We start from the raw sequence: 144,179 nt of genomic DNA, 5'->3' as shown, positions 1-144,179 counted from the left end.
TCCCATATGCAAGGAAACTACAATTAAAAGTTTAGGTATGGACATCAGGCATTTGACACTGTTTCTTGATTGAATAAAACACAGTGTTACTTTTCTCTCATTCTCTAATGCAATGATGCCCTGGAATACTAACAGCTATGCAAATGATGACATTAACAGGAAGATACTATTTTTCTGGCTGCTTATGACTAGCATCAGGTGAAAAAATTGTGGGAGATTGAATTGCTTTTGTTTAGAGGTGCAAAGACAGGCAACTGGTACTATCCCAGGAAGCAAAGGAAAATGAAATCGCTTGTACAAAGGGATGAACAGATGCAGATTAGTATTCAAATATTTATGTCACCATTAAATGGATGCAGTGAGGATGCAAAATATGGAATACCCATAAAGTACATATTCAAATAAGAGAACTGGTGTTATCATGAATATTCTTCTATATTCAGCTTTAGTTTTGAACTGGATATTTACAAAGAAACTACAGCATTGCCCAAGCTGTATTAAATTTGTGTATTAAATTAATTCAAGTGTTTTTTTTATTTCACATAACTGATGATATTAGAAGTATAAATGATCATATATATTACATATATAACCATAAATGCATTTGATTATTGTATTCCCACAGTGTGCTAACTGCCACTGTACAATTAGACAAAGAGCTCTGACTTTAGAAATTTACAGTTTGATAAAACAAAGAAAATAAATTCAGGCTTTCACAAAATTATCAATTGTTTTCATTAGAAATGGAATAACTTATGTGTGATTTCCTGCATACAAGAATGTGCATTAAAGACAATTTTGAAGGAAGAGGGTGTCTACAGAGAGGAAGCAAACAAATTTCCAGGTGTACAGAAACCACCAAAGGTGAAACCCAGAAACAAATTGCATGAGTAATTGGGGAGGAGTGATGACAGTAGGAGGAAGTATAGTAAAGTTGGTCCATTGTGACCATATGCTGCAAGGGGCTTTGTGGAGGGTTTGTAGATCTGATTTTTCCTGTACTTCTGATTACTCTGGGCTCTCTCCATTGCTTAGGAACAGGCATTAAAGCAGACCCTCAAGTGATTATGTTTGGACTTTAGACTTAAAAAAATGACATTTTAGGTGTAGGAAAAGACATAGGTTTCAGAAGTGGCATTCCAGGTGTAGGGAAAGGCTAGAAAATAGGCAGAACAAATATTTGCTACCAATCTCCTTTTCTCTACTCCCCTCCGCCATACACACACACACAAGACACTCCAGGCCCTGTGAAAATCATATCAAATAGAATGAGAATTAAAGAGAAAAGTAAAACAATGTAGGTAGGTGCTGGGGAGTGTCCTGGAGAAGAGATCACATGTCCACCCACCATGGAGAAGGGTCAACCATGGCACAGAGGGTAGAGTATAAGACAAGGCATGTATAGGGCAGCCTCATGGACTCTCGCTGCTCCTTGATGGGGAATAAGAAGAGCCCACTCTTTCTTATGCCTGAATGTGGCCTGAACTAGCAAACTATATTATTTTAGCTGAGAGGAGGAAATCATGAGTTGATCAGACATCTGTACCTACCCTGCCCCTCCCCCCCAGGTCACATAAATATTCCAGAAGCTAGACGGCTTACTAGGGAGAAGTTTGGAAGGTATAAGAGCTGCCATTGATCAAATTTATCCTGAAACAAGTGGGGAAACTCTCAAGCAATTGAATTTATCCTGAATTGATGACATTAAGTTTTCCATTACCAGATAAAATGACTCACTATAAAAATTTACTTCAGTTAGATTTTTAAAATGCTAGACTTTTGCACATCTAAGAGCATGAATGGAGAATTCATACTTGTTATGTAAATTAATCAATAAATAAGGATTTTGGAAAATAGCTGTGATTTCTAATCAAGATTTTTTGTGGAGATAACACTCGTGTACCTAAAGCAATTAGTGAACAATCCATGATTGTAAGTAAGTACTAAAATATATGACACAGACTACTAGTTGTGCGGGCATTTTGAAAAGAGAAGATAAGTAAAGACTGGAGAGGTCACAAATGGCTTCCCAGAAGTTCTGAAAAGGTGACTATGACCTGAGAGAAAGAACATTTGATGATAGGAGAGGGACAGGAAAAGGACAGCATACAAAGTACACTTTAATCACCATGAAGAAAAGGGCCTTGCCTTCTAAACACTCTATTAATAATACTTAGTCTGACATATGGTGGGCACTCAATAAATATTGAATTGTTGATTCAATATGATCAATATAAATTCCAAATACTATGAGTTTAGTCCAGGGTCTCCCAATGTCTGCAGTATTGACATTCTGGAGCAGATGATTACTTGCTGGGTGAAGCTGTCCTATGCATTGTAGCATATTTAGCATCATCTCTGGCCTCTACCTACTGGATGAAAGCAGCAACCACTCATTTTTGCAAAATGACATTGCCAAAAGTCATTTAGGAGGCAAAATCATCCCCTATTAAGAACAACTAGATTGGCCTGATTACATCCTGGCAAGGGAGTGAAGAAAGGATCTGTGACAGGTAGAGTAACTGAATATATTTTTATACATTTACATGTTTTATTGGACTGAGTCACTGCTCTGTTTTCTTAATGTGGCACCATTTGTTGAGTTCATATTCTGTCCTGGCATTGTATTAGAAGCTTTAGTAAATATTTAAACTCTAAAATAGGTATTACTATCTTTGTTTTGCATGTAATGAATTGCCAAAAGTCAGTTTGTACCCAAATCTGTCTGACTCATATTTAACATTAGGCTATACTATTTCTTTATTTTTTCCTTTTTTTCTCTTTTTTTTAATTTTTTTTTTTTTTTTTGCAGTACGTGGAGATCTCACTGTTGTGGCCTCTACCATTGCAGAGCACAGGCTCCGGAAACACAGGCTCAGTGGACATGGCTCACGGACCCAGCCGCTCTGCGGCATGTGGGATGTTCCTGGACCGGGGCACAAACCCGTGTCCCCTGCATTGGCAGGCAGACTCTCAACCACTGTGCCACCAGGGAAGCCCTATACTATTTCTTTATAATGCTGTAAGCTTATGGTGCAGTCATATTCTTAGATAATATGTTTACACACATATGTAGGCATATCTATAGAGAGGTGGATAGATACATATACTCATAAAGATACTTGCTCATTCTTATGACTTAAAACACATTGATTACTTTGAAAATGAGATTATCTGGAATGAGATGTGTATTTCAATTATTACCTAAGTCATATTAATCTTGCTTTATTCAATTTGAGTACACTGTTGACTAACACTTCAATTAGTTCCAGTTTGCTTGATTTCACACCCCATAAAATTAATGCTGACTGTGTCTACATAGGCAAAGTGGAGGTGCAGTAATTATTGCAAAATCACAAGTAGCAAACACATTCTGTTATTGAAGAAAGGTAGCCCGATAATTCTGAACTATTCAGATTGGCTTTCAATATTCAGGACATAATATTAAAAGACAGTAAAATGTTAATTGACCCTTAGTGAACCCTTGTGTGTGATATTCATCTCAGTGAAAGATAGAGAATTTCCCATCCTACTTTACAACTAATCTTAAAGTAACACAACTCTCAATCAAACTTTCAAATGCAAAATAAGGATGTTGTGAGATGTAAAGAAATTTGAAAGGCTCCCCTTAACTGTGTAGTCCTGTTTCCTCCTGCTGCCGCATGAAGCAAGATGGCTGCTGTCTCCTCCAGTTATCTAGAGGCTGCCTTCAAGATCCTCATGCCTCCGAGGTCAGACAAGTTTAGTCTTTTGATGTGGAATGACCACAGAAGACATTTTTGTGTACATGACACAATGGTCATTCACATTACAAGTTTAAAAGGTGGTACGGGCATTGCAGCTCTCCACCTTGAGTTCAGAGGGTTCAGTTATGCCATCCTTGAGTTCCTTTACTTAATTCTCAAGCTTTGTGCCTCTTCTCCAGTTTTGTCTCTTCAAGCAAAGAATCTAATCAGAATCTGTTCCAAATGCCAAAAAAAGTCATGTTATTTATTATTTCTCCTTTCATTTACCTATTAGTCTAAATTGGTTATCATGAAGCCAAATTTATATCACCTCTCTTTTCATAGAGGTAGTGATATACAGCAATTAAGAGGATAACTGCCACACTTTCACTGGGTAGATGTTAATTGTGTTTTCATCCTTACTTTTTTTTTTCTTCTTTTTTTATTTTTTGTTTTTGTTAAGAGTTACAGAAGTGTTAGCTGTTATTTTTTTTTAATTGAGGTATACTTGCTTTACAATGTTGTGTTAGTTTCTGCTTTACGATGTTGTGTCAGCTACATGTATACATATATTCTCTCTTTTCTGTGTATCCTGTTGCAAGTTTTGAAAGCTCTGAACTTCAGTTTTACTCATTGATACAATTAAAGTAATAATAACACATAACTACACAGGAATATTGTAAGGAATAAATAACTGAAAACAAAAAAGCACTTATAACTGTACCTAATAATACATAGTAAACCTTTACTCAGCAATTGCTACTTTATGTTATATCATACTATTAGAGAAATAGAAGTTCCAGGGAAGAGATACATATATAGCTGAAGGGTTATAAGAGCAAACATTTCATATTATAAGATTACTAAGCTCTAAGCACATACAGCATCATGTCTATTCTTTTATTCCAACAAATATATGTGTGCAAAATCATTTTATAAACTTCAAATGCTATGAAGGCTGATACAAAAATACTAATTATTTTCAATACCGTGGAAAGCTTTAACACCTAATATTTATTTTTAAATCACCACTTTAGTGGCATTAATATACTTCTTTCATATTCTTCCAAATTCCTTCAAAATATTTATTCTTTAGGGAAAGTGAATAATATAGGTATTTTATTAAATGATAAACTGTTTTTATTTACAAGGTTGTTTTCTTACTCAACTCACTGTTTCTTGACAATACATTTATGAAGCAGAAATTACAGTCCTTTTGTCTTTGTATGAAAGTTCCCAAGGTTATTGGTTTCTGTAAAGAAAAATTAGAAAAATTTTTTATTCATAAAATAAACACAAGAGGTGCTTTCACAGTGCATGGGAATTTTGGTGCCTAGTTAGTAACTCCACGTCGTGACTTGCTTAACATTGTTTGGCCCCCTTATTTCTCATATCCAGCTTTCTTACTGTCTATTCTTTTTGCCCATTTCAAATTTAAAAAAATTTTGAAAAACAAATATGTAAGCCAAGACTAAACCAAGACTTTAAATAAGTGAAGGTTTTAACCAAATTGATGTCCAGAAGAAAGAGTTCAATGTACCTGAAAACAGGGGAAGAGGAAAGTACAGTAGTGTGTAAAAGAAAGGCAGTAAAGAGCACACTCACCTTGTAAGCCCTTATAAGGTCTTTTTTTTTTTCTCTAAGTGACATGGAGAATTGCTTGCAGATTATGATTTCAAAGGATCACTCTGCATTTAGGTTGAGAACAATCACTTAAAAGGACAAAGCTAGAAGCAGAAAGACATGTGAGGAGATTATAAAGTAATTTGAGCTAGAACCAATGGTGTCTTGGACTGGGGTAGTTTAGTGGAAGCCACGGAGAGTGGAAGGTTTATGCCTACTTTGTAAAAAAGTACCAACAGGTTACCTGACAATTTAAATGGATTTGAAAGAAAAAATAAATACATTAAAGGAGGCCTCTGTAGTTAGGTCCTGAGCAACTGAAAGGATAGAGTTGGCATCAACTGAGATGTAGAAGGTTACAAATGGTTTCTTTTGTTTTGTTTGTTTCATTTTATTTTAATTGTGAAGATCAGAGTTCAATTTTTGGAGATGTTGATTTAGACATAGCAAGAGGATTTCTCAAGGAAGGAATTGGACATATGGAATTGGAAATTAGAAAAAGAGGTCTAGACTAGAAATATAAATTTAGGAATAATTTGCACGTTGATTAAAGCCATGAGACCAGCAGAGACTACAAAAGGAATGTATATAGGTAGAGAATATAAGTGATGGAAAGACTGAATTCTTGGTTGCTCCAAAATTAAGAGGTTATGAAGAAAAGGGAGATTCAGGATACTGAAGAATCGATCCATGTCAGAAAGAAAACCAAGGGAGTCTTGGAATCCAAGTAAAGAAATATATTAATGAGAAAGGAGTGATCAACTCCTTGTAAAGTTGCTCATGCAATTGACTATTGCATTCAGCAACCTGGAAGTCAGCCTTGGTTTCAGCAACCTTGATAAGAGCAATGTCTCAAGAATGAGAAGGGAGCAAAAGCCTAATTGGATTGGACTTTGGAGAGAACAGGGGGAGAAGATTTGAAGATAAGAGTACAGAAAATTTGTTCAAGGACTTCCATTGTAAATGGGAAAACACCACCGCCAAAATATGCAGTAGCAGGTGGGGCAAGTGGGTCAAGAGAAATGTGTGTGTGTGTGTGTGTGTGTGTGTGTGTGTGTGTGTGTGTGTTTATAAATAACAACACATTTGTTTGCTAATTGCAATGCTCAACAGAGAGCCAAGCTATTGAGAATTCAGAAGAAGTGACAAGAATTGCCTAGAGTGCAGAACCTGAAAGGATGGGAGTTGGTGCAGAAAGGGAGAAACTGATTTGCTTGGGAGAACAGAGGTCTCATCCACGGTGACATTGGAGGAGGCAGAGGATGTGGGTGCATATGTTATTTTCTCTTTTGATTGCTTCAATTTTCTCATGAAGTTGGAAGCAACATTATGAGATTTGAGAATGTATGTTGATATCTGTAAAGAACTGTTCAGGTTATTATAATTTCCTATCAGGACAATTTGCTCATCAATTCATTCTATTTTTTACTCTATTATACATTATGTTTCTGATTGGCAGTTTCAGAAATCTCTCATTATCATCTTTGGTAAGAAGTACAAACTCAAAGCATTCAAGGTACTCCAAATCTAGTACGTTTTGAATATCACATTCTAGTTCATTCTTCCCCATTCCATATTCCAACCATATGTATGTACCTCCCAATACCCAAATGATGTATGAAATATTAGCCATATGTGCCTTTGCTCTTGATGTTCCCTTATCCTTAAATTCTCTTCCATCTTCCTACTCATTTAATTTCATGATGGTCTAGTTTGAATGATACAGGCATGCCTTGGATATATTGCGGTTCAGTTCCAGAACACCTCAATAAAGTGAATATCACAATAAGCAAGCCACACAAACTTTTTAGTCTCCCAGTGCATGAAAACGTTATATTTACACTGTGTTGTATTCTATATACATTGAGTGCAATAGCATTATATCTAAAAAAAAAATTCAGACCTTAATTAAAAAATACTTTATTGTTAAAATACTACTAATCATCATCTGAGCCTTTAACGAGTCAATGTTTTTGCTGGTGGAGGGTTTGACATATTGTGAGAATTACCAAGTGTGACACTGATGCACATGAAGTGAGTAAGTGCTGTTGGAAAAATGGCACCAATAGACTTGCTTGATGAAGGGTTAAAACAAATATTTCATTTGTAAAAAAAACAAAAAAACTAAAACAAAGCAAAACAAAACAAAACAACAACAACAAAAATCCCGCAATAGTCACAAAGTGCAATGAAGCAAAACACAATAAAATGAGGTATGCCTGTATATCCTTCAAAACATGAAGGCATTCCCCAGCCCCTTGAGTGGAATTCACTCAGATGAAACAACTTATTGGTGAGAAGGCATGTATTTCAAAACTAGATCTTGGTTAAAATCCTGCACGGAATGTGTCCAGGCTTCAGTTTTCTAATGCATTAAAAAGGAGATAGTGATAATAATATATAACAAAGTATTTTTAATTAAATAGATAAAATATATTAAATTAATTGTAAAAAAGTATGTGTCTGTTTTCACCTTCCTTAGAACTTCCATATTCACTCATGTATCTAAGACCCTCTTGTATTAGTTATCTTTTTACTTACACAGGAACTAGCATTTTTATTTCAAAGCCAAATAATTGTCTTACATTTTGAAGTAATGAATAATAAAAGTATTTCTTAAAACTCAGCACTAACATTTAAAGACAAATTAATATGAGCCAGACATTGTTGTATATACATATCATAAACGTAATCACTTTTATCTTCGCAGTAACCTAATGAATTAGGCATAATTGTACAAATGAGTAAATGTAACTCAGATAATTTATAATTTCCCAAGTTCACCCAGATTACAAGAGTTTGAAGTTGATTTGAACATATATATTTCTGACTTCAAAGCCTGTGCTCTTAATAAGTGATATCTAATTAAGTATATCTCAAATTTGAAGTAGAGAAATTTTGGATGAGAATAAAGGAAAAGAAGTGAGGATTTTAGGACTAATCACATAATGAATTGCAAATATATTCGTTCTCCTTATTTGCTTCTAGCCCCATGTTGGGATTGACGAAATAAATGTATATAAATATGCATGCTGTGCAACATACATAAATAATGCAACCCAATCTTTTAAAACTAATTCTATACAAGAAAACAAAATTTAAAATGTGTAGGGCAAAGAGAGAACAAGGCACCATCCAAAATTCTATCTCACAAATGAAATCCAAGGGCACAAGCCAACAATGGCAAAGGTTATAATTTTGATAACATACAAATATTTGGTAGAAACCCTCACTAAATGTAACACAATGAACTAGTTTGGTATAAATATATATATTTTTTTCCTGAAATGTTCCCTTAGGGACGGTCAGATCTGTTGTTCAAACACTGCCACCCATATCCATATGTATTGTCTTCCCTGCCAATGTTTTTTTAGTTTTTGCTTTGTTGTGTTTTGCTTTTAGCCACCGTGTAGACCTTAAACAGCCATATATATATACACACACATGTACCATGAGACATATGTGGCACATATGATATAACTTGAGGAAAAGTGCTTTCAATTAAAGTGTAATTGGGCAATGCTTGCCATACTGAGGACACTTGAATTCATTGCTAGTTACCAAGTTTCTTGGTAACATGAAGACCTTCTAGAATCTAGATAATTAATACAAATAACACATTGGGAAAACAAACCAAATTATCACTTCTTTTTGAAGGAAATCACTTATTCCCTTGGAAAAATATCTGTCTTCATGGAATAACTCTTTCATTCTAGTTTTAGCATATTGTTTTGGCAGTTTATTAAAACTTCAAGTGGGAGTCATTCAGTCTAATTATAAGTCTATATAATATATATAAGTCTAAATATCTTGTTTTAACACTAGATTTCTGTTAGAACACTTCATTATGTTTATTCATCATCATTTGACTGTGAGGCTGCTGTAAGTCAAAAATAGTAAACACTTGTGGAATGTATAGTAATTGAGAGCAACAGTAAATTACATTTTAAGGGCTCATCAAGGTGAGAATGAGACACTTCAATGCCACTTCTTGCTTCCTTGTTGGGAACTTTGCCAAAATGGAGAAATTTAAAGACTTGTTAAGCAGTGCCTTATCTCATTGACCTTTCTTCATTTGGAAGATTATCACTCCACCTAACCATGATCTCATGTTGTGGAGGTTCCCTGGATGGCACTGATTTGCTTTTTCTCAAATCATCTGTGGATAAGGGCAGACACTTATTTAGAATCATAAAATCAAATACATTTCTGAACCTGGATCATATGTCTCATGATATTTCTATGGTGCATTCTGGTGCATCTCACAATTTAATGCTTACATTCTGGAGAAAAAATATGGGGAATGGGATAAGGAAAAAAAATATTTTGGACAAAAAAAATCCCAGGATAATAAATGACCACAATAAAATATTCTTCTATAATAGTTTCAAATGGAGCCCATATGTTCTCTGAAATATTCAAACATATCCTTGAGTACCACAACATTTTCTACCAGAGCTTTCAAAGTATAAGCTTTCATTTTTAAAATCAGAAAATTTTAGTTATTAAACTAAGACCTAATTTATTGCAGTAGGCTAAAGAGAAAAGAATAGAGACAGAAGTAATATGTAAATGAAGCATTCATTCAAAAGGTATCAGGGTATGTGTACTAATGAATGTTTTATAAAAGGTCAAAAAGAGATAACTGGTAGGAGATTTGTGTCATTATAAGATGCACAGGAATTTAACGATGCCAAACTTGCAACCACCTGCAGTCAGTCCCATACTCATGTTTCTAGCAGCAATTTAGTTTCAGCAAAACACAATCATTTACCATCTTAACTGTGGTTAATTTGAATTATAGAGGATTTGTATTCCTGTTTGTATGTTATTTATTTATTTTTTCCAGTTAAAAATGATCAATGTACGGAATTCATATTTAGTTTATATTTAATTTTGTACACAGTTAACTAACATAATAATAAAAACAATTTGTTAATAACTGAGGACATTTGGAAATGTTTTCCTTTAAGGAAGTAGAGGTGCTCCAAGGAGATATTGAGAAATCTTTCTCTATACCATACTTGCCAAGAAATCATTCTATGGGCTGATGATAATTTTGACAGTAATCAGTCATTCTAGTATAAAATTTCCTATCAGTATATTTTTCTAAACCAGTCACAATTTTGGGGGCATTTGCTAGAACTCCATTCTTCCCACCAATTTCTCTATCCCTTTGTTCACTGTACAGACTTCTACTTAACCTCGAGAATAGCGAGGTAGTTATTATTTTCTGTGGCAAGCCTTTTGATGAAGACATTTGGGAGAATCAACTTATACATGCCTTGGGCATGAAATTAATTCAGGCTACATTTCTCAACACGGTCCTTGACTGTCTTAAACCAAACCTACCATTAAGCAAATTGGCTCCAAGCACTGACAATATTATGGTACACCACTTGCATTGGTTAGGGTTCTCTAGAGAAGGAGAACCAATAGGATATAGATAGATAGATGATAGATAGAAAGATAGATAGAAATAGATATTGTATGGAATTGTCATATAAAATTAAATCTTTCACTCCATATACATTTCAAAATAAACATATTATGGAAACAGAACATATTTGTGAGATCCAGTACTTATTTTATTATCCCCATAATCAATTTGATTCTTTAAAAATATCAAATATGACAATCACTTTAAAGCTTATTTTTAATTTTATACCACTGCTTTTCTGATGTTCTGAACATGAACATAGACTATTCACTGGGAGATCCAGGTACCATCTATACCCCCAACTGATCTTCCACATGTAGGTACATTAAGTTCTCAAGTACTTAATATTAAGTTATGAACTGCATGTCAAATTTAGCTATTATTTATTGAGATCTCTGAAATGAAACAGTAATGAGAATTGAACCGGCATAGTTTCCTGAGAAACACCTAAGCCACCACACTGAAATGAAGTAAAGGAAAAGAGCAAAAGAATGTAATGTTTAATAAGAGATAGTATATGGTTTTGAGATAGTATAAGAGATAGTATATGGCTCTTACATTGTCAAAGTATTCAGTTGAGTTTATTGTGGATATTTAAAAGTGCAATAACATTCAGGTTCTGTTTTTGTCCTGTAAGGTGTGGAGTTCTGATTTTATTTTGACACCCCCTCTACTCCCCTCCCCCAGTGTTCAATAATGCCTAAATGTTTTCTGGTTGGTGGATATGAGAGCACTGTAAGAATTAAAGAGGAATATTTCTGAGACCGTTTGTTTTCTTAGGTGGTCATTTTTTTTTAAATCTTGGGGCTTGCCTTGTAGGCACGTGTGCATTGAGACTTTTTTTTTTAGGACAATTTGGTGTTAAATGAAACTAAAAGGACTACTTTTATTGAATAAAAGTATTACTAAAATATGTGTATCTCTTAAACATAAATTATATTTTAAATTTTCAGGTTTTTTTTATACTTGATATACGTTTGTAAAATGCTTTTGAAATTGTATGGTTATATTACATTTTATATTTGGGTTAAAAAATCTTTCATTTAACATTTCATTTTTATTTAAAATAAGTCACATATAAATTGCTCCAGTGTGGGCTATTACCAAGATTTCTTCCTGTGGAATCCTGATGGTTCAGATATGCTAAAAATACAAGAAATTTCTCATGAGAATTTTGTTCTTTCTGGATAAGATGTAAAAATATTTTACTTTCTTATGAAAAACACAATGGAACAGGTTTTAGGTTTCAGGATTTGGGGGGAATTAGAAATTAAGTTGCTTTATCCAGATTAGATACTGATTTTTAAAAAAATAATGCTGACTTTTCCTGTGGAAATTTAACTTAATCCTATGCCATTATTTTAGATAGGCATTAAAAGCTGTTTTAATGAGATTTGAAAGAAAGCTAAACACTTACATTTTTTTCCTTGAATTTTCTCTCCTTTAGCATATTTTCTACTTATTTAAAAATAATTTTATTGATCTCCAAGAAAAATTTTTGAGCTTTCTTTGGAGCTATTTTTTTAAGAATTCAAAATATAGACTGATTTCTTTTTCTTCTAATAAATTGTTCTTCTCCAATTGTTTTTACCCTCTCACCCTTTTCACTTCTAAGCATGTCTTTTCAAGTTCTTCTCACAGTTGCCACTTCAGACATTTGTGATTCCCGTTGTAATTTCCAGGTGCTTGGTTTCATGGATTACATATGCTGCACAAAGCTAAAATCACTATAATCAAATGTTTAACACAGTGCTTTCAGTGGAACACAATAACAGATGATTCTGAGCATAATCTGAGGAAAGGTCAATTCACTATTTTAAACTGGAAATACTTGCAATAATGATACATATTTTTCTAAAATTCCATTACAGCAATAGTCTTTTCTGCATGTTGACTTGACTTTGATAAAAGATCCATAGTTTTAACAACTATCTGAGTTACATAACAAGACTCAATTACACCAGCTGGTATTGACTAATGTATTTAATAATGTAATAAAGATGTCAACCATGACAGAATTGGTTAGTTTGGTTTTAGGGCAAAGTGCCATTTCTTTCACAAAGTTGGCTAATAAAAATACGGCCTACTATATGATGAGACCTGTCAAGTAAATTTATGATATGCCAAATTCATAATCTTTCAAGAATTTCTTTGGAGTTTGGCAGAAGGGGCAGTCTATAGTGTGCTCTCTGTTTGTGTAAGAAACAAATACATTGAATGGAGGGTGAGCTGGCTAGTAAGTGGTCCACATTACAAGTGATTAATTGGAAATATTTCATGTTCTATATCCATCTTTTATCAAGAATATTTTTCTTTGGAGAGTTCTATATTTCACATTTAATTTTTATGTTCACTTGCAAGTTCCTCTGGTCCCACAATTCAAAGAGAGTCTGTTGAAGGGAAAATTAGAGGCTGTGATTCAGAATTCAGTGAGTCTAGTCCCTGCAGAAACTTGGCAGAGGATAGAATCAGTTCTTAGTATGCCAAATTGAGTGGCCCTGGGCCAGATGCTAATTTTGAATGCACGGCACACATCACTTTGTGTCTCGATTAAGCCATGTCTGTGAATCACATGCAAGCCCAGCAACACATTTTGTGTAACATATATATTAGCGTTCAGCACATCATAGATTTAATTCTGGCTTTAAACATGTAAGAAAAATCATTTCTTTTAGGCTAATAAATTCTACCTCTTTGAAAGAAAATGAATAAGGAATTTTAATTGACTTTTTGTCCATGCTTCCTTATTTAAAATTTAATAATCTCAATTTTGGTCATTTCTTAAGAAAGCACATTCAAGAAGAGAGATTTAATCTTACACAAATGTAAAAATGTGAGAAGAATAGCATAAGATTATTTTCCACTTACTTTCTTCTTTAGTATATATTAGACAGAAATGTATTCATGAATGTGGATTTGTTCATTAAGCTAGTTCAATCATTTTAGAGAAGACTAATAAAAACTGTGGAGCACAAAAAATTAAATGTCAGTGTGTAAAACTGGATTAAAAAGTTTTATTTGATTATCAGTATTTTCACCTTATTTGAATCATACTGCTGTTTTATCATCTGGCGACCTCACCAGAATGTTCCTGTCTGTTTTTTACATTGGAAAAATAAAGCCGTCAGTGTATATAGCCTTCAGAAACATGACCCTTTCCATGGAAGTAGTTTTAGCATTGTTCTTGTTTGAAGTCATTTGTAAAGAAAGAAATAAATAATTTTTAAATGTAAAAAATATAAAGTTACTGATGTAGGTTTCTTGTTTTTTTTTCTTTTTTTAAATGGGAGTTGGAGCTACTGAGTGATAGACAGGATTAATGTACTGACCTTGATCTTGAACTGTGCTAACTTGCGCTGTTTTCAGTCAGATTAAAAAGACCATGGTGAATCAGATACAACTGGCTCTGTGAGTTACAATAAAACATAATATTCTTGTAAATCTATTGTCTGAGAAGTATACACAGAAGTCTTCTATCTATACTAATAAGTTTAAAAATAAAACCAATATATGAGAAGCGTTGACCTTTTGTTCAGAGAAAAAAGTCCATTAGTTAAATTATTGATTTTGTGCTTATTTTTTTTCTCTGCAGCATTTTATTTCCTTTCTGTATTCCTTTTTAGTTTGTTTTATGCCACTCTGAGTATTTAGTCACCATTGGATACTTAACAGAGAAAGGAGAGGAAAAGGCAAGGACCAAATTAGAAACTCTTTTTGAATCGCTGGCAATTATTCCAGCCAGTCTTCTTCTGGAGTTGGAAATAATGTTGTTTTCTTTTTTTTCTTTTTTTTTTTTTGAATTAAAGAGGAAAAAAAAGAGTTTAGTGTAAATTGTATTGTTATTTTACAGCATGCTTGCTTCAGCCTAAGGGAAACACAAATTGAAATAAAAGAAACTTTTGAAGCACAGTACGAAAAAATCTTGTTTTTTTTCAACACTGGTTGACTTTGAATGGATCTAGTCTAAATTATGGGTACCGTGGTCATATATAATGGAGATGAGATTGAGGAGGTCTGACATCTCTTAATTTATTTATTCTACCAGTGTAATGCTAGCCACCCCCTGTTTTTATTATACCAATTTAATGCCAGCCATTTCCTGTTTTCATTAGACCATTGTAATGCTAGACTCCTACTGTTCTCATTAGTGCAGGACTGTGTAATGGCAGCCACCTCATGTTTTCATTATAACAGAGCTGTATGGTGCCAGCTGCCACTTGTTTAACTTTACTGAGAAGCATTTGACCATGGATTACATATTTCTACAAGCTAGCGGCAAACAAGGTAAAGGCATCCCAGTTTCTGGTAAAATAGTTGTAAGTGCTTAAATGACTTATTAGCTATTAATGTGCAAGGACCAGTTGTTGCTGATGACTGGGAAACTACAATAAACTGAGTAAACCTTTGAACTGTGTTGTTATCATTGTTTTGTTGTGCTTTGTTGTGCTTAGAATTTTCTGTCTGACAATGACCTTCAACAAGATTTTGAAATGATGTATTGTGATTACGTGTAGATAGATTTGTATTGCTCAGATGAGTCCATTTTCAATAATGGATAGCATTCATTGAGAGTTTTCTATGTGTCCAAAATGCTTCTAGGCTTTTTATGTCTTATCTCATTTATTCCTTACAATTACTTTAGAAGTTACTCTTGCACACATTTTACAGATGGAAAAACTGAAGTATATAGTAGTTATACAATGCAAATTTCCTCTGTAAAGAGCCAGATAGTAAATATTTTGTTTTACTTTGTGTACAAAACATACAGTTTTGTCCCAACTACTCAACTCTACTGTTGTTCTAGAAAACAGCCATAGATGGTCTTCCCTGGTGGTGCAGTGGTTGAGAGTCCACCTGCCGATGCAGGGAACACGGGTTCGTGCCCTGGTCTGGGAAGATCCCACATGCTGTGGAGTGGCTGGGCCCGTGAGCCATGGCCGTTGAGCCTGTGTGTCCGGAGCCTGTGCTCCGCAACGGGAGAGGCCAAAACAGTGAGAGGCCTGCGTACAGCAAAAAAAAAAAAAAAGAAAAAAGAAAAAAGAAAACAGCCATAGACATATAAATTATAGTGTGGCTGGCTTCCAATAAATATTTATTTACCAAAATAAGCTGGGAATTGGATTTGATCCAAAGGCCATAGTTTGCCCACTCATGACATAAGGCCACATTGCTAGAGGGTGGTAGGTGAGAGTTATGGCTCTGAGGTAAGAGTCTATGACTTTTAACCACTATACTTCCTCTCTGTAACTTTGTAAGTGGAAATACTTCCAATTTAATTTATTTGGGAAACTTTATTATGTAATTATAAAAGTTTTCAAAGAGAAAAATGACTGCTTAACTGTGCTTAAAATTTTTTTCTTTATATTTTCATAGTTTTCTCCCTAATGCTTTTTATATGAAGCATCTATGAATTCTTCTGAATAATAACCTAAATATAAAATTTATTATTGAAAATAAAAGGAGTTTTTTCCTATGGGTAAAAAATAAACTTTCAAATTTATCTGACCTATATTTTCTTTTCTTTATGTAAAATTGTTATGGAATAAATTGTTTTTACGGCTTCCCTGTTGGTGCAGTGGTTGAGAGTCCACCTGCCGATGCAGGGGACACGGGTTCGTGCCCTGGTCGGGGAGGATCCCACATGCCATGGAGTGGCTAGGCCCGTGAGCCATGGCCGCTGAGCCTGCACGTCCGGAGCCTGTGCTCCACAATGGGAGAGGCCACAACAGTGAGAAGCCCGTGTAGAGCAAAAAAAAAAAAAAAAAAAAAAAAAAAATTGTTTTTAAAAATCCATCACTTTGTCACCCTCAGATTGCTGCATTATTAACTTTACCAAATAGGGTGATTGACGGATGTGTATAAGTTGGTTGAAATGATTAAAAACTCTTGCGACTTGTAACCTGTCAGTGTTTCCTGGGAAACAAAGTCCTATCCACCTGTTAGGAGACTCTCTAAATGACTGTAATGAGTCACCTTTAAAATGGCAGCTGTCACCCTAGGATTTGAACCTTGAAGCCCCCAAAGAAAATGCATGTGTATAATGATTCATGTGCTTCAATGAAAAAGGAAAGTATATTGCCAAGTTTCATGTTCTTGATCACAGAAGGAGGTCAGAAAGCAGTGCTTAGTTACATTACGTTGTGATCTACACTTAGCACCCCCATCTGTCTGAAGCCAATAACAGTCAGATAAGCAGGAGTGACGTTGAAGGTTGATAAGTCATTCTATGTCTCACTTGTCTTTTACATTTCCCAAAATGAATATACCCTCACGATGAACTTTGTAGGGCTCAATATCACCTGTGGAAATTACCTTTATTGAACTGCAAGCACTGTAAAGACAAAGGAAGAGAGAAGATTGAAACAGAAAGTCAGTGCGCTAGTCACGAGGGTCGAAAGCGCCGGGGTCTTTCATGCTCTCCAGACTGCTGCGTTCGGTATTGCTAAGTGAGGATGGGTGGGTGAGAAGTTTCTTATATTCATTCTTTTCTTTAACTGTTTCTATTTCTCTCTTGTTTTGGTGTTTCATCTAAAATAGGGCAGGTGGAGTCATAACATTTGCTGTGAAATAAAATGCAAATTCCACTATGCAAATAAACCATTAGAAAGTAAACTAACTTGAACGGTAGTAGTATTTCAGTGATTATATTGTTTTTTTTTTTTTTAATATAGAAAGATCCCAGCATAAATAAAACCCAGCAAGTTTCTGTATGTGCTGGGGTGAGGGTGACTGAATCTCACTGGAAATAACACCTCAGAGGCTGAGGTTATGGTTTTCTCTCACCCCTCGAGTGCTTTTCAACATGTTCCTGGCCTGTTAGTAACACCAGCATTCACTACAGTGTATACTAACTTTCGTTTTAACACACTTAGTGCATATTTAGCCAAGTTGTACCAAATAAAATCTCATGTATGGATTGGCTATGGTAAGTACTGTTTATATTAATTATCCTGTCAATGTGCAGACTTTCAACTTTGCCACTGGAGTTCCTGTCACCCTTTTAACACATTACCATTATTATTTTTAAACCAGAGTCATTTCAAGTTCAAATTCATAAAATGTGCATTGGAACCGCCCACCCTGCCTTACAGATGGTAAAACAGAATATGTGTCAAGAGAAATAAAACTTTTAAGAAACCATTTGCACTCACCTTCCCCTCACCTCATTTCAAAAGTCAATCTGAAATTTTTGGCATTCCACATATTACTCTGAAAGATTCAGGTAGGAAGATGCCTAAGAAATCAATAGAGGCATTCATTCTACAGCATCCAGACATATTTATGGTCACTTAGCTTCTGTTTAAACATTGCCATTCCTTGATCTGACACCTTCTACCACCATCACATTTTTTAATACCTCGCCCCACAAAGTCCCAATGTCACGGGAGAGACAGATTTCACACACACGTTAAGGACAGGTGACTTGAGGTTGAAAGATAAATTGATCACATCATTTGATCTCTAAGGCAACAGTAGACCAGACCTTTGAGATAGTCCCAGAGACAGACTCTTCCCTCCCTTTACAGCTGAGGAATTTTGTTTTACCTTTCCTGCTTAGGAAATCAGCTTTCAACTGCTTCAGGAGGAGTAAACAGCCATCCCAAGCAACACCTTTCCATTCCATGGAGATTCTTCCAATATATGTGTTACTGGTACTGATTACAGTATGAGATAATACTCCCAGCTGCAAGAGATACTAGTCTGCCAATCTCCAGAGCAGAATATATGCACAAGAAATTGGAAATAAGTCCTTATGCTAAGTAAGTTAGGAGAATTTCCAGAACTTTTCTCAAAACTCAGGAAGAAAACATGTCAATCCATTTAATAGTCAATGTCCATTACCCAAAACCTAAGGTTGTTCACTGTTCTTTTCCTAAACACCTCCTTTCTAAGGCAGAATTTCTCAACCTGGACATTAGTGATATTTTTGACAGAATAAATCTTTGTTAGTTGAGGGAAGCACTGTATTGTGTACTGCAGGGTGTTTAGTTGCTACAGATGCCAGTAGCAACCCAACTCCCCCACCTCTTAACAAGCCAAATTGCCTCTATATACTGCCAAATATCCCTGCGGGGCACAACAGCCCCCAGTTGGGAACCACTAATCTAAGGCCATTACTCCTTATTTCAGTGCCTAAATAATCAATAATTTAGAGCTCCTCTCTGATAGGAATGGAACATTATAGAAGCATTAAGATAGTACACCTATATTAGCCTGGAGGGCCCTGGATGAGTGGACTCAGACAAAAATATTTAGAAATAGAATTATTCTGCCTAACAGAATTCACACAGATACCAGACTGGAAAATCTGGGAATGTTAAAAAGCCACTCTTCCATGGGATGAAAATCACCCATGCACTTGGTCTTCCCCTTTCTTTTTTGTCTCTCTTTGCTTCCGAAAGCTTCAAACATGATTACAGATTTCAAAGGAAGAATTATTTCTGGGAAGTTGGAGACATACACATAAATACTCTGCTGAGGGCCTGAAGCTGAGAATTGCAATATTCAGCAAAGTTGGCATTGCCCCTAGATGGTTGGACCCGACCCAAGAACAAGGTGCTATTAGGCAGCATCTTATAAAGAATGGATCACCAGGCAGCAGCAAGCTGTCCTAGTGTTATTTTCCTGAATTCACATTCAGCTTGGCAAGTCTTTCACAGAGCTCTCCCAGCTGGTGAGCCTAATTCAGGTATCCTCAAGTTTCTTTTTCCTTGGAATAGAAATTCACATGACACGTCATAAACTCAGCATTCAGGGCAATCCCCATCTTGACCTAACCCACCTTCCCAATCCTTTCTAGCTTTCTGATCAGAAAATACTTTGACTTTATTTAAATGTTTTTGCACACACTTCCTCTCTCTCCTTCCAGAATGCATTTCCTGTACATCTCCACTGCCAAAATCCTGTCCCACCTTAAATGCTCAATTCAAATGCTGCCTTCCCCAAGAAGCTGTTACTGATTCCCTCCCCACCTCTCATTTCCTCTGCTGAGAGTACTTGCTCTCTCTCTCTGTCACTCTCAGTTTTTACCCACTGCAACTTGTACTTCTTTCACAGTACCAACTACAAACTGTGTTTGTGTAAATAACTTCATTTCCCAGTATACTTTAAATTCTATAGAGACAGAGACTGCATTTTGTGAATATCTGTATGCTCCATTGTATTCAAAAACACTATACATGCTCCATAAATTAATGTTGAATTGAATTGAAATGTCACATTCTCAGGAAGGAAAATCACCAGAGAGGTCACTTTTGACCCATTCATTTATTTCCTTTTCTCCTTAGCATTATGAACACAGATTAAATTTTAGTAGTTATCCAAAATGAAAGAAATGATGAAATACATACAATATTTGAATTTTTGAGGTGTTTGGGGAAAAAAGGCAGATTGAGAAACCATAAGCACATCTCAGAAGTAAGGGTCTTTTCTTATCTTCAGTCAAAGCCAAACATTTCACATGATGAGCTTTTAAAATGAGAATTTCTTAACATATAGGAATTACTAATAATAGAGTAAGATAATTCACTTTCTCTCACTTTTTCAACTTTTCAATGAAGTAGCTAGGCACTCTTGCATAAAGATTTTAACTAAGACCCTGCATCCTAACTTATTTACCATTGTTTATACTGTTATATTCTATTATGCATTTTGTCAATTTTAACACTCCATGTAGGTTACATCTAAAAAATAGCTAATTTTTCTATAGGTTAATAAAAGCAGTTTGAACATTTTGATGAGACCATTGGGTGAAACATCACTACCTCCATAATTGATCCATAAATATGAAGACATATGGAAAATACTTATATCTATATGAACATATCTAATGGAAAAACAAATAGATGAGAAAGACTATATAATAGTTGATGTTGAGATAAAATTATGAAATTAAGATGAGAATAAGAGACTAGTCACATGCAAGTCAGTAGATAATATTATAAAAATCAATGCTATAAAGATATATATATATATATCTGATTTATAATGGAAATAATAAAATAAAAATTCAAAAATCTTACATCAAAGCAAATTATTATATTGAAGACATTGTCTTTCAACTGCAAAAGTAAGGAGGGATAATATCAAAATATGATTTAATATTGCTAAAGAGATAGTGTTGAGATATTCAGCCGATCAATAAAATGAATGAATGAATATCTCATATCATCTATTTGAATTAAAATTTTCAAAACATAAAATAGTGCTAAAGGTACATTAAAATTTATTTCTGGACCTCTTGAAAGTCAAGTCAGTTTTCTGTATATTGGAAAGAGAGATATTTAAAAATGTATGAGTAAGCAAAATTCAGGAAGAATCAGAACATTTCACTTTTGATTAACCAGCCTGAAAATGATAGCAATTGCTATCTCTCTTTTTCATCAGATCATTGAAGATGGCAGTGGTATAATATTTCATCAAATGAGGATGAGGTAAGTCATAAATAAAACAACATGTTTTTTATCCCTTAGCCACATTTTTTTTTTTTTTTTTGCGGTACGCGGACCTCTCACTGTTGTGGCCTCTCCCTTTGCGGAGCACAGGCTCCAGACGCACAGGCCCAGCGGCCATGGCTCATGGGCCTAGCCGCTCCACGGCATGTGGGATCTTCCCGGACCAGGGCACGAACCCGTGGTCCCTGCATCAGCAGGCAGACTCTCAACCACTGCGCCACCAGGGAAGCTCAGCCACAATGTTACTACTCAAATTCTGTCTTTTATTTTGTGATACTGGCTTTTGAAATGATTTGACTCTCACATCTCTATATGTGCATATGAATCCATATATATATGAATGTAATATTTAAATGTCCTTTCAATATTATTAGAGTTTATGTAAAGAAGCCAATGAATAATCTTATTAATTTAATATATGCAAAATTTCATAATATAAAGGAATTAAATAAAGTCTATGGATTTCTTCCAGGTGAGAATGTACCAAGTTCATGGAAAAACAAATCTTCCATAATATCGTTTCAGAATATTTTGGAGATCATACCATCAATGCTGTGAAACATTTTTATAAATGACAGTAAAAAATTGAGGACGATCTTAGAGGCTCAATTCTTGTGATGTCTTTTCCTTTTCTTGGAGACTACAATCCCTATTCTCTATTTTCAAATTATTTAATGTTGTTATGAACTATTAACATAGAGGGGATCTAAATTATACAATGTGAGAGTCAGTTTTTAAACTTCCCCTTTAGGGGAAGGCACATTACTGGCATAATTTAATGTTTTAGGGATGAAAAATTTAAGATATTAGAAAGATAAGATATTAGATAGGGCAAGATTGCAGAATTCATAAAATCTGGAACAAATAGAAGAACTGGTCATTAAGTTCAAGTGTGGGCTTAAGGCTTCCAAGCTCATTGCCCTTGGATAAAAGTCCATTGACCTCCTTGAGCTTCAGAATCCTTAATTCTGTAATGCCTTGTAAATTTGTGAAAGTTCTCTGGGAATTGGAAAATTCTCTATAAACAGAATTTATCAGTATTAATTTAGGCTTGTGTAATTATTCTTGTATTTGGCCTGCCTGATGCTATAAACCCTTAGGGAAATAAGAACAATTTTTATATAAGCAGTGTTGAACACCAATATTTTATACAAAATATCATGATAATCTGGGTAACTTGAACAAAAAGAGGGTTCCAAACTTGATTCTGTTTCTTCACAATTGACAATCTTTGAAAAGTATTATGAAGCAACTTGACTGAGTATTGTAACTTCAGGAAACTAGATTTTGAAATATATATCACAATCAAAATATAGTTCATTAGAATGTTATAGATCACTTATAAGTTGTTCCTCTCAAAGTGAAATGTTTCATTTGTAAGATCAAAAATAGAACACTTATTCCATCTAATGGGGGAGGTCAGCCTGCGTGATACAGAATTTGTAAAATCTCACTAAAATTTTCCCTCCTTTAATCAACCTTTGTACATAAGATACTCATTAACATCTAAAATAGTTTGAAAAAAACTGTTACTTTTTGATAACTTTCTGAAATATTAAAAAGGGGGAACAATGAAAGAAGTTGCACCCTCTTTTATAAATATTGAGAATTTAATCCCTAGTGTATAGTGGATTATCCAGCATTATTAATGTCTAACATGAACAGAAAATGATATATTTCCTTGGTGAACCATGTGCAACCATCTCCAAAAGGATCGAATAAAGAGTTTGAAGATGGCCTATCAACTTAATGATCTATTTCTCTGTGCTGTATTGATGCTATAGTGATGTTCAAGAATTTGTTCTCTTCATATCCTACAAATGATTGTTCTCTGTGATTGTCAAATAATTGTATTTTTGAGCATATCTATTTTAAAAAATACCATAATTTGAGGGGATTTAATAGTTCACTGACATGGAGTAAGCCTGTGATACATGTTCCACTCATGACTTCGTCCTCATCGCAGCCTGGCCATGTAGGGTTGTTCATTTGCATGACTCCCTATTCTCTCAGCCCTGGTCAGATGGTTCAGGTGAGTCAATTAACAGCTTGTTTGACTCTTACACTTGAAAGCAATGAATGTCATGGTAGCATATGGTTTTTCTCTTCTTAAAAGTTAAATTATTTTTTTCATAAAAAGATAACAGTATCCAGGCAATATAAAGTCAATTTCTATGTTAGCATATATCACCTAGGCACAAGCTATAAATTCTCTGAGGATAAAATGTAATTGGCTTAGTTCCTTTTCCCTGGAGATCCTAGAACACAACCTGATTCCTCAGTGGTGCTCAATGAAAAAGAAAGACATGGTAACAAATAAATGAGCAAAATAAAGAATAGATAAGCCATTTAGTATATCCCAATAAGTGTAAACCATAAAGATCTTCTTAAATATGGAAAAACAATGTGCTCTTCTTGATTTAATTTATATTGTCAGAAGAAAAGTAAAATTAAAAGAAAAATGATCAGATTGACAGGGGCAGAATATTATGTTGGTTTGTAATTTAGGAGGTGCCGCTCACTGAGTGTGAGATGGCAGACATATGGGGTGTGTGGAGTAGCTGAAGGAAAATGCAAACAAGCAAGAGTAATGTGTATTAGAACTTACCTCTTTGTTTCTCCCTCCAGACTGTGACCCAGGCACTATTCCTTGTTTACTGTTTACTCCTGAGCGTAATAGCCCAGGGAAAATAAACAGAAGGAATTCAATAAACGTTTGTTGAATGGGGAGAAAGAGAGGCTTATTATTTTAAGATGCCACAATAAACACGTACTTACTTTAAAATGCCATTTATAAATATGCCGTTTCATTAGTCATGTAAGCTTATGAGAGGTAAAAATTATTTTTCTGAAATCCTTTAGGGCCTTGTACAAAATTATCTTCAAACCAATCATAAATATAAAAAGCCACTACTATCATTAGGCTATGACTCCATGGTAATTATCTGACTAACCAACTTATCTAAGCTATCTGAAAGCCAGGTAACCCATTCCCACTGAGGACCTAGTGACAGTATTGTTAAATAAATTTTTCCAAAAGTTTATTTTACTGGCAAATAAAGAACTAGAGCACAAACAGTTGTGATGCCACAGTTGCTTTCCAAAATAATTATGATCAGGGTCCCTGAAGTATGCAGTGTATTAATGAATTCAAGGGAAGGCAACACCACTATTAGTAATAGCTTTTTATTCAGAGTCCTCATTTTCCAGATAGGTCACATTAAACACAGCCATTAAACAATAGCACTGAGATAAATCCATACAATGTATGCTGCTTTGTTGTTGTTATTCTTGTTCACCAATCACTTGGTGCAGCTAAGAACCTTATGGAGTGATGGGACTGATAAATGAGAATAGCCAACCTGCAAAACACTGGGGCCAGGAAAGTCAGACTTTATTCAGGTCTCATTCAATTATGTTTCGAATCAACACATCTTGATAGCCAAAACTCTCATTTGAATTAGTGCTCCGATAAATGCTGCGTGTTGTCAAAAGAATATAATTAGGCAGTAATGAGTGGGCATATATTATGCCAAACCTCAGTCTACTTGTTGACCTCAGCAACTTCTAGTCCATTAGGCAACAAACAGCTTTTAACCTGGTGGTAATAAAGCATACTGCTCTATTACTACATGACTTTTTTTATGGTGTCATTTTTTAAATTGAGCAATACCTAGATCCGTTAAAGCGAAGTCACGTTTTACAAGATCTCAACTAATTTAGAAAAACAAAACAAGTCAATTTTCCAAACCGGAATTCAATTAATTTACAGAGTAGTGAGCCAATATTTGCATATTGCCTGCAGTAAGGATAAGTATGTCAGGTTAAGAAATAATATGAAAGCATTCTTTGAAATTGCATGATATGTTTCTTTAATGTTTATTTTCCTATAGGTATAACTAACTGATTCTCACTACTTTTAATTTTGATGAAAAGATCTTTCATCATTAACATTTAATGAAAAAACTGTTGTTACTGATATATTTTTTAGTTCATCAGTAAACAATTTTTAGAACTTTAACTTTCTTATGAAAATTTCTATAAATTCTTTTTCTGTGCTTGACTTCAGTTATTTAGGGACCTAAAAGACAAAGCATTCAATATTATTATTCAATTTGAATGTGTGGGATTTTTTTGAGGGGTTAGTAATTGGAGGATGTGAATTAAGATAATTTTTTCACATTCTGAATTGTGATAAAAACACCTTGAAATATCACTGTTTGATCATGCATCACCCCTTAGAGAAAGTTGCTCCCCAAAGGGGTAATTTTGGTATCTCGTAGACTTCCATGGAAGCTGAGCACCAGAGGTCTGTGGTAAAGGCAGTTGACAGCCAAATTAATAAAAGCAAGATTCCCTCAACTCAACTATAAAACTTAGAGTCCTGACTGCTGAATTACCACCAACTTGTAAATAAATAATCACTACTAAATACAGATAATGAGTTAAACAGCTAACACTAGTAAATCACTGGTGACAGAGAGCCTAAAGGTAATCCCTCACACATTGGCACAAACAATTCTTAAAATCTGAGAGTGTTTTAATGTCTTCAGACACATATAATAAATTGAACAACTGGTTACTCAGCATTAAGAATGTTTTAAAAATAAATCCTACTCTCTTTGTTGATTTCATTTACATACTGCCTTAGATTTTACTACTTGGCTATCTGTCTAGTAAGAGAGAGGCAACACTTGGTAAGACTAAATGGAAATCAATTTTCCATCAAATTTCAGCTATCAAGCTAAATCAACCTGTAGTCTCCTGGCAAAAAAAATAACATCATATAATAGAGACAACACATTTAATATACATAAATTGTCCAAAATATAGAGAGTCAATTAGGTTTCACATGTACAAGATCCCTTCTTTTCTGACTTAAACATTTACAAATAATAAAAACCAAGAGTAGAGCTTTGGAAAGGCTGTTACTGGGAACCAAATACAGTTCTCAAGAGAATAAGGCTGATGGGAGTTGTCCATTCTTCCCTTTCAAAGCAGTTTTGCAAACGAGGTGCAGTCTAAAATCTTGACAACATTTGATGGAAATATTTTCAGTTGGATTTTTTGAGGTTTAAAATTACAAACTGAACTCACTTCAGTGTTTGCTTTTGCTTTTGTTTTTATTTTTAATATAAGGATTTTATGACATTTATGTTGTTTCTACACTGGCTTGGTGGCCAGGAAAGAAGGCACAGAATTCTCCACCAGTTTGCAAATAATGCATTTTTCTGCTCCCGTGCACAAACAGCCTTTATTTAACTCAGCACCACATTTTCTAAGGTATGGGCTGGAAACTGTTTGTCATGAAGCTGTAAAATGCAAAAAAATTTAAACGCTGAAGGAAAATGTCAATCAAGGCATTTTCCCATCTACTGCTACTTCTGCAAGTGCTAATTTTATTTTTCCCAATTCCTGAAATTCGAGGTTTCCTAGCCTCATATGGAAGTAAGTTTGAAACATGTTAAATGTCACAAGGAAAGGTGCAACAAAATGAAGGAATAGACGGTGTACTGTTCTCAAGGGACACCAATAAAAAGAGACAGAAGAGCATGGGAAAAAAAGGCAAACTTTTTGTTAAGACCCAGACCTCTTGTAAAACACTATACAATGCAAGTAACCAGTGGTGGTACCACACATTCATTAAAGCATTTTGCATGGTTTTGAAATATAATGGGAACACACATCTTGAACCATTTAAGATACTTTTGAGAACTAATCAACAATATGATATCTACATAGGCAGCAGCTCTATGCTATTGAAAAAACATGAAGAAGTTTCAGGTATTGGTACAAATGTAATTCTTGTAATTTAGCATGACTTTAATAAACGCTCCCATGAAGGACTTGCACATAGCCATGACTGACAGATGTATTTTTTGACCTTTCAGTTATCTCCATCAGCTCACTCAAACACATTTTGAACAGATTATGTACTGTAGTACTTGGTAGACTCTACATTAAACAAGAGACTTTGCTCTGAGGCACTGCTTCCAACACTCCATGGGGAAATGGAAGCAGGAAAAAACAAAACTCATAGAGTTCGACAGCTACCAAGGCAACACTTGCCATTTACAATATAAGCCCAAATATTTTTGCAACACAACTATATATTAATTTAATAAAATACACAATATAGCTCTTATACACTCAACAATTTGGCTCATATGCACTGAATCTGTAATAAATCAATAAAAATATGTCATTTGATGTAAACACATTGAATCTTCTTACATTTGCACATTTAAATGGTCATGTGATTTGTGTATGTCTAAGACGTTTTTGCTTTCCTGAGCTATTTTAGTGTCCACAAATGAATAAAACATATCATTCATGTTAATTGTCTCTGAATATCATTACTCAATGGTAACTATTTTTCAGAATTTTTATAGGTCAAATTTAAAACATATCCATCATTATTTATACGTTTGTTGGACACTAAAATGCTAAAGAGGCATTTTAAACCTTTAAATTTTCTTCTCCTTTCATGAAATGAATTAGTCTACATGTGTGCAGGACAAAATGGACTATACCTTTTTACATTGAACTTTTATACGATATGAGTTGTTTTACAAATGAGTCAGTTTTTAATTTTTTTTTTTTGACTAATGATATGGAATGTTTTCCGTGTTTCTATGTGTGGCAGGTAACTTTATACAGAAATGTTTACCACAAATATGTGTTAATGTTTGGTGTAGCTTGGACTACTGCAAGGTCTTTTCAGGACTTTCAGTAGAAGCCTGTGGTGACTGCTAGAAATTCTACCACAGATCACAAATTATGACCCTGCTTTGTATGGGGTTTATAGGTAAAGAGTTACGTCAGAATAAATCACGGAGGACAGTCTTAGGGCAATGAGAAAACAACTTCCATTCTCACACTGCATACCTTCCTAACAGATTGTCACAAGGTAACTCGCCTCCTCATACTCCTTTTTCTTCTCTCCTTTTTCTTCTCTGTTTTTCTTTTCTCTTTGAACATCGTTAATTCTGTCCTAATATAAGTTTGGTCAAAACAAAGCCATTGTTATTTCTGAAAAAGGAACAGCACTGAAAAGAACATACTTGTGGGCACTTCAGATGTTCACTAAAAGCCTTAAAGCAGCATCGGTCTTTCTTTATCCCTGTAAAATGGGGTTTTCACCAGGAGGGGTCATTTTTAAATCAACAGAAGAGACAAGAAAATGCCAATGCTTTTTTTTTTTTTTTTTCACTTTCTCACAGCCACAGAGTCATTTCCCCGGCAGTCCTGCAGAAGCTTGTCGATTTCTCTCACGACTTCCTCTGCATCCACCGGCTCTCTGGCCAGATCCCTGTTGGAGTGGTCAAGCTGCTCCAGGACAGCACCCATCTCACTGGAATCCCGGCTGGCTCTTGAATGCACATCGGCGAAGACCCTTGCCATCTGGTCAGAAGCCAGGAAGGGAGGGTCTCTCGGTTGCTTGCTAGGGGACAGATACTGACTGTTAGTGGGCAAGTACTGGCTGCTCGCCTCGGCCAGAGCTCCTGGCTTTGCTTCACAACCATCCAGGGAGCCTTTCGTTGAGGTGCAAGGCTCGATGCATGCCTTGGTTGGGCTGCTTGATGCTGAGGGGACCTCTTGGAGGAGAGGGCTCAGGGCACGTTTGGCTTTTAAATAAGGTTTCACATTGGCAATGAGAATCGTGTGCTCTCGCTTGTCTTTTCCAAATGTACAAAAAGTCTTTTTCCCAGTGGGATTCACAGTTTCGTAAGTCTCAGTCTCAACATTAGCTTCAACTGTGGGTACAAAGAGATTTGTGCGGTAATCTGCGTTTTCAGCCTGATTGGTTGCAGGGAACTGTGGCATCCAACACCTGTCAGAATGACCAAGCACTCGGCATTCATCTGTGCAATTAACACACTCTTCTGGTTCTGCAAAACAAAAGAGAGGACAGCAAATCCAATCATTAGGGTTTCCTTTACAGTTCTACAAAGGCTGCGATCAGCTCTCCCTGGGTTTGCTTGACCGCTGGTCTCTAAATTAAAAAGGAAAAGAAAACAATAATTAAAACATTTCAGGATGGTTGCATAAACCTGCTGGTTGAGACAACGGTTTTATTTAAGTCTATTCTCTAGGTATTAACGAATTCCCATAACCTGGGAAGAAGTAAAAAGTGGCCACTGGAGAATCATTCTAAGTAGAGTAGAATATCACTGTGAACTAATCTGGGGATATCAGTTAGTCTTTGTTCTGTATAACCCATCCTGGAAACAGGGAACTTCAAAAAGGATTACCAGGTTTAATTTTTGAAATCAAATAACAGTGCAAAAACTGAATCACAAACTTCCATAACTAGTCCTAAGCTGCTATTTTTTAAAAATGTTTTATCCCTATTTTGCTTGTAATTGTTATTTTGGTGACAGTCATGAAATAAAGTTTTCCTTTAAAAGCCTGCTTTTCCTACTGAAGAGTAGCAAATGGAATTTTCTATCTGAACGTGTTATGAATAAGCTTGTCAAAAAGTGCACATTGTTATTGTAGTAGATTTGCTTGTGGATCATGTAATCAGTTTTCTTCACTTCAGCTTTTTGTTTTTGGTGTAAGTAGGTGAAAATGTATTTTTTCAACAGATATAGTTCAGAATGAATGGCAAATCATGATTTCAATTCTAAATGATAATGATTTCTGTGAGAATGTTTGCTTCTCTCTTTTGTGATAAGCATGTAGATAATCTAAATAAAGTACTGTTTAACGATCACTATTTCAAAGATGCTGAACAAGAAAATATGAAAGAAAATTCCTTCATTATGACAAAACTGCATATGTCCATGAACTCAGTATTTTAAAAGATAACTTTGAACTACATCTTCCTAGTTGACCCTTTCATCTACAAATCGTTGTCTTCCTTATATTTAATGATCCTTTTTAAATCAGGGACATTTTTTTCAGGAGAGGATATTTACAGTTTAACTCTATGTGATAGGAATAGAATTCCCTACTCATTTGGGAACCCTTGGGATTGGCATTTAATTGGTGCGAGAGGATCTCCATAATGTATAATGTCCTGTGTGCAAGGGAAAAAGCAGCAAATTTAATAGTGCTGATAAATTTATACAGTTACTTTTCAAGGTCATGTACAAAATCTGATTTTGTACTTGAAGCACACAAAAAATTCCTTATCCAAAAAGAAAAAAAAAAAATAAACCACACCTTAATTATCTCAAAAGGTTTTAGGATAAAATAATTTCCTATGAAACTAAACTCTTTTAGAAAAGAATCAAAATGGTGTTTTGACAGAACAAAAATTCTGTGGTATTTCATAGCATGTATCATTATTCACACTTGAAATGTTAAAAAGAAGTATCTAGGTGGCTTGTCTCTATTTTAATTTTGTCTTGCTTTTAAACATATATTTACCTAGGAGTGAATAAAATATGTTAAGTTTATTATGTAATGCAGGCAAGAATGCTGAAATGTAGTCTCAAACTGAACTATCTACTCAGACTCAAATACTGTCTATGATTTGAAAGGTTGTCAGACAGATGGAAACAAACAGAAGCAGAAGAATCTAGGCATGTAAAATTTTCTTGAAGCCTCCCTGTGCAGATTTAAAGTAGAGCAGAATTTAAACAACAGGATATCAGGAAAGTTTAATATCAGGTATCTGTTTTCATTACCTATTCTGAAAGTGAATCTTCAATATTATGCCTGTGTCAGTAAGTGTGAGAAAAAAATAATACATATCATTTCATTCAACTAATCTTATCCTTCAAAAATACAGTAGAAAACTTTACTATCCATTTCACTTGGTAATATTTTTGTATCTTTTAGATTTGTGATTTTTAAAAACTTCATTTACAACTCATACACTCTCTTTGAAAGACACTAACATAATTTTATTTTTCAATATTGACTGGCTTCAATTTCAGCAATTTCGAAAGCCCAGCTTTGAATGAATTCAATATGAATTTAAGAATAGAGTGAACAGGACAGAATAATGCAGATTTATGAAAGTGTAAATTGACCTTGAATTTGAAACCATCAACATAAAATTATTGTTTGCACTTCACTACTGAAACTCTGCAGCTTTTTTTACTTGACTTCATGTCACATCCTAGGGAGCAAATTTTGAGTATTGATTATGACACAGTATATGCTGTTCACCTTGTGATTAGACTGTAATTTTGACAGCAGCAGTTCACAGACAGTGAAGAAAATCAAATGGACCCTTCAGTACAAGCTGCAGAAACTAAGAACATAAAATGAACTATAACTGCCAAGGGTCAAATAAGAATTTTTGAGAGAGTAGAATTATTTCTGAAGTGACATAAATAAATAGATGAGTAGGTAGACACATAAAAGAGACATAGGTAGTACATAATGAATTACTAGCTAGACTAAAAACGTAGACAAAATTGAAAAAATGAAAGAAAAAGAGAGGGAAGAAGAAAAGCAAAGTGAGGGGAGAGAGGGAAGGAGGGAAGGAGGAGGGGCTTAAAGCAAGGGGAGTCATATTGGGAGGATTTCTGCTATGTGCACCTTCTATTATATTTTTAATAATCCACTCCATAAACTAAGTGTGTATAATAAAGGATAATAGTGTGGAGGATTTTCTCAATCCCTAGGTAAATCCCTAGGTAAATACTAGCTTCTTTCTGTACCTTAGGGAAAACGAATCCCGGAACAGATATGTTGAATTATGAACTATAAAAATGAAAAAGAAGAAAATTACACAGACAGCCACTATTTGCATAGATTAGATATTTGTATCTAAAAACAAATTTAGGGATCCTGGACAGAAAACAAATTTAGAGACGCTTGACACAAGATTCATTTTTTCTTCTGGACCAATCTGGGATTACAAAGAAATTATTTACCTTATTTTTGTCCTTTCCTTAGTATAACATGGTAACCTTTTCACAGACTGCACCCCTTGCCAAGAAAGATGGGATAATCCAAATGGTATATAGATGAGAGAAACTGAGAGATAAGCATATTTATATTGCAAAGTGAAAACAACTCTGAAGTCTGACAGCTAGAAATCTGAGCAGTTCTGTCTATAGAGAAAGTTTACAGTGTCTAATATTTTAAGTGTAAAATTCCCTGAAGGATCATGTGACAATCAGAAATTTAAATACTTGTTTAACATTAAGAATCATTTTCTATACTACTATAGTCACATCTGACTATTATAAAAGCTCCCAAGGGGAGGGATCTAAACACAGTCATCTTAATTAGTTCAATTTTACTTCTTAATTTATATGATATTTTTCAAAAGATATAGCCACTCAAATTACTGTAAGTACTTGCAGTTCAGCTGCCACCATAACTTATACATGCACGCACACACACACACACACACACACACACACACACACACATAGATCTTTATTTGCATGTGTGTAATAAAATTGAGCTTTCTCCAGGAAATAGTCCAAACAAAATTTAAAAACTCAAATGCATGTCCAATGCATTCTTGAAAATTAAAAATCAGTAACTACCATAAGAGAAATATAGATGAATGAATAAAACACACAGGAAAGTTATATATTTGTAATATAAAGGATAGCAGATATATATAAAACATATATATAAATATATTTATGAATATAAAACCTTGTATATAATTTACATGTATGTATAAATCTTTTTATTTAAGATCACCAATAAACAACATTTTAATATTTCCCTATGCCCTTCAACTATGAGTGTGAAACCTCTGACTGGATAAACAACTTGACTACTGATTTTAGAATTTTATATAATTCAAGTTGATTTAGGCATAAAGATGTATGAAATCTGCAAATTCATATTAGCCAAGAAATCTGAAAGCTCTCTCTCTTTTTTGTAACCTAGATTATACTGTTTAATAACTTAAAGATATTAAGCAAGCAAACATTTTTTGCCAAAATATACCTTCAAAGGAACAGGCATTGTGAAAGTTACATATATATGAGGAAAAACAATATTTAGGTAAAACATCAAATTATCTGTTCCCAAATTATTGGATTTTAGTGATCTTCCACAAAGGTTACCAGAACTTAATGTCCACAATGTGATTTTAACCTTGTAATGTCACTACATCACGAAGAGTACACAGTCTTTTCAAGATGGGTAAGAGGTGCCAATAATTACAATGTAAAAGATTAAAATTTGAAGTCAAAACACTATTTAAACCATCAAAACACTATTTAAACCATCAAACCACTATTTAAACCCTTAACAAAGATTAAGGGGCCTCTATTGAACATAGCTATTTTGGGAAAAGTCAGGGGAAAACCCTTGCGTGTTGTGACTCGGAACTGTTCACTGCAGAGGAAACACAGTTCGAGGAGCCAGGTCATGAAATTTCTTTAGAGTAAATCTATGTCTTTACTACAGTCTGTCTCACTCTCAGGAAGGAATTTATCACAAATCAAAAGATAAGCTTATTTTCCCTGTCTTCAAAGCACTATACCACATAACCCAAAGAGAGATACTTAGCAACTAATTTGTTAACACTTAGGGAAATATTAGAAAACATAAAAGGATTTCCTCCCCTTAGTTTCATTGCCTGTTTCCTCCAGAGCCCACATATCTGTAAATCTGAAAACATGCATATTATTTCTAGAATAAGAGTTTCAAATATGCATCTGATTTAATTTTTATAATGAAGAAATAGATATCTGTGTCGTAGAAATCTGAAAACAAAACTCCATTAATCAGAACATCAGTGAGGAAGTTCTAAATTGCTGTGGCTGAGGGGAAGGCTATTTGAGAGAGTTTTCTGTGCTTTACGACTGTCAACAAAATGGTTTTATTTCAGCTCTGTAAATAGCTTTAAATAGGAATAGTGCTCTTCTGTTAGTGTCGTGGTTGCTCCTGTTTCTAACAGCACCTTAAAATTGGAGTTGTTTCCAAGTAGACAGCTCTATAAATGAAGTTCATTTTTTATTTGTTCTCACTTTTCTTTCGTATTTCTACTTTACCTTCTTTCACCAATGTAAGCTTTCATAACACCTAATTAACTGTCTGGGAAAGCAGAGAGCTGGCACCCATCTATATTTATGGCTGGCCCATATGTTTTGGAGATTAACTCTACAGAACTTGAAGTTGACGCCCATCACAGATTATCTACCAGTAAACAATGACAAGCCAGGACCTTAGACTGACAGTTCGTGTATGCCAGTTTTCTACTGAAAGGTTTTAATGATGTAACCACAGCTTGCTTCACTGCCTTTTTCTTTCTTCAGTGCACACACAAACACACACACAATTTTACACATGTACACAAACTTCTCTATGAGCACAGCAAATTACAATTAATCCAAATATATTCTAACATATCAGAGAAAAAAACAATACTAAAATAGAAATCTCATCAGAATACAGTCCAACAAACCTCTAATAAAATGTTTCTTCAGTAAATTGACATAATTCATAACATCCTGCAAACTGACAGTTTTCTACCACATACAGTTCTCTCCTTTTTTGGCAATGTTGATGATTATTCACTTACTTCCCTTTACCATCCTATAAACCCCTTACACTTGTTATGATGATAGGGTGAGTCATTCCATATAAATGACAATCTATACTCATTCAAATTATTTCCATTTTTTATTTCTATGTCTCATTTACTAGCATATTAGTTAAAAATAAACCTTCTGATTTCACTCTGACTATGAGGGGGTAAAAATTTCACTTTCAATATTACTTCTAGAGACAGTGTTGGAAAGTTGTCTCAAATGTCTTTCTCTGTGTCGGGGAAAAAAAAGAAACAAGTATTCTAATGTTATAATTTTATCACATGCTTTTTCTTCTGCTAGTATTCACATGACCGCCAGGCTTAATTTTAGCACAATTTTTAATAACTTTGGTGTATCCCTTATTCAGGAAAGAAAAGAGAAGGGTAAGGGAAAATGTGGCATCAGAGTACAATCACTTTATTTAGCCAAGTGATCTTTCATCTATTGCCTTGTATTTCCCATGTTTCTCACTTGTGCACAGTGATCTAGGCTGTTCTACTAATCAAATAACTGATATAGAAATACACAGATGTGGGATATGTTTTTGCTTCTTTTATTTTTTAATGTAAGATCACATATCTTGTTACAATATGCTCATTTCATGAGTATGCTTGTTCACGTGTTGGCAGTGATATAATGATAAAACACTTGGTACTGGACTCCAGGAACTTAAAATATTTCCTAATAATTGGTCATAAGAAATCATAATTTAGAAACATAGTTCATGGAATAAAAATACTATGAGAGAAATGTATATATTTTTAGGTGTATGTACTGCTGATCTGGCTTCCAGAATTTACCTCAGTTGTGAAATGCCATTCTACCTGCTTTTGATAGGCAGAGAGCACATTTTGAAGAGGAGGTTATTATAATGCTATCAAATAGTCAAATCGTGGAAGCTTTGAAGTACCAATCCTCTGGCGTGAAATTACATCACACAACGCTTCTGAATGTATCGCCACAACTTCATTCAGACACCAGAAACAACTGGCCTATATCACATTCGACTGAATCTAATTGAACTGGGTATTTGGAATGCTGGGGGCATTTACACTTACTATTCAATGCACCTGCACACCTTCGGGGATGGTTTCAAGTGTTTGTGACCCTTTGGACATAATAATAGGTCTACCAGAATGAATTTTATGGCATAAATACTGAGAACCACAGATAATGCTCTGAGATGAAGAAAAATGAAATTAAATGGAAACATATATTAAGGAATGAAAGCAAAAGGATATAAGGAAATCTGATATGGAAGCACCAGGAAAAAAATAAAAAATGAGAATCTAAACCATGCATTGAGAAACTATGGCACAAATATAATTGTGTCCTGTGGTACAATTTTCTGAAATTAACATTCAAAATTTAGCTGTCACCCTTCTCCAATCCCATACTGTAGGTGCAGCCATCACCTGGGGCAGTAGCAGATGCTTAGAAATGAAGGCACAGATAAATAGGGCCATCTCTTTCTTAACAGATACCCTCAGAAGAACTGGTTCTGCAACTCAATTCTATACTAAATGGAACAAGTTTTTTTTGTTTTGTTTTGTTTTTTTGAGAAAAGGACTCTGACATAACCTCTCATGGGAAAACAATATAACTCGAATGCCCCACCAGAGTAAAGACAGTTCAAATTCATTGGGAGTAGTAAATGTGTGTAATTCAGCAGTTAAAGGAATAATACTCAATCATTCATAAGGTAAGAATGAACTAAACATCAACTTTATGAATTGGAAGTTTTCAAGCAAAGGCATCTTTGAAAGAATGCGTCAAGTAAATGTTTGTGGTAAATGAACCCACGTTTAACCAGCTCTAAAATTCTCCAGTCTGGAAGGCTGTATCTCTTTACCAAGGAGTTTACAGTTTCATTAGAAACTAGAAACTTGATTTGAAACCACCATAAGAGAAATAATTCATGATTAGTTACATTTTGATCTATGTTATATGAATGTCAAACAACAGAAATACAGAGAAAAGTGTAGATTGTAATATTGTGAAAGGCTTTTTAGAAGAAGTGGTGCTCGATTTGCAATTCAAGAGATGATCAGGGTTTCAACAGACAGTGGATAGCAGGGGTAGGGTGATCTAGGTAAATAGATTAGAAAGTGAAATGATTACCACAGAGAAATGTGTGTTTCACAGGGTGATAAGATAGCAGATTTGTAGGTCAAAGACGTATATTGCAATGCCTAAAAATAAAGTAACATGGGAAAAACTGGCTAAAATGGAAAAGCTCTGAATAAAAGACTGAATTTAATTTAATGGGTAATGGAACACTAATATAGGTATTTGATCAATGTATTGTACATCTCAGAAGATTCTTGAAATACTTAGGAGCTTGACTGAGCGGTACTGAACAACATTTATGAGCTTAAAAAAATGCTTGGCCACAGAGCAAATAGTATTCAAATCAACATTACTTCTGGTACAGGTATCTAGCATTTTGGCTCCAACCGGGATTATCTCCAACAGAGCACAAAGGACCTGTCATACCTCTGGCACCATTGTTCCAACTCCAGTCCTACCCTATTCTGCTTGTGTCTCACCCCACTTCTCCTAAACTAAAGAAAGACTTAATGTATGTTGATTCAACTAATATTGTATATTAACAATATAAATCCTGAATTTTATAGTTCTGCATTACAGAACTATTTTTTTCTTCCTACATCTACTTTATCTCCCATCCTGCTTTCTCAAATTTGCTATTATTATTAACCAACCATAATATTGCATATGATCACGTATCAGAAATATTAAAGGATTCTAGAAGGCCAGAAGAGGGAAGGTCTGGAAGAAAGAAGATCATTATATGTATCTAGAAGAGAAGTAATAAGCACTCCTACAGGCAAGGAACATGGCCACAAATAAGATAGGTAGATGTTGGATCTCAGAAACCTTTCAAAATTTATTCTGGATCTCAAGAAGAATAAATAATTAATGAAAATATTCTCCAAAATACTCATTTCTATTTTGGACAAAGATTATGCCACAATTTTCCAATTGCATTATATACTCTAGCGTTGTTCCCTGACTCTTATTTTTTTAATCTGTTTGCCTCATCAATCTCCTTATGCCCCTGGAGGATCAAGACTTTGAGGTCCTGGTATATTCTTACATGCTCTATTCCTTGAGAATACACTAAATAGTCACACTTATGAATTTGAACAGAATGCTACCATTGATATAAAGGAAGATGAAATTTAAAAGGTATCAAATACTATTGGTAAGCTATAATAAGAATGACCACCCCTACAAATTACTCAATTCATTTATGAGAGTGTAGCATAAGTTTTCAGAATGATCCCACGACCTAAACAAATTTATACATAATAGCTCTCTTTTGCTATGAGATACACAGTATTTAAAGTAACATCAGATCTGTCTGTTAAATACCATATTTATATAAAATTCTGAAGTTCTCTATTTATTATTGATGGTACCATTTTCAATAAAATAAATAAATCCTACTTGACATATATCCACAGAAACATGGAGGTCAGAATATTTTCTGCTTAAGGGAAATTTTTAAACAAGGGGCAGTGTTACTGAAATTAAAATCTATGTTTAAATAATCATCTCTTTATAATTTTAAATTATGAAAACAGTGAGTATTCTAAAAAACCTACACCTCAGCATCTATTAAATTTCTTTCATCTCTCCTAGGTTTCTCCTTTTGGCATTTTTTTTTTTTTTTGATTCTACTGCATTGTTGGGTCAAATGTGCCAGTTTCTCTCTTTTGTTTTAAGGTACTTGCCTCTGTATTTTATGCTTTATCTGACAACTACCATCAACATAGGAATTAATTAATAAGTCCTTGTAATTTTAGATTCTTGAAAGGGTTAATGCAGCTTCCAAAAAAGCCTGATTTATATGCAGTGAGAAACCTATGCTCTGGCATGCAGTAAGTAAAAACGGTTTGGTTTACAAGGACAAATTTAAAATTCTAGCAATTTAAATAATTCTGTGAGTTTCAGACCCAAAACTATTTAAATATACTACTATGGAGGAGATGTTTTCCTTATGTTTTTATCGCCAATGTAAGATAACCCCATCTCTGATAATGACACCAGTTTTGATGACATGGATGAATACATCTAAAATTCAAGTCATTCTCCTAGCAAAGTGGTAATTATTAAGGAAGGTCAATGAAAATATGCCTATTAAGCTGAACTATTTGTAAGAAGGAAGGAAGATCGTCTTATTAATTTTCTCTCCTGCCAGCTATCTGATTTCTGTCAGATTGTATTTCTATTTACTAGTTTAAATCTTACTGTTCACCTTGTTTCTAGCACTTGTTTGTTTTCAATTGCTAGAGACAAGTAAACGGAATCAGTATCATTTTTAGCATTCTCAGAAAACAGAGTTAATTCAGATGCAACTAATCTTCTCTTACTTATTATTTAGTAATCAATGTTTACCAATAGGATTTGGGAGTCCCAGAAGATGGATTTTTTTAAAAAAGATTTTAATATTATAATATTTTAATGATATTCTGGTCTCCAAAGTCTATTCATTAAATTCATAGAACTCTACTCTAGAGATAGATCTAAAGTTTCAATTAAGTTACCTTAAATTAGATGGACATGGCTCCAAAAGAACAGATGGGTGCCTTGCTCAGATGAGTATTTTTAAAAATGTAATTTTTTTAAAGAAATAAGTAAAACAAAAGGTGCTTTCTTCAAGATTTAAAGCTGTGGGGAAAATATATGAAACTATACTTTTCCATAAATAATTCTAACAAAAATTACTTATATTACAATAATTTAAAAATAAACTGAGGAGAGACCTTCAAGATGGTGGAGGAGTAAGACATGGGGATCAACTTCCTCCCCACAAATACATCAGAAATACATCTACATGTGCAACAACTCCTGGAGAATATACCATTATGAGAGAAAAAAATAAGATACTTTTATTTAGAACAAAAATAGGCAAATTACCACCTATTTTATTAAATGAAATTTTATTAGAATACGGGGCCACAGTCAGTCATTTTTTTACATATTGTCTATGTCTATGTTTATGATACAAGGGCAGAAGTGAATAGCTGTAAAAGAGATTGTATGGCCTACAAAGCCTAAAATGTTTACCATCTGGACCTTTAAGAAAAAGTTTGTAGACCTCTGACTTGGAATAGATATTTTGAGTCTCAAGCTGGATCTTAATACTTTTATATTCCCTCTTTTAGCAAGATAATATCTGTGAAAGCCAGGTGTTGAGGATTTTTTAAGAATTATCTTTAAGAATTTCCTTAAACTTCATATACAAACCAAGATCTAAATCTGCTGGTCTATTATATAGTAGAGTTTGTTCTAATTAGAGCTAAACTATGAACCTTCTTGATCTATGGTAGTAGGATGGTGTGATTTTCTAAACCATGATAGAGACTCATCAATAGATCTTGAAATCAATTTTCTGGTTGTAACTAAAATTTTTTAAGTGAAATAGACAAAGACAGAAAAAGAGAGAGTAAAGGCAAGATCGCTTATAAAAGCTTTGTTTCAATTTGATAACACACACGCACACACACACACACGTTCTGGTTTACCAAATATCGACATCAATTAGAAAATGTTTGAAAGTCATTGCTTAATGAAATATGAAGCTTGTAGCCCAAGTGTTGTGGAGCATTAAGGGTTATGGAGTTAAGTGTGACTATACTGTTCCCATCTCATCCTTAGGGACCAAAGATTGGGAGAAGGAGAAGAGTAGAGGATATTTAATGGAGGACTTTGACACCCCTTCTGATCTAGTATTCTAGAAGGAGATCTCTTTGAAGACTTCTCTGGGCAAAAAAAACAAGGGCATGCCAAGGAGAGTTAGAAAGGCTGTGGGTATATTCTGCAATTATTCACTTCTAAAATGACCTGGATTATTGTACTAGAGTATAGATGAGTTTGGGAGCTGAGTCTGAAGCAGTATTCTTGTTTCCCCAAGGTCTGCTTTGTGTTTTACAAATTTATCCACATGATTCATGGAGGGGAGGTAGAAGTATAGAGGGGCCAATATACTGTTAAGCAAATAGTCCACCATGTTCAGTTACTTTGAGACTGAAAATAAATGGTAGATATATAGTTCTGACACTCCCTTTCCCCTCTCCCAAAGCCAGATGACAATAGTGATCCCCAAAATGACCAGTGTAGGGGGGAGATCTTCAAGATGGTGGAGGAGTAAGACGTGGAGATCACCTTCCTCCCCACAAATACATCAGAAATACATCTACATGTGGAACAACTCCTATAGAACAACTACTGAATGCTGACAGAAGACCTAAGACTTCCCAAAAGGCACCTCCCCACGTACCTGGGTAGGGTAAAAGAAAAAAGGAAAAACAGAGACAAAACAATAGGGGTGGGACCTGCACCTTTGGGAGGGAGCTGTGAAGGAGGAAATGTTTCCACACACTAGGAAGCCCCTTCACGGGCGGAGACTGTGGGTGGCAGAGGGGAAGCTTCAGAGCCATGGAGGAGAGCACAGCAACCGGGGTGCAAAGGGCAAAGTGGAGAGACTCCTGCACAGAGGATCAGTGCCGACCAGCACTCACCAGCCTGAGAGTCTTGTCTACCCACCCTCCATGCCGGGTGGGGGCTGGGAGCTGAGGCTCAGGCTTCAGAGGTCAGATCCCAATTAGAGGACTGGGGTTGGTTGCATGAACACAGCCTGAAGCGGGCTAGCACACCACAGCTAGCCGGAGGGAGTCCGAGAAAAAGTCTGGAGCTGCCTAAGAGGCAAGAGACCATTGTTTCGGGGTGTCCAAGTAGAGGGGATTCAGAGCACCACCCAAATGAGCTCCAGAGACTGTCACAAGCTGCGACTATCAGCGTGGACACCAGAGATGGGCATGAAATGCTAAGGCTACTACTTCAGCCACCAGGAAGCTTGTGTGCAAGCATAGGACACTATCCACAACTCCCCTCCGGGGAGCATGTGCATCCCACCACTGCCAGGGTACCGTAATACAGGGACAACTTCCCCAGGAGAACACACGGAGCGCCTCAGGCGGTTGCAACATCATGCCAGCCTCTGCTTCGCAGGCTCCACCTGCATTACATACCCATCCCTCCCTCCAGCCTCAGTGAGCCAGAGCCCCTTAATCAGCTGATCCTTTAACCCCATTGGGTCTGAGCGAAGAACAGATGCTCTCAAGTGACATGCCTGCAGGGGAGGGACTAAATACAAAGCTGAACACCAGGAGCTGTGTGACCAAAGAAAAGAAAGGGAAATTTCTCCTAGCAGCCTCAGGAGCAGTGGATTAAATCTGCACAATCAATTTGATGTACCCATCATCTCTGGAATACCTGAATAGACAACAAATCATTCCAAAATTGAGGCTGTGGACTGTGGGAGCAACTGTAGGCTTGGGGTTTGCTTTCTATATCTAATTTGTTTCTGGTCTTATGTTTATCTTAGTTTAGTATTTAGAGTTTATTATGATTGGTAGATTTGTTTATTGATTTGGTTGCTCTCTTCCTTTTTTAATGTGTATATATATATATATATATATATATATATATATATATATATATATATATATCCTTTTTCTCTTTTTCTGAGTGTGCATGTGTTTGCTTCTTTGTGTGATTTTGTCTTTATAGCTTTGCTTTCACCATTTGTCTTAGGGTTCTGTCTGTCCGTTTTATTTTATTTTATTTTTCTTACTATAGTTTTTAGTGGATGTTATCATTGGTGGACTTGTTTGTTTGTTTTTTTTTTTGGTTTGGCCGCTCACTTCTTTCTTTTTTCCTTTATTAATTTTTAATATTTTTAAATTTAATATATTTTAATTCTTATTTTAAAAAATTTATTTTATATTATATTATGATTTCTTTCTTTAGTTTTTCCTCCACTCTCTTCAGAGCTGTGTGACTGACAGGGTCTTGGTGTCAGGTCTGTGCCTCTGATGGGAGAGAGCTGAGTTCAGGATGTTGATTCACCAGAGACATCCTGGCTCCAGGTAATATCAAATGATGAAAGCGCTCTCAGAGATCTCAATCTAAATGCTAAGACCCAGCTCCACTGAATGATCAGAAAGCTACAGTGCTGGACACCCTATGGGAAACAACTAGCAAGACAGGAGCACAACCCCATCCATTAGCAGAGAGGCCACCTGATATCATAATAAGGTCACAGATGCCCCAAAACACACCACCAGTTACAGTCCTGGCCACCAGAAAGACAAGATCCAGCCTCATCCACAAGAGCACAAGCACAGTCCTCTCCACAAGGAAGCCTACACAAGCCACTGAACCAACCTCAGCCACTGGGTGCAGACACCAAAAACAACGGGAAATATGAACCTGCAGTCTGTTGAAAGGAGACCTCAAACACAGTAAGTTAAGCAAAATGAGAAGACAGAAAAACACAAAACAGACGAGGGAGAAAGGGAAAAACCCACCAGACCACACAAATGAAGAGGAAATAGGCAGTTTACCTGAAAAAGAATTCAAAGTAATGATAGTAAAGATGATTCAAACCATGGAACTAGAATGCAGAAAATACAGGAAACATTTCACAAGGACCTAGAAGAACTAAAGAACAAACAATGATGCACAACACAATAAATGAAATTAAAAATTCTCTAGAAGGAATCAAGAGCAGAATAACTGAGGCAGAAGAATGGAGGAGTTCCTGGAAGCTAAAATAGATGAAATAACTACCACAGATAAGAATAAAGAAAAAAGAATGAAAAGAACTGAGGACAGCCTTAGAGACCTCTGGGAAATATTAAACACACCAACAGATGATAAACCATTAGCCAGACTCATCAAGAAAAAAAGGCAGAATACGCAAATCAATAGAATTAGAAATTAAAAAGAAGTAACAACTGACACTGCAGAAATAAAAAGGATTGTGAAAGACTACTACAAGCAACTATATGTCAAGAAAATGGACAACCTGGAAGAAATGGACAAATTCTTAGAAAAGCACAAGTGTCAGACTCAACCAGGAAGAAACAGAAAATATAAGCAGACCAATTACCATCACTTTAATTAAGATTGTGATAAAAATCTTCCAACGAATAAAAGGCACAGGACCAGATGGCTTCACAGGCAAATTCTATCAAGATTTAGAGAAAAGCTAACACCTATACTTCTCAAACTCTACCAAAATATAGCAGAGAGAGGAACACTCCCAAACTCATTCTACGAGGGCAACACTGCCCTGATACGAAAACCAGACAAAGATGTTAAAAAAGAAAGAAAACTACAGGCCAATATCACTGATGAACATAGATGCAAAAATCCTCAACAAAATACTAGCAAACAGAATCTAACAGTATTTTAAAAGGATCATACACCATGATCAAGTGGGGTTTATCCCAGGAATGCAAAAATTCTTCAATATATGCAAATCAAACAATGTGATAAACCATACTAACAATTGAAGGAGAAAAACCATATGATCATCTCAATAGATGAAGAAAAAGGTTTCAACAAAGTTCAACACCAATTTATGATAGAAAACCTCCAGAAAGAAGGCATAGAGGGAACTTACCTCAACATAATAAAGGCCATATATGATAAACCCACAGCCAACATCATCCTCAATGGTGAAAAACTGAAACCATTTCTCTAAGATCAGGTACAAGACAAGGTTGTCCACTCTCACCACTATTTTTCAAGCTAGTTTTGGAAGTTTTTGTCACAGCAATCAGAAAAGAACAAGAAATAAAAGGAATCCAAATTGGAAAAGAAGAAGTATAACTGTCACTCTTTGTAGATGACATGATATTATACATAGAGAATCCTAAAGATGCTACCAGAAAACTACTAGAGCTAATAAATGAGCTAATCAATGAATTTGGTAAAGTAGCAGAATACAAAATTAATGCACATAAACCTCTTGCATTCCTACACACTAATGATGAAAAATCTGAAAGAGAAATTAAAGAAACACTCCTATTTACCATTGTATTAAAAAGAATAAAATACCTAGGAATAAACCTACCTAAGGAGACAAAAGACCTGTATGCAGAAAGCTATAAGACACTGATAAAATTAAAGATGATACAAACAGATGGAAAGATATACCATGTTCTTAGATTGGAAGAATAAACTTTGTGAAAATGACAATACTACCCAAAGCAATCTACAGATTCAATGCAATCCCTATCAAACTACTAATGGCATTTTTCAAAAAATTAAAATAAAAAAATTTCACAATTTGTATGGAAACACAAAAGACCCCCAAAAGACAAAGCAATCTTGAGAAAGAATAACGGAACTGGAGAAATCGGGCTCCTGGATTTCAGATTATACTACAAAGCTACAGTAATCAAGACAGTATGGTACTGGCCCAAAAACAGAAATATAGGTCACTGGAACAGGATGGAAAAACCCATGCACATATGGTCAACTTATCTTTGATAAAGGAAGCAAGAATATACAATGGTGAAAAGACAGCCTCTTCAATAAGTGGTTCTGGGAAAACTGGACAACTACAGGTAGAATGAAATTAGAACACTCCCTAACACCATACACAAAACTAAACTCAAAATGGATTAAAGATCTAAATTTAAGGCCAGACAGTACAAAACTCTTAGAGGAAAACATAGGCAAAACACTCTATGACATACATCACAGCAAGATCCTTTTTGACCCACCTCCTAGAGGAATGGGAAGAGAAACAAAAATAAACAAATGAGACCTGATAAAACTTAAAATCTTTTTCACAACAAAGGAAAACCTAAACAAGAGGAAAAGGCAACCCTCAGAATGGGAGAAAATATTTGCAAATGAAGCAACTGACAAAGGATTAAACTCCAAAGTTTACAAGCAGCTCAATATTAAAAAAAATCAAACAACCCAATCCAAAAATGGGCAGAAGACTTTAACAGACATTTCTCTGAAGAAGGTATACAGATTTTCAGTAGTAAACACGTGAAAGAATGCTCAACATCACTAATCATTAGGGAAATGCAAATTGAAACTACAATGAGGTATCATCTCACACCATTCAGAATGGCCATCATCAAAAAATCTACAAACAATAAGTGCTGGAGAGGGTGTGGAGAAAATGGAACCCTCTTGCACTGTTGGTGGGAGTGTAAATTGATACAGCCACTATGGAGAAGAGTATGGAGGTTCCTTAAAAAACTAAAAATAGAACTACCATATGACCCAACAATCCTACTACTGGTCATATTCCCTGAGAAAACCATAATTCAAAAAAAGTCATGTACCACAATGTTTATTTCATCTCTATTTACAATAACCAGGACATGGAAGCAACCTTAGTGTCCATCAACAGATAAATGGTTAAAGAAGATGTGGCACATGTATTCAATGGAATATTACTCAGCCATAAAAGGAAATGAAATTGAGTTATTTGTAGTGAGGTGGATGGACATAGAGCCTGCCATACGGAGTGAAGTAAGTCAGAAAGAGAAAAACAAATACCATATGCTAACACATATATATGGAATCTAAAAAATTGGTTCTGAAGAACCTAGCAGAAAGACAGGAATAAAGACTCAGATGTAGAGAATGGACTTGAGGACACGGGGAGGGGGAAGGGTAAGCTAGGGCAAAGTGAAAGAGTGGCAAGAGAGTTTACATTTGGTATACCAAATATAAAACAGACAGGTAGTGGGAAGCAGCTACATAGCACAGGGACATCAGCTTGGTGCTTTGTGACCACCTAGAGGGATGGGAGAGGGAGGGTGGGAGAGAGATGCAAGGAGGGAGGAGATATGGGGATATATGTATATGTATAGCTGATTCACTTTGCTATAAAGCAGAAACTAACACACCATTGTAAAGCAATTATACTCCAATAAAGATGTTAAAAATTTTAAAAAAATAAACTGAATCTAAATATCCTCAGTGTGCATCTACGCACATACACAAATGATAATAAATATGTATTTTCACCAATAATGCCTCCTGTGAAATGAAACCTTTCTGAGAGAATTATTAAAATTGATAGTGTCCCAAAGTTTACTTTAGAAATAAAATATAGGCTGTTTGAAAACAAACAATTTGGTCTTCATCTTACTAAAACAAACCCTACCATAGCATATTGTTGCTACTATTATTACAGTTCAAAAATATATAAATAGTAGGAAACGAGAGAGTGACATTTTAATTGACATTTTAAATAAACTTGTTTTCAAAATTACTTCTCAAAAACTCTTCAGTCCTTATTACTTTTACTGTGTTGTAAGTTTATCGGAAGCTGGTGTTTTTTCACCCTGTAAGAGTGGGTCATCTCAAGAATGATAATTTAAGCAAAATCAATATACTCAATATCCATGTTCTAGAGTAAATACACAGAAATGTAAGTTGTAATGTGTTTTACTGGCAATTACAAGCCATTTTTCTACTAACGGCTTTAACATTTTGTAATCATTAAAACACACTGAAGTATAGAAGAAATTGGGGAAAAAAGGCCATGAAACTCATATATAGGAGAGGATGTGAGGCCTTCTGGATCACCCTGCTATATAATGTAACTGTGGGTCAAAACACTATTGGAGAAGGCTATCCTTGAATCAGAGCAAAGATAAAAAGGTGTTTTAAAAAAATATGAAGTTGGGCTTCCCTGGTGGCGCAGTGGTTGAGAGTCCGCCTGATGATGCAGGGGACACGGGTTCGTGCCACAGTCCGGGAGAATCCCACATGCTGCGGAGCGGCTAGGCCTGTGAGCCTGCGCGTCCAGAGCCTGTGCTCCACAATGGGAGAGGCCACAACAGTGAGAGGCTCGCGTACTGCAAAAAAAAAAAAAAAAAAAAAAAAGAATGTGAAGTCTATCCATACATAATGCAGTATAAACATAAAAAAGTGTCTATAATGGTGTTTTAAATACTTTCTTATCTTGGAGAGCACTTTCTGAGCTCTGATAACCATACCCAAAGCAAAGAACAGATGATAAAAGTAAAGTGCATCTCCCTTGAGTAATAACAACAGGGAAATAAACATAAGTGTATGAGAATTTATTTTATTTTCAGACTTGTAATCTAAACTAATCTAAAAGAAAATCCATATTGATATCACAGGGAGAATTCATTGAGATGGTCTTTTCTAATTCAGGCATGTTCTTGTTTGAGTTTTTCCCTTTAAAAATATGTATGCTCAGTCTCAGAAAGAAGTGATCCTTTGTGCTGTGAAAGTCATTTTTGAGTAGCTGCTTAACATTTCCATGATCATAATGAAATTAGTCATAATCTGGACTATTTGGGGCCTTTTTAATCTGGCCCAAAGATATTTGCTAGACAATACTATCATTAAAAATAATAATAACAAGTCAAATTTGTATACATTTTTTCACAGCAAATTTCTTTGTAATCTTTAGGAAAATGGCAGCAATCTTGTAATTGAAGTCTAAAATTTGTTTAGAGCACTGTAGGATTTAAGTTAGTTGGAGAATGCAGAACCTGTTACTGGACACATAGTTGGGATTATAACTTGTCTGCCTGAAGGACAAAAAACTTGAATTAGAGAAAGTATAACTCTAACCTTAAATTTTTAGGTGACTTTTTTTTGCCGTACACGGGCCTCTCATTGCTGTGGCCTCTTCTGTTGCGGAGCACAGGCTCCGGACACGCAGGCTCAGCGGCCATGGCTCAAGGGCCCAGCCTCTCCACTGCATGTGGGATCTTCCTGGACCGGGGCACAAACCCCTGTCCCCTGCATCAGCAGGCGGACTCTCAACCACTGCGCCACCAGGGAAGCCCAACGTGACTTAATTTTTGAGGTTCAGATGAGTGTGTTCCTGGATCTAAGACTATCTAGTATTAAAATCCAAGTTCCATGCTAAATTAAAATTAAATTTAACTACTTGATTGGGCAGATTTCTAATAAAATATTTATTTTAATGTTTATTCATTGAATTGGTAAAAGTATACATGATCACAAAAGAAAATTACCTAGCTAATTATTGTAAATATGGTCACTGTGGTAAGTACTACTGCATACTGGAAAAACTACTAAGTTAGAAGTACTTGGAAAATAGAACCTTCCTATCTGTTGGGTGGTTCTTTTATTATTAAAAACATATATGTATGTACATAATTATACATAAAATTCCAAATATAAATGATGTGTTGTGAGATTAAGCACTTATTTTAAAAGTACACAGTCTAACATTAACTCACTGAACCATAAACGTAAGAACTGTAGCTATAGAAACCACATATTTTGGACATAGTGATTTAAACAGAAAGATATAGTTATTCTGATTATTTTATAACATACATATACAATGATTATATTATATATAATAATTCTATTATAATAATAATCAAAGATATATATATGTATATAAATAGAAAAATATTGCATTCAGTAAGGTCCAATAACTGAGTTCTAAATTGAAGAATTCTATGACAACATATATGTTAATGGAAAATATTCACTAGGTTCACTAGCTTGATACTTTAAAAAAGTATACGAGTTTGAAATAGTAAGGCGACTCCGATATGCCAGATAACTATCAACAAAGAAATACAGCTAAAAAGCAAGCATGCATACACTTAAGCATGCACCCTTTGTACACATGATGAAAAAACACATCATTCTTTTCTTTCTTTTCTTTTCTTTTTTTTTTTTTTCGGTATGTGGCCTCTCACTGTTGTGGCCTCTCCCGTTGCGGAGCACAGGCTCCGGACACGCAGGCTCAACGGCCATGGCTCACGGGTCCAGCCTCTCCGCGGCATGTGGGATCTTCCCTGACCGGGGCACGAACCCGTGTCTCCTGCATTGGCAGGCGGACTCTCAACCACTGCGCCACCAGCGAAGCCCAAAAAACACATAATTCTTGTACCAGACAGAAATGAATAGAAGGAGCCTAGCCTAAGGGCAAAAATCTTAAGGAACTATTTAGTGGATATTAAGCAAAAAAGGCTTAATCCACCTCACAGTACCTACCGGTTTTCCTGGTGCTCAGTCACAGCACCCAGATGACTTTGTGTTTCAAGTTGCAAGCTGGCCATAATAAAGCACACGTTTGTACATATATACACACACACACAGGGAACACACACGTGCACATGAACAGAAAATGGATCTCAGATTGAGAGAAAGTTTTAAGACTACACAAAATAATGGATAGAAATTTACATTATAAAAGCTAAAATGCTCTATGGGGATAAATGTTGATTTGATTTTTATAGAATTGAAAAATAAAACTTTTCCCCAACTGATTATAATTTAATGAACGTGAAATCACAACTATTTAAGGGTAATAAGAAAGATTGTATACAGGTGTGTGTGTGTGTATGTATATGTGTGTGTGTATATGTGTGTGTGTATGCCTACATTGTCAAACTTCCCAGCTTAGCCTCCAAAATCAGGAACAAATAAAACATTTTTGATTCTATGTATCTAAGGTCTTTGCTTTTATTTTCTCTCCAATCTCCATTCATTTCCATACAAAAATAATGCTACCTCTTCTTTTTCTGGCATGAGTAAAGCTACATAAATAAATATAACAGTGATTGATAGATTGCTATAACATACCTGTATATTTTTCAAGCACAGAAATATATATGTGTATATATATATATATATATATATATGTGTGTGTGTGTGTGTGTGTGTGTGTGAATCTATATTAGGGTGATGTGCAAAGATTTTACAAAGTAATGTGTAAAGCAGCCTTTAAAATATTTCTGCAAAATAACACTTATCTACTACAAAGTATAATTGCCTGTCCAAAAGGAAAAAATAATTTGGGGACCCAGTTTCTCAGGTGAAACACAGTTCTTTAGGCTATTGAACCGTGAAGCAGTTTGCTCTATACCCACAACATCCAAGAAAAAAAATCAATTCTGCTTTCCTGTCCCAGCCCACTTTTCATTCCATCTATTTATTCCTTAGCATTTCCTACACAATCTCCTAAGTGAAATTAATACAAGTGGTAGATATTTTATATTAAATCATTAAGAATTAAGCCACTTACACTCAATAATAAATATGAAAAAAAACAATCTAAATAAATATTTAGATTCTCTTTTGAACCCTTAATATTTCACAGCTTTTTCTGATATACTAACAGTACCAAAGCAGATATAATAGAATGAATTATCAATACTTATTTACTATGCTACTTTCTTTTAAAAATAAAATTTACAAGTTCTACATGGATATATATGTGCACATATATATGTTTATATATGTATATGTATATACATATATATATATATATAATGTATGTGTGTATAGTCCTCTGAGTGCCATCATCTAACAAGTAAGCTACAGATCAAAGAGAAGAAAGCTAGCAGTTGAATAAATTGCTCACCTGGAGGAAGCAGATCAGCAGACTGAAGTCTACTTGTGATGGTGTGTAGGGTGAGGATAGCAAAGGAAAGCAAAGTCAGGAATGCTTGAAAAATAAAATATTTTTAGTTAACAAATAGAAAAACCAAGTGAATGATGAATCCTTCTCTATTGATTTCAAATTTTATATTAAAATTCTTTAGATTGATCAATCCCTAAACATATGGTTTTTGGCATTTCTCCAGATAAAAAGACTTAGTCTTAGTCTTCTTAGAAGAAGATTACTTGTTTAGAGTATTCCAGTTTGGATGAGATAGAAACAATGCAAATTAACTATATGAATGCCTAGGTCAATGAGGAAAATAATCTCATGATGATGATGGATTCATTTTTCCTAAATAAAGTACTTTTCTTCAATAGTGAGTAGACGATGTAAACAAGCAGGACCAAAATTAAACTTGCATGAGAGCAAGGCTTTAATAATTTTTTTACTGCATTTTTTTCTCCATGTTAGTTACACAATGTATATTGTCTGAAAACAACATACTATTTGTAATTTATTTAACGCTTTACTCAGTTGCCTATAATCATTCAATTTTTAAAACTGCACTGACAGTATTAATGATAATTATATATATTTCTGTAACAATTTCTGCTCCTTTTCCACACAGCATAAAAGAAGTTATTTAATATGACATTAAGGACATGCAACATTTTTTTGGTTTGGTTTTGTTTTCTCTGAAACTTTAACTAACTTAGGTATATTATGGAAGTGTATAGTTGATCAATTTCTTACACTAAAAAAAGAACATTTTGCTGGCATTAATGTTATTGAAATATGCAGTGAATATTTGAAACCAATTGCTTTCTAAAAGTTCTGCCAAAAAAAAGTCTGTTGGTGAGCAAACGTTGCTTTACTTTCAAAGTAGTCTCACTTTCTTAGTTTTAGCCTTTATTCAACCTCTGTCATTTGCCCCTCCCTGGAATGTAATTATGCAGAATTCCAATGTAAAACAGGTTGAGTTGTTAATAACAGGCAGCTCAAACATTTTTGTCACACTGTTGCCCTGCCGATGTTTCTTTTTTTTTTTTTTTTTAATTTTTTTCCCCCTGGCTTCGTGTTTAATTTGTGTATGTTTCTCTCCTTTTTTTTTTTTTTTTTTTTAAGTACACGGGCCTCTCACTCTTGTGGCCTCTCCAGTTGCAGAGCACAGGCTCCGGACGCGCAGGCTCAGCGGCCATGGCTCAGAGACGTGGGATCTTCCTGGACCAGGGCACGAACCCGTGTCCTCTACATCTGCAGGCAGACTCTCAACCACTGCGTCACCAGGGAAGCCCTCTCTCCTATTTATAAAGTATATTCCCACAACAGATGGAAACACCTGAAAATAAGTCTGCCTCTTGCATATGTTTAAATAATGCCTATTGTGACATTTAACACAGTAAAGAGAACACAGAACGCACAGAATATTTGTTTAGGGGAAAGAAAATAATTAATCTGTAAGTCATCTTGTTACTATATTCAATTTAAAATTCTGAAGAGACAATCTGGTTCTTGCCGAAGACATATGAGAAAAAGTTAGTCTACAGCCTTCATTTATTCTTATTTTGTTACCAGATTCATTTGTCTTTTATGCGTTTGACATGATTCTCTTAAATTTTCAGTCCTACAAGAAACTGAACTTTTTTCTATCCACTGACCAATTTACTATGTAAAAGGCACTTTACATTCACTTGATAATAATCTAAACTCAGAAATCAATATCTAACATTTTTGTGGTATATTCAAAATATATCTTATATTATTGAAATAGTATAACCAAAGTCATATAACCTACATATAAGGTGTAGGATTTTTTTATTCATAAAAATACATTTCATCCAAACTGGAGAAAAAAAAAAACAGCTATAGGTTGTGCACTAGGTTGGAAATTGTCCCTCAAATATTCATGTTTACCCAGAACATATGACCTTGGGAAAATTGGTCCTTGCAGATGTAATTACGTAAGATGAGGCCATACTGGATTAGAGTGGGCCCTACTCCAAAATCTGGTGTCCATGTAAGAGAAAAAAGAGATACAGAGACAGTCACACAAGGGGAACAGCATGGGAAAGTGGAAATTAAGGTTAAAGTACTGTGTCTAAGATAGTTGGCGACCACAAAAACTAGTTAAAGACAAGGAAAAGTCCTCCCCTAGAACCGTCAGAGGGCATGGCCCTGCTGACACCTTGATTTTAGAATTCTGGCCTCCAGAAATGGGAGATAATACATTTCTATTATTTTAAGCCACTTTGTTTATTAGTTTTGTTATGGCAGCTTTAGGAAGCCACTTCTGATTCTGGTACCAGAAGTAAGGTGTTACTGTAACAAATACCTAAAAATGTAAAAGTGACTTTGAAATTGGGTGATGGATAGAAGATGGAAGAGTTTTGAGATGTGTGTATTTTAAAAAGCCTAGATTACCTTAAGGAAACTATTGGAAGAAATATGGACATTAAAGGTGATTTTGCTGAGAGCTCAGAAAGAAGCCAGGAGATCTCTAGAGAAAGTATCTATCATCTTCGAGGATACCTATATGGTTAACATGAACAGAATGTAGATAGGAATATAAACAGTACAGTTGCTTCTTGTGAGAGCTCAGACGGAAATGTTATTGGACTCTGAAAGGCAATCCTTGTTATAAGTGGCAGAAAACCTGGCCAAATTATTGTGTGCAAAGTAGAATCAATGAACTTGTATATTTAGCTGAAGAGATTTCCAAGCAAAGTATAGCAGGTGTGGCCTGGTTTCTCCTTGCTGGTTATAGTAACATGTGAAACGAAAAAAGATTAACTGAGGAATGAAATTTTAAGCAAAAAGGAATTACCACATGATTTAGAAAATTCTCTGCCTATCCAATAGCATGCTCTGGAAATAAGGACAAATGTGGACAGTCATTTGCTACAGATTTTGTATATGGTTTATGGATCCAATCAACCATCTCAAGAGAAGTCAGGATTAGAGATGGGATGGGATTATCAAGGAAGAATCTGTAGATGCTTATCAAATGACATGGATCTCCTCAACATCCACAGGAGATGAACAAAATTTTTTAGAATTTCATTCTAATAGAAACATTGCCAAATTGAACTTAAAGGGACAGATATGGGATGAAATGAAAGGGCAATGACTCCAAGAACACAGTCACAGATGCAGGGACCAGGAAGGGTGAGCTACTGTGAGGAGGGTCAGAAAGGCTTAAAGAACAGAGCATTGAGACACAATTCAGGCCTTGAAACCTAATGGAAATTGCTCTGCTGTGCCACCAACTTCCTTTAGACAAGTAACTCCTTATACCTTCTATTTTCTCCTTCAGAAGGAGAATGTCTAGGTTGCGCCTCTTCCACCACTGTATTTTAGAAGCAGATAACTTGTTTTCTAGTTTGATAGGTCTGTGGAAAGAGAGGAATACTGCTCCAGGATGGACCATGCCATGCCTGATTTAGATGCTGAGATTTGGGACTACTTGAGTTGATATCTATAAGAGATTTGGGAATTAGAGTTCATGCTGGAAAGGGTTAAGACATTGGGATGATGTTGAAAGGGGTTGAATGGATTTTGTAAATGTGATGGACATGAACTGGGAGTCAGAGGGTAGACTGGGTTAAATTATCATCCCCTCAAAATTCATGTCCACCTAGAAACTCAGAATGTAATTTTATTTAAAAATAGAATCTTTGTAGATATAATTACTCAAGATGACCCTGATCCAGTGATAGTGTCCTTATAGGAAGAAAAAAAAGAGACACAGAGACAGGCATACAAGGAGAACACCATATCACCATGGAGGCAGACATGGGAGTGATGTGTCTTGGATTGCCAGCAACCACAAGAAGCTAGGAAGAGTCAAGAAAGGTCCCTGCTCTAGAGCTGTAAGAGTGCACGGCCCTGCTGACAGCTTGATTTTGGACTCTGCTCTCCAGAACTGTAAAAGATTTAATTTCTTCTGTTGTAAGTCACCCAGTTAGTATATTTTGTTACAAGAACCCTAGGGAACTAATACATACCATCAAAAAAATAAACAAAAATATAAAGCACCCAGACAGCTGTCGAGAATGACAATGGGGCAAATTAAAATGTCGATTCCAGAAAAGTAAAGCAAGATTGATATTAATAAATTAAAATGTCTTCAATATTATGGCTCATAAATAAACTAAATTTAGCATAAGAGATAAGTACATAAGTCAATAAAATTGATGCCAGGAGTAAAAGACTAAATTGAAATCACCCAGGAAAAATGTGTGCGTGTGTGTGTGTGTGTGTGTAAGATTGTTCCAAATCTTACCAAAACTTTGAAACAGAATATTTTTTTAAATGCTTGCAAAATAGTAGCTTTTTGTGCTTATTTCCTAAGATTGCTAAAATTTCTCATCTCAATTTGCATTACTTTTAATTTGTATGTATAATAATCACATTTTAATACCATCTGCATGGCAACTTTGCTTAAAGTTTCTATGTATACTAGAGGACTATTAAACAAAATGTATGACTGTATGTAGGTGCACATATGTGCATGAGTATTTAGATTAACAATGAAAAAAGAAATAGTCTCTTACAAGAAAATATATCTCCATATTTGTAAATGTAGCTTCAAAACCATGCATATTTTTAGTGAGAAACTTACTATGGATAGCATGAATAGGTGATTCAAATCCACAGATACTCAGCATTCTCTCAAGTCATATATTAATATATTTTTCTACTTCTTTGGGAAATGAATATGTAAACATTAAAATATTCAATTTTTATACATTTGTCAAAAGGCATTTGACTGCACTTTTCATCTAGATAGAAAAAAGAAGGAAGAAATATATTTCCTTTAAGAAATATGATACTGAATTTCACTAAACTATACTGTACATTAGCAATAGGCATATGCATTATTAGCAAAGGCATTTCTTTTTAATTCAGTACACACATGCATAGTGTGTTTCTTTAGGGCTTTATGTTCCAATATATTAATATTAAATCATTTTTTAGGGAATTCCCAGGTGGTCCAGTGGTTAGGACTTGGCGCTTTCACTGTCATGGGCCCAGGTTCCATCCCTGGTCAGGAAATTAAGGTCCCACAACCTGCATGGAGCAGCCAAAAAAAAATTTTTTTTAAAGAAGGAGAATTTTAAAATTTAAATAAATAAATCATTTTTATAAGGCGTTTGTCTTAGGCTGTTTGGGCTGCTACAACAAACTGCTATAAACTGGGAGCCTATATAAAACATAAATTTATTTATCACAGTTCTGGAAGCTTAGAAAATGTCCAAGATTAAGGTACCTGCAGATTCAGAGTCTGGAGATGACCCACATTCTGGTTCATGGAAGGCTGTTTTCCCCTGTGTCTTCACATGGAGGAAGGGGGCCTCCATTATAAGAGCACTAATCCCATTCACGAGGGCTCTATTCTCAAGACTTAACACCTCCTAAATGTCCCACCTCCAAATACCATCACATTGGGGATTTCAACACAGGAAGTTTTTTGGGGGGATACAAACATTCAGTCCATAGCAGCATTCTACTTCATGAAATAAAATAAATGTTTTGGAAGGGGTGAAGTCTAAAAGACATACCTCTAAAAAGAAACTGAGTAAATTTTTCAACTGGTCTGTTGTGGAACTAACAAAGAATTTAAAAAAAAATGACACATTGTATATATATAATATATATATATATATATTATATATACACATATAAATATGTATATACATATACACAAGCATGTATATGTTAGTTATTGGGTATTTATCTGCCCTTTGCAAGTGCAAAGACTAAGTATCAATCCATCCAAGTTATGTAATATCTCTCAAAGTGACTGAATCTAAGGATGTGTAAAAAGTGACATCAGTATCCTACACACAATGCAAGAAAATATCTCATCAGTTTGTGATATTTTTCACAGCAGAATCTTTCTGCCATGTTATTTCAGTTCCTTTCAATGAAAAATCAATGCTGGCTTTTTTGTAGCATAGCAAATTACCCACTGTCACTTTGTTTCAAATAATGTCTTCCAAATACCATGACTACATCTTAGGTTTCAGTGGGCTGTTAGTAGGAATTTGAGTCACCGAACCAGGCTTTACAATAGGAAACAGCTATTAAATTATTTTTTCCTGATATTTGGCTCCCAATCTTTATACTGACATGGAAATATAATACAAAATTAGTTTTTAAAAACAGACTTATATTATCAGAACTATAATGAAAGGGGAAAAATGCTCAGTATACTTTGGGTTTCCTACAAAATTTCTGCTGACTACTGGACTGCTTTAGTGAGTAGATTTTGTAATCTGTAATGCCTACCAAAAAGTCAGGAAGGCATAATGGCCAGATAACCATCATTATCCTTGACGATGGCTAAAGGGAAAAGGAAAATCATTTAATTCATATAACTTTGATGATAAAACAAAATGGCACACTGACAAGTACAGGTTGGGTTGTGATTAAATCTCAGAGACCACAAACTTATATGGTTGAATTCTCATTCATTTAGCCTTGAAATCAGAGGACAGGTATCTAAGAGTATTAAAATATCTAAATAAAACAGAATAAATCTTATCTGAAAATTTCTCTGTGAATTTCCCTAACTCAAAAACAATAACAATGACATTAAAAAGAAAAAGATAAGTCAGCATTCTTATGACAGAAAGCAAACATCACTACTGAATATCCATGTAATAGAAAATACTGAGCTTATATATATATTCCACGATTGCAAATGAGATATGTTCTGAAAGCTTATTCATTATTCTCACTTTGGGAATTCAAAATGTATTTTACTATGTTAAAAAGTCATAATAAAATAGATTTTAGTTTAGTTTACAAAACCTACTAAAGTCACAGGGTGGCTGAACTATAGTACTATGAATGCTAACTCTGGCTTTAATTTGAAGTTCTAGCAATAGGGAACAATAAAATATAATAGGAAGTGGAGGAAGAACAGCTATTTCCCTCCTTCCTATACACAGAAGTGATTCCATGAAGATGTATGAAACGAGATGGTTTTATTCCAATCTCCTTTACTCTCCCTGTTTATCTTTCCTCCACTGAACACTCTTTCTCTCATCCCTAAATTTATTAAACTTCCTTTATTTCCCCAATTGGGAAATATCACCTTGGCCAATTTACTCTCCCCATAAGTTCACTATGCCCGCAAATTACCTATAGATTTTTCTTTCCTCAAGAGAATTCCTTTCATGTCAAGCAGTTTATACCTCATGTATGTTATACCTAAAAGCAATACAATTAAATTATATCCAAATTCATGTGACTTAATAAACTTCTAATTCTCTCAAAATTTAGGAAAAAATAAGACACTTTTATTTAACTGTTTAACAGCTTCCTGGCCAAAGAGATTACATCTTTACAAAAATGAGAACACTTATAAAACTAGTTTAAATGTCTCAATTGTGAAATTTTAATAAAAGTAAACTGGTGATATAAAAACAAAATCAATACAGAACACACAAATACATATGTGCACCTGCACACACATGCATACATAGTTCTGCAGAGACACAGAAAAGCAATGTCACATGAGAGTCGGCCAGCAGCCCTAGTTGTGTCTGTTTCCTTTCCCCACTTTCTGAATGCAGTCAGCAGCAGGGGTTCAGAGTGTGGCAGAGACAGTGAGGAAGAGAGAGTGTTCTTACGTGTGTTTGGGTCATTTTTTTTAAACATCTTTATTGGAGTATAATTGCTTTACAATAGTGTGTTAGTTTCTGCTTTATAACAAAGTGAATCAGATATATCTATACATATGTCCCCATATCTCTTCCCTCCTGCATCTCCCTCCCTCCCACCCTCCATACCCCACTCCTTTAGGTGGTAATAAAGCACCAAGCTGATCTCCTTGTACTATGCGGCTGCTTCCCACTAGCCATCTATTTTACGTTTTGTAGTGTATACATGCCCATGCCAATCTCTCACTTTGTCCCAGGTCATTTATAAGTCAGAGACAGCCTGTCTTGCTACACGCAGCTGCATATATACCGCTGAGCACGTTCAGTACTCAGAGAGCATAACGGAGGCTAAGAGAGAACAGTCATACAATCCCTAGGGGACTTGAAGATTTCAATCTCTAGAGCTGGATTCTTACAAGTATAAATCGTGTTTGGCAGCTGTACCATTAAGGAAGGGCAGAACTTGAATTTGGCAAAGACTATAGCTGGATCTGAGGACTTACTACATGTGTTCCAGGTCAGATCTCTTAACTTCTATATTCTTTCACTCCCTCATCTGTAAAATGGAAATATCTTCATAGGGTTATTGTGGGGATTAAATGAGCAGATGCATGCAAAGCACTTAGTTCATGAAAACCACTCAATGAATGCTACGAGTAGGTTATAACGCTACGGCAGGATTGGCAAGTCAAAGAAAGTACAATACAATTTGTACACCCCAGTTTGAATGCAGAACCTCTTTCAAGTAAAAGCTACTCATTTTGGGACTCTGTTTTAGCATCACAAAGCAAAACATATAGTTGTTGTTGCTTTTGTCTTTAATATGCTCAATATAACCCTTACCCCAAATTTAAGCATACAATAAGTAAAACACATAATTTTGTGAGGGTGATATTAATTTACAATTGAGGTGAAAAGGTCATAAAGGCACACTATGCTTTCCTTCTAGATGATTTTTGTAATGATGGAATCAGAATTCCAGAGCTGTTGATCACCTATCTCTATGCTTCTCTATCAGAAAAATGTGTTCAAGATAGGGAAAACAAAAATAGGCAAGATACATGTTCCTGAAGATAAATATTAATAGATGCAAAATAATTTAAATCATTACTTCTCTGTAAAGCAATTATTATCATAAAACAGAGGGTAAAATTACAGGTATTTTAAAATTAGAACATGAGAATTAAACACCCCTAGCAGTCATTCGATGACTCATAATTATACATTTACTGTCCTCTGCCTTTACTGTCCTCTGCCTTTAGAGATCCTTTAATGGAAACATCTGAAAAATACCAGAAAGGTGAAGGATTTGACATGAGCCACAAGCAAATTAGAAGCAGACCTTCTGGAAGTTAGAATGAATGTCCCATGTCTACAATACAGGGTATTTTTCCCCCACCCTCCACTTTTACAATTTACATCAAAAAAATCAGGGAGTCAAAATAGATAAAGCAATCCTGTGGCAAGGTAATTTAATAAACTAAAGAAAAAGTGATGCTAGCTTTTACGTTCTTTGATTTTTTTTAGTAAACTGAATTCCATTTTAACAATTCTTTTCCACTAGATCTTTAGTACTGGAATTAAATAATGAGGGAGGTTTATTTTTAGTTTGGCCTCTATTCATTGTTTACTTACGGTTTATTGACATTCAAAGAAATGGTGACACAAGAAAATTACATCTCATTAACTCTTTTTTTTTTTTTTTTTTTTTTTTGCTTGGCCTCAACTTTTCCTTGGATCTAGTTCAGGTTTCCATGTGTATGACTGACGGCTCACATACAGAATGATAGTTACATTAATAAATTTATTTTATATTATCCAAAGGTACTTGGACAATATCAACATAACTCTAAGCAAAAGAAAGCAAATATTCACTCCTACAATTAGGCCATCTCTTAAATCAAATATATTCATCTTAGCTTCTTTCATTGCAACTATTTTTTATATGTATACACAATCTTTGCACAGTTTAAATCTCAAAGGGGATGTAATTATGTGTGGTAATTTATATTTTAGGAATGAGATGAATTCTAGAGATCATTCAAAAAAATGTCTTCATTTTCCAGGCAAGAAAACTGAGGTCCAGAATAGGTAGTGGCAAAACAAAAATTATTCTCCTGATCCCAAGTACAGTTCTTTTCCCACATTAGGGTATCTCTGAAAGTGACAGAGTCCACTATTAATAATTATGCCTGAACAACAAGTATAGACAGAGATTTTTTTGAGTAAACCATGACATATGATAACCTACCCAGAAAGTAAAGAAAGGACAAGTTTAGAATCCTTTGATTTGTTCCAAGAAGGTTATTTAAAAATATGACAAAAATGTTATTTGAGATCTGTAATCAACATTTCATCTAGATAATTATATGAATCTTTATCCTTTAAAATTGGAAGATATTTGTACATTTCTGACTGCATTAAAATATGTTTCATCCATGTACACAGAAAAACGCAGTAGAAAAATCTTTATTGCTTTTGTGAGGAACAATAGGCACCACCATGAACAAAAACAGGGGAATGTTTGAAAAAATCTGTATAAAATATTAAACTAATCATAAATCTTTAAATCAAATTAAAAGTTATAAAAAGTAGTAATAAAAACATGTCTTGTAAAAAATCTAATAGAGAAGGCAGCTAGTAAAGAACAACATATAAAAATAAAAGAAGGATATAAAGGCATCAGATCCAGAATAAAAATGCAAGTATGCAAAGAGACGGTGTCAATTAATCATACAAAACAAAGGGAGAAATATAATGTGCAAATTTGATGAAGGAATTCTGATGGTGCTCACTTGAATAATCAAAGAATAACAGATCAATAATTAAAATTAGAAAGATAGCTAAGAGAATAGTTTCTTAAAAATTTAGAAAATTAATAGGAAGAAACTTTCACCATTTTTTATTAATTTGAGGAAGAAACAAACCAGAGATATGAATTATTACACACACACACACACACACACACACACACATACACGCATGCAGACACAAACCTTAAAAATACAAATCAATGAAACATAACTAAATATAGACCACTAATATCTCTTTTGACATAGCATCAATGCCTGCAAGGGAATGCACACATTACAATTATACAAGCTGAAACCATTCAGCTGTACCACGGTCAGTAATCATCTAGGACACTAAAAGATTTGGCAAAAGTTAAACTAATAAATCTGCCATTATGTCTAATACTTCAAATCTGTGCCTTGAGCTAAACAATTGTCAAAATGGAACTCTGTTTACATAGAAATGAATCAGAATGGGAGAAAAAAGATGTCAAGGCTTTTCTAATTATTCTTTTTGCCTTTCGATTGTTGGCATAAAATGGTTAGCTGACATATTTCATTCTGATTTTCTACAAGGTGCCAAAGATCACTGTTTTTCCTCAGAAATATATGCTCTACAACAAGAAGGTGACCACTCATTTGAGTTCTTTAGATCTGAAAGCCGCTTTGGCAGTATTCAAGGCATTTCTGCAAGGCAACAACTCTGATAATTTTATCTCTATGACCTAAAAGAATCAGCTTCAGAATGAAAGAGAATATGTAGTATTTTTCAAGAGGGTCACGTTATTCAATGATTTCTGTAAAGCAGATAAATTCAATTCACTACATAGTGATCAAAATTACTAATTGAAATTGTGGAGAACATAATATGCTGTTGGTATTTTCAATAACATGGGCAGGAATAATTACCAGAACCCTGTAATCAGCATCAATTTATCAGGAAGATTAAAGCAGTATGATATTTATAATCCACTAAAGACCAATATTTGAACCTTGATTTTACTTCAAAAATATGACTCTATACACCTATATGCTCTGTAGCCTCAATTTGTCTAACAGGTCAATAAGAAAAGTTTGTTCCCACAAGTACCTATCTCCCAGTAATGGTACTGAAAATAAGCATATGAACAAAGGATCTTCTGTTATTTAAAAATAAATAAAATAACAAAAATCCCTCTCCTCTTTTTATATGTATCCCTCTATATAGTCTCTCCAAATTTTATATAAGAAATGCAATAACTCAATCAAGTCAGAACATTTTATTGGTCTAAGATGTCACAAAATACATCAGGTCAAGGTAAAAATCCACTTGATGAAACCTTTGTGTACACTGTTACCCCAAAATATACATTTTACTGCTTTACCAAGATTACGTGTGTTCAGTGTCATTGAATTTAGATTCTCCATTGCTATGACTCATTTATCCATGGAAGAAACTGAAGAATATATGGAATACTAAACTATATTTTAATATATTTAAAAGAATGATGAAAATCCAAAGTAGAATTATTATCTATTTGATTTCATATAACAAAAGATATTTTAAATTCATTTAATCTGAAGTACCCCAGACAACTCTCCTTGTAGACTTAAAAAAAAATCACTTTTGTTTTGAGCTATAGGATGAGGATGCTAAACATATAGACTCTGTGTTTCATTTCATTATTAGTATTATATGACTTTAAAAAAAACATTCTAGAGTATTTGACTTTTGATACTATGTAAGAGAATATAAAGGCAATCATTCTTATCACCTTGTAATTTGGTAACAACTTTTTCATAGTTCACTTTTGGTAGAAACATGTTATAATAAACCTAAATATATAGCATAGAAGATAACAGAGCTATTCATGTTAGATATATGAGACAACTAGCTTTTTAACATGATTTTCCCTATTTTGCTTGTTTGGCAAGATCTTTGCATTTTTTTCTAAATAAGTTGTATATATTAGATGTTAAACATGTTAACTAACATAAATCTAAAAATATAGGTTAAAAAACTAGCACCTCTTCAGGAATAAAAAAGGTATCTTTGATTTCTAGCACAAAACACTCATGCAAAATTTTGCTAAATTGCAGTTTTGCAATATGGCTAATATGCATAAAAACCATTTCATTTCATGAATAAATAAGAACTACTCTGTATAGCCATTACATTCTAGAAAGAGTGGAAAACCAGCCTGTATTCATGGGGTTTTCACTTAATAAAAATAAGTACATACAACTCAATGGGGAGAGAACCATCTGAAAATGTAAGCAGGTGCCTAAAAAAATGGAAGACTGTCTCCTTAAGACATGTATTCTCCCACCCTAAAAAAAAAAAAAAGTCAAATTATTGCTCTAAAAAAGTAGAATTTTAATAATAAATAGATAAATAAATAAATGATAAAATATCACACACAAATGATTACACTTGATGCAAGTATTTCCTAATGATTTCTTCAAGTCTACTTTAAAATCCAAAAAAATTAAGAATTATTTAAACAAATAAAGTGGGCAATTATCAGTTTGTTGAGAGTGTCAATCAACTGTGAATGTGGGAGGAATTTAAGTAAGTAAAAGCACTGCCAACCTTAATATCTGATTCCTCTCTCATACTAACAACATAGAAAAACCTTAGCAGTTTTACTGCCGTTTAGAAGGAAATATTTTTTTCCTCATGAATTTCAATTTATAATTCCTATCTAATCTTCATTGTTAATACACAAAATGTGTAGCACCTTATACTTTGCTTGGAATAGAGAACTGCTAGCTTCCATTACCCAGTATAAATGAGAAAAATAAATTTAAATGTCACTATTAATGTTTTGAAATATGTAGTGTATTTTGGTGGATACAGTTTAAGATAGAGTGCAAATAATTCTAAGGCAATTAAAAGCAGTCCAATTATTTTCGTGTTTTTGTTTACAAAAATTATATATGTGTATTTTCCTTTGTTAAAATAATCTATTTATAGTAACATTGACATTTTCTATTGATATTCTATTTTCATATGTTTCTCTATTCAGTTTTTATGATTTATTTATTAAAATTTTAGGACTAAATACAATTAGTTTATATAAAATTGCAAACTTACTGTTTTGAAGATGTATAAAGTAAGGAGAATCTGGCCCTCTAAAACTGAAGATTTAAATAATTTTATACAATCTGTGGTCTTCTTTTTGTATTCTAGAATCAAGATAGTATTTTCATAAAATGCTAACAGGTCTGGAAAACCAAAATAATAATTAAAAATAAAATATAAAGATCAACCATCTATTCCTATTTCTTGCTAAGAACAGTTGTTATAATAACATCATATATGGATAGAGTTTAAACTGTGTTTACATACATCAATACATTAAACTTCATCTTTAAAGAAGTTGGGGAATTTGTTATTAGTTCTAAATTTCAAAAGACAGTCCTGAAATCTAGAGTTAAAGGGACAAGTGGCAAAAATAAGCCAGAACCCAGGTTTTCTGCTTCATGTCTATTTCTTCATGAAACAAAACAGCTATCTTGAGCAGACTTAAGTACAAGAATAATTGCTGAGCCATAATCTCTTCTTTGGTAACCTGAGATTTACATTTAAATTACAGAGTTTTTTTTTTTTTTTTTAACTGTGAGGACAGTGTTGATATATGTAAAGGGTTGGATACAAAGTAGAGAAGGTGGTAATTGGCAGATATGTATTCCAATGCACTGAGGTTGAATTTAACCTCATTTTTCTATCCAAAATTAACCATAATGCAGAGAAGATTACTTTGATGGGCAAAATAATAATCAGCAGACTATAACTTAAAAATGGGTTATTTTCCTCAAAATAATTGTAGTAAATACAATTTTTCCTGAAAACATAATTTACTTTTAGAAACCAATATTTCCCCTTCCTTTCCCTCCCTCCCTCCTTTCTTTCTTTCTTTCTTCCTTCCTTCCTTTCTTTCTTTCTTTCTTTGTTACTTTTCTTCTATTTGTAATCTCAACCTTATCTTGTATGTTTTTACATAAAAGCCCTGTTTCTGGCAGCGTGTCAGATTCTAGGAATTAGGCTAGAATTGCTAAATAAGAGGCAATGATTTACAAACAAACTAAACCCCATCGTGTCCCTCTTTGTTATGAGTTAGTTAATTTTTTAAGATGTAAATTATCAACATTCTTGGAGCCATTGTTTTATACTAGATATTCTATAGTAGATAAAAGGGAACTCAACTTTCCCTTCCTTTCCATACACTTGATTTTAATGTATTTGGAAAGGAAAAACATAGTTTATTTCACTTTTTTGCAGCCAGTGGGAAACTTTTCTAAAAATTATATTCAACTGTACAATAAGACTTTCACTTACTGGAAAAAAAAAAGTGTGTCCTACTTAGCAGGTACACTTAGCAGTAATCAAGCAGTTAATAAAATAGAAAACACTAAAATCTATATAGCACAAAAGGCCAATATCTTTCTATTCCACATCAGGGAATTACAGAAACATGCTGACCCAGCTCTTTCAACACACAGGAGTTGCCATCCTGATTCAGATCCTTGATTAATATACTTTAGAATGATACATCTGGCAATGGCCTACATAGGAGCTCTCTGAGGACTGGGGAAAAAAATAGACTCTTAAAATGGAGCAATTATACTACTATATATTGTTACTGTTTTTCAGTTTGACGCAATTTTTTTTTTAAAAAAGGTTAAAAATTTTTAAATAATCAAATGCTGATCTCAAGAGGAGAGATTTCATTTCAGGACATGTAAAAATATAAATTTACCATTTTAGATTTTATTTTAGGGACAGAAATTAGTATTGTGTGTTTATTCAACAATAAATGAATTTGCACAGATTTCATTTTGGAAGGTTAAAAATTTGCTTCTAAATTCTGAGTTAGCTAATGCTTCATAACACTTTTTCTAATACTGGACATACACTTTTCATAGGATAAATCCTGGCATGTAAGAGCAAGATTGAACAGGAAGAAAGTTCTTCATTCTCACTGAAACATTTTCATATTCATTATTTATTGGATTCTAACAATTGCTCTCTATGGTAAGGATGCAAGGTATTGCTGACATAATTCTACAGATAAGAAGGTAGCTATTATAATGTAGCAATTAGATTGTGCCCTAAAATCTATTGCAGAGATAAACGTTCTCCCTCAGGCATTTTTAACAAGAAACATCTTTTGCTGAGAAAACCTAGCATATGACTTATATACTTGAACTTGTTTACCTATTTCTAGCATTCTCAATTATTCTTAATAATTGAGTCAACTTTTGCCACATCAAGGTAGGATTGATTTCATTTTGCATCTACCTTGATCTGGAAAAAAAACCCTTAAAACTTGGCTATGAAATATCCAGGGCTTCCCTGGTGGCGTAGTGGTTGAGAATCTGCCGCCTAATGCAGGGGACACGGGTTCGATCCCTGGTCTGGGAGGATCCCACATGCCGCGGAGCAACTAGGCCTGTGAGCCACAACTACTGAGCCTGCACCTCTGGAGCCTGTGCTCCGCAACAAGAGAGGCCGCGATAGTGAGAGGCTCGCGCACCGTGGTGAAGAGTGGCCCCCACTTGCCGCAACTAGAAAAAGCCCTCGCACAGAAACGAAGACCCAACACAGCAAAAATAAATAAATTAATTAATAAACTCCTAAAAAAAGAAAAAAAAAGAAAAAAGAAATATCCAAGACCTGTTGCCATCAATTATCTGGACCTCCCTGATATGCCATTCTTTATGTAGATTGCCTAAAAAAAAAAAAAAAAAAAAAATCACTGAATGTTGCAATATGATCTCTAAAATTTATGTATCTACAGTTTATAAATTGGAAGTATTCTTACAGACTATTTTGGCTTTAATTGGTCTCTGAAGACATGGCTTGAATTGTTATAAAAGAATATTGGATATAAAACTGCAAAAACAATAGTTTTTTTAGGTTTTCTTCTTAAATCAGGGATATATAAAACTGCGTTAGTTTTTCTCTGACATGTACACTTTCCAAAGACAATAAGAGATCACAAAATGTGAGAAAAGCAGCATAAAATACCTTATATAATTAAGAAAAGTACTAGTTGACTGGAATAAAGTGCCGTATAATAGTTTAACTCTTCTTAAAATATTTTTCTGTGTAGCTGCAAATTTTAAAATAAAGCAATTACCAATGTTGAATTATTGTGTTCCTCACTGTAATATTTAAAGTAATAAATCCAAGTGCTTTTGAGCAATTTGATTTCATTCACTATTGCTGAATATAATACACAGAATCCACTCTGATCTATCTGCAATTCCTCTAGTAATATGCTGAAACTTTAGAAAATAAAATATGAAAAAGCAATGCAAAATTTTTAGTAGGTCTGAATCTTGAAATTTGAATATTATTTGAGAAAATATGAAAGTGAATGTATGTTTCCTTTTTAAAAAAATACTTTAAATATTATTTCAGTTAGCAACGAGTTATATTGAAATAGAAAAAAATGTCAATCTGTATTCCAGTGTTCACCTTTACTACTTTAAGAGCACTAGCTTTCTTGGTACCTGAAAATTGTGGAAATATCTTAAAGTGGAAGTGCTGACAACAGGCACATCCCTTGAGATGAAGAGTCAGGAACTGTAACCTCAATCCAAGCTGCATCATGGATTTCTTTTTGGCTATGGGAAAGCTAATAAATTTGAATGACATCATTATTTCTTCAACTGAAGAAATCCTTAAAGTTCTTAAAAGTATATCTGTTTATTTATGAGAGAAATGAACATAAAATAATTTGACTGTAAAATAAGTTCATATAAATTCAGACTGCATCATATAGATCACCTTACTGCCAAATATATGTTTATATATATACATATATATGTATATATATATTTTAATTTGAAACAGTCATTTTGAAAGTGAGATTTAATTTTATAATCTGAGTTGGAAAAATTAAAGGTTATTTTTTTCTCCTCTTTAAAAAGGGGTCTAAAAAGAAAACAAAATAGAAAAGTAATAATCTAGAATAAGTGAATGTTAAAATAAAATTTAACCTGTGTTCTTCCCCTCCATTCTAGATTATTTCATCTAATACTGCTATTTTTAGAGATGTTCCAAACAGATATGAAATACATACATCATTTTAGAATTCCCAGTAATTCTTTTATATTACATAAAATATTATATTTAAGTTACTCTAGAAGTAGCTGAACAAGTTCATGGTTTATTTTAACTCATTTTAATAAAAGGCTTTGAACATCTTCTTTCAATGTAAATAAGATTACCAAATATCAATCTAGTTAACCTCAAATGATATTACAATATTAAAATAGTAAAAAGTAAAAGTAAACTAATACAAATAAATTTAATTGCTGATAAACCAAGAGAGCAGCTAGTTAAAGAAACATTCAATTGATGTATGGAAATGAAAACTGCCAGCATTCTTCCTGGGCATGGCAGAGAAAGGGAGGATCTATCATTTATTTATCCATAAAATTGCAGACAATTTAGCAGTAAGCATAAAACTGTTACTCAAAACATAAAAATGCTAAATATCAATGTCTGGATACAATAAAATAGAGGATGAAGCAAGATGATAAGATAAAATTTTATCAGTCTTCATCATGAAATATTATCAAGTTGAAATTATCTTCCTGAATTTTATAAGCCTTTTAACTTCCTGTTCTCACTGGCATTTATTAAACCATAAGTCACCTTAAATTGATTTATTTGTATTAAAATTTAATAAGCTCTAGTATATATTCAAAGAAAGTCTCATGCATTCAAATAAAGGTTTGCCTTTAATTCAAAAATAAATTACCCTTATTAGTTGGCATAATATTAATATGTGCATTGATTTAGGCAAAGGCAAAATATGTAAGGACAATATACTTTCACTTTGATAGCAGCTAAAATTATTCTAGACACGCCATTTTATCTATGAATTAAATTCTAAATATTTTTTTCTCACAGATTCCCTTTTAAACCACCCATTTTCTCTTCTAAATACATAGGGAATGTGTAAAGCTTTTTGTAAAGCTATTAAACTTTTAATTGATGTGTACACATTCTACATCTATGAGTAACGAAAAAGCTAGTATTCTTATTAAAAATTAAAATGCAAATGTTGAAAACATCAACATTTGAAAAATAATCATAGAGGAGCCAAATACAACAATTTTTACTTCTCAATTTTTTATCTATCTATTCTACTTATATTTTGATTTTCCTACACAATCACTTTTTATCCCATTATTTTAAAAAATCCCTGTATATTAGGCTGACCATAAATTCGTATTTCTCCTGAAAAATCTTGTCAGTAAAGTAATAAAAGTGTCCCTTTCATCCTAAAAATTATGAGCCATATTGGATAGTAAATAATATGGTCATGCCATTAAATTCTGTCACTATGCTCTATTAAAATGGTTATGAATCAATGAGTGAATGGAGTTCATTTCAAAAGAAGAAAATATTTTTTTTCATTTTCTATTTTATTCATTTAACAGAATTTTGCTGTAACATTTAAATATTTGCCCATAATTTCTCAGTATTCAATTTGAGAAACATTTTTGATTAATGATTTGGTAAATGTCACCAAAGAATAATTAATTTATTATAACTCCAATAAGAAAGAGAAGATGAAAATTAAAAGTGTATTGAAGACATTTTTTCAGAAGATGTAATTTTTAACTCAAATGCATTGAAGTTAGCTGACTACAAAATGATTCTCCCAAAATACTGATACTGAATTTAAAAATCACAAGGAACACCATTTTCAAAGATTATATAGTTATACTATACGTGTAATGAAGGACATACAATATAGCTAGTTAGAGTAATGAAATTAGTGAACATGCTCTGGTTAAATTATTTTGAAGACTGTATCTGGTAAGAGGTAAAGACTTCACAATTTACACATCACACATCATCACGCATAAATCATGCTATTTAGATATGTATTATAAGGATTTGTATTATGGCTCATGCATTGAATCACTTTTTAGTCTACTAATGAGTATTTTCAGTTTTACTCGGAAGTCAAATTCTCTGATCGTAGATACTTCATACTAAATATATTTCTCACCTACTAAAAATTAATGATTTTAGTCATCTTCACTTTTTTCATTCAGTTTCAGTTGCATAATTTGATAAAACAAGGTATATTCCTTCATGAACATTACAGTAACAATTTTACGTTTCCTAAACTGCCGTATCTAAAAACTAAAGTCTCTTTTTTCATTCAATGATCTCTTTACATTCTATTTGGATAAAGAACCTTTGAACACAATCCCCTAAACTCTATTACACTAAGCTGATATTATAATAATTCTTAAAACTAATTTGTGAAAACATTTTTGCCCCAATAATACAAACAATATAATAAAAACCCAGCAGAAATATGGTTAAGATGCTGGTCTAAAAATTAAAATAATTATTTTTTCATACATGATTCCTAAAACCTAGTTAAACATGAAATATGAAAAATTAGTTATATTTCCTTCAGAATATTTCCTTCATGAATATCATGGAAAATGGGCAGGTTTTGCACATGAAAAATTTGAGAAATCTATAGCTTATTAATTTTATTTTAAATCCTATAAAGTTTTATTTTTTATCAAGAACTTTAAGAAACATTTATATTCTCTGAAACAATAATTTGCTCCTAGGATCACTTCTTAGGAAAATAATAAATGATATTATTGTAAAAGATATCTCCAACAGTATGTTGCCCGTGAGATCACTGGAATAGCCCATTATTTATCAAAATATTTATAAAATATGTGTATATGTGTATTACATACAATTTTCCCAAAATAGAATTATGCTCCAATAAAGAATTGTTCAACCAGAGTTTTGAATTTTGAGTTTAAATGCTGAGATGAATCAGACTACTTCTTTTGAAGACATTAAGTGATCAGGGATTGGTTCAATATATATTGCTAGGTGTTAAGGGATATAGGTATAGATACAGATATAGACAGAAATAGAGATAGACAGATACATTCAAAGACACCTAATGAGAAACTATGCAAATATGTTTACAAAGTTTATCTCCAAGCAAGTTTGATTATAATCTATAATTCCCACAAAAGTTTTGTATTTTACTATAAGAGAACTCTATTTCGATGATTCTTTTAATAAACAGATCATAAGCATCATCAATAAGGTAAATAAGAAGGAATTGTGTCCTCTCCATTATGGTCCTAATATTGCCCATCTACCACATTCTTTCCTCCTTATCCGACACCTCCTTTGCCTCAAACTCACCTCCTCTGCCCCAGCTGTGTTGGAATTTGTGCTTTTTTTTTTTCTTTCTTTCTTTTTTTCTTTTTGTGGTACGCGGGCCTCTCACTGTTGTGGCCTCTCCCGTTGCGGAGCACAGGCTCCGGACGCGCAGGCTCAGCGGCCATGGCTCACGGACCCAGCCGCTCCGCGGCATGTGGGATCCTCCCGGACCGGGGCACGAACCCGTGTCCCCTGCATCAGCAGGCGGACTCTCAACCACTGCGCCACCAGGGAAGCCCGGAATTTGTGCTTTTTATTCAATATGCCAGACTAGCAGGAACTGCACTGGTCATTCTCTCTGCTTGGAACTCTTCTCCAGAGAGCTACCTGGCTGTACATCCTCATTTCCTTCATGGCTATACTGCCCCATTTTTTTTGTATGGTGGCTAGAAAGCCATATTCTCCATGAGGACTCCTGTCTACTCTTTCTACAACGTATCTGGCTTATTATAGATACTCAGTAAAAACGTGTTACGTAGGTGAACCTTATTGCTCAGAAATATTTATTAATATGTCATCATCCTTATCATTTAGCAACAACAGGGTTGCTGAGAATTTGGGATGGTACAAATAAATTATCTCTCTAATGAATCCTTATTGCTATTACCTATGTAAAATTAATCATATTTCTATACTGAGAAAATAATCATCAGAATTCAAGTAGAGGCTGCAAAATCAGTCTTACAGTGGCAAAACTTTTCAGTTTCCTTATGTCTGTGTATAATAGAATATTATAGGGTGGTAAGGTATATTAGAGATAATCTGGTTTGGTCCTTCCATTTATAGATAAGGCATTTTAGAACCAGCAAGATAAGGTCAGAGTCAAAGACACAGATATGCAACTAGTATTACTACTGAACCAAGACTAGAAGTGAGTATACTGATTCCTGACCTAACATCCATTATGAAGTTGTAGAAAGTTTCAAGTCTTCTGTGTGTTTGATGATATATTAAGGCAACTTTATATAATATACAGCATTTCTACAAATATTTAAGCAACTGTACCTGATAATTAAATGTCAGTAGTAGTTGCAAAAAACAAAAACAAATTTTGAATTAAAGAGAAAGATCAGCCTCAGATATAATAGTCACTAACCTTGCTTTTTCCCTGACCAAAAAAATAGATTGGTTGTGTTATTATGTGTTGATTAGTACAGAAATGGAAAACTTTATTATACTTGCTGTATAAAAACACTTTTCCCAAAGAACTTTTAAATGCATTAATTACTTAATATATATAAAATAGATAACTAATAAGAACCTGCTGTATAAAAAATAAAATTAAATTAAAAAAAGAATAGTTAACTAATATAAAATTCTGAACTGGGTAAGTGAAAAAGCAGTATCAGCCATATTCAATATGAACCATATTGAAGCCTGACGCAAAAGGAAAGGAAAACTTGTGCACCCCAATATACACGATTTTATGTATTTTTAAATGGTGAATTTTCCCGGAACATTTAAAGTAGTTGAAAAAATAATGAAAAATTGAAAAGTTGGTATGTTAAAATTCACAGTATTATTTTTAATTTAAATGTTTTATTTAAACCCAAACCTAATTTATTATAATTTTACATCAGCTTAAGCTAATTCAAAATTATTCAAAATTAACCCTTGGACAGGAGAAATGGTCAAATATGGTAATTCTCTCAATAAAAATTGAAATAGCAAAAAGGTATATTTTGAATATACTACTGATGAGTTTGTGTCTATTAAAAGGAGCACATGTTTTTCCTTTAGCCTCAGGCTCTAAGATGCCTCAGCATGACATTGACCTCTAAAATTTTGATATTTTGTTCATCATGGTTTGTGCATTGAATTTTGATTTTTGAAAAGTATTCCATTCGAATATAGTTTACCTGGATTCCTGAGAATTTTGATGCCCCCTTGAATTCTATGCCTCAGGCAACTGACTCACTGACCTCACCCTGGGCCCTGTCCTATGAAAATGTAGAAGAGAACTCTAATCCCCATATGATCCTGCAATCCCACTCCTGGGCATATATCCAGACAAAACTATAATTCAAAAAGATACATGCACCCCTATGTTCATAGCAGTACTATTTACAATAGCCAAGACATGGAAGCAACCTTAATGTCCACTGACAGATAAATGGGTAAAGATGATGTGGTACATATATACAATGGAATACTACTCAGCCATAAAAAAGAATGAAATAATGCCATTTGCAGCAACATGGATGGAACTAGAGATTATCATACTAAGTGAAATAAGTCAGACAAAGGCAAACACCATATGATATTACTTATATGTGGAATCTAAAATATGACACAGGGCTTCCCTGGTGGCGCAGTGGTTGAGAGTCCGCCTGCCGATGCAGGGGACACGGGTTCGTGCCCCGATCCCGGAGGATCCCACATGCCGCGGAGCGGCTGGGCCCGCGAGCCATGGCCGCGGAGCCTGTGTGTCCGGAGCCTGTGCTCCGCAACGGGAGAGGCCACAGCAGTGAGAGGCCCGCGTACAGCAAAAAAATTAAAAAATAAAATAAATAAAATAAAATATGACACAAATGAACTTATTTATGAAAGAGAAATAGACTCACAGACATAGAGCAAAGACTTGGTTGTCAAGAAGGAGGGGGAGTTGGGGAGGGATGGATTGGAAGTTTGGGAATAGCAGATTCAAACTAATATATATAGAATGGATAAACAACAGGTCCTACTGTATAACACAGGGAACTATCCTATAATAAACCATAATGGAAAAGAATATGAAATACATATATATGTATAACTGAATCACTTTGCTGTACAGCAGAAATTAAACACAACATTGTAAATCAACTATACTTCAATAAAAAATAAATTTAAAAAAAAGAGAAAAAATAAATAAATAAATGCACTAATTACCTAATTGTGCAAAAAGAGAAGCCCATGACCTCTAAAGATTTCAGAGAAAATGGAAAGTGGGTCGGGGAGTGAATGGACTAAGTTTTTTCAGCAGAGGAAGAATTTCCAAAGCTGTCTGTACCCCACTGCACTATAAGGGAACTAAATGAACAATCTCTCCCTACACAGCTTATCCTGACCAAATACTCTCATGGGATTCTAAACATCCTGATTATATTTAACCTGATTAGGGAAAATAATTCCCTCTCCTGAGGGAGTTCCCTCCACAGATTCAGCCTTAGACATACTAATGGTGGTATATAAGGGAAAAGTGCACCACAAGAGTCTGTGACCCATCCTTTTGTGTGGACAAAAATCCCATTATTCTTTTCAGGTATTCATGGTCAAATTAGCATTCAAATGTATACATCTTTTATCCATTTTAATCATAAAATTTTGTCACACTTTACTGAATCCAAATGAAAAGCACAATACATGTCAACAATGAATGTGAGCCCCCTCCCCCACCCAGAGAACTACTGCATAGCTATTCTTTCGATGAAACAATTTTAGAATTTTTGTTAATTAAGAGTTGGTTTCTTTCAATAAGAATGACCCGAAAGAGTCAGTCAAGTCTATAAAATGCAAATTTAAATCCAATTGAGATTGTGTTTAATCAAACAGTTATTTCTAATTTGAAGACTTCAAAAGGCCTACAGAAACGTTCTAGGAACCTTCGTGGACATCAAGGGGACCGTTCCACACAATGGGAATATGTTTCAGTACTATCTCTCAAGTCATTACTGGTGTTTTGTGGATCACTTTCAAATTTGATAATTCCAACCATTTACCCTTCTTTAAAAGTTTCAGAAGTAATTTATTTTCCACTTATGAAATACAGAACATAAAATTACCTTTAATATTCGAGGGTAGAAATGTAAATGAGAATAAAATAAAAGTTAACCAGCGAAAATTTCATTCTGTCAAATGAATTTGGAATTGGAGCAATGTGCCATGCATAGACTTCTATTATAACCATTAATTAATATTCTGAATACCTATTAGAGATTACTGATTAAGAGATATCTGGCAGCTGGAAATTTTCCTATTTTACTCTTAATTCTTAGTTTATCCATTAAGAGGTTACTGTTCACTATGTGCTTCTGAGAAAATGTTAACATTTCAAATAAAAGCACAATCATTATCATGACAAAAAGAGGTTGTGAGGGCTTCCCTGTGGCGCAGTGGTTGAGAGTCCACCTGCCGATGCAGGGGACACGGGTTCGTGCCCCAGTACAGGAAGATCCCACATGCCGTGGAGCAGCTAGGCCTGTAAGCGATGGCCACTGAGCCTGCGCATCCAGAGCCTGTGCTCCGCAACAGGAGAGGCCACAACAGTGAGAGGCCCATGTACCGCAAAAAAACAAAAAAACAAACAAACAAAAAGAGATTGTGAAACAGACCACAGTGACATTCTGGGCTCAAAAACTCCAGACATTCCTTGTTCATTGCTCAAAAGATTTCAGATTATTTAAACATAAGACATTCCCGAAGGAAATGATTAAACTTTCTTTTAACCTTGGGAACTCAAACATATCTTCTTTTACCCTATCTAATACAACACCAGCAACTGTAGTTTCTAAGTCTAAACTACATATTACTTTCTTATTCTATATTCAGTTTATTATGTTATACATCTCTCCTCTAAATCACCCAGACTTTGTTTCTCTGATAGGTTTCATATCCAATAAACTGCCAAATACTGTTAATTACTTATTTGTACTGTGTCAAGTCTTTGTCTTTCCATTCACACTGACCACCACATGAATTCTGCCTTTATCACTTTATAGGGAAATTACTGAATCAGATTGGTCTCCTGGAAGCCACCGCTCCCTTCCTACAATTTGTGCAGTCCTAGAAAAAGGTGTCCCTAAATGGCTACATTAATTATGTTAGGCTCCTGCCCACATACATGGCTTCCTACTGATCATTAAAAATGCTCAAATACTTGAATTAACATGTAAAGTTCTGCACAATTTGGTATCCTCAATTTTTTTCTTCCAAAGTTATTAATTTTTGAAATAAACTTCAAAATTTTAGATGTTTTAGGTTTACAGAAAAATTGAGAAGATACTACAGAGAGTTCCCTTTATCTCATACCCAGCTGGCCTATTTTTAACATCTTACATTCATATAGTACATTTGTCACAATTAATGAACCAATATTGATACAATAAAGCCGATACTTTATTTGCATTTCCTTAGCTTTTAGCTCATGTCGTTTTTCTGTTCAAGGATTCCATGCATGATATCATTCCTCAATATTTTTATCTGTATGAAGGGAATAAAAAATCCACCCTACAACTTCCACAGCTGTAGATAAGGTACATTTTTATCTCACCTTATTTTTAAAGTTTACTTTCACATATTCATTGATTTTCATATGGTATATCTAAGGTGTGTTTTCAGACTAACAAAACACTTTTATTTGTATGCTTCATTAACAAAAAGTCAAATTAGATGTTCCAAGAGCTTTGAATGACACAAACATATACTGAGGTAAACAACAAAAGATCAGGACTACGGTTTCCCTGGTGGCGCAGTGGTTGAGAGTCCACCTGCTGATGCAGGGAAAACGGGTTCCTTTTCTGGTCTGGGAAGATCCCACATGCCGCGGAGCGGCTGGGCCCGTGAGCCATGGCCGCTGGGCCTGTGTGTCCGGAGCCTGTGCTCCGCAACGGGAGAGGCCACAACAGTGAGAGGCCCGTGTAACACACACACACACACACACACACACACACACACAAAAAGAGATCAGGACTTAGGTCTCTTTCATGAATAATTTCTTTCCCGAGTGCCATGTACAATGTCTGGCACAAATAAATATTGAATCCTTTCATGTAAACTATATTTAAGAGGATAGAAAACATATACACCACTTTGAATCATCAGTAATGCTTTATATATCAGTATAATTATTACTAGGTAGATTTTTCTACCTTGTCAAATATTTTTTAATAGATATTGCACATTAAGAGCATAAACACAATTATAAAGGGGTACTTAACAGTTCTAAGGGAACAAACTACTTTTCCTCTCCCTTAAATAAATTAGAAGCAAATTATAGATAACATACTAATTACTATCTATCATATCTATTTATCCTTGAAGATGTTAATAAGGATTTATATGGCAACATACTATTGACTCATTTGCATTTCAGTATGTCTTTGAATCAAATAGAAATCTGAATTCTTTGTAAAGTAATTTGTGAGGCACATAGGTTCTCCCCAGACAGAGTTAATGACTGTGCTGTATTATTAAAGAAAAATTGAGTAGCTTAACATTATTGAATTGATATTGGAGAAAAATTGGTTACATCTGAAGAAAATGATAACAAATCACTCAAACATTGATGGTATTAACAAACGTATCAAGTGTTCAAATGAACTGATGATATGTAAGTAATAAATATACTGAAATGAATGTACATATTTATATTCATAACACAATTCCAAAAACAAATTAGGCAAAATAGGTAACCTCTATTCATAAAAACATATTACCCATAACCTAAAAACAAATAACTTGGATTATGGCTTTTTAAAAAGTTGCTTCTTTTATTCTCTTCAACATTCAACAGTTTTTAAATGATGGTTAGTAAAATATTGTCATGTGAACACAGAAATAATTAGGTTGTTAATGGGTTTTGAATACTCTTGTGCTAATAAATCTATGTGAAAATGCATTATTATATATTGTTGATACATTTTGTAATTTCAAGGACAAGTCTCTAGTAACCTGGTACAATTTCCAGGCACAATTACAATACATTGGAGAAGTTAATGATATTCTAGTGGATGTAGGCTAAGTGTAATGAGGGGGAAGGGTAAGCTGTGACAAAGTGAAAGAAAGGCATGGACATATATACAGTACCAAACGCAAGGTAGATAGATAGTGGGAAGCAGCCGCATAGCACAGGGAGATCAGCTCGGTGCTTTGTGACCGCCTGGAGGGGTGGGATAGGGAGGGTGGGAGGGAGGGAGATGCAAGAGGGAAGGGATGTGGGAACAGATGTATATGTATGACTGATTCACTTTGTTATAAAGCAGAAACTAATTTAAAAAATTCAAAAAAAATTAAGCTTTTGTCATTCAAATTTTGAAAATATATATACAAATATATAAACTCATGTATGTTTTCATATAAATATGTGTGGGTATAAAACAGAAAATAAATTTAATGATCAAAATATAGAAAGTCAGAGTTATGTCTCACAAAAACAAATCTAGTAGGAGATGTATTTCCTAACCTCTGGAGTTTTATGTAGCCTAGTTTTTTTTTTTTTTTTTTTTTTTTTTATCTCAATATGTTATAGAAGAAAAGAGGGAGCAAAAACATAGCACTGGTGTTCTCAGTAAAATTCAAGGAAGAAATCTGGAAAGCTTTGGCTTCTGGAGTGTTCGTTCTTTAATCTTTATTATTTTAAATATATGTTCTTCTTAAAGTATAAACTCAAGGGGATCTCACATCATACCCTGAAGTAGTACACTTATCCTTCTTTTTAGTAGCTATTCAATGTATGAGTACTTTCAGTTATTCCTTTACTTAGTATTGTCTATTATCACTTTTGGCAAAGCTTTCATTTTCATTATTATTTTTATCACACCTCTATTACTTTAGATGGACTTATATAAATTGACAATTTAAAAAATCAGTATATGTATGTGGCCAACAGTATCAGTATTTCACAAATAAATGAACACTATTTGCTGGGATTCAAGTCTAATTATTTTATTGCAAATGTAGCTCTGGGCCCAGTAATATGAAGGACACTTCTGAGCCCTCTGGAATTTTTACCTGCCTCATCTAAGTTTCTGTTTTTGAATTTACTCACAAGATAAGCTTTCATTTTACTGATTTCTCTCCTGTGTTTCAAAGTAGCAATTTGCTTTACTATCTTCCTTAACATGTCAGTTTATCTACTTGCTCTAATTTTTCTATATATAGTACAATATTAATAATGGACATTCAAAAGCTAACCCAAATTTACCCGTCTTTCCCTCAATATTACAATATGTTTTGAGTGCCTGCAGTCACATATTTCAAATACAGCAATCATATGTTTCAAATAGATTGTACTCACTTTTTTCATTTCTCTTTTCACCCATTCCTATTGCACCATGTACTTTGCCTGCTGCTTTAGCCAGCCAATACTACTAAATAGCCCAACCATATTGCTAAGACATGATGGAAGTTTTTAACATTGAAAAATTTGTTGACTATCTCTTACTCCCTACCCAGATGTTAGGAACTTTATTCTCCAAATATTTTCATCCCAATGACTCCCTCTTATTTTCACTATCACTTAGACCGGTTACAAACTTGTTCCTTCTCATGTGGCCATTGCTACTGTGAAAAAATGAAAAGACCAATGAAATTAGAAGCAGATCTCTAGGCTAAAATTTTGACTCGGCCACATAAAAGTTCGATGACCTTAGATTGGTCATTTCTTCCATTCAAAGTGGAAATGGCAATGCCTATCTTATAAAATTATTTAAAATTGTGCATGGTAAATGAGATGATTCAATTTAAATGTGCATAATTCAATTACTGGAAGTCATTAACTGTTTGTTGGATTTGTTTCTAACTATAGAAGAACTGGCTTCTCTAAAGATTAATTCAATATCATGTTATTTATCAGATCAAGATCCTTTAACATTTATCCAATGACTTCGAGTTCCCTAAAATCTTCTTCTTAATCTGTACTTTTAATCCTTGATAAACCTTTTTTTTTTTAAACCAAACATTGGGAATACATTGGAGAATAAAAGTATCTCCATCACACACAGAGCATGCAGATTCTTGAGGGAGACAAGTTAATGCAAAGAAAGCTTTCCATACTAGAAGCCTCTTTCTTGAGTAAGAAAAGAAGACTTCCATGGCTGGTGTATAGTGAGCAGTGAAATAAAGAAGTAGACTTGGCTCGTGGTAACAATAGGACTTAATGGCACATGCTGGGATGAGGAAGAGAAGGGAAATAAGAGGAGTTCCTTTGTTTCTGACTGGAGTGACTAGGTAGATGGTGGTACCAATAACTGGAATTAGAAGGGCTGGTTGGGAGGGCTTGAGAAAGTAGAAAAAAATGTGTTGGCAGTTTTGGGGTGGAAAAAAATGAGGTAAATGGAATTTATTGAAGTTTTTTTTGCTCCATTTTAATTGAACAAAAACTTTGATCAAATACTTGGAGAACTGTGACATTTCTTAAGAATACATACGGACTACAGTGTATTACAAAATGTAGATTATGAATAAAGTGGAATTAAATCTGTGTATATAACATAACTCTAAGTAGTCTGTCATAGGTTTAAAAGTAAACTAATGTTAGAGCTTAATACAGACAGCATTTAAAAAACAAATGTCTTTTATTTATTACTCAAAAATAGCAAAAGTACCTTTTTATCAAACTTAATGGAAATGAATGGTGATATAGAACATATATCTAGAACTATTTTGTTATATTCTGTGTTTAACAGTGATTACACATTAATAAAATGACCCTCACATATGAAGGTGACTTTTATAAGTATATAGAAATTAAAGTATTTTCCAATTGGTATCAACATGTTAGCATGGCAAGTTTTGTGCCTAGGTTAACTGCACAATATGTAGCAATGAAATAAAGGTTACTTGGGGTAAAGGCAAATCATCTCTATATGGATCAAAAAACAATAGTCTCAATATTAGATACTGCTGCAGAGGAAGTCACAAAGATAATAATAATAAAATAATGGCAATGAGATGACTATATATGGTACTGAAGAACTGTTCATAACTCTATTCACTTAGGCATAAATAATCACATTCAACTCTAATTTCAACCCTATTTTCAATTTAGAAATATTAGTATAACTTCCCTGTGAACTCTCCTTTGCACATTGTTATTGAAGACTGTAAATAAGGAAATGGAACTACAATGAAGAGAGCACAGTCATGGCATCAGGCAGACAACTGCTACACCACTGAGGGCCTAGACTATGGCCAAGATACATCAGTTCTTTATGCTCAGGTTTTTCACTTATTAAAGATATCAGCCATCTCCTCAGCTTGCCATGAGGACAAACTTGCTTAAAGATGCTAGGTGTGGTACTTGACATAAAGTGGCTGTTCAATTTTTTTTTTCTTTTTAATTGCCTGTAACTATTAGCTGTTCTTTTGTTATCTGATTGAATAAGTCCACACAGTTTGTTATATATTTATAATCTTTTAAGGGTTTCATTAGGATTCATGTTTAAGGTAAGGTTTTCAGCTCTGCTGTAAATAAAAATGAAAGAGAAAAATCAACTTTGATCATACTTGACAAATACAAATAGATGGTACTTTGAACTAAGTAATCTTTCTTTTGGGTTACATTTATTGCTCAGAATGATTTCAATAAAAACTCTTGGGCTCAGCAATTAAATTACATTATAATATACAAAAAATGGAAAATATTAAACACGCCACTGTCCTTTTGAAATTTGATGAATGATCAGTCTTGGACATTCGGCTCCTTTGATTTCCAGTGCTCCTATGGTATATTATTAATTGACTCTTCTAAAACAAAATTCTGATCAGTTAGCTGTACTCAAAATAAAGTTTTTAATGGCCTATATAATCAGATTCAAACTTCTTAGTATGGAATTTAAGGTATTTCATAATCTGACCCTAGTCCATTTATCTGGTCCAATTTCTCTCCATTATAACTCTACACGTCATACTCCAATAAAAATATCCAGACTTATTTGTTACTCCTGGATCATGCTATGACTTGTCATATCTCTAGCATGATCTTGGATCATGCTATTACCCCAGCTTCAAATACTCAATTAATCTGTGTCCTGTAAGTCCTACTCTACTTTCAAGACCCTATTAAAGGCACATTTAATTCATGAAGTAATTTTTTATTCATTTCTCTAGCAGAATTTTATTTGTTACATATATTACAGTATTTAACAAATGGAACTATAGCTAGATGGATAGAGGAATGACAGTTTCAAAACCCAAACACCTTGAAGGCAGAGTCATATACGTGGGTACTGAAATAATATGCATTGAATTAATTTATTCATATTTTAATGGTAATGAGAGTCACTCCTGAGCAAGAGTCACAGTACACTCCATGAGTAAAAAAAAAAAAAATCACATATATTTACTTAAGATTCAAACTATTTTCTATTGTTTTCCAACAGTGTGGAGTAATACCTATGTAAATCATGAAGTCATTCTGCATGCATTAAAATTTTCTAAAGTTTTCTTGCCATCCTTCTTTTAAATATCTTAAAAAGTGTTAGCCTGGAGGGGAAAAAGTTCAGATGTCTATATAAAGGACATTATGTAATAAATGTAGTAATTAAAATTGGAAGGAAATGGCCCGGGACAAAAGCAAAACAAAATTTCATCCCTCAGTATGAATATTCAAAACCTCAAAGAAAATAAAATCCAGGGCAGATGAATCAATCTCCATGAAATATGTATATTGTTTCAAAAATATACCCTGTATCAGAGGTGGGAGTTCATTTGTTACCTGACTGCAAATCCCAAAAGTACTACTCAAAATGTTCTTATGACATGATTTAAACATTTAAATGTTCCAGGATGAAACATTTGAGTGATCTTCCCAAAGTAAATATTTATCACAGTAAAATGATTACAAGGGTGATAGAATATTTTTGTCTATATTTGATTTAAGATATCCCCCACTGCAGATTTCTATTATGACTTAATAGGAAACTGGAATAAATCATTTCTCTTGTTGGTAGATAATTTTATTTTTCATCATGTTACTACTGGGTTCATCATCAGTATAACTAACTGTCAAGAATTTAAGGAAGAAAAAGCTCCAATATGCAAATTAAGTAAAAATTTTATATTTCTTGTCCATTTTGAAATCCAAAAAATTTTCAGGTCTGGAAGTTATTTTGCTATTCATGTGGTGGTAAAATTGACTTGAACTGACATGGGCTATCTATATTATTCATTTAGTCCATTTAATGTGAATATTTAGACTTTTCACTACAAAACTGATCATGTGTTTCATTGTGAGTACTGGTACAGCTCCCAGTGGGGATGTTACATAATGCATGATATATGCAATACATCATCTTTCTAAAATCTGAAAAATGTTTAATTCTAGGAAACATCTATACTATAGTCCTACACATTAAAATATCAGCATTAAAGACTCCTTGGGAGCTATAAAATTGAAAAGTACAAGAGGAGTTAATTTAAATATGTTAATGTATTTGGTTTGATACATTATATGTTCCTATTTCTTATTTTTTTAACAAATATAAATATGAAATAATAGCCATATCTGTTTTTGACAGGTGTTCATCTTGCAATAGATTATCTTGATAATTGTATGAGCCTCTCTGGCTTTTCACAAATCTGAGTGTCATTTATATAATACATGTTTTTTGTGAAATAATGAGATTGATGAAATTTGCTTTCCATTTTATAGAGAAGATCAGAATCACCTACAACTATTTTTCCCTTTGTCTCCATATCATTGTTTACCTTTTCAAATTTATTTCTCCTTTCTTTCCTTTACAGAAAAAGTTTATCTTCACTTTAAAGCTAGCATCCCCATTATACTGAAATAACATCTATCTCATCCAATCCTTCAATAATTCCTCTAGGTGGATCATTTACCTCAGTATATTGATACTCAGCTACCTTGAATAATTAAAGCATTTTCCATCTGTAATACCACCTTCTTTAGCTACTTTCCCCCTCCCTTTCTTTCTCTTATTCATAAAGAGAGTTTTAACATAAGAGGAAATAATTTGCAATTCACCAATGAAAATCACATTGCTGAACTTTCCTGGTGGTTCACTGGTTAAGAATCCACCTGCCAGTGCAGGGGACACGGGTTTGAGCCTTGGTCCAGGAAGATCCCACATGCCACGGAGTAACTAAGCCTATGTGCCACAACTACTGAGCCTGTGCCTACAACCCGTGAGCCACAACTACTGAGCCCACAAGCCACAACTCCTGAAGCCCACACGCTTATTAGAGCCTGTGCTCCACAACAAGAGAAGTCAATTCAATGAGAAGCCTGCTCACCACAACAAAGAGTAGCCCCTGATCACCACAACTAGAGAAAGCCCACATACAGCAAAGAAGACCCAATGCAACCAAAAATAAATAAATTGATTTATTTTAAAAAAATTGATTCCAAGTAAACGTTCCTTTTTTTGAAGTAGTGAGCTCTGGAAGTTTTTAATGCCAGTGATGCCAGATCACATATTTGGGACTGTCCTCAGAACTAGTTTGTGAGCCATAAAAGAAAACCAAGCTCAGTATCATTTTGTTTTAAATAAAAACAGAGTTGTCCAGATTGATTTAATGAATTGATTTAATTTGGCTCTCAATTATGTTGTCTGGAAATGAAATCTAAAAACTCTTGGCTTCAGTCAAATACTTCATCTAGTTGGTCTCCATATTTTGCATTGTCACACAACATACTGATTATGTCTCATTCAGATTGAACAATTGTTGAACTTTTCTCCTTTCCAACTTCTTACTGTTGTGTTCTGAAGGATTCTGTCCTCTATTCTCTTTTCTCCCAATAATCCCTGTCATCAGTTTACTTTAAGTATGATCCCATATCAATGGCTTCTATGTTTATATCCCCTACCTCTCCTCCCAGTACCAAACTGTAATTTTCAGTTGGCTCTTCTGTTACTCATCTAAACTCTTTTTACTTCTCAAATGTTTTCCCCATGATGACCTCACCCTGTTTTTACCATTTAGTAAATTGAACTCAGTTATCCAAATCACAATCCTAATGTTTATCACGGAAAGTTTTATACTACCTTACTGCTTCCTGAAAGTTTTCTCAAAGATCTGGTTAACTGAAGTTTTTTGCTTGTTTGTTTGTTTTTTCCCCTGCATCCTTGAATGGTAAATTTCTTTATTAAATCGATTCCTATGTAGAAATAAGCATTGGTCATTTAGAGAAAATGCTAAAAGTTTCAAATATTTATGTGTTCATTTAATATATGTGGTCTATATTACATAAAATCTTACTTAAATGCATTAAAATGCATTAAATAATTCAAGTTCTATTAAATTTACTTGGGCATCAAATGATTTTTTTTCTAAGCAATTCATTAGAATCATAAAAGTAGTGGTATGTATTAAAATAAGTTTTTAATTTTTCACTTTGTTCCATTCCTACTACCTCTTCACCACTCTAAGCCTCATTTTGCCTGCCATGTATTACTTGCCCAGCTTCCTAATTGTATTCCTATCTCCCAAGAAATTGTCATAAAAATCATCCCTTTAAAATGAAAGTTTGAACTGCCACCTCCTGAACCTTCAAGGGCTGCCTCTCAGTGGTCCCATCATTGGGCTTCTACTTACCTCCCCAGTCTCTACCTTCCATTCCCACTCTCACATATCACTACTCACATGCATCTAACAGTAGCTTGCCATGCACTGCTTCCTTTCACCTATGTTTCTGAGAGTGGCCATCATCTTCCCTTTCCCAACTTCACTCGGCCAACTAAGCCAAACATTTTTTGAAGGGTCAGCTCAGATGTGTTCTTCTCCATGAATGTTCTTTGAGCCTCCAAATCTGAGCTGGGTTTCCATTCTCCTGACTCCATTAATACTCAGGACATATCTCTCTCTCACTGAACCAAACTCATGGTTTTTATGTCAAATTCACTTAATACAGTGTGAGCTTCTTGAGGACCCAGCCTGTGCTTTAGTGCATCTTTGTATCCCGGGCACAGTCATTTAATAGAAGAAAAATTAAGTGATTGAATAAATGAATGAATGACTGAAAATCTCTCTTGGCACCACCATTCCTCAGCACACTAAGAAAGTATCAAGGACCCACAGGTAGTAGAGGTATAGATACTGTGTCCAGATTGAAGAAATATTTACATCTTAGTGCTTAGTGACAAACAATCCAGTAGTGTCAGTGTCTAACTTCTGGAATGATACATTTAATTGACCTTTTGGAGGTTTTATTCAATATATATTACATATATGAATATGTGAAATACTTATTCAATATATATGAAAGAATCAAGAATGAAGCTCTAAAGCTTGGCAGTTGACATCTTCAAATTAATAAGGAAAAGAAGTGTGATGACAAATCTGAAGTACTTGTTCAGAGGCTTCGAGGTCTCTATTAATGTGTCACAGAAATTACACAGAAGGATGGAAAGGGCTCTAGACAGAAAATAATAAACCTAGAACTAGTGCTACCTCTGTCACTAACTTGAAGACCCCATGGAAATCACTTAATCTGTTCTCTTATCTATACAATAGGGGAATTATACTTCAAGGATTCTTACGCTAATGTTTTGTAATACAGCTTTCAAAAGAATAGAGAACCTGTAATATTAGACATGCTATTAAAGTGAAATAACAGGAAATTGCTGGGAGAAGTTTTAGACCTAATAACATTATTTTCTTACAATTCTTAATTAACAGATGAGCTGATAAATATTTTATATTTTTTAGAATTTGTGGACACACTCCTGCTTTCATAAAAAATGTATGTAATATTAGTATAGAATTTTATTTATAAAAAAGAAAAAAAATTGTCATTATCTATATTAAAAAAAACACAAAAAGTAAAATCCTCTGGTTGTTTGGGAATATTTGAGAGAGTGTGTAATTCTAAGGCTGGGGAGGGTTCCCCTGCCCAAGTATAAGGCAAAATGAGTGTCAAAAGTTTGGGAAATACTGTTCCAGCATTTCCTAATTGGAATGTTTCAGGAAAAGTCATTGCTGTGCTTACTAAAAGCAAGAGAATCTCAAAATCACAGTGAGTCTATAGTAAATCATGCAACACTTGTTAGAGAGGCTTTACGATGAGCAACAAATGGGAGGGTGATAAAATCTCTCTATTTTCATGATACCAGATGCTGGATTCTGGAAGCAGATGTTTGCACACGAGAAAAAGAGATGTCACTGAAATTTTTAAAGTTAGGTTAACTGTGGGGTGGTTGCAAAACCTGGTAAGCAAAAACAAAGTGAAACTGCTCACAGTTTGAGAAATATTTTGTCTAGTAAAATGTAAGGCCAGATGAATTGGGAAGGCCCTAAAAGATAGCACAGGGAGGTGATAAAATTGATATTGCCCTGCTCTTGGATAGATGCAGCCTAATAAAAACTTACAGGACTTGAAAATAATATGAATTCTTGGCAAATAATACAATTTGTTAAATACCACATATGCAAATCATAAAGCAGCAGTGCTTCTAAAAATTTGTAAATGATTCCTCTCTGGCATTAAATATTCAAAGTTCCTTCCCACCCTTAATATATGGCAGTAATTTCCCATTTCCTTCCTAAGACAAATTTCCTATTAATAAGTTTATAGCAACATTTCTTTTAAAAATGATTTTCATAGATCGCCAGATGGCTGCTGGGAGGATGGACACAGTCACCACCTTCATGTTCTTGCTTCCGCAGAAGTGGATTTGCTGTTGCCTGTAACAGGTAGGCCTAGGAAAAGACACTGCTTGATTGGAAGGTTCAGACTGCAATAACCATAATGCAGAAGAGAAAACAGAACAAAATCTTGAGAATATAAAAGTACTATGCTAGTACTTTTCTTCTTTTTTTCTTTTTCTTTTTTTTTTTTTTTTTTTTTCGGTATGCGGGCCTCTCACTGTTGTGGCCTCTCCCACTGTGGAGCACAGGCTCCAGACGTGCAGGCTCAGCAGCCATGGCTCACGGGCCCAGCCACTCCGTGGCATGTAGGGTCCTCCCAGTGTGTCACCTGCATCGGCAGGCGGACTCTCAACCACTGAGCCAGCAGGGAAACCCTATGCTAGTACTTTTCTATTCAGGGTCAATTCTAGGGGAAATTGAAAGGTAGGTCAAGTTTGTGTTCAGCATCCCAACTCTCTGTCTCAATAACCTCCTTCCAAATCCTAAATGTGTGGCTCCATCCTCACTTCAGTGGACAAGGACCTCAACTTATATTCTCCCATTTCCTTACTATTGCTTTCATAAATATCTCCTTCATGTAAAGTATAGGTTGTACAAACATTAAACTGTTTTCCTTTCACATAATTAGAAATATGGTGAAATTGCATTCATTATGCAGTGAATTAAGGAGGAAAATTAGAATAAGTGGAGGTCAGAGCCTTGCCATACTCTGAATTCCTATAACAAATACTAAAATCCTTCCAACTAGCCTAATCCTGTTTTGAATATGGGGCCCACAAGCAAAATTCAAACACTGACTTAAAGAAAAAAAGGAACGATAGCAAAAAACAATTCTTTAGCTTTAGTTTTTGTAGTTTTCTAGAATGTCCTCTGGGAAGAGGGAAGGCAACCCTTAAAAACACAATTTAGTTTTAAAACTGAATTCACTGGAGAAAACCTAGCTTATTTGTTATTTCCATTATTCTCAACTTTCTATTGATTATATTTTATTAGATTTTAATCAGTGATTCCATTGTGAAATATTTTGAACCCAGAATGTAATTTAAGAAGTCAGATTTTTCTAGCAGTAGAGAGAATGGGGGAGGCACAGAATTGAATAGAATAAAACAAATTATAAGGCAATTAAATAAGATGAGAACTGAAAAATAATTTGACTGGAGCAACTCCTGAGGCTCAGAAATGTCCTGGAATCCACTCACTAGGGAAGGGACCAATATCTGGCCCCCACGGGGCATTACATCCTGTGTTGGTGAGCTTCCAGTGCAATCACTAGCACAGGCCATGAGTACTCACGATGTACAATGCTACTCCACTAGCTTCAGAGTTCAAGTCAAAGACTTAGTTTCAGTTAATTATAAAGATATCAGAAGACTGATTATCCTTGGAAAATTGAGAACAGTCACTCAGTTATCAATAACAAGCTCAGAAAAATTGCCAGTCAGCATTTATAAAGACTGCACATTTATTATTTGGGAATCAACAGAGACTACTGAATTTTGGGGAAAGCTTATTATGCCTTTTAAAAGAAAAAACAAAACACTTATTGCTAACAATCAAAATACTCTACAAGGTTTCTGATGGATAAAAATAAAGAAGTCAAAGTATAAATAGTATTCTGAGGTATAAAGAATAAGTTACCCGCAAAAATTTTTGAAAGAGTTTTGTTCTTTATAAAACTGTGTATAACTCTTCTTTACAGAAGTAACATTATGTATTTTATTAGTTCTTGATATAAATTAGTTTTTGTCATTCCAAAATATAAAATCAGCAGAATAAGATAAAATGTATTTTGCTCAATTTTCTGTGTCTTTTTCTGATAAATAATGACTTATTAAATAGAAATATATATGTATATAGATAGATAGATAGATAGATAGATAGATAGATAGATAGATATAGATAGATATAGATATAGATATGCCTTTCTAGGGAATTTGCTACTATGGCACCATACACATTCCAAAACATATGGATTGTTTTACCTATTATCTCCCTCTCCCTCTCTCTCTCTCTCTACCCACTAACCTACCTACCTACCTTTAATATTTGATGGGGAATGTATGGGGAAAAATCTAATTGACAAACAGAAAGGCAGAGCACAAAACTGAACTCAAATAGAAAAAAAAAAAACTAACTACATTCTTTGAGATTTTTTTTTTAATCACACTGAGAGAAGCTAAAATAACCTGTTTCTATTATAGGTTTTATTAACATAAAATCCTTAAAGCTATCTTCAGCTGTAGTGCAGTACATCACAATTTCATTTAACTACTGAATCCTTTCAAATATTTTTTTTCTAAAATGATGGGCAACACATACTAGTGCTATATATTTGGGATAATTAAACTGATAGTAGCAAAAATACACAAATATCAGGAACAGAACAAATGGGAAAAAAATCTAACACCACAAAAGAGAAGAAAAACAGTAAAAATTGAGCTAATAAAATAAAATCTCAAATGGACTAAGTTATTTGCAAAGGAAAATCATTATTAGCATAGAAACTTCCATTGAAAATATGAAGACTATTTTTTAAATTGATTTTCATTTCTAAGTTGAAGTATTTTAATTTAGAAATAGTACATTATTTTTCTTAATAGAGATAATTTAAACAGGGAAAGAAGTCAATTAAACTGATATAAATATAAAATGTAGCTATGCTACTGATTTTTTAATTGAAAACTATTAAGGCACTACTATAAATTTTTAGGACAAGCAAAAGACTGATAAACAGGTTTCTTTTTGTTTAGCTTTGGTTTTAAAGGAAATTTATTTATGTTTTTTAGGAGATTTTTAAAGGCATTAAAAATTAGGGTTTAACATATGAAACTTGGACATGAAATAATTGTTTGAATATGGCTGTCATCTTCTTCCATCTGTAAAGAAAATTATTATTTGTAGGTGTGCATTAAATTAATTTGGAATTGGTTCTCATGATGCTTTTCAAATAAATTAACAGAGGACATTGACCAAGACAATGGCTGATTGTTTCTTCAAATATTTTAATTTTTTTTCTGAGTAAACAATTCATGATGTGAATAGTATAAAGCATTGGTTAAGAGGGCAGACCCTGAAGGCATCCTATTTTATTTCTAATGCTGACTTCACTACTTACAGCATAGAGCATTGAGAAAAATTCTTAACAACTATTAAATGTGAGAGTAACAGTAGTCAGCTATCTATAAGTGCAATGAAAACTAAATAGGATATTATGCTTTAACCACAGAATAATTCAATAATCTATTTTGATGTTTTCCCTCAAGGTTCACATACATGAACTCAAGTTTTAACTTACCCTTCAATGTTTATTTGATATCTAGTCATAGCAATGAATCAGAAAGTATATGTGAGCTAATTCTCCCATTTGGGGATAAAGTTGTACAGAAAAGACACAAATTTTGAGCATATCTAGACCTAAGATAAAATTCCAACCACTTGGCAGGTTAATAAAATTCCCATAAGCTCAGTTTTCTTACATGTAAGATAAAAATGATAACTATCTTAGAGTTTGCAGGTTAAATATGTTAATGCTGAAATGAAGTTGGCACAGTTTATGGTAAGTAGGAAAAACTCAATAAATACTAGTCTCCTCCTCTGAATCTAGATAGGTAGATAGATGGATGTATGCATAATATACATAGAAGAAAGAGAAAGAAGGAGAGAGAGAGAGATTATCTAGATATGGAGAGAGAACGACAGATTGGAGGTAGACAGAGAGATAGATAGGGAGATAGATGGCAGATAAAGGTAGATGAGAGAGACAGCCAAACAGAGAAAGGTCTCCCATCTCAACTAGTTACATACAGTTTCCTGAAGGCAGGCTTCAAGTCAAATTTATTTTTGATATTCCCAAAGAATCTAACTTTCCTTACATATTGAAAGCATTTAATAGATATTTATTAAATAAATGAATTAATGAATCAAATCTGTCGATCAATCAATGAAATACTCCTTCAAAATCATGTTTTAAAGTAGAAGTCAGTCTCTCTCCTATAAATTCAGAGATTACCTTCTAAGTATGGCTTTCAGATTCATAACTTTCTCATGTTTGTTAATAAAGATATGTGGAAACTACTTGTTTTACAGGAGATATATCTATTGGCATTCTCACTCATAGATTAGCAATTATTTTATGTATAATATTAATTAAAATATGTCAACCACATTTTCTTTTAAGAACAATAACCACCTTTCTATGATATTATTTTTTGATAGCAAAATAGGAAAGAACAGCTTTTCAGTATAAACTACATTTTCAGACATATATTTCACTTTTCTATAGGGGTCTTTTTCTCATTCCTATCAAATACATTGCTCAGTCAGTGGATGGAAAGGAATTAAAAAGTTAATAGTGAGCAGCAGGCTTTTTTAATTAACAAATTTTCTCATGAAGATGGGACAAAATGCAAACTCTTTACTTACTCTATGCATCTTTACAAATAGTGGCCAGTGAATTACCTGTAAATCACTTTATCACACACATAGATTAGTCTGTTAGGCTATGCACTCACATATCATGATCCAACAACCCATTACTTAAAATGTGCCTAAAATATTCATATATTATAGTATTGCATAGTCAAACCCATCAAGACCACTTAACTCACTTCAGATAAACATTCAACTGTGCAGGAACTGTGAATATTAGATAAGTATTCAAACAGCTTTTGTTTAAAATAATTTTTAAAACAATATTGCATTATTACGCAAAAAGTTGATAAGACATATCTGGCACTTATTACTTAGAAAAGAAGGCTTTTGTGAGGTTATCCTTAAAATAAAGCCAGCATAATTATATTTAGTGCAGAAACTTATATATATATGTATATATATGAATTTATTTCCGTATTGAATGTATGTATGTGAGTGTTTGAACTCAATTTTCAACATGAATAGAGAAATTAAAAAGCATTTTATCTGCTGATGTATATGTGATAGGACTGACTGCAGTAGAGGCAAACATTTACTATGAATCACCAATCATTAAATGACTTTAAAGAATAAGTAAATATGTCCATACAGCTTAAATGTAGTCTCTCATAAAAACTTAAATAAATATTAAACATATTTAAATACTATTAATATTTTGAAAACTAATATTAACTAATATATTATGCATTTGTAATTCTGAAATTCAATTTATACAACAGTTCTTTTCATTTCCTATAATTGGACATTAAAAAAAGCTTATTCACATCTAAGTCTCACACTTAAGAGTAGCTTAATTCTCTTTGGGTGAATCATTAGTAAATATTATATTGTGCTTGAAACAATAAAAATATCAAAATTAATTTAAAAAAGCATATCAAACTAATAAATTGAAGATAGACTTTTAGAAAAAAAATATGTATTTATGAAGAAGCATTTCTTTTTTAACTCTATAAGGGTAAACAAGTTCATGTTTATTTGATATCCAGGAAGAATTAGACATAAATCAAAAGGAGCTAGAACTCTGGCTGAGCTGTTATTTGACTCTTGAAAAACTATTTTGAAGCTAAAATCCACACTAAAAATACACCAACACTGATAAGAGCCATACAATTCCAATCGAGTTTTCATTTCACATAAAAGCATTGAATTTATTCATCTTAATCTGTATATTAGTATATTAAAATGTGCATATCTAGCTAACATATGCTATATTTTCCTTTAATAAAATGCAAAATAGCAAAGGCTGGAAAATGTTCATAAAGATAAGTACAATCTAGTGACTTTGGCCAAGTTCTCATCTGAAGAAGATTACAGACCAAAATCCATGATCTTCCTTTTTCTGTGGTTACTGAGATATTGAATAATTGTTTTTTGTCTGGGGCAACCTCAGAATTTGCTGCTTCTTTTGCTCTATCGTCCATGGTCCATTCCAAGGTGATAACTATAACTCTAGTACTATGAGGTTTATAATGATTGCTTAAGCTTTACACTTTGTAAGCATTGGAAGACTTCACTCACCTTGTTCAAGTGGTTGGCTTTTAGTTGAAGTAGTTTTCATCTTGAGTGCCTCCCTAACAGACATGTCACAGCAGGAGCCTTTGTTAGTGTCTTGGTCACTGTCAGCCTGATCACTGTCCCCGTGCCCACTGTCTCTCAGGCTGGCTCTTTCTGGGTCCTTAAACGTGGAGCTACTGAAATACATATAAAGAAAAAGAAGAGAAAGTGTTGTCTCTACGAGTTTGAATCTGAAGTGTAATCTCTAGCAAAGCAATTTTGACATGAATGCAAATGGGGAAGCTGAGAAAGTTATTTAATAGGCCTTACCTTTGAACAAACTGCTGCCTGCTGCCCATGTAATTGGGCTCTGCGGGAAAATTGTCTGTCTGTGAAAGAGAAGGAAAAAAATACGTATAGTTGTACACTGGACAAATCTCCTGCAGAGCAACAAGATTTCCTAGTGGAAAAATGATTAATAATTCAAAAATTCCCTTAATCTTCAAATTTGTACATTTTAATTAAATTGGAAATTGCTGACATGTAATTATGTACTCAGAACAATTAAATGATTCCGGTCCACAAATTACCTGTTAAAGTAAACAATGAGCCTGTCATAACTGGCATTCTTTGTTAGTACCAGGATGGATAACACTGTCTGTGTTGTTTCATTACTTAGATATTAAGATTGGATATTTGTGGGAGGAGTGGAAAAATGACCCAATTTCTCCATATTAAAAGCGTGAATTATTTAATAATACTCATTTTTAAGCATAATTACATCATCTGCTGGGATTCTTTGCCCTTCTTGGTATAACATCATTTAAAGTAATCCACTCCTCAATTAAGGGATATAAGACCTTTCCTTCAAATTTTACCAGTAACAAATACAGGCATGGCACCTACGGTCATACTCATCTCTATAGTGAATCCTTATCTGCATCCCTACTATGGAAATTGTACTAAATACAAGGGAAAGGGCTGTTACTTCCTGGTTATTAAAAACAAAGTAAAATAAAAATAAGAATTAAAATGTTACTTAAAACATTGGGAGTAAAGACACTGAAAAATGAGGCTTGTTTTTGTGTTTGTTTTTGCTGCTTCCAAACTGACGTGGAGGTCTGCCAAATAGAACTGAATTCTCCTTGTACCATAGAACAGAGTCTTTTGCAAGAAAGAGAGTAGATCTTTCATAGGTTTCCCTATACTGTACATTCATACATGTTACTACTTCTTGCAGCTGACTCAGCGACAAAGGTTCTCCTGTTTTCTGCCTCACTTCATATCACACCATTGTGCTCTGAAGCAGCTATGGGTTCCTACAAGATCATCCAGCATGCAAATATCAGTGACACAGGAGCATGAAATTCATGAATCAGAGGGACCAAGGTAAGGTTTAATGCAGAACAGTATGTAGTTTCCTTATAAATAAGGCTAATTTAAACTAACAGGACTTTTTTTTATCCCATGTAATAATTTAAATTATTTGGCTTTTTAAACTATTATTGGAAAAAAAAACATGTTAAGAGTAATAGCTTAAACTACTATGTAAGTTTCACTGTCTTTTAGAAGTTGGGGGACAGGAAAAACCCTCACAAATTTCTTAATCTATAATCTTTTCTTGCTGTTGTTCAAATGACCTTTGTCAAAATAAATGCAAAGATGAAGGTAAACAAGGGAGATTAATTTCTCACTTCTAATCCACTTGAACTAGTACTTGATAGCAGACATTTTTTATTAACATGTTTTTACTAATTTCCAGATTATGTGAAGCACCTTAATTGTTTCCATAACAAACTATCTATCTTTAAGGATAACTTTATCCTCTAGTAAAAGTAATAATGGAAACCAATACCAAGAGCAAAAATGTTTGCAAAAGAGTTTTGCCAATTTTAAAAACTAAAATTACATAGAAACTCCACATTTAAACTAAAAATCATCTAGTTCATTTTTTGAATTGGTCAAAAACATGTATCAACTCATTACTGCTGTCAGTTAAAAGCTAAGACTGAGTATCTGAGAACACTTCAGAAAAACAGAATCTGGGGTATTAAGGAACAAGTAAAATGTAAAGTGAAAGTGTAAACTCTAGTTAGAAAATATAAGGGCTATTATAAGTAATCTTGTGATTTTAATGGCTTTGATTAGGGGGGACCTCATAGGATGTGGATCCCTATTCAGTTAGACACAGGGAGACCGACTGGGAAAACTTTTCTTCACTTGTTCTAATAGGGACAGTATCTAAAAATTTTTTCATAATATCAAAATTCTGGGCAGTTCTTATAAAATAAGATACTTTAAGTTCCTATTGAGTGAAGAGCTGTTTTAAATTATATGTGAGTGTGTGTGCACACGTGTCTATGTATGTTTCTATGTATGTATCAGCATGTTTGATGAGCACTGGGTGATGGTAATCCTACCAAATATTGTTCTGATGAAAGCAGAAAGACAATAGGAAGTTAGAAAATAAGAACTTTGGAAAGGAAAGAAAGGCAGGGAGAAAGGCAAGGGAAAAATAGAAAGAGAGGAGGAAGAGAGAAACAAAAGCATATACAAAGGAGGAGAAATGACAGTGGAGAGTGGTAAAAACAGGCGAAAGAAAGTTGGTTTATTATTATAGAATTTCACAAAGTACAATTTTAGAAGTCTGCAAATTAATCAGTAGCAGAGTATCAAGAGTTTATTAATAATGTCTGCCAGCATTCATCCATTAAAATAGGTAGGGATGTGAGAGGCTATGTGGGTTATAATTACCATAATTAAATAGCCACTTGGCCTTTAATAAACATATGACTAATTCACTATAAAACCACACTGGTTTTAATATAGAAAATAACATTTTCATTATCCAGGCTCCAAGCATGTCTGAAAACTCATTTCAAATAATCTGAAATAAAATAACAGTATTTACATAGAAAAAAAAACAGAAAATAGATGAAAAAGCTGAATGTATTACAGCATCATTTAATTTAGAAATAGAAGGGCTTTCAGCTATTTTCCAACACTGTATTCTAAAAATCAAATTCTATCTTGTACATTTATACTTCTTAACCATTAAGTCTAGAAAGAAAGTAAAATTTGAGGTCAGACACTTGTAGATTTTTAGGTCTCAGCAGAGTAATTAAAATATTCATATGAGTAATTAAAATATAACTCTTGAAAATTTTATACTTCTCCATACAAGGATAAAATTAGAATGTTTTCCCTTCAGACACAACTTGAACACAGGAACAATTAACTTTTATTTTTAAAACATATCATTTGTTTATTATTTTAAAAAATGGATCCCTGGAATTGATGGCTAGTTACAAAAAAGTTCTAAAGTGGACACTTTGAAATAAACTGTAGGATATGATTATCTTTTTAATCTATTTCACTCAGAACTATAAAAGACAAATGTTTTGCTGTTTTTTTTAAATGATCATTTGCTCATAATGATCACTTAAATCTGAACTAACGATCTTATAAAACTGAATGGCCCTCCTAGTTTGATTTTTTTTGTTATTTTTTGAATGACGATAAAAATTTAGATATTCTTTCCTTTGTTCAGAAAAGATAAACAAATAAACAACTAATCAGGTAAACAAACACACAGTGGATAAAATCTGTATGATATGAATGGTTTCTTTGATTATTTACCTTTATGCACTTCTCTTCTAGTACTCAGCAAATTGTAGTAAATTTATAAATGATACTTGAAATCATAATTTTTATCAACAGTAGTCAATAATAAACTATTCCTAAGATGTGTCATTTTCTACTACTTGCTCATCTATTAGGACCCTCAAAAAATCATGATTATAAAAATGAGTGTCGGCTTCCCTGGTGGCGCAGTGGTTGAGAGTCCGCCTGCCAATGCAGGGGACATGGGTTCGTGCCCCGGTCTGGGAAGATCCCACATGCCACAGAGCAGCTAGTTCCGTGAGCCATGGCCGCTGGGCCTGCGCGTCCGGAGCCTGTGCTCCACAACGGGAGAGGCCACAACAGTGAGAGGCCCGCGTACCGCAAAAAAAAAAAAAAAAAAAAAAAAAAAAAAAAAAAAAATGAGTGTCTCTGAAAAAGACCAAAAGAAAGCACCTACTGAAGCTGAACCACATTGCCTGAAATTGGGAAAGCTCTATTTGTGGAAGTAGATTAATTTGACATGACCACTTACATGTATCTAGAGAAGTTGATCTGAAAATGGATAGCAAAAAGACTCAAAATAGATTTTTTTTACTCTTAGAATAGTAAAAATAGAAAATTTTAAAATATATCCAGCATTTGACAAAACTCAACATCTATTAATGATAAAAATTCTCAGCAAATAGGAATAGAAGGAAACTTCTTCAACTGCATAAAGACCATCTATCAAAAAAGAGTATAACTAGCATCACATTTGAAAATCTGAAAGCTTTCACCACTTCTATTCACCACTGCACTGAAAGTCCTAATATGTTCAATAAGGCAAGAAAAATAAGTGAAGGACATACCAATTGGAAAAGGAGGAAAACAAATTTTCACAATGTTATTGTATTCTCAGATAATAGTATTGTTCAAACAGAAAATAAGAAGGAATCAAGACAAACAAAAACAAACAAAACTTCTCAGAATGAGTAAATAAGTTAAGCAATGTTGCCATGTCCAAGGTCACCACACAAAAATCAATCATATTTCTATATACTAGCAATGAACTAGTTGGAAACTTAAATATCCAAAGCAATACATTTATAATATGTCCCTAAAAGTCAAATACATAAGCAAATAGATAATTATAAAAAATAACTACAGAATCTGTAAACTGAACATTACAGAAACTGATGGAATAAATCAAAGAATGCCTAAATAAATGGAGAGGTATATCATGTTTATGGATTGAAAAATTCAACATGGTAAAGACATCAATGTTCCTCAAATAATCTATACATGTAATATAATTCCATTCATATTCACTGCATGATTTTCTATAGGTATAGACAAGAGGACTCTAGAACTTAAAACAGAAAGAACTGTAATAGCCAAAATAATTTTGAAAAAGAAGATTGAATTTGAAGGAATCACACTACCCTATTTAAAAATTACTATGAAGCTACATAAATCAAGACAGTGTAGTATTGTCAATGGAAAAGACACATAGATCAATGGGACAGGAGAGACTGTTCAGAAGCCCACAGAAATACGGCCAATTAATTTTTGACAAAGTTGCAGAAGGCAATTCAACAAAAATGAACACATTGTAAAAACAAAACAAAAGCTTAAAAATTCAAAATTGACCATAGATCTAAATGAAAAACATAAAACTTTATGAGAACCCTGCAGAAAATCTATGTGACCTAATGTTAGGCAGAGTTCTTAGACATGATACCAAAAGTATCATTCATAAGAAAAAAAAAAAGGAAAAGACCAAAATTAACCCAATAATTTGGTATTTACCTTAAATAAAGGAAGACTATGATCACACAGAGATTTGTATATGAATATTTCAAGAGCTCTCTTTGCCAAAACTGGAATCATCCCAGATATCTTTCAATAGGTGAACAGAGAGACTGTGGTACATACATACAGTGAAAAACTATTTAACAATAAAATAGTGAACTATTGAGGCTACAACTTGGATGAATCTCAGAAGCATTACATTGAGTGAAAGAAGCCAGTCTCAAAAAAAAAAAAAAAAAGCACAGTGTATGATCCCATTTATAAGATTTATCAGAAAAGCAAAAATTATTATAATAAAGAATAGATCAGAGGATGCCAGGGGTTAAGGTTGACTATAGAGATATAGCATGAGGAAGCTTTTTACAGCGATAGAACTGTCCTTGATTATGGTATTAGTTTCATGAAGCTACATATGAAAAAATAACAAAAAACACAGAGCTCTACATTCCAAAAAAGGTTCATTTTACTGGGTGCTAATAAAAAGTAATTCCAAACATTCATATAAGGTGATCATCTGCATCTCATATACACTGAGGATTTTTCTATCCCACAGAGGATTATAAAACTACAAATTCTTTCATTAGTCTCAATAAAGAGTATTTCTGAACTTTGTCTTTTAAAAGTATACAGAGCCAACTTTCAAAACACTATGTAGAAATCCCATATTCATTTGTACAGACTACAAATGGATTTGAGATATAAAGCTCTATTTAGCCACACTAACAAACCCAAACAGCACTCTATAAGACAGTTGTCTTAAATATGAATTATTTAGCTCAATTTTCATATTTTTTCAATGATGTTTTTCTTGTATACAGTTCTCATTTACCCAGCCATAAAATAGATACTTTAAATAAAGATTTCAGACTGCATTTATCGCAAAGAAGTAGCTTTTCTTTTCAATGCATGAAAAAATATGGCTATATGATGAAGAACTGGGAACCATCCTTAGAAATACTGAGTTTTTTTAATTTGGAGAATACCTCATGAAATTGATTCTACATTTGTAAGTAAGTGAATAGAAATATCCTTATAAAGACTAAAGACATTGAATATGAAAGTATTAGTATCTAAGATGCACCAAAGTGTATACAGAATAGTCAAAATAATTTTACAACATTGATGGTAAAATTTGGATAATACTATCTAAGTTGTGCATTTTTATATTTTATATGAGATAATATATGAAAATGTCTTAGTTATAAAATACTACTCCTGTTATAACTTTTAATTTTTTTACTTTTTTATTTTTTATTTTTTGGCTGCACCACGCAGCTTGTAGGATCAAACTCCAGGCCCCCTGCAGTAGAAGCACAGAGTCCTAACCACTGGACAACCAGGGAATTCCCACTTTAATTTTTTTTTTTAATCTTATAAGCAGCACTGTAAAGATCATGAAATAAAAATAGCTGGATGAAAGTCTGGTAAATTGTAAAACAATACTTGAATTTCTAAAAAAATGAGAAAACTATGGGATGACAAAAACAAAGACCTCATCTTTTTGAGTCTCATTTCTAAAGAATTTCTAAGAAACATAGAGTACTATTCTCCAAATGTATCCCTGCAAAAGGAACAGAGAAAAATATTGTGAGCATTAGGAAACTGGATTCTATAGTTATTTTTCACCATCATAGATACTGTTTAAATAAATATTTCTAGAATTCAATCTGTAGTTAGTGCAATAACTGTGAAAAATATATGCACAATATCTCGGCTCTATTTAACAGGATTATTTTATATTTCCCATTATAGTCATGAGACTGTCAGGAAATTTCTTATGGACAGAAAAATGTTGACAAACCAAACATCTCTGGCATTTCCAGAATCGTTGTTGTGTAAACACAGAAGACAGTAGTTTATAAACTGCTGGTATTCTTAATATTATTTTGCTTTTCTACATCTGTTTCTTTACCAAAGAGGAGAACTCTGGGACAGAGACTCAATAGGTAAATTCATTCCACAAACACACATTTAGTTCAAACCATGCACAATATAAAAATCTGGTATTCACCAACGTAAAATTCACAGTATCTGATATTCAATCAAGAATTACAAGGCATGAAGTAAACCAGGAAAACATAACCCATACCTAGGGTATAGCCCATCAATCAATAAAACCCATCAATCAATAAAAACAGACCCAGGCATGAAAAAGATGACAGAATTAACCAATAAGGGCCTTAAAATCTATTAGAATTTTGAAAATATGATCAGGAATGTAAAAGCATGACCCTGAGAGTAAGTGCCTCAGATTTTGAGCCCCAAGAAACTCCCTTGCAGTACCCTAATCTTGGGCCTAAAGGTGAGAAAGAGATGGCCCAAAAGACACAAAATGAAACTACCAAAAGTGAAAACTATAATATTTGAAATTGAAAATACAATGAATAATACTAACAGATTAGACAATGATGGACAAAAGATGTAGCATTTTGCACCAAGTTCTAGAAGCATCTGTCTCAATAATTATATATTTAATATTAAATTTCTACTTTATGTTTATCTGTATAAGCTTTATATATTTGAGTCAACATCCTGTTTATAATTTTGTAATATATAAGAGAGCAGACAGATATGTCAAATACAAAAAGTCTCTCCCAGAGGTTGCAATACAAATACGAAGAAGGCTTTCATTCTAGAGGTATTGACCTAGAATTGGAATTATTGAAGAAAAATGAAAGTGTATGTTTTACTCTTTGAAGTCATCGTTAAGATAAAACTTCTCACAGACTAATTTTGGGTAGGATGTGTAGTCATGGTGTTGAATCACATCATTATAGCTTCAGTTATACTTAGATGATCAGTGTTTTCCTAATCCAGAGGAACAGGGGAGTGAAGTTTTTAAAATTCCTTTGAATTAGGGAGAGAAGATTGATTGCATATATTGATGCCACTGGGTTGCAAACAAAACGAAACAAGTTGAACTTTTCCCTTAATTCAAAGGCACTGCTTTTCCCATTGATAACAGTATTCTCTTTGCAGCACTCTGAACACAAGGGAGTGTTAAGAGGTGAATAATTCACTTTAAGCTTTTTCATACCGACATTGCTTCTGATAGCTCTGCCTTCAACAGAATATATGGTGTGGTTCTTTCCACATTGCTGAAGCAGCCAACAGCATTTTAAGCCACACTTATAAAATTATCTGACAGCACCTATAGCTCTGAAATTTCTAAAGTGCATGAGGTATGGCAATAACTGTATTTATCAGTGATTTTCAAAATAATACATTTTATACAAACATAGTGTGGTCCACACTTATGTACTAAAGGTATAAGAAAAAAAGTGAGAAATTCTTACCAAATTTAGCAAAAACTGACATTAAGTTAAAAATGGGAGGACAAGAACAGCCATATCCTCTTAAGTGAGAATTGCAAGTCTACTGCTCAATTTGGATGACTTAGATGCATTTTTACAGTGATGTGGATGTATCTGAAAATCTCTTGCAAATGTTAATCCTTTTATAAATGGCACTGATAAGTTCAGTAATAACTGGTGTGCCAGAATTTAATTATGTAATCCGTGAATCTTAAAGAAAATCATCTTTGACAAGAAAGAAGAGAATCTAAATACTCAAAAGGTAAGATGGGAGCTATTTGTTATCTATAAAAGCACACAAAATAAAGAGCTGCACATTCTTTTTATATATTTGCTGAAAGGTGGAGCCCAGAGGCCACCGAGACACCACTGAATGCTAGCTATACTTCCCCACTAGCAACAGCAGCACATTATGCCATGAGCGGATATCTTAGGAAAATAATCCAAACTTACTAGAAGATTGCTAATTTCAACATCCCTAATTAATCCATTCTCTTCCGTGTGGTAACCCACTCCATCTCAACCCTATCCAATACCCAGTCCTCCCTTTTTCTTCCAAGTGGCGGGGGAAGTTTGGAGTTCTTTTCTGTTTTCTTTCTAGCTCTTAGCCAGACATTTAGTCTTAGAAAACTCTCCTCTGCTTTCCTCCTATCATATTCTTTTCCCATCTCTATTAAGAATGCAGAAGGATATTCCCCCTGGAGGGAATATCTGAAACTACATTCTCTGCAGTTGGGCCTCTAAGACTAACAACTCAAAGATTATACATTGCCAATAAAAGTTCATTACAAGCCTGAACTTCTGGAATACTCCACATATGAAGAGAAAGAGCGAAAAAAGAGGAAGACAAATTAGTGACACATTATTTGAATGTTCCCTTCTGCAAAATATATTTCCTTAAATTCTTATTTTATTAATTTTAAGAAACTTGCTAATAAGCATATGGGAAATTTTTAAAAATTGGATTATTTAGATTTAAGCCAGTCTTTAGTCCAATTCACTTAGCTAATATGGACATGCCTTGACACTATACCTCACTGAATCTAAATACATGTAAATGGTGTAACTGTGTCTATACTGTACTTGGAGATTTGGAGTATGCTGTCCTACATTAGGATCTACAAAGCGGTATTATTGATATTTATTATTCATTCTTCTCAATTGCCCTAGGAGACACAATACTATTACTGTCCACATTTTTTTTTAAACAGAGAAACTACAGCTGACTTTCATAGGGGTGCTTGTCATATACCCAATTCATTGTAGAACAATAACACTTGCCAGAGACTGCCAGGACAAGTCGGTTGATATACTGCCTCTCTGAGAAATAGAGAAAAATAATGATCCATACCAATATTTTCAGAAATAAGTTAATGAGAAATTAATGTGAATTGCCTTGAAATGATCTTAAAAATTATTGTTACATACTAAGGAAAATAGTACTAATATTTCCCCTAATAACAAGATGGCTCTTTATGCACTCTACCTTTCTTTTTATACTTCCACGTTAAATTATTTTAATAATCTTAATATTATATTTAACTCTAGATTTTTCCTTTGGTCAATAACATAAAAATGTAATAATGGCCATTTATTATCAAATATACTAATGCATACAGTAGGCTTAATTGTATAATTACCATCATTATAGTCATATATTATCAATTGCCAAAATAGGCACTTCTGAACACTCACTTTTAAAGTGCAAATTTAAGGTATTACATTCAGTCGATCATCATGTGAAATTCCTAAAAGACAAATAACTAATTTAAAAAGTAAATCAAACTGTATGCTTGTTATCCATTTCATCAGTTTATTTTTTCACAATACACTAAAATTAAAAACTTTATGAATGTACTGATTTTGGTAAAAACAATTCACCAGTCTTGCTGCTCAAAATATTAAATTGGTGATCAGAAGATAGTCAATTATTATTTAAATAATGATTACATTTTGCAAATGCAACAAAAAGTGATCAACAAGATCTGTTTTTTATCTGAGTTTGCATCAGCCTTTCAAGTCATCAACTGTATAGGTACATTCCAATTCTTTTTTTTTTTTTTTTTTTTTTGTGGTATGCGGGCCTCTCACTGTTGTGGCCTCTCCCGTTACGGAGCACAAGCTCCAGACGTGCAGGCCCAGCGGCCATGGCTCACGGGCCCAGCCTCTCCGTGGTATGTGGGCTCTTCCCGGACCGGGGGATGAACCCGTGTCCCCTGCATCGGCAGGCGGACTCTCAACCACTGTGCCACCAGGGAAGCCCGCAATTCTTAATAGGAGAAAAAATAGGAGGAATTCAAGGTGAAATTGAATAAATCAGCAGCTTTCTAATGTTTTCCTTCCTCTAAATCTTGATCAACATAGAGAATTTTTAACTCTTTATATGTAACGATTCAGCCAACCAGATAAACAGCCAACATATTTTACAATAACTAGTATATACTTTGGGTGAATTTTGAGGCCCCGACCTTTTGCATGAGTTTCAAAGATAATTTACTAACCCCTTCCAAAAAATAAAAATTATATAAAATTATAAATTAAACAAAATAACCCTTTATATTTGAATTTCTCGTTTAAAAACAAGAGTAATTTGAAAGCACAGTTATGAAAATTTAGGAGATAACATACAAGGAATTTGGAAGACTTGTCCTCAGAAATGAATATTAAAAAGAAAAAGAAATTCCTAAATTTGAGGAAAACTTAATTATTAATCAAATTTGCAAGTATTAGATTATTAGAATATTTTTCATTTTCCCTCTGAAATGTAAGTATCACATTTAAAATGCATGATTCAGTGGAAATAGCTATTTCAGGTTGGCGTTCATACCTGAAATTAAAATAAAGTGTCTTTACTAATGCTAACATATTTTTAAACATTAGCATAAAATGAAATGAAATATCTCTACTCTTTATCAGACTGTCACTTAATACCTAATTCAAGAATCCCCAGTTCTTTTTTTGCTTGAAGACTTTAATTCTAAGAATTTTTCTCCTCTAGTGAAAGAAGCAATGTTATCTAGAGAATCACTTCATGAGACAATAAGCCAGCATTCCTCCAATAACTGGTTTTGAAATAACAGATAATCATTTTGATTTTGTTAGAAACTCTTTAAAGTCTACATAGTGCAGTTTTTTAGCAAACACTCAAATAGAAAAAAATTAAGAAATATTATTAACATTTAGTAATGACTTACAAAATTGCTTGGTGAACCCTGGCTGGCTACGGGGCTCATTCTCTGTTTTTGAAAATAAAGTTTTATTGGAACTCAGCCATGCCCTTTCATTTATATGTTGTGTATGGCTGCTTTCATGCTTCAATAGTAAAGTTGAGTAGTTGTGACTGAGACCATACGAACCCCGAACTTTAAAATATATACAATCTGGCCCTTCATAAAAAAAAAAAAAAAAAAAGTTGCAGGCTCCTGACTTAGAAAGACGAAGTTTCAGTTCTTAACCATATTATTAATTTTTTTTTTTACTCTACTCACTCCTGTAGATGAAATAGTAATGAGGCATTTTTACATATGCATTAGGCTTAATTAGGTCATGGTTTAGGAAAAAAACACGTCATTTTCATCCTTTGAAGGACACAGACTTCCTCACAGAGAATGCACTTGGAAGGTACCTGATTGAAAAATGATTTATATTTTTAAGTGATTTAGGTTTTAGGTGATTTATAATATGTTTATATTCAATTCCAAACAAGTTAAAACTGCGGAAACAGTACCATCTTGGGAACACCTAAAACAAAATGCACTCAGATGCATGAAGTTTCCTGAATTGTATTACAAGTTCCTCTAGAGTGCACTTAGAATAAGAGTAACTAATTCATTCCCAGAGAAAAGAACTCTTCAGTTCTGAGAACTCTGTCTCCTGTGCTTCCTTACATATTTTAGAGTTTGATGTCGTCACAGCATTTCAATCTTCCAAATGTATTATTTCCTTTCAGCCTCACTGGATGGAGCCATTATAATTATTTCTATTTTATGTATGCAGAAGCTGAGGCCTGTGGAATTCATGAAAAGCTAGCTGGAGGGTCCAATATGAGTAAGTAATATGAATGAGTTACTTTGACTCAACATTTTGCACTCTTTCAAATAAAAAACCTGCAAGTACTATATGATTCATCTTGCTTTTGTGTGTATTGTCCTTTGCTTTCTATTTTATTCTCTTTATCATTGTTTGTCGTGTTTTGCAGATTATTTTCATTCTAATCATGCTTGTTAATCAACACTCCCTACAGAGCTCTAATACCAGGTCACAGCCCCTTGAACGGCTTTATTCCTATAACTGGGCAGCTCTGAATTAAACACAAATAAAAGCAATGACGTCTACTGGAAAATTTTGATTAGAATAAAAGAATCAAAACCAGTTCTGCGATCAAATCTGAGAATCCAGGGCTGCTTCTGGAGTCTCCAAAATTTGGAAGTATTTTCACTACAAATGAAAATACTATAGGAACAACTACAGAACCTCTTGACATTACTGCTGGTTTCCCATTTGAAAGACCCTGTGACAACATGTTGTACATAGGCTCCAGCAGAGTTTTTGATGCTTCCTCTGTGGAAGCCTTAAAGAATTTTCTTCTAAATTGACCTGTAATCTAGGGACTAAGTTGTATTACGTTATTGCAGCAATTTTCATGCTATAAAATGTTCCCATAATCTATAGATACCTCAATAGAAATGAATGTCAAATATGATATCCCAACTGGTGTAGGAGTAAAAACCCTAAACTCTGAGTCAGATGACATTAGTTCTCTATTCCTGGCAAGCTGCAGTAACATTTCTGTGCTTCAATTTTCTCACATGAAAAGAAGTGTAAATGAAATCAGGCGCTGTCAAATGTCTCTAACTTTCTAGTATTCATTGCCCTAAAACAGTTCTTTTGTGGAAAATTCTCTTCAGTTTCTACCTAGTGTGAGTTTTCTTCCTACAGGGTCTCCCTGCATAAAAAGAATAATTCTTAAGGAAGACTTAAAAACATCTTTCCACTTCAGAGTTAACTTTGGTAGTTTAAGAATGTTTAGGGGTTTCCCTGGTGGTGCAGTGGTTGAGAGTCCGCCTGCCAATGCAGGGGACACGGGTTCGTGCTCCAGTACGGGAGGATCCTGCATGCCATGGAGCGGCTGGGCCCATGAGCCATGGCCACTAAGCCTGCGTGTCCGGAGCCTGTGCTCTGAAACGGGAGAGGCCACAACAGTGAGAGACCCACGTAAATGTTTAGACATCTAGAAACCAATTTTCACAAGATAGTCTATCAAAAATCAGTCACATTTTAAAATGTCTATTTAGCCTTAAAACAAAAGTGATCACTTCTGGTTCCGAGAAGTCAAAATAGAAATGTACAGTAAAATACATTTGCATTCCAGGAAAATTACTTTTTTATAAGCATAAGTAATCTGGGATAAAACTATACTCTTGTACAAATGCTAACGTTGAGGCCAACTGAAATTTTGTTTTTACAGGAATGTGTCTACATATCAGCCCCCTAAAGTTTAACTGCTCCAGAATATTTTGTCTTTTGCTGTTAATGAAAATAATAATATGTTAATATTTCTTCAGAATTTAGCATCATCAATATTATTTATAAGCACAATCATATTTCATTCTTGACACTTATGACACCTGTATGAGTAACAAATATTATTACACCTGATAAGAAAACAGAAAGAAAGAAGTTAAGCAACTTGCTCTGGACTGAAAAGCAAGATTTTTTTTTTTTAACCAAGTCATTGGGAACAGAATCTCAGTGTAAAGAATCCGTCAGTCAGAGAGTAAATGATGAAATGAACTATAATATATCCATTAATTGGCCAAGAATCCCACCATTTATATGAAACTATATCATTGACATAGAAAGATATCTATGCTACATTTATATAATTTTGAGGAAAAAGCAGCTTTAATATATTATGTTTTGTATGTACCACTTTTTAAAATTGAAATATAGTTGGCTACAATATTGTGTAGTATATACCACTTATTGTAAAAATCTAGTTATGTGTGTGTTTGCATGTGTGTGTGTATGTCACATATTACTCATCCCAGCGGGGACAGGTATAACACCTTAAAATTAAACATATTAATATTTCTCTAGTAAAAAATATTGATATTAACACTAATTGGAATAAATAAAAATTTAAAGTAGCCTTAAATCTGTTCAGGCCTGAGTCCTTTAGATTTCATAATTAGAGAAGGGATTGTGGATCTGAACCAAAAAAGTTAGCAATAGCTACCTCTGAGTTCTAAATTATAAACAATTATAACATTTTAAATTCAACTTTATCTTCAGTCCACAAGTATATAATGAGTTCTAACTACATACTGGACTCTGTTTTAAGTATGGCTTTTTTAGTGGAATTTTTGCAATAAGTAAGAATTCCTCTTAATATTAGGGACAAAATATAGTCAGTATAAAAAAAAAGAGAAACTCAAAGTCACATATACTGGAAAATAACTTGAAGTTATTTTAATGAATAAAACAATTTTTGCATATCAGGCTTTTGTATATAACTGTTTTTTCCCAAGAGTAAAGTATCTTCTTCTAAGAAAACCATTGACTTGCTTAAAATCAAGCAGGAAGGGAGTAACTGGCCCTGTGGTCAAATGTAGCCAATTCATTCCTGGAGGCTGACTACAAATTCCCAGTTTGATGGTACAGTAGTTGAAATCCAAAAGACACTAGACCAGCAATGACCACACAGGTCTAGAGGCACAGTCTCAGTGGAGCAACTTCATCTTTGGGATATGTCACACACAAAAAATAAGGGTCCAAAAATCTTATTATTCAATACATAGTTACATATCAGTTGTCCTTGAAGAGCTCTTCTTTAGAGGTTACCTAATTCTCTGTGGGTTTTTTGGTAGGGATTTGCATGCCTATTTTATTAAAATGTATAATTATTCTTACAACTTTATTTAATTTCATTATCTGAATAATTTCTGGGTATGCCAGGTTTTCTGGACAAATATTCTCTGGTTTACCTTGACAATTACCAGTTCCTTAGCTTTTCAGAATACCTGTTTTCAGACTTGTGCCAATTAATATGGAAATTAATTTTCAGTATCTTTGGCCATGAAGAATGGTTAGGTGCCTTTCCTAGTAGAAACAGTGATTTTCTTTTCTTCCAAGTCCTTTTGATTATTTTTAGAGCTGTAAGTTTTTTTTTAATACAATTTTTAAAGGTCACTTTCCATTTACAGTTACTACAAAATATTGGCCATATTCCCCATGTTGTACAATACATTCTTGAGCCTATTTACACCCAATAGATTGTACTCCCACCTTTATCCTGCCCCCCACCCACCCACTGGTAACCACTAGTTTGCTCTCTGTATCTGTGAGTCGGCTTCTTTTTTGTTATATTCACTAGTTTGTTATATTTTTTAGATTCCACATATAATTGACATCATACAGTATTTATCTTTCTCTGACTTATTTCACTTAGCATAATGCCTTCCAAGTCCATCCATGTTGTTGCAAATGGCAAAATTTCATTTTTTTATGGCTGAGTGGTATTCCATTTTATGTATGTATATATATATATATATATGTATGTATATATATATATATATGTATATATATACATATATATATAACACATCTTTATCCACTCATCTGTTGATGAACACTTAGGTTGTTTCCATATCTTGGAAATTTTAAATAATGCTGCTATTAACACTGGGGTGCATATATCTTTTCAAATTAGTGTTTTTGGTTTTGTTTTTGTTTTTTTTTTTCAGATATATACCCAGGAGGGGAATTGCTGGGTCATATGGTAGTTATAGTCTTAGTTTTTTGAGAAATCTCCATACTGTTTTTCACAGTGGCTGCAACAATTTACACTCCCATTAACAGTGTACAAGGGTACCCTTTTCCCCACATTCTTGCCAACATGTGTTATTTGTGTTCTTTTTGATTATAACCATTCTGACGGGTGCGAGGTAATATCTCACTGTGGTTTTGATTTGCATTTCCCTGATGATTAGAGATGTTAAGAATATTGCGTCTCCTTATTTTGGTTCCGTTAGACATATTTTTGTGTAAATATAAAACACAAAGTAGATAATTCTCCCAGAAAAAGATTAAAAAAAAGCAAAATAATTGTTCTCGTCACTGATAGTCTGTTTTCCTTTTCCTTCTTTACAAAACAGAGGATCAGGTTGTAATATATAGTTTGAAAAATAGGTTTTCCCTTTCTCTGAAGGAGTATGAGTTTATTCAATCAGAGTCAGGTGGTTTATAAAACTATGAACTTAATATAAAAAAGACAAAGTATGAAACTCTTCCCAGTCTAATTTGATTTAAGGATCCTGATACCCTTTTTCCTGAGAAGACAGAACATCAAAAATATGAAATGGTGCACCTAGTAGCATGGTGCATAAATAGCTCAATCTGAAAGCATAAAAATAAGCTCTCCATCTATTACTGCAGAACCTATAAATAAGCATAATGAAAATCATGACACATTATTACATTATTCTGTATTGCCTCTATTCATTAAAAAAAAGGATGAGTGCATTTAAAATAAGTTCACATGTCAAATGACATGCAAGGCCTTGCAACTGAGATAATGCTGAAAGGAATATTTGTAAAGGACAGACACTTGGTCTTATATGGCTTATCAAGAGTATGATAGAATTATGAGAAATCCGAGTACTAATTGCTTCACACCAAAGTGGTGGTAGCATAGTATCTAAAACTTTTACATCATTCACCTGCACCATGTGTGTTCTAATATTATTGTCAAAAAAAAAATTAAAAAGCTTTAGAGAAAAGTTTCCCTGTCAATGAGCCCTTAAATGGATTCTTTTTTCAGTTTCCATGTCAATTTAACATACTAGATTATTTTAACAGCATTGTATTGCAAATAAAGAAGATCCAAATCCTATTAATGGAACTATGTTGCCAAAATAATCAGCTTCATACTTAACAAGTTTCCAAGTATTTGAAAAAGCTGTGAAATGGGATTATAAGGTTAAGCTGTGTACATCTGGCTCATCACTATATAAACATTTCAGAAATCTGATCTCATAGGCTGAAGAAACACTCATCTAATCATGATTCTTTTCCAAGTCATATGGACTTCAATGAGCAGAGCAGTACACAAATGCTTACAAGAAATCATGATCAATTTACATAATGTATTTCTCCTGTTAGGCATATAATTTTGTCATATATCACCCTTCTGAGGGAAGACATAAGAAATATTTTAGGAGGGTCCTCTGGTATCATACTTATGTTGGTGAAAGTGGTTGGGGAGTGCCCAAATTTCTGAAATTAAGGATAATCTCCTGTAATACTAAATACTGCTTTTTTCTTATGTCATGGTAAGTAATTTTAGTGTAATTGGATGTTGTAACTATAAATGTAGTGAAATATAGATCCAGAGAATAATTAATGAGAAGCAGGAGTTCGTGAATAAAACAGCAGTAAAAAGTTTGCCAGTCCTTCTAGTTAATAGAAACCTTAAGTTGAACATTAGTTGCTTTAACCAGATTCAGGATTAAATAACTATGCTGATGCTTTGTCAAATACACACCAGCCCATTAAGCCTGATTTTATTTTTTGAAATTTTGTTCAAGAAGATAATTGGGTTAAAAATGTATTGAATATGGTTCTATCAAATTAACCTCAAATGTCCAACTTGAAAACATTAGGCTTTGGAACTATGATCCAAAATGGCAACTAAAGGTCAATGAATCAAATTTCCAATTACATTTCCTGGGAGCAGATAGGTGCAATAAAACCTAATGATTGAATTTTAAATGCTTTCATGCACCTTTTATCTGTTTCCCGACATGTTGATTCTACCTTAATGATCTAACAAGATAGGTTTATTACAATTAACCAACTGAAATAATATCTCCTTTTTCCAATTATTTATATCATATTATCTGGGGATATTGAATTAGAGCTCCTTTCCTTCTCCGACCCCTAGTGTCTTTCCATCACCATCCCATGCTTTCACCAAACAAAACCCAAACTGTAATATAATTAAATAACAGATGTGTCCTTGGAGATTTAATTTTTCTAGTTAAACGATGAGTATTTAAATAAAGCTGAAGTTCACTGAGGCTTAATGGAAAATTTCAAATGAAAATAATTTTAATGAATTTGTTGACGAAGTTTAACTATAAATTTCCCTTCCTTATGTTATGAACTGATATGTTAGTCTATTTCTCTGACCTGCATAGGCATAAATATATGAAGAAGATTTATCCAGAGGTAAAAAACTAAGCATTCTATTTTCGGGAATGGCAGATGGAGGATTCTTTCTCTACTCTATATCAATAGAGAACACTCTTGCCTGAAGAACAAAAAGAGGGAGTCATGTGGAGAGGTTTATTTTATTGTTTTTACACAAAAAAGAACATCAATAATTTACTTCTTAAAATATATACTCAAGTCTAGATTAAGGGAAATCCAAAAAGCTTTTTAGTTTTAACTAAATAAATATGTTTCTTGTCTATTGCATGCATTTTAACAATGTTAAACATAACATTATCAATCCAACCCATCTGAAATCCAACCCACCCCATATAGCTCCACTATGTAAAATAACTATAAAATCTCAAGTCCAAATGTACATGTAGTCAAGCTCTCCGTATCCTCAGGTTACACATCCTCAGATTCAACCAATCTCAGACAGAAAGTATTTGGGGAAAAAAAATCCAGAAAGTTCCAAAAAGCAAAACTTTAATTTGCTGCAAGCTGGCAACTATTTACCTAGCATTTACATTGTATTTAGAACAATTTACATAGCATTTACATTGCATTTGGTATTGTGAGTAATCTAGATATAATTTAAAGTATATGTGAGGATGTGTGTAGGTTATATGCAAATATTATGCCAGTTTACATAAGGGACTTGAGCATCTTTGGATTTTGGAATCCACTGAGGTCCTAGAACATATCCCTCACAGATACAGAGGGAAAACTCTATAGTTAAATATTAATCTGGTGATAAATACCACCATGGTCTCATCAACCTATATATCTACATTCTTTTAAAATATTTAAGCTATATACTAATGTGTAAGGCTCTTAAAGTATCCCTGTAAAAATAAATTTTCTGAATGGATATCACAGAAAAGGGGCCAGAGGGCAAAGATAGGAAGAAAAGAATTAGAACAGGTCAGTATAAGACATAAATAATAATTCCTTTCCATTTGCTTCACTCAAATTATGTGTTTTGATGATACTTTTCAGATATATAAATAACTTCTGAAAAATTTAAGCAGATGATACATGTGCTTAGATTATACAGTTTTATGTGAAGACTAAACTCATGAAAACTAGGATATTTGCAAAACATTCACATTCTACCAACATTATCTGAAAGCCACCTTTCCAGAAGATTTTTCAGCTGTATTCTTTTTCTAAAAAATAAAAATTAAAAAGAAATGTATGATAGTTCAAGAACAAGCATATTCTGAGAAAGAATTAAAATGCAGACAGATTATGAAGTATTACAGGTCCAGTTTCTGATCCATTATGTCTAAAAGAATATCTTTCCCAGATACACAGGCCTCTTGTAGTGCCATGAAACCAAGACCCACCCTGGTTTTCCTTCTGGAGAGAGCAGCTCTGACTGCTGATGGGCCTTCTTTCCCCAAAATGCCAAATATTCCAGGGTGAATTTACAGATGGACTTGAACTATAATGTTTAGATAATTGTGGATATATATGTCTCCATTTAGAACGTTATTTGTAGGCTAATCTTACATAATATTTGACACTATTAGTTTAATCTTTCCAAAAGTCCTTCTCTTCTTCATAAATGGTAATTGACAATGAATCTGAAACTTCTTAAATTTATATTTCTAGGGTCCTTTCTATTGTTTTTTTTTCCCCCATCATTTTGAATCTCAGCTATTCTGGCAAATGAGGACAATTAAATTTTGAATATGGTTTGAAAGCTCATTCTGCTTGAAGCCTTTATTCTACCAAGCCTCCTTATTGTTTGACTTGAATTTTGCTATCAAAATTTAAAATTCAGATAAATAGTAATTAAGTCCTATAATAGCTTAAAAGTAGCAAAGTATTTCAATTGAGTTCTCTTTAAATTATTTCATTACTTATTCTTGAATTAATGATTATGGATTGAACAATTTTGCAGGTTGTGGATTTTTTTTTCTTTTTTTGCGGTACACCGGCCTCTCACTGCTGTGGTCTCTCCTGCTGCGGGGCCCAGGCTCCCGACGCACAGGCCCAGTGGCCATGGCTCATGGGTCCAGTCGTTCTGCGGCACGTGGGATCCTCGCAGACCGGGGCACGAATCCGCGCCCCCTGCATCGGCAGGTGGACTCTCAACCACTGCGCCACCAGGGAAGCCCATGGATGTATTTTAAATAACAATACTGAAATGGGAAATTACTGTTTACATGAACATGTAGTTTATGTTTCCCCAAAATGTGCACTGAAATTTCATATTACCTATGCAAGATAGATTCTGAAATTTCAAGAAAAGTTTTGTAAGTTGAGTTTGTATTATTACATACATTTTATAACTGCCCATGGTGATTTTCTTTTCCCGTCATCAAATGGCAAATTGCTGGTACCAAAGTGATTAAATCATAAGAAATACAAATAAATGTATTTGTCAACAAATAAAAATAAATGTAATCAAAATTATTATTTACAGTTTATCTATGATTTCATTAAAAATTCATATAGAAAATAAGTGTATATTTTATGGTCTATAAATATAATTATCTTAAAATTAATTAAAACATAGAAAAAAGGATCACATTAGTTTCTTAATTTACTAGAGCTGTGTGATTTTCAAAGGCTTAATATAACACCTGAATTTCATAGTTTCAATATCTTATTAACCATACCAAGGAACAGAACAAAAGATGAAAGATACTTTCTTACCAACACTATTTCTCTTGATACAATGTAAATATATTTATGGATATATATATGGATTTACATATACATGCATAAATATAAACACATTCTGAAAAGATTGATGCTCATAATTGTGAACCTTGATCACCTGTTTTTTTTCCATGAATTGGTAATATTATCAATAGAACTGTACAGGAATTTTCATTGTAGTTATTAAAATGGTAACAACTATAAATAAAAATTATCAAATAGGCCAACTTCAAATAGATTATTTAGCAACAGATCCTTATTTCAGCATGTTTCTCTACGTAATATCTTAGGATTGACCTTAGTAATTTCTAATTCTGAATCCAAGCTCCTGCTCATATCTGATCAGTGATCACAAGACATTACAAATAATTCATATTTTAAGTGCCCACTATGCAATAGAAACCATGTTAGTTTCCCTCAACTATAATGACAAGCAAGGTGGATGTGGTCACTGTCTTCAAGCATTCTCCTATCTAGACCACTTTGTGACAAATTAACTTTACTAATAAAGAGTTACAACACTGACCCAGAGGTTTAAAACTGTTCAGACTTAATAACATTATTTTGTGTGTAGATCAATTAGATCTTTATTAAGAATAGGGACGCAGACATAGAGAACAGACGTGTGGACACAGGAGGGGGAAGGGAGGGTGGAATGAATTGGGAGATTGGGATTGATATATATACACTACCACGTGTAAAATAGATAGCTAGTGGGAATCTGTTGTATAGCACAGGGAGCTCAGGTTGGTGCTCTGTGGTGACCTAGATGGGTGGGATAGTGGGGGGAGGGAGATTCAAGAGGGAGGTGATATATATATATATATATATATATATATATATATATATATATATATCTGATTCACTTTGTTGTACAGCAGAAACTAACACAGCATTATAAAGCAACTATACCTCAATTAAAAAAATAGAGTTAACATATCACAATCAAAAGAAGGAATGAATGGAAATTGACAGAATGTTAAACGTTGTTAGCTATCCAGCCTCAATATTTTTATTGTGGCTCTTTAAAATTCTTATGCATTGAGTAACTTTAGGATCAAGTACATAATTAAAATACTTCCATCCACTTCTTTTGACTAGATATTATTTTATAATTCAAAAGAGTGCACTTTTCTTTTTGCTTGCTAGACTAAGTCCTGTTTTCTCAACACTGCCAAATGGTTCTACTACCATTTACTTCAAACTTAACCAGACAACAGAGGAGTGTGATGGAAAATATCATCTACTCCTTTGCTGAAACATTACATGTCAACTTTTCACCTAAGGCAAAATTTAATGGCTGACTTGTGGATCTTCATTTCTAGTGATTTACTAAGGAAACACTGACATAACCTTTAACCAGAGCAAACAGAGCCACTCTAATAAGCAGGCAACACCAAACCTAAAAATGCACAAGGAACAGAAAGATCCTGGCAGGAATTAATCTGCCATTTTCACACATCTGCCCAAGGGAAGCATTGTAATTGCAAAAATTTACTCTAAGACTGCTGAGACTCATAGTAATTATGTTTCTTTTTTTAAGTAGAAATAGCCACAGGTGGTAACAAATAGCATTTTGAGATAGGGAACTGGGCATGCATTCTAACCCAAATAACTATGTAATTGCCTTAATTATATTAAAAAAAATAGAAAGTCTATTGCTCAAAGTCAGAAAAAAAAAATGTCTCCTTAAATGTATTTCCTGTCATTTACTTTCTCCCAACTTAGCCATTTTGCTTCATTTGTTGGTATTGGCACATCTGATATCAGGGCCACACTGCAGAGTAGGCTTTTGTCAATAACTCTTATCTTGCCTGTGAGTGGGATTTGTTTAGTAGGGTAGTCCTCTTATTTCTTGCCTTATTATTATCTAGGACTAAATAGTAGCTTTCCTAGAAGTTCAGGATCTGGAAATTTAGCTAATAATTACTATCCATGCATCTGCCAACACTAAAAGTGCAAGGTTATAAACTATTTTTTCAATATATGTGTTGTATTAAAATATTTCCTATTTTTCATACAATATCTGCTCTCAGTCATCCTGTCTTTATCTACATTTAGGTTCATGCATTAACACCAAAATATTTTCATAGTTCCTAAAATTACAAATACATTCCATGCATATACCATGCCAAGTAAGAGTCAACTGTATCTCCAAAATTTCTCATTAATCAGAAATTTCTGATTTAATCAATGAAGATTCAAATAAGAGAGTAAGGGTTGGCTTAAAATAAAAAGAAAAAACAATTCATTAATGTTACACAAGGTCATGAAAAGCTAAAATATTAATAAAAATTAAGAAATCAAGTGTCTTCCCTTCAAACTACGTGAAGGCAAGTTTGCATGTAATCTTTAATTCTGTCTTAATGGGAATCTTAGTAATGATGTTTGATTTCTCTTTCATTTTGCATGACTTATAACTCCTCTTATTCACATTCTTAATGCAATAAGTTAATTTTGGATAAATTATTTTAAAATAGATGCAAAACTGCCAAAGCAAAATCGAGAGAATGTTGTGCCTCAAGAAGACACAGTAATAGAATTCACCAATATTTAGATAATCTTCTGGGTTTTTGCTGATAGAACTACTGAAATCAAAGCTAATTATTTTTCAAATTTCAAAATTTCAGAAAACTTTTATGCCTCATATTTATATAAAGATGTATCACTAAGAAATTATCAAGTTTGAAATGGAAAATATTCCCTTTTAAAGTTAAGTCCTGTTTTTCCAAATACTAAAGGATAACATTTTTTCTTAGTAAGTTTTCCTAAGATTTTAAACATATTTTTTCTCAAGCATTCTAACTTCTTACTGTTACCTCATCTACTGAAAAAGGGACATCAGTAAAAGCGCATTTTGGTCACTTTACACTGTGGTTAGATAATCCTTCTCATGGTAATTATAGGTGAACTGCCTTTATAAATATTAGCTCTGCATATGCAATTGCTCTGATGTTGTGGAAAAATAACAAAAGTCTACCAAATAGGCAGTCCTAAAATAATCTCAGTATATTCTGGTAAAATATTCTGTGGTAAATGAAATGAAGAGCTTTCAGCAAAAGTATTTATATTGGGGTCTGTGAAGAGAAAAGGAATTAGTATATCTTAAGAGTGAAAACTGTAATTTTAGGTTTCAAAACTGATACAAGTGTTCATACTGCAAATAAATAAAAATTAAAGAATTTTTTCTAAGACATTGTCTAAAATTGGATTATAAAAATAAAAAAAGAAATTTTGACCCCATGAACATGTCTGCCTACAATAAAATACTTGTTGTGTTTCTGCTTTATACAAGAAAGATATCAAAATTTAGGATATATGTGTATATTTCAATTTGAGTTTTATTGAGTTGGAGGACATAAAGATTCTGGGTATAAGTACAACCCAATCATTGCTTAGCAATGATTATTAAGGATTCAGGTACAAATATTGTAAAGAAGTATACCAATTGATGACTTATGCTTAAATTACATTTTTAAAAAGTTACCACTAAATGAAGCTGAAAAAAACATACCTAAGCACCACAGTCGTTGGAAATAAATTAGTTGAGTCATCTAAGTTAAATCTGTTATTTAAACATATATATGCCATCAAAATAGCATTACAAAGTTTGAGAACATAAAGTCATTATCTACATTAAGTATTAATATAATTTACAAACATGTATCTAGTGTTTCTTAAAATCAGTATATATCTACAAAACAATTATGAATATATAGCTTTGAAAACTTGAAATAGACTTTTAATGCTCACACTTTCATATTTTACAAAGGCTGCTTTTAGCTGATAAAGGAAGTAAACAAGAAGCTTTCCTTTAAATGGTCCCTTTAATGTGTGCCACTAATTAAAAATCAATCAAAAACATTAAAAATCTAAAAAACAATAAATATTGTTCAGACAGGGTGTATTCTACCAAACAGAAGCTTACAAGATAATAGTCATCTTTACTTTGCCTATTTTTCATTCAACACAAATATGGTTCATGACCATTTCATCAAATAGAAACATAAAGAAAATAACTCGTCTTTAAATATATCATAATGTCTGAAATAAAATGCATTTCTAATACCATTAAATTATTTTAATATATTCCATTCCCCTAATCAGACCAAAGTCTATTTATGTAGATTAGTTACATCTAAAGTCTAATTTATCCAACCTGTATTTATCCTTTGATCACAAAGCTTCTTAACTTAAATGGTATTTTATTGTTATGATTCGTTTTCTCATAATTATGCTGTTTAACTGCTTTATTTTTCGAATAAATATATGTAAACGTGCCAATCATATTTAGTACATTTATGCTAGATGCTCAATGAACTGTAAGAGTCATTTCACTACAATAAAGCACCCTGGAATATATCCAGGGCAGAGCCTACAAATACCAGTAATCAGAATGTCACTAGGACCAGCACAAATAGAAGTGTGTCACATGTATATCAATAGATTTTCTCAAACACTGTCTGAAACCAATTTTACAGTCTATCACTGGAAGACCACGGGGCACACAAGTGAAAAATGCAACCTACAGTGCCACAACTTTGCATTTGTATTTTGTTACTTTTTTTTTTTCGCTTTACCTTAAAAATATTGAATTTATACTTCTGCAGTAGCAAGCAGGTGAGAGCAGGGTTCTGCTTAGTCACGGTAGGGAATGTTGATGTCATTAAGGACTCCTTTATTATAGATTCTTTATTTCAGGAGACCAAAGGATAACAATATATCACCATAAAAGCTACTGGTGAAAGCTATGACTAACTGTAAAATGCTGTGTGCCACTGAAGGGAATTCTTTTCAGCGTCTCCTCTTCTAAAATAGGTTGACAATAGATTAGTGTAGGCCTGATGAAGATTTCAAAGTGTTTTGTAGGTGGGCACAGAAGTCACACTATTTTCAAATTGATAGGCAAAATGACCTTGACGCTATTCTCTGACAAATATACAGTCATTGATTGAAGGAATTCAATAGAGAGAAAAAAAAAAAAAACTTTCCCTAATGGCTTTACTAAAATATGGCTTTAAGATAATGCCCTGTGGGATTTATTAAACAGAAGCATCACTGAACGGAACACATTCTGGAGCAATGACTAATATCATAATTAGCAGGTGCATTTGTAAGAATTGAGTGTATTGCAAGACTTCTCAGCATAGGGGTGTTAAGCTTCAGTTCCCGACTGGCATGAGCCCAATTCTAGTGGCTTCACCTTCGTCCTGTTGTTTCATCATCAGACTCCCAACATATATTCTCCAGTGCCTCGAACCATCCCACCATCCTCACCAAAGAATCAGAAACTTGCATGATTTTTTTTCTCTTAATCTACATAAACTCCAACCTATTGTTCACTGAAGACCAGGTGTTCCTTAATTTCTCTGGCATAACTAGCTCTACTTTAAAGAACTTCAAAATGTTTGAAGCTTTAAAACAGTGAGTTATCAAGTTTTAAAATATTTTCAAAGAAAAATAAAGGTTTGAATTCATCCTTAATAAGAGGAGAACTACCTTTGAACTAAAAAAGTATAAAAATAGGCTACTATGTGTGCTTGAGTATTTATGTACATTATACTGAAAATATAAAGGCATATATATGTATACACATATGTTAATTTTGATTCCTCACATTTTCATAAATATGGGCAGAGATGACCTTCACTGCAGTAAATGCATGTAAACCTTTATTAATCTTAAAAAAATAATATTTTCTTAACACATCATTTATAGATATATTTTTACTGCATTATATTGCACAAGTAGCAATAACAGTGTAAAACCTGAAAACTAACAATGGTAGTGTCAGTTTTTTTTACATGATAAAGTATAAACACTGTATTTTTCAACAATATTAAATATTTATCTGGAGAATTTTAAGGGGTTTTTCTTTTAAACTATGTATATTTTTTAGTCTTTTAGGGGATGATATTTGGGATTATTTTAAAAATAATTCATTTATTTTAACCTCATATATAAATGTGTCTGTGTACCATAAAACAGTGAATAATATGCATTATAATATAAACTTTATAAAGACAGTTTCTAGAAAATGTTTTTATTTTATGTTATTTTTTGGGTGCGGCTTGATCAATATAGTTATAAGCAATAGATAAGGTTTTAGAACATGTACATTTTTTTTCATGACTAAAAAAATATGTTCAAGAAGTTGAGATAGGAATTTTAGGGCACAGTTTTCTATGATCTGATATTTTTCATGATCGCACACAGCCTTAAATAACGTGATGAGGCCAAGAATAAAATTTCAAAATCATCCGTGCAGATTTCTATATGACAATATTTATTGATATTATAAAATTCAGTCATAGAATTCAAGTAAAATTATACAACTCACTAAAAGACCTTAAGTAAAATTAAAAGTCATCTTACTCTTACATTTTTAAAAGACTGATAAGAATGTAAGGATAAGACTGTAAGGATGATAAAGTACTACTTAGCTAATATTTTGAGAATTGTATTGAAAATTAAAAACTAATCGGTAAAGAAGTTAATACCTCATGAGTAGTTAGATTAACTAATATTAAAAATGAGATTCTCAGGTTTCTAATTCATATAGTAAAAAGTTATGTGTTTTGTGTTTTCATATTATTATAAAATAGAGAAATGTACAGAGATTTATGTTGAAGCTGAGATTTTCATGGGTGCACACAAAACTAAGAATAAAAATAATATATTAAGAATGATTATAATAATTTGGATTTTAAACTCTTCTCCAAAGAAACTCAAACCAATTTAATCATTATATTTTTAGTTTTACTTGCTTCCACTTTATTTGTACTACTTTTAATACATGGTAAAACAGAAATATATGTTTTATGATTGTGTACTCATGTTAATTTGAAGTAGAAATTAATCCTATCTTTTAAAAAACTTTAAAAAAACAAGAAAAGTGGGCAAGATAGTACTAGAGGCATGCAGTAAGAAAAGGATATCCCCTTCCTTCTCAGCTCACCAAACCCCTAGAAATAGAGACGTATATCAAGTTTATGGAAATAAATGCATGTAATTAATCAAACTGTGCCGTATTGGAATAACACTGTAAAAACTCTTTAAAGTCATAAATGAAAAAATTGTTCACACACTTTGTGTTTGTTACTGAAATCACTAATATACTAGAGTATGAATTTTTGAAGATCATGGCCTTGAAAACTTATCTGAGTCTCAAGCCAAGAATCTCTTGTATTAGAGAAGTAGTAATAAGGCAGACAATGGTTAATGTTGCTAGGAAAGACTTTTTCTTTCACCTTTTCATTCTAAAATACTGAGTTTATAGTCTACACTATGATACTTTAGCTCTCTATTCCTCAATCTCATATTTATATATTTGTATTGATTATAAGTGTTTATCATGTGTTTATTTTGCTTTTATTGAAAAGGCCATCCAGGTATATCAAAAGAATTTCCTCTTCCAGCATAAAAAAATCTAATGTCAACCAAAATGTGAATCTTTTAAAACTGAACTGTAAAACACTGTGTAAGAATGTATTCCTTTAAAAAATTTATTTCAATAGATCTTATTCTACTGGCTCAATATATTTTCTTCTATGACAGCATATTAAAATGACTACATTTTGCGTGCTACCAAAAAAATAATCTGAAAATACAGATGTTCCAACAAAACTGGAAATTCCTCCCACCAGTGAGAATTCCGCAGTCTCATCCCTCTTCGCAGCATGACCTTCATTGAAAACACCTGTTGAAAAGTTACCCTGGGACAAATACTTCTTGATAAACCACGATTAGCAGTTACTCGTGACAATTAGTAATGACCTCTACTTGATTTCAGATTCTGATATTAACCTATGAAATAATTCACATGGAAATTGCTCCTATGAAGAGTGCTTTTATAAATTTGCATAATAATATACTTGCCTTACCTATCACAAAATCTGTGTTCCTATTTTTCACAAATCACTTTTATAGCTTTAAAATAAATAAAATATCTCATTATAACAATGTATATTATGATTCACACTACTGAGGACATTTTAATCAATAATCAATTGTTTAAACACTTCATAGACTGACTTTACTTGGGCTGAGAAACTTGAAGAAAATCTGCCATAAAATACTTTCTCCTGAACCACTGTTTCTACTCCAGTTTACAAGATTGTTCTGTATCCATTTTCACTAAAAATACTCTTATGCCCCCAAATCTATATATCTTAATCTTAAAATTTTAGACCCTGCGATTCACACAAAGTTTTTTGAGAAATTTGAACTTGAGCTGTAACATGAGTCTTTTAAGTCCTAAAGTTTGTTTCATAACACCACTCTTTACCATTCTATCTCAAAACAATTATGATATTATTTTCATTACATCAATAGAAATACACTGGGAATATTCTAAACGGCACCTAAGATGCTGGAAAATAAAGATAAACCGGACCTTTTAGCTGCCAGCCCAGTTGCACTGTGAATTAAAATTCTTCCTTCAGAAATATACACGAGATTAATAGTGTGTTTCCTCATCAGGCTGTGTTAAATAAACACACGCTAATAAATGCACTTGAAACAAGAATATGAGATACCTGAACACTTTAATTTGGGCATGTCACGTCAGCACAAAGTGCAGCACACTAGTTTAAAAAAAAAGAAAGACAGCAAGGTCACTGTAGTCAGCTTATTCTGTTCTCCATAATAGGCACTGAGAAAAACCTTACACATTTAAAAGGAAATTAACATACTAGGAATTTAAAAGACATCCCTTATAGGACAACAAAAACTCAATAGAAAAAAAAAAGAGCCTATTTTAACATTTTTTATTGAGGATATTTCCAGAGCAGAAGCAGTATGGGCAACTGAGCCACTGTGGAAACAATTTCAAGAACTTAAATATTTTCTGTGTCTTTATGGCATGAATTAAGATTCCAGAAGAAAGGGAATAGCAAGGAAGTTTGTCTCCTTTGTTTGCTGTTTAAACTCTCTCTCCCTTTGTGTGTGTGTGTGTGTGTGTGTGTGTGTGTGAGAGAGAGAGAGAGAGAGAGAGAGAGAGAGAGATTTGCTTTGGCTCAAATTTTACTGCTAATGAGAGAATCATCATCATCCATCCATTGGGCAATGACCAGCTTCAAGAACAGTATGGTGTAAACACTGTATAGGGACCCCTGTCCCTCAAAACCTCCTGGATACTTCTATCCAACATTTTTCTTCACTAATCTGACCAGGAATCAGGCTTGCTGAGAATCCTACTGCACAATCTTCATTTTTACTGGACCCTAAATAAGAATTCAACTCATAGTACTTGAAGTGAAAGATTAAGCATTAACCCTCTGTGATATATTTTTAACTGTCAATGGTAAAAATATAAGAAAGGTATATAACAAATGTGTATTTATAAAATGACTGCAAAAGATCTATCTATCTATCTATCTATCTATCTATATATATATATATATAACATATATCCCTCTAAAGAAATTATCATAAATACCAGTTTTACACACTCATAGACTTTCATAGAAACTACAGTTTTTATGGGAGGAATATCTTGTTCAGTTTTATATAGACCTCCAAAAAATCATGATTACTGGTGTGTAGTAAACACTGTAAAAAGTGGGATTTAATACTACAGTGGATACTCTAGTATTTGGTAGCTTCAAGTACGAGTCTGTTTTACAAGGACATTATCCTATTACAGGAAAATGTTTTGCTGAGTTTTAGTATTTGTTACACTTATGTTAAAAAGTATAAGATTATGAAATTGTACTACTCTGTTTTAATAATAAAAACAGTATTTGCTTTTTCAAAGCACAAAACTGTGAACAAATTATTTTCATTTGCCCGAGTCTAATCTTCCTCCCAAAATGTCACTTTTAGTTAAACTCAATTTTGTATTTCAACTATTGTTCATCCAGAGTAATTTGTAGCAACATGCATTCATAATAAGCAGGAATTACGTTTTTTTCATAACACAACTCAATATGTGGAGAAAAGAAACTAGGTAGTAACTAGACACAGTATAGTCACCTGCTGTTGTTAGAGTCTAGTGTCCATGTGGGTCATTTTTTTTCATATACCAATAACCTTAAATTATACTATCTAATATATATTAAATATCACTTAGATATACTGAAAATACTCAGTACGAAAACTAAATGCATCCTTGACTTCTTTTTGGCACAAGTGCCTTTAGTGCAACTTTGCCTCCTGTTTTCAACAGCACAGAGTGAGTACACCCCTCTATTGTACTCTGTTCATCCCTCAACGACTCCAAGGAAGAAGACCAGGAAAAAAAAAATCACAGGACAAAATAAATATAAACTTTTCATAGATAGATACTAGTCATTATCCAGAGCCTATATTTTTTTCAAACTTTTGAAAGATCTTCAGAGCATAATTCACATTTCCAAACCTTAAGCTACACTAATGCATTGTGCTACAGTTTCAGCTGAAGAATAAATGAGATTCATAGCACTTTTAAATATAAAACACTTTTTTAAATATAAAAACTGATATTTTTCCGGGGGTGGGGAGTGAAACTTTAGCTCAAATTGATTCATGCTCTGGAATTCGGACCGGTTGCTATGTTGTGCTTCAAGTAATTTACTTCTTAATATTGGGGTATACATTTTTTTCTTTTGCCATCAGATTTTTTAAATGAAATAAAAAATTTTTAAAGTCAATTAACTGAAGCAATTTTTTTCTCTCTCTAGTAATCCTCTGTTGTGGAGAGAAATGTAGACCAACAAATAAAGTAAAATAAACTATGAGATACTGAACCCTGGTAACATTTTAAAACCTATAAAAACAAACTTTACAAATCCAAAAGTAAGATATTTACATCTTGTAGATTTTTGACTATTTATGTGGGAGGAGTTATGTATAGACTATGTTGTACACGGAGTGGCGAAAGTGTAAATCCTTTTCATTTAAAAAAAGTTCCCTGCTCACTGCTACTAGCAGTGTGGCTAGTCCTGTTCCAAAGGTTTCAGGACAGCTCTCAAACCAGCAAAATGCGAAGTCTCAGTTATGTTAAGAGTCTCCTACCTGAATTATGGACATCCGAGTGGCCGGGGTCTCGCTCGCATTAGTCCCTTGTCCGGTGAAGCTGGTGTGGCAGCCCGCGTGCCCCTGAGGGACGGTCAGGTTTTTGGAGGACGGTTTGAGATACATCACCTCCGACCGGGGCGAGCTGAGGGGCAGGCGGGTCTGGTAGTCGAAGTACATGGGGGAGGTGGCCAGGGAGGGGCTGCTCACCACGTTCATGACGTTCATGGCGTTCCTCTCTTCCACCTCGCTCTGTACCAGCATGATATCATTTTTGTTGATCTTCTTTTTCTTGCCTTTGCCCCCGCCCAGCTGCGGGTGGCTGTACTCTGCGATGCGGCAGTTGTAAGTGCGGATCTCCTTGTTCTCGCGCTTGCACTTGACGGCGATGGTGATCATGGCCGCTAGGAGGATGATGGAGATAGTGCTCAGAGTCACTATGAGCGGCAGCGACATGTCCCAGTGGTGCTGCTCGCCGTTCACCCGGGGAACCCCCTCGGGCAAAGAGCCGCTCACCGAGCGGATGATGAGCTTGGCCACCGCCGACAGAGTGGGCTTGCCGTGGTCAGTCACTTTCACTACCAGCTCCACCACCGGCGTCACGTCTTCCCAGAAAGGGTGCAGCGTACGGATCTCGCCGCTGGATGGATCGATTTCAAACAGGTGGTCGTCGTTACCGTCAACGATCTCGTAGGTGAGGCGCCCGCTCTCGCCGAAGTCGCTGTCAAGGGCGCGTACGGTGCTCACCAGGTAGCCTAGCCCGGCGTTGCGCGGCACCTGCAGTTCAGCCGTGTCGTTCTGCAACGTTGGCAGCACGATCACCGGAGCGTTGTCATTCACGTCTAGTACTGTCACCCTCACAGTGGCGTTGCTCTCCAAGTGCGCGGGCGCCCCGGAGTCCTTAGCAAGCACCTTGAACTCAAAAGCCTTGGTCTGCTCGTAGTTAAAGGAGCGCAGGGCGTAGATGGCCCCGTTGGTGGGGTTCACAGACACATAGGTGTAGATGGACACGTCGCCGATGTGCGAGGGCAGGATGGAGTACGACACTGTGCCGTTTTGGCCCAGATCAGGGTCCTGGGCAAGCACCGAGCCCAGGTACTCTCCTGGGATGTTGTTCTCGTGCACCTGCAGCACATAGAGTCCCTTGGTGAAGCGAGGCGGGTTGTCATTCTCGTCCAGAATCTTGACGGCGAACGACTTGGTGGAGTTGAGTGGAGGCGAGCCCCCGTCCCGTGCCACGATTGTCACGTTGTACTCGTCCTGTGTCTCGCGGTCCAACGGACGGTCAGTCACCACCGTGTAGAAGTTGTCGTAGTTCTCCTCAAGTTTGAAGGGCACGGAACCTCCCGGCCCGCCCAGGCCGCCGCCGCCGCCCGCCCCCCCTCCGCCCAGGACCCGGCACTGCAGCTGCCCGTTTTTGCCCGAGTCTCGGTCAGTGACCCGCACCAGAGCGATGACGGTGCCGGGCGGAGCGGCCTCGCTCAGCGCCCCCTGGCGCACGGAGACAAAACCAATGGACGGAGCGTTGTCATTGCGGTCGATGAGCTTGACAGTGACCTTGCAGTGGGCCGGGATGGGGTTGGGACCCAGGTCTCGGGCCTGCACGTCGATCTCCAGCATCCCATTCTCCTCATAGTCGAGGTTGCCCTTGACACGGATCAGGCCGGTCTTGGGGTCGATGGAGAAGAGCTCCCGCACGCGGTCGGGCACATAGCTGCTGAAAGAATAGAGCACTTCGCCGTTGGGACCCTCGTCAGCGTCGGTGGCATTCAGATCAATGACCACAGTGCCCAGAGGGGCGTTCTCGGGCAACTCCACCAGGTAGGACGGCGCCTCAAAGACGGGGCTGTTGTCGTTAGAGTCAATCACCTTCACGTTGATCTGCACGGTGGCCGAGCGCGGCGGCTCGCCGCCATCCAGAGCGGTCAGCACGAGCGTGTGGTGGTTCTGCTGCTCGCGGTCCAGGGCCTTCTGGATAACCAGCTCTGGGAACTTGGTGCCGTCGCCGCGGGACTTGACGTCCAGCGCGAAGAGGCCGTGGTCGTCGCGCGTAAGCAGATAGGTGCGGAGCCCGTTCTCGCCCGCGTCGGGGTCATGCGCACTGGTGAGGGGGAAGCGGGTGCCGGGGGCCGCGTTCTCTGAGATGTCCATCTCAATCTGGTCCGACGGGAAGGAGGGAGCATTGTCGTTGATGTCCTGGATCTCTACCTTGATCATGCAGATCTCCTTGTCGTTGGCAAACACCTCGAGAGACAGCTGGCACTTGGCGTTGTGGCGGCACAGGGACTCGCGGTCGATGCGCTGCTTCGTGTAGAGGAGTCCGCTGTCGGCTTCCACGTCCAGCAGGTGCGGCGCCGAGTTCTCCAGCACCCGGTAGCTACCCGACTTGCTTCGCCCGCCGCCACCGCCGCCTCGCTCTGCGGGCGGAAGCCCCGGCTGCAGCCGAGCATCCTTGCCGATGTTGCCGATCACCGTGCCGGCCCCTTGCTCCTCGGGCACGGAGTAGTTCAGGTTTTTGAGCGTCAGGGCAGGGGCCCATAGGAGGAAACAGCAACAGATGGAAAGGTACATCCCAGACCGGTGGGGTGCTGTCAGGAGCAGCCGGACTGGAGGGGCGGGTGGATGGGTGCGCGCCAGCTTGGGGCCCAGGCGCAGCGTGCGCCCCCGACCCAAGCCACAAGTCTATGGATCCTTCCTTCCTTCCGCTCCCGGGCTGCGGCACCCGGCGGTCTCTCCTTATTCCGCTCAAGTTCCCTGAACCTGTTGATCTACAGCATCCGCACTGGGCGAGAAGCAGCGGCGCAGCAGAGCTGCAGGGGCACTGAGCAAGGCGGCGGCTCCCTGCAGCTGGGGGCGAGCCCGGAGCTTAGTCTCTCCCGCCCGGACTTCGGGCGACTTAAACTTGAGCGATGAGACCAGCGATAAGAAGGAAATCGCGTTAGGGAAGGATGATAATGAGCTAAAGAATCCGTAGGTTTTCCTCGCTCCCGCTAGGGCGCTGCAAATCCACTCCAGCTTTTTGCCTCCGGAATACTCTTCACATTGGGTGGGGGAGGGAGCGGGGAGGTGTGTCTCTAGGCAGATCAGAAAGTGAAATCCTTACTTGTTTCTCCTCTCCTGTGATGAAATTGTTGGGAATGAGGAACAACGAAGAGACAGTCAGATATATTTTGAAGCTTCAAAATAGCCGGAGCCCTGTGAATTGTCTGCTTGCTTCGCGCGTTGGTCTGTTTTCAGGCGGTGTTTCGCTGCATTTAGAGATCTAATCTTGCATTGCTGGCTGAGGCAGCGGTGGCGGCAGACTGCATCTCCCAGCCAAGGATATATATTTTTTTCCTCTCTCTCTCTCTCTCCTTTCCGAGCAGCCAAAGGGAGGGGAGGAAATGCAGCGCAAAGAACTAGTGTCCCGATTTGTAGTTTCCTCCTTCCACGAGGCTCCTCCCTCTCTTCCTCGGAAAAGGCTCTTCCCTAAGTCAAGAAAGCCACAGCCTGATCAGCATTTGCGGTGTGAGTCTACTGGGAGGGGGAAAAAAATGTATAGATGTATCTCCGCCTCTGTTGGTAGAACACACTCTGTAATTTCTCTACGCTGAGCCAGTAGCCGCCTCTACCATCCCATTCTCTCCCCACGAGCAAGGACTTCTCTCGATGCAGTTTAATTCCAGTTTGCTTTTCTTCCCAGGCGAAAGGAAATCAACAGGCAACTCATGGTTGGATGTGCAGATTTGAAGGGGAAGGGAGAGGCGGAATAAAAAAGAAGGGGGAGCCACCCTCCCAGTCCTCGCACACACACTCTCCCTGTCTCTCGCTAGAAGGGAAACAGTCTCTGCATTCACAGGGCTGGGCTGTCAAGTGCCTCTCTTTTCTTTCTATTCAGCATCTCCTTCCAATGGCCCTGCCTCCCAGTCCTCTTCATCTAGAAAGGAAAACCTTGGCGAGGAATAAAAGTGGTGAATATTTGAAGCGAATAAAGTGCGGGCTTTTTTTTTTCTCTTTCTTCAATTTTTTCTATAGTAGGAGGAGTGGGCTGGATGAAAGGAACGCATCAGGGTTTAGCGTGATGCATTCTGCAGTCTCGCTCTCGCAGTCTCTCTGGGCGACTCGCGAGGGCAGCGGGCGAGGAGCTGCGGCCGCGGCGGTCCAGCCAGGGGAGCCCTCCCCGAGTAGCTACCGCCCAGGGGATGCTAGGCACGGGTCTGTCTACACACTATTTCGGGTTGTCGAGGCGCCTCGACAAACGGGAATGACACATCCAGAAATGCAGGTGTTCCGATCTGCCGGATGAGTCAGAAGTAGCGGAACGAATCGTATTCACTCTAGCCTCATGGTCCTCCCTTCACAGATATTAGTTGTGGCTTCTTCCTAACGCTTTCTCTGACTCACTCAACAGAAAGAAAAGCCAGATTCACGTTTTGGAGAAAAAGAAAAAGCGAGAGAAAGGGAGGGAGGGAAGGAAGGAGGTGAAGCTGAATCCAGCAGCACTTTTACTCTACCTCTTTCTGCCGGAGTCCGAGGCTCTGGATAGCAAGGCGTCTGTTTTGCAAGGTGTATTTATTTAAAAACAAAAACAAACAAACAAAAAAACACAAAACAACGACAAAAACCTTCCCTTTTGTTAGGCGTAAGGAACCCCCAAATCTTTCAGAGTCTTGGGGGAAAAAAGGAAAAAAAAAATCTGGATTACAGTGACTGTTCACAGCTTAGCCCCGCATCATATTTCACGATTTTCCTCTCAATGTTCTCTATTCACAAAGTCCAGCACCGGTGTGCGTAGTTAATTGTGCAGTCCGTTGTGGAGGTTTTTGGGGTTTTTTGTTTGTTTGTTTGTTTTGTTTTTTGGGGGGTCCTCCTTTTTTGTCACGGGTGGTCTCTTTCAGTCTGGTGCCTGTCACGATCAGCTCACAGCCTGCGAAAGACGTGCGGATTTCAAAGCAGATATATCCATCTCCGCAAGCAAAGCATCGGTGGAAATGAAAGGTGAAAATTCAACAGTTGGAGTAGCGTCTCCCCAGCCGCCCTCCGCGCTGCCGCATCCGCGGGGCTCGCAATCCCTGCTTTCTCCCCAGCGTCTCTTGCTGACTGAGTCTATTCACCTCACGCCGCCGCTTAAACATTGATACTGATTTCCTGCCAGCCAATCCGCGCGAGGAGCAAGGCTGTGCCTCTTCGGCCCACGCCCAATGGAAAGCGGAGGAGAGACTGGCGGGGGAGGAGCCCGGAGCCCCAGAGCTTCAGAGCCATTGATTAGATCAGTTACGTGGGAGACCGGCCGGGCTAGCCGAGCCCCGTGTGTGCTGTGGCGACTTTGCCCAGGGCCTCACCGCAGGGTCTCCCGAGTCTTTAACTACCGGGAGAAACGCCTCCACCATCTTCCTCTGGAAAAGAGAAAATTAAAAAAAAAAAAAAGTCTGGCAGCGATTTATTTATTGTTTTATCCGTTGTACACGGAAACCGGAATCGCAGCGAGCTTGCAGAATAGGGTAGCTGCAGTCTTCCTGATGGGTTTCTGTATACACACACACACACACACACACACACACACACACACACACACGTGCGCGCACCATACACTCACTCACACCGAGGGAAGCGCAGATCTTCTGCCTGCGCATGGACCCATCTAAATGAGGTGCAGAGGGATGTGTGTGTATGTATGTGGGGGGGGGGTGTTTCTGAGGCGGGGTGTGTGTGTTGTGTATTTCAGTGAGTGTGTGTAAATGCGAGGGTGCTAGCGCGCCTGCTTCTGCCCCGCGCTGGTGCCAACACACCGTGAGCAACAGCAATCAATATGCAACTTTCTTTATCCTCGGAGAAAAATCAGCTGTCCCCAGGCACCGCGACAAGGAAAATCACTTGATTATATAGTGTTTCAGAAGAAAGCAAAAGCCCAATGAAAGAGAGACCGTGTCTCCCCAGGGGAAAAGCGCCTCTCCTCTGAGGAGAAAGGCTTACGATCAATTAAAGCTTTGTAGCTTGTTAAAACTCAAATCTAGCTAAATAATACTTAGAGCTTTACAGTTTTCAGTCGCCAGCATTCTCAGCCCAGATTCAAAGTAAAGCGGACATCCATACACGTACTCATAATAGTGTTCGAGGGGTTTTGTTTACCTCGATCTTATTATTAAATGTCCATATGGAAATTTGAATGTTATATCCTTAAGACCAAATAAGTGTTGATGACCACGTTTGCCAAAGCTTCTTTGCGTAGAAACTGAACCATAACCGTGAAGACTGATCAGTGGGAGGTCTGTTAAGATTCATGCTTTCTAACTTGGTAGTTACTGATAATGCATCTTAATAAAGAAAGAAAAAAAAAAGATTCATGCTTTCTAAGTAATACCACCACCACTACCACAACACACACACACACACACACACACACACACACACAAAGAGAGAGAGAGAGGGAGAGAGAGAGGGAGAGGGAGAGAGAGAGCGAGGGAGAGAGAGAGAGAGAGAGAGAGAGAGAGAGAGAGAGAGACTCCTGATTCATCTACTTCTGCAGTTCTTAATCTCAAAGATTCTTTCTCCCCAAATTATTATCACAAACATCCACAAGCGATGACTGCTTTGTTCGTGATCCAGCCATTCTGGGAAAGAACGCCAAAGAAAATTGAAGTATTGAAATAGAAAAGGTGAGTGTTTTGATTGCTAGAGTATTGATCGCAATTCATAAATACTGAAGTAAATTTGCCATTTATAACTTGTGAATGACTAACGTATAAGTCTGTAACATAAATCATTCAAAAATCAAAGAAAATCAAACCCAGACCAATTACAAGAAAGTTCTGATGATTGTTGTTGGGATAATTGCTTAAAGATTCAGGTAAAGGAGCTATTTATTTCCCAGAGGATTCAATGAGATAACCTACAGTCTGAATTTGCAGTGTGACCTGGATCCAAAATTCACCACTCCCTTAAGTGACTATCTTTAACAGTTTAAAAATTCAAAGAGGTGCTCTTTACAGCCAGACCTTCAAATCGTAAAATGTCTTTATATTTTTAAAATAGTTTGTCATGCACATACTTTTGCTAAACAGGGGAGCTAGAGCTTTGTTGACATCTGGATTGTTTTGCTGAGTGGGTGCCTAACCGCACTGTCGCATGAAACCTCACCGTTACATTTCTCAGGCAGGGGTTAGTATTTCTGTCCTAAGGCATGTACCTTGAAATCTGAAGTGTAGAGGCTTTAAAAGCAGCCGTTAACTTAAATCAAGAGTAGAGAATGCACACTCATTTTTAATCATTACTTTAAAATTTTTTAAATTTATTTTTGGCTGTGTTGTGTCTTCGTTGCTGTGCGTGGGCTTTATCTAGTTGCGGGAGCGGGGGATTCTCATTGCGGTAGCTTCTCCTGCAGAGCACGGGCTCTAAGCCCTCAGGCTTCAGTAGCTGTGGCACACGGGCTCAGTAGTTGTGGTGCACAGACTTAGTTGCTCCGCAGCATGTGGGATCTTCCTGGACGAGGGCTAGAACCCGTGTCCCCTGCATTGGCAGGCAGATTCTTAACCACTGCACCACGAGGGAGGCCCCTCATTATTTTTTAAATATGCAAAATGTATGATTTTTATTTTTGCAATACCTACTAATTCAAGGAAAGTCATAAAATATCCTTACTTGAGGTTTACAATAAAGCAAAAACAAAAGGATGAAAAACTTCCAAGGAAAGGGTAATATGGCGTATTGATTATTCTTAATTAGAAGTGCTGTTATGCAAACGAGGGGAAAACCACAGTGTCTAAGAAGAGACCAGTGAGAGATATGAAACACATACTCATAGACACCAATTTGCCCACCACCCCTCCAGAGTAATTGTAACACCTCCCCCTAGTGTATATAGAGAGAACTACCATGATTATGGTGAATACCCCAGGGTTTCAGCCAAGAGGAGCAAAACAGAACTACTACTACATATTAGATATCTTACTCATATATTAATTTAAAGTATTGAGTTCTGTTGTTAAAGATCGACATGTATCCACAATAATTAATTTTAATCTTTATGTCTCATCCCTATTTCATTTTTAAAGGAAATGAAATCAGCTTCCAATTGTTTGACTTCCCTTTAGCCAGATACAATTTTTAAAACTGTAATCACTCCTAATTTGTAACCCTTTCTTAAATTCTATTTTTCCCCAAACAATTTTTTTTGAGATAGCGTTTTTGAGTAATTTCTTTTTAACTATTCTTAAAATATTGTGCTCAATTTTTTTTAAGTGATGATATAAACATTGTTAAACAGTTCAAAGATCCTATTGGTTTTTATACCATAGTAGGCTATGTACATAAGCGTTCTAGCTGAGGAATCCAGAGGACCACAGAGTTGAGTGTAGCTCACGATACCTACAATCTCATATTTCTAAGAAAAGACTGGTTGATTATCATGAGTTGTAATTACAAATGATAGTCTCAACCTTAAACCAAAATTATATTATTCCTTTATTATTATACATATATTGAACATCCAAAAATCTTGTGTGATTCCATCAAAATATAAATATATGCACACTCATTGAGAAAAAGTACTGAGAAATACTCATATAAATATAACATTATTTCATTAATAAGATATTATGCTACTCTAAGTGAGTTTTAAAATAAATTGATTATGTTGGAGCAGCTTCAAACAAAGAAGTATTAAGGTCTATTTTTATAGACTGATAAAGGCTGATTAATGCTATTATATTAAATCAATAATTGAATAACATTAATAACCTTAAAATGCGATTTTATGACTTTTTTTTGTTATATAAGTATTTAATTTTGCCTCTAAGGGACTCTTTAAAATTCAGATTGACTAGCTGTAGTTGTAGTTCCAAGAGTTTATGCATGTAGCCTCGAGAGTTTATGTATGTAGCCAAAATGGTAGCAGGAATAACATTCTTCCAAAACTTGTCCTGTTTGTTGTATTGTTGAATTCAATAAGATACAACTCCTAAGAGAAATTTATGTTGCTGATATTTTCAACACAGCCACTGTTTATATGACTGAAAAATTATCTCTCCACTATTTCCTTTTCCATCATTTTTACCATTATTTCACTACTTGATTTCATATATTTTTATTTAACAGATAATTTTCAAAAATAACTTTAACAGCTAAATGTTTTAGATGTAATAAGTATCAAAGGTTGCCATATCATATTTAAATCCACAGATGAAGGATAGTGTTTCATTCACAGCTAGTTCTAGTCCCCATTGTCTTTCAGAGATATTTGAGGCTCACTTATAACACACAGCTATTAGCCAACTGCTGACTTTTAATCAAAGATTCCCCTTTTAACAAATGACAAATTCACACTACTAACAGGACAATCACTAAAACATATCTTTCCCCTTTATGATAAATATGAATTTTAATAAAGTAATGTAAATTAACTATAATTTTTAAGTTTCAGGAGAAATGGTTTATAATTAAAAATATTTTTGAGAACTAAATCTCTCCTATATAACAACTAAGAAAACGTGTAAACTATATCCATAAATAAACAGTATATTAAATTAAATGCTATTTTTCTCATTTTTATTAAAATTATTAAATCTTGCTATTAAAAAATATTTCTCAGGAAATGATATATTTCAAGTCCCTTCTATATGATATGTAAGTTATGTTACAATATAATATGTTCATATACATGTTCCCTCCTCCCACACATAGGAAGCGAGTTCCCAATGAACAGTCAAAATTAAATACAGGATTAGCCCTACAAAATCATGGAAGTTCTATTAATTTGAAATTCACACAGTAGATAAACTAAATTTCCAACTGGTGCTATGTATTATAAATATATGTAAATCAGAAGGAAACACTCATAAATTAGTCATCAATGATCAACTTTTGAACTGGGACACATATCAGGATGTTTATTTTAAAATATTGAAAGTTATTCTAGAAATAGTTCTGCTTGCAACATATATATATTTTTTCCTGCCAGATAATATGTTCCAGACTTTTCTTATCACTAATTCTCATCTCATTTTTGTGTTTGTCTGTGTATGTGTTTCCAATGATGGAAATTCAGTGAGGCAATCACTTAAAGATTGCAACAATTTAATTGATTGCATACACTATTTGTTTTGTTTTTGTTGTCTTTTAGCAAAAAATAAATAAACTAATAAAACTACCAAGTACTAGAGTAAAAAAAAAATTAAAAATTAAAAACAATAAAATAAAATATTGAGACAAATTTGAGGTAATTTAAAATTTTTATATTTAAGTTTTACAGTTGAAAATTACTTGGTGTGGTTTATAAAACTGTGTGCATGTAATTGTGTGTAGAGTACCTGAGAGTTAGGCCATGCAGAAACAGGAATTGTCAGACTAAAAAATGTTACATTATATCTAATGTGTTAGTATATATTAAAAGGGGGAGTTGGATAGCATTGTGAAAAATGTAATTCTGAGAAAAATTATCTTGAGCTTCATAAATTTCAAATGGCATATTTATATCTTCTCCTGTCTTAGCCAGGAATAAAAGGGTTCAATTAATTATGAAACCTCAACTCTCCTGCCCCATAAGAAGTTGCATGCTAGCTCCCCCTTGTGGCCACTTCGACAATAAAAAAGACAAGTGTTTGTTTTGGAAATTCCCTTCATTAAAGAACAAAGTTAGATTTGTTCAATCTTTGTATACTAGTTTTCAAAACAAATGGAAAGTTTCTGAATGAAATGGTCAATTTATAGATGTGATGGGTGTATTCTTAAAATAAATTGACTGAAGCTGGAAACAAAAATAATAAGTATTTCATGCATGGTCCAGCAATCCCATTACTTCTTATAGTTGATCATTTTAGACAATTCTAAAACTGAGAGACCAGCCCTTGGAGGGAACCCGGGCAATTTGATTCAGTAGGTGGCACTCTTTCCTCAGAGTCAGTTTTTCTGTGATGACCTGAAGTGATGTTTCAAAAAGCTATGTCATTGGAGGTCCTGCCTTTCAGGTGAGGCAAAACCCAAAATATTATAATAATTTATGGTTATAACAGGTCAGACGTTTCCTTCCATTATTCTGAGGTCTTTAAACATCCTGTTGTATAGCTATCACACAGAGATCAATGAGAAGAATAGAATATATGAGAAGTACCCTGAGCTCTTCAGAAAGCAAATAAGTGCTCTACAAATCCTCTGCATTTTAATTATCATCATAATCATTAACCCTCCCACGTCTCAGCAACAAGGTCTTACTTGGATAATTATGATCTACTTATGTAAATGCCTCTTTTCAGTGAGCTAGGCATATTATTTCCTCTTATCTTTTAAATATTCTGAGCTGTTCAACTGAAAATCAAGCACTGTTAAAAAGCTATTGTCTGTCACCCTGGAAATAGCAAACTTTTGCTTTAGGTAGAGCACCTTTGTTTAGTTTTTTTTCCTCCTAAATATACATAAACAAGTACACATCCAATAAAATTATTTCTGTTCTTACTCAAGTGGTGTTTCTGAAATCATGCTAACCGTTAAGTAAGAAGAATCACTGGGATGAATCATCTTTAAAATTACCATGGCTGGGTTGGTTTTTGGAGCTGCTGAAACCTAATTTCTAACATCAGATTCTCAGAGAGTGTCCACGTCTTTATGAGTCAGTGTTAACTGTTTCTAGAAAAGATGAGAGAAAAAAAGGCCATGGTCACTTACAAACTGCCAATACTAAAATAGAAATATAATGATGTGTAATATTTTAATTAAACATTGAACAACTTAAATCCAACTTTGGCAGTAAATGAGTACTATATCTTTATTTCTCACTAAAGTTGGTTATCACAGTATAAGTTTGTTATGTGACAGCCATAAATACAGTATTAAACAAAAGGAATTTAAATGCTTGAGTACTTATTTAAATATTGGCCAACTTGTCTTAGAAAATGTACAGATTAAATTCTTCAATGTATTGGCTATAATAATTAGATGAGTTGAGATTATCTATTTTTTTCCTTCTAAATGATTTGACTGAGGCATAGGAACCAGAGAAAAGCATAAAAAATAAAGAATTTAAAATTATTGCACTGTTCAGCCATTTATACAAATATAAATTAACAATATTCTGAAAGTGTATCAATAAGGTACAGTGTTACTTAAATTCTTTTGTGACAAGGATACTTTCGAGAATCTGCTGAATGCTATAGACCCCCTTTCCAATAAGTTTGGTAGTGATCTATAAATTTGGTTTGTACAAATATTTTCACAAACACTTGTAGGAATTTTATATACGTGATTAGCAAACTCACTGTGTACAAATACTGAAATAATTCTGTTTTGGAAAGACATCCAAAATCAGCTTTGCTCTGCTAAAATTAAAATTTTAAGAGAGGCGAGATGAATTTATGTGATGCACTGCACTATATGAGATATATTTTAATAATTGAAAAATCCATTTTTTAAAAGCAAAAGCTTCCTGTACTTTGATCAGAAGCCTCATTTGCAGTGGAAAGCTTAATTGATTATAACTATTGTGATACAAGTGAATCTCACAAGCAGCAGGGAAGTAAAAGTTTGCCTAGGGAGCAGCCTCTTCATTTTACCACTCAAGTTTAGCAACCAAAAGGCCATTGAGATACAGAGATCTTTCTCACTCTGACTGGTGAAAGATGGACATATAATTCTGTCTAGTTAGAGGTAAAAGGCACTGTTTCTGTGAACAGGCAAAAGCAGTCAGAGAAGGACATGTACATAGTGAGGATTTAAAAGTTTATTTTATGACAACCATTTCAACAAGTATAAATTACCAATATTGTTGGTAATATAAATTACCAAGACTGTTGAGTCATGGGCCCTTCCAAGAATTTGCTGAATGCTTTAAAACTGATTTCCAGTACATTTGTATATAAAAACATACACTGCAAATAGAACACAATTTTTAAGGGAGCATTTATGAATAAGCAACCCATGGAATTCCTTGTGCTCCATGGACTCCAGATTAGAAGACTCTTGAGCACTGCGGACAGCATAGTGTGTCACTCCAAGTAGTTTCGGTTAAGAATGAAAACACTCAAGAAAAGGTAATCAAAGTACTTTGTTTGAAATGCATACATACATTAAAAGAAAGAAATATTCTGATTAATCCAAGTCTAAAATCTTGTTTAATCAGAAATATTAGCTTCAAAGTGAAGTGGTGACATGTGCAGATGTCACTTATCCCTCCCTTGCTTCAAACCTTGCTAAATTGTCATTGAAAATTCATTAGAAAAATAAAGAAAATTGTGCATCATGTGGAAAGGGCAATGATGACATATTTGAATAATGAGGAGTGTTTTATGGATACAGTTGAGATGGAGCTAGATGGAAGGAAACTTCTCAAATCTTAGCTCCCAAGAGCCACTTCCCTGAGAATAAGAGGAAGAGATTTAGGAAAAAAAAAAAAAACAAATATCTTATATACTGGAGAGAAGAAGCCAAAAGAGTCGGCTGTGGAGAGAGGGTGGCTGCATATTTTGTTTTATCAGTAGTTCTGGGACGTGCAACAGATGACTGAGCCTTTACTTTTGTCTGGATCTGATCAAAATCTGAGGATCTGCTCATTCTCTTGGGGAAACTGCCTTTACCCTCAATCATCTTCCTCTTTGAAGGTGAACAGCGTAAGTGTATCATCCTGAAAGATAGGTATTGAGGAGCAGTTTCAGGACCACATTCAGGAAGTATATATTCTCTTATGAAGTGGAATTAATGAAGAAAGTCTTTCCAAAATTTTAGTTCATATTCTCAAAAATATTTTGGGGGATAGTGAATCCAAGAAACTTGAAGAGGTAGCCATGAAAGGGAAAAAGTATAAAATTTGAAAAGTCACAACTGCAAAATGTAAAACTACAGTAGGTGCAGTCAACAGCAGAAAGAATATTGCAGAAAAAATATAGAAAAATACATGAAAAAAAATCAGATATTTTTTCTGTAACTCAGAGGAAAGGGACCCATGGAGAGAAATAAAATCAGAGAAAACTAAATACCTTGACAGGTGCAGGGTATCCATTAACAGAACACAATAATAAATAACAGAACTTGTAAAAGAGAGAACAGAATAGTATGGGAAAACAAGGAAGATCTATAACCATAAAAATATGCGGGAAAAAGTTTGGGGGTAAACAAAGACCCAGGTTTGTTAATTAAAATAGCTTATTGACTACCAAGCAAAATGTAAAAGCCAACACAGAAATAGTCCTTTAATTTTTGAATTTCAAGGATGATGAAAATATATTGTTAAGTGCTAGCTCCAAGTGATGTTGCCCCGTTCTGCTCTGGGTGGGCTCCACCCTGTGGTCTAAGAGAGCAAATGAGAGCAGCTGCTACATTTGTTCAAGTTCCAAACCCACTGGTCAACATAAGGGTGGGCTTCTGCTATTTCTAGGTTAAGTGACATTTTCGGAGAGCAAGTTGATGGGAAGAGGAGCAAGACAACAATGGAAAGCAGAATTCCTTGACTTGTAGGCAAATATTGTAGCTCAACGGTAGTAGAAATCACATCTCTACAGAATCCCAGAAGCTATTCAGCATTTGGACGCAATTTAAGTTTTTACAAATGATATACACTTTTCTCCTCATGACTTCCTTTATTACACAGACTCATTCTACACTCCTCCCTGTAACCAGGAGTGACTCTTCAGTCTTGAATAAAACCTTGACTCCATATATTCATACTCGCCGTCCTGCATTCTTGCTTCTTCCCTCCTGTACCAGAGTAAATGGGCAATTTCCACAGTCTGCATGTTTCTTCTCCTTATTTTGTTTCTCTTTCTGTAAGTTTAGCTAAAGAGTACAGTGCTTTCCTGATTTTACTAAATGAATTCTTTTTATTTCTAGTAACTCACTTTGTTGCATTTCTTTCCTCCTACAAAATAGATTCCTCTTCTAAATTTCTCATTCTAACAATACTACATATTTAATACAGAACTTCTGGCTCCTTCAAATCAAAAAAAAAAAAAAAAAGAATCATCGCACAAGAGGCCAAAAAATCTGTAGAAGTGATATTAAAAAACAATCTACAAATGCAGAAATATAAGTCATTCATTGATTTAGCAAACGAGATGTACATTTTAGGTTCTGGAATCATAATAGTGAAGAAGGCAGACAAGTAAAGTCCTTCTTCCATGATTTAGGGTTGTTGGTCAAATTCACTTCTGTGTGACTGTGAGAATGAGGTCTCCATTTCCTTGCTAGTGTCAGCCAAGAGTTTTTCTCAGTTCCCTGAGACTGTCTGCATTCCTTGTCAAATTGCCCTCTCCATCTTCAAAGTAGTAAAACCAGCTTCTTCTCAAGCTTTGAATCTCTCTGACTTCCTGTTTTGCAGCATCTCTTTTGCATCCAGCTGGAGAAAATCCTCTGCTTTTAAGGGTTCATGTTAGATTGAGTCCACTCACATAATTCAGACAATCAGGCCCAATTAAAGTCTGCAACCTTATTTACACCTGTGAAGTCCCCTTTTTCACATACTATAACATATTTTCAAATTCCAGGGATTAGGAAGTGAACATCTTTGGGAAGAGTATTTTGCCAAAGGGATTTATATAATGGGGTTAGATAAATAATTTACAGAACAGCTGTATGTTAGCATTCTACTCAAAAGTTAGTATAAGAAAAAGTAATAAAATAGAACAACATAAAAACTTAAACAGCATTTAATAAGGATATATATATATATATATATATATATAATATTACAACTTTCTTAAAACGTGTATATACACATTTGTACATAAAATTAAGTGGGGAGGTAAGCATTTTTGTCTGGGTGGTAGGGTGGTGGGTGACTTCTTACTATCATCAATTTTATAAATTTTCTATTATGAAGACATAATAATTTATGTTAAAGAAAATACATTAATAACCTAGTAGTACCATTTCCCCTCACCAGTGTCTTAATTTCAGTCACTTCATTCTCTCTCATATACAAAATATTGATTTCTATGTTGCTTTTGTTCTTCTTCCCACCTGACAAGTCTTTTACTTACAGAGATCACTCAGTTTTCCAAAACACTGGAGTTCCACAAGAAACAATTGATTGCTTGTAATTACTTTCTTTTGTTTTCTATTGTTACATTCTTCATAATTTATCCTTCAAGTAGAAAAGCATCATCCTTGGGGTAGGTCCATGACAAATATTCCATTTTAATTTAGTGTGTTGTTGGGAAGCCAGTCAACATTAAAGAGAAGAATTAATTTATAGATACATGAAATAAGAAGCCATTGACTTGGTATGCTGTAACATAATATTTCAAACGGAAAAGATTTATTGGTACGTTCCATTTTTATTTTTGTGACTTTAGTCTTCAGATAAGGCATCCTAATTGCTATGTCTCAATATTGTTGTATGTGTAAGGTCCAATATTTGATAGGTTTCTTTAATGAATCAATTAGACGAGTGCCACATTAATAAAATACTATTTCTTTTATAAATGTGTGGATTAAATTATTGAAACTCAAAGTTGTCTTCATTTCTGCCCTATTAAATACACCTATCATTCATCTTGATGGGTTTAAGGTATCTATGACAAAAGAACTAAACAAAGCTAATTGCTTGATGTACTCTGAGTGAGCATTTTCAACAAAAGCATTAATAAATAAATTTATTGGGCTTCCCTGGTGGCACAGTGGTTGAAAGTCCGCCTGCCGATGCAGGGGACACGGGTTCGTGCCCTGGTCCGGGAAGATCCCACATGGTGCGGAGCGGCTGGGCCCGTGAGCCATGGCCGCTGAGCCTGCGCGTCTGGAGCCTGTGCTCCGCAATGGGAGAGATCACAACAGTGAGAGACCCGCATACCTCAAAAAAATAAAATAAAAATAAATAAATTTATTCAACAAAACACTCATTCATAAATATAACCAAAGTGAATAATAAAATACATGGGATCTTGACAGTCTTAAATGTGCCTAAAAGTTTCTGAGAGCCTTGGTGTGGTGTAAGGGTGGGCTATTCAGCATAGGCTGCATCATTAATAATGTTGAAAGTGTTACTGGGAGATTTTGGTTTCATCTGGTCCAGTGGGTAAATCAGTTAACTTCCCAGAGATTAAATTTTATCGTCTCAGAAATAGTAGTAAAATACCTGATGTTCCTGCTTCCCAAATTTTTGAGGACCAGATGATATTTGGGAAGGATTTTACTAACTCTAAAAAACAGTTGTCACAACTATTATAGTATTAGTCCATTTTGTAGTTAAATTATAACAAAAACGGGTATAGTGAGCATTTAAGAATTATATTTGCTTTAAAATAGTGTGTGCTAACACATATATATGGACTCTAAACAAAAAAAAATGCTCATGAAGAACCTAGGGGCAAGATGGGAATAAAGATGCAGACCTACTAGAGAGTGGACTTGAGGATAATAGGAGGGAGGAGGGTAAGCTGCGACAAAGTGAGAGAGTGGCATGGACATATATACACTAGCAAACGTAAAATAGATAGCTAGTGGGAAGCATCCATATAGCACAGGGAGATCAGCTCGGTGTTTTGTGTCCACCTAGAGAGGTGGGATAGAGAGGGTGGGAGGGAGATGCAAGAGGGAGGAGATAGGGAATATATGTATATGTATAGCTAATTCACTTAGTTATAAAGCAGAAACTAACACACCATTGTAAGGAAATTATACTCTAATAAACATGTAAAAAATAAAGAATTATATTTGTTTTAAAAATCCAGAATTTTGTTTATTTATGATTACTAATCTCTTGACCATCCTATATGCCA

General features: G+C 34.5%; 1 protein-coding gene across 1 annotated transcript; it reads right to left on the bottom strand.

The window, feature by feature from the left end:
• Window positions 1-28,451: 28,451 nt before the first annotated feature.
• PCDH17 (protocadherin 17) lies at window positions 28,452-129,078 on the bottom strand. Its single transcript, XM_060080150.1, has 4 exons — window positions 126,508-129,078; window positions 94,226-94,284; window positions 93,920-94,092; window positions 28,452-29,134 (listed from the first exon to the last, which is right to left on the bottom strand). The coding sequence occupies exons 1-4, from the start codon at window positions 129,076-129,078 to the stop codon at window positions 28,452-28,454; spliced, it is 3,486 nt and encodes a 1,161-aa protein (XP_059936133.1).
• Window positions 129,079-144,179: the final 15,101 nt, after the last annotated feature.

The sequence above is a fragment of the Mesoplodon densirostris genome, chromosome 17, assembly GCF_025265405.1.
Source record: "Mesoplodon densirostris isolate mMesDen1 chromosome 17, mMesDen1 primary haplotype, whole genome shotgun sequence".
NCBI classification, from domain to species: domain Eukaryota; kingdom Metazoa; phylum Chordata; class Mammalia; order Artiodactyla; family Ziphiidae; genus Mesoplodon; species Mesoplodon densirostris.
Note: the sequence above shows the minus strand (reverse complement) of the source record. Positions and strands in the feature narration are given on the sequence as shown.

Bases quoted from the DNA above. Each gene is read 5' to 3' on its own strand.
- PCDH17 (XM_060080150.1), bottom strand. From the start codon at position 129,078: ATGTACCTTTCCATCTGTTGCTGTTTCCTCCTATGGGCCCCTGCCCTG. The intron at 94,285-126,507 runs GTAGGAGACTCT...TCTCTTTCACAG, and splicing joins CTCGGATGTCCATAATTCAG to ACAGACAATTTTCCCGCAGA. The intron at 29,135-93,919 runs GTGAGTGAAGTC...TTTGTTTTGCAG, and splicing joins AAGCCAACCACTTGAACAAG to AACCAGAAGAGTGTGTTAAT.